Source organism: Electrophorus electricus, chromosome 25 (assembly GCF_041902795.1).
Source record: "Electrophorus electricus isolate QZ-2024a chromosome 25, ASM4190279v1, whole genome shotgun sequence".
NCBI lineage: Eukaryota > Metazoa > Chordata > Actinopteri > Gymnotiformes > Gymnotidae > Electrophorus > Electrophorus electricus.
This window is the reverse complement of record NC_137521.1, coordinates 4,579,618-4,718,579: the sequence shown is the minus strand read 5'-3', so window position 1 is coordinate 4,718,579 and position 138,962 is coordinate 4,579,618. Positions and strand designations below refer to the sequence as shown.

Sequence of the window (138,962 nt, the reverse complement as noted above, 5' to 3'; positions counted from 1 at the left end):
CGAAGACGTTTTCCTCCGCCACAACGATATCCACATCTTCAGCTGGATTTAATCCGTTTGATAAATCAAGCATCATTCTTCCATAAATCCAGCGCTATGAGCGTTGTCCTTACACACGGTGCAGTCATCCTATGTGTGGATATGTACACAGAGCAAGTAGGCGCCCTATATTTTTAAAACACATACGCCCGATACTGTCTTTGATGTAAAACGCAAAAAAAGATTTGGCACTCATGGCAGTGAGTCGCGATTCGTAGTTGGGACGTATATCATGTTTTTCAACATAAAGGAGTCATCACTGAATTGAGAAAGGTCATTTAAAATTAAACGAAATTATAATTTTTCTAAGGTTAGTAGGAAATAGCGAATCCAGTCTGCCATCAGTCAGGCTCTCCCTCGGTTTCTTCCGGAAACGACAAAGCAGGTCTCGGGAAGTTCCGACAGGATCAGTGATGCTGCGCTCTTCAGGATAACAGTGAGGTGCACTGTCGTATATAAAAGCTATCATGAAACGCAAACTTACAGGGTTATAGGGTTAAGAAATTGTGCGATCATATCCTATATGCTGATAGATAGATAGATAGATAGATAGATAGATAGATAGATAGATAGATAGATAGATAGATAGATAGATAGATAGATAGATAGATAGATAGATAGATAGATAGATAGATAGATAGATAGATCCTTGTATTACGAATGGAGAGTAGCACAATACATAATTTGTGCATTAACATGGGTAGTCAGTGAAAAGCTAAAGATACTCCCCTGTATGGAAATATGTACTCTACAATACCTGATGCAGGAGCATATGTATATACTTGTACTCTGTTTTGAAAATTCTCAAGTCTGCTCACAGAAGTTTTATTGGAGATTGCTTCTCTACTCACACATACGAGGTGAATTTGAAAGTTTAGTGGTCATGTCTTACTGTAATAAAAAATCTGAATTTATTTTATGAAGTTAAAAAAATAAAAACTGTTTTGTCAAGAGTTAACATATTTTATAAAACACAGAGGGACCTGTGTTTAAAAGAAACTTCATGTGCAGGAGAGATTGCAAGATGGTCGGCATTCAAAGGTCTGTCTGGTCCTGATTACTTACAGTATCACCTGAGAAATCCACACAGAATTTCTCTAGCCTGCTTTGTCAGATGCATGTCCTTTGACTCAGTACACATTTGACTGAAATGAGGAACGTGGGAAACCAGCTCACCCAGTGTGCTCTTGGTGCAGGAGCATTTAGTCTGTCTGTGAGTTGCTGGTAAAAAGGTGTTTTGTCTCTGCATGACACAATGCTCCGCCGTGTGCCCTTATGCCTGCCTGAGCAGCTGCTTGAACCGCTGGAAGCCCAGTGAACAGATGGCCTCACCTGACAAAATGGAAAAGTGCCCAGGACACATAGACAGCCACTGGAAAGGATTAAAATGAGAATGTGCGAGCCCATCTGTGAAAGAGAGGTAAATGTGACATTGGATTTGAGGTCCAGGTTTGAATGCCACTACTCTACTCCTTTTTTTCTGTTCATGTTCTAAGATGAACACGGGACACATTTAATAAACCAAACTCAGGCTAGTATGTGACTTGACTTAATTCACTTCACCAATCACATGTCATTTTATAATCTAATTCTGAGTAATATAATATGCTTTTTAAACCTTGGTCAGTATATGAACATGAGTAAAAGTGCATGGCAACTGTAGTAATGTATTAATTATTTGTGTGTGTGTGTGTGTGTTTCTTTCTGTGGGTTTGTCATTACTTAGGTGTTACAAAAAACTGCTTTCTCCATACCTACTATGAAATGGAAGACGTGTCACTTTAAACTCCCTGACTGAGTCTGTGTCATTGGTCTAAAAACACTAGCGCCTCATAGTGGGCAAATGTTCATTCTTTTGCTGTATAAAGGAGAAGATTGCACACAGGTGACATGAGGTTCTAGAATCTAGATTTCTCCTTTAACACAGGCACTTCCTAGTGCTGTGTCACAATGTACACTTATTGTCATACTGCAATTTCAGAGTGCTTGAAGGACTTAATTACTGTCGAGAGACCACAATTTCTTACTCATTTGTAGACTGATTCATTTTTAAGGCTGAAACTAAAGAGCCATACATCATATTATGCATGTCAGCTTTTGCTGAGCTCCAGCTCCAAAAATAAGGCCACATTCATGCTCTTGATGGTCTGAACACTATGTGATTCATCACAGTAAAAAGTAAATTCTGCTCCTATGAAACTGTTTACCTTAGCACATTTGTCAGGGCATGAACACATGCACATGTTTTTCACAGAAATCAGAATGCAACAGTCAATGTACAAGGCATATGCGGTGTTAGCAGTTCACATTTGCCAACCACAAAAATAAGTGATCTGAACAAAACAGGCTGTCAGCATGAAGTCTCGTCATCATTTACCTCAGGAGGACAGTCCCACAGATCAATTTTCTTTAAGTTTTTTGTTGCCTTCCTCTTAAATTCTACATGTGATTTAGTTTTTTAAAAAAAGAATGTGATGGGTATAATGGCAAAGGCATTTTAGAGAAATAGCAGAGCCTTCATTAATGACATTGATGACCACGCTAGTGCAGACGATGACAGCTGTGGTGCTTTTGATTACAACTGTTAAATGTGTAAGGTACATCAAAATTCCATAAACAAAGTAAAGTGAAACATAATTTTAAAAAAATTGCAATTTTGAACTAAGCCCTGATTCACACACTCACGCACATGTGAAAATGTCTGCTGTTCCAGTTTTGTCCCTGTAGCCAGTCAGGGTCAAATTGTGGGCCACCTAGTTTCAGTAACAACGGCACCACAGAAAAGGCTCAAATCAGCTGAATCTCATATATATGGCACACCTACAAAGAGAATTACTGAGTCATAGAATATTACACAAATTATGGATGAATCACTATATTCAGAAGTATTTTCATATAGTAGCTGTGGATATGTGTAAAAATAGACCAGATATAGAGAGAGATAGAAAGAACTACAGATAACAATGTGTTTATTATAGGCATTATTACAATTTTTCACAATGTTCCTGTCATTTCTTAAAAACACTTTAGTCTGGGAGTTGAAATAAAAGCAAATAAGGTCATGAAATTAAATACAAGTGATAACATTAAATGGCAGCAAATGATGACAAAATTGATTGAATAACCTTAAAAACATCTAAGCTGTGTCTAAAACTGTATCCTATTCACTATATAAAGTGCAACTTTGGGGTTCTGCCATCTTGTAGTCTTGTCACATAGTGCAGGATATCCAGTGCACTATAAGAATTCCACCGCACAGCAACAAGTAGTGTATAAACAAAGTACCCCAGCAAGCAAGGAATATTCATAATTCACCATGTTGTTTGGTTTGAATATTCACATCCAGTTTCTCTCAGGAAACTGAGGAATGATGGTGATGTCTTCATAAATTTCACAGGTCTTTTACAAATGTCAGTAGCAAGGAAAACAAGAAATGCCTTCAGTTCTTCAAAGTTCTTTCTGCAAACACAGAGTTTGAATTTGTAGTTTATAGTGAATTTGTAGGTTCACGACAAGTATTTTTATGTTTAAAATCTTTTTTTACAAGCTAGCTAGCTAATTAGCTACCAAGCCATTTGATAATCTCAGGGACTGATGAAGATGTGGTAACCATGTGAACTCAGAAGGAGCATCTTTTTTTTTGGGGGGGGGGGGGGGAGGCATGTGAATCAACAAGGATGATTACTTTTGTGAAACTGTATGGCAACCCCTTATGCATAGTGTAATGGTTCACCACCTTCTCAAATTCTGTTCCGTTTAATAGTCCTCTATGTAGGGATCCAAATTGTAAGGGATAGGGAATAGGGCACATCTCATTTGTGTTTTTTACCTAGAATTTTTGAATTTAACAAAACATTTTGTAACAATGGCCGTGAATATTTTGTCAGTGTCATAAGAAAACCTCATAACTTCAAAAGTAGAAGTGAAAACAATATTCCAATGTATTTATTATGTTTTTTAAATACAAAGCCATTTTAGACTATTGGATAGTAGACGATTTATTGAAATACATAAATTGTTCCCAACAGCTGATAACTGTGTAAAATAAATTAAAAGGAATTAGGATTTTTTATTCATTTCATTATGATTTTTTAGGGCAATGATTTGTAAATCACATTTGCAACATTTGCTAAAGTTATGAGAATTTTGTGGAAGTGTAGAAATGTTCTGATAATTTTGTGAATTCAAAGAAACATAAATGCACATATGTTTTTTTAGAATCTAACAAAAAAGTCATACATTAAAGACACATTAATAATCTATTCATTATCAGCAAGGGGTGGCAGATCGTTCTTATCCATCATAATTCCACTTTTTTATCTCAGTATTGATGTATCAATTTTGAGCAGATTTTTTGCTTTTGTTATATATTTATATTTGTGTTTTGTGCTATATCTTCTGCATTCAGATTATAATTCTTATCATCATTATTACATCATGTTTTGTGACCCAACCAGAAAGTTTCAGTGTACTGTTTCTTGCTAATTTCCTTTTTGACATCTAGCATTTTCCATATATAAATAAGGCCAGACATTGATTCCATGCTGCATGATTTTCTAAGAGTGAGGAGTCAACTTCAGGTGAGTCTTACAATGAATAAGCTATATTTTAACACTGCATTCATATATATATATATATATATATATATATATATATATATATATATAATTGAATGTATATTTGTCATAATATCAAAGATTTAAAGGCTTAAATTAGTTTCTCAGGCAAATTAAAATAGTGAAATAGTGACAATTGCACAGTTGTGTTCATATGTATACATTTGTTCCCCAAGCAAAAACTTCCAAGTTCATCCAAGATCCAAGTAGCTGCTTCATCGTTGAGGGAATGCCAACAGTGTGCAAAACTGACACAGCACAGGATAGCTACTATCATGCATCTAAACATTTGATTTGTTTAATTTTTTTCTTTGGTTACTGCATAATTTCATTTGTCATGCCATAGTTTTGATATCTTCACAATTACTCAAAAGAGTAGAAAACAGAAAAAATTAAGAGTAGGTGTGTTTAAAACTACTTTAGACTATATACCTTTGCACTTATTATGGCGTCAAATTCAATGTAAGCAATCTGTGTCAGAATGTTTGTAAATACTTTTGCCATTGCAGAAAAAATGTGTCAAGAGTTGCTGTGACTTTTCAAGTCAGAATGTTTAATGTAGCATGCCTGAGTCTTTCCTCACCACGCAAAGTGCTCTCATAACTTCAGTTCACTTAGGAGTGCCACAGGTATACAAGAGATGGAATACTAGGGTCTTTTCAAATGATGTATTTATTTATTTTTCAAAGTCATCATAAGAGATAAAGTGCCACTTTCTTATGCAAGCCACTGATCATAGCCTTCAAAAAGGATATTTACTAAGTTGGATGGCAAAAAGTCAGTTTGTATCTATTTTTTCTTCATTCTTGTCAACCTGAACAGCACAGGAAGAGAACAGGAGGTACACAAAGTCCAAAGCGAAGGTCGTCTTTTCCTGAGCAGGTAATTGCTTTCCTATTCAGTTATTACTGAATGGCATCCTAAAGTACAATAAATGTACTGAATATAATGTACATAAAACATTGTTTTGACTTGTTGATTATGTGCATTTGTGTGCGTGTGTGTGTGTGTGTGTGTGTATGCATGTGTGTGTGTGTATGCGTGTGTTTGTGTATGCATGTGCGCTCTGTTTTTTTAATCTTTATTTGGCTTTTATGGGGGGGGGCGTACTTATTTCATATCTAAATATGAACAAGAAGTCAAAACTATTTTTGTGCACTTTGATATATGGTCTTTTTGCATTTTCATGATCTAGTTTGATGTTTGGTGCACAGAAGTTTTATTTGTTGTATTTATTAACAAATTGCCAATGAAATAATTGAGCTTCAATTTAAATTGTTAAAATTTCAGATACCAGATTCACCTTTGCATAGTTAATGTTTTTATCAGATGAAAATAACCAAAATGCATGTGTAGGTGGAATGTCTGAATGGTGTGTATAGTCATAACTTTTGGGTGTTGTATCAAACTTACGTTTCACATTGCATATGCCTTAGTGTGCATTCTCTTGAAAATGAAAAACACCTAAAAATAGTTATTTTCAGAACAATTTTCTCATTTCTACAAACAATATGTGATAGACTGAGTATTTGGTAGAAACTGATTCCAGAATGGACTTTTACCAGTTTCAAACCCCACACATGTGAAGGCCTTTGTGAGAGAGTTGTGCATAATAACGAAACGTTCCATGGTGTGAAGAAAAAAGAGACAATCATTGACCCTGGCCGATGACTAATTTTCCATCACTAAAGATGATTTCCAAAACAGCAATTTGTTTATATACAAGCCATACTTATTTATCACTACTTATTTATTTACTTGTTTATTTCTTTTTGTCCACATAGCAACATCTCTTGCCTGATCTAATCCTGTACATTGTAGATTAAAAAAAAGCAGATAAAAAGTGTATAAATAACCTAGTGATAATGTTACTGAACATTTTCCACAACAGATTGTTGATATGATTACAGTCCTTTGCAATTAAATGTAATTGTCTTATACTTTTTTCTTTTAATTTAATTATTTTACAGTATCTTTGACATTTTTTAAACAATAGACATGATCAGCGAGAATATGCAACATTTAACCATTTATTTTTAATCTTGCAATGTTCTGTGCTCCACTATAATATCAATAACCACAAAGATTGCAAACTTTCTCTTTCTGTTTACCCATAATCCCATTTCCCCTTCCTGGGTGGCTTTTCTTGTGCATGTTTTTGCAAAATGCAAAATGAGTGTATATGCATTTGTATGAGTGTGTGTGTGTGTGTATGAGAGAGAGAGAGATAGAGAGAGAGAGAGAGAGAGAGAGAGAGAGATAGAGAGAGTATACGTGCGGTGTGTATGTGTGGTTTCCTGAGAGGTGGGAGAAGATGTACTTCAGAAATTGAAGCGCATGTGCTTCTTCACCAAATTAAACCATGTGGGAGCATGCGTGCGAAGGGCCTCTAAATCCCTGCCGGCATGCTGTCCTATGGCCTTCTCTATATCCCTGTAGTATCAGGTTTGCAGTGTGCTGTGGGAGTGCCTCTACTACTATGGCAGATTCACTGTGTTTTGCATCTTACCATCTGCATCACCCATCCTGTTTCATCGGTCCTCATGATGTTAGTGAAGGGCAGGGAGAAACCCTGATGATTGCTGTGGTTGTCTTGAGAGAAAACCATTTACATTTTTGCCCCAATTGCCTTCTTTTGAGGATATTTGAGTATGCTGCTGCAGTGAAGTAGTTAACATAAGAAACAGAAGTCTTTTCTCTGAAGTACAAAGTCAAAACAACAGTTGCAAGAGTTTCTCTAAAGCCTACACTGATGAATATCACAGCAGCAGTTTAGTGGCTGACTTCACTTTCTAATTTCTATTTAAATATAGGACAGAAACAATGAGCAGTCTTTTGCAATGCTTCCGTGGGCTGCTTGTTTTTATTTTAGAGTTCCGAGCATGCCACAGTCCAAGAGTGAGCGTGATGGGGCGAAGCGTACAGGTGATGGAGAGGAATCTCCAGCTCTGAAAGAAGAGCCCGATGAACACCCATCGTCTCAGGTGATCGGTAAATTCAAGTTTACACCACAGAATGGTTCTCCTCTAAAACATTTGAAAGACTACACTTTGAAATTAATTTTTGTTGTTTCATAAACACTTTTATTTTGTTCACACCAATGTGTTATTATTTTTCTATGAAAAATGCCTTTGTGTTTCCCTGCCAGAAGCAGCTTTAAGGGAGTGTCATGCAAATGTGAAATGCTTTGTGTGACTATGTTTGCATGTGTGTGTGTGTGTGTGTGTGTGTGTGTGTGTGTGTGTGTGTGTGTGTGTGTGTGTGTGCATGTCTGTGTGCAGAATGCTGTTAAGGCAGCACCTATGCACTTTCTCCAGCTACCACTTCACAGTGTTCAGCTAAGGCAAAACAGACCATCTGTGCTCTGCTCGACCTCTCTGCTACCTCTGGGTTTGTACCGTGTCAAGAAAGCATTCAATATTGCACATTTTATCTGAGCTAGTATATGTCTGCTCGCAAGATAATCAACCTATTGACCATGTTCAGCAGAATACAGTTCCTTATTACTGAGGGATAAATATGGATTTTACAAAAATATGTGTTCTTGTACATCAAAATCATTTAGGTTTCAGATTTATGATAGTGTTTGCCTATCAGACAAAAATTTGTGAAAGTCATAAGTCATAAGTCTTACGTCTCCTGGTGTTATACTCTCCCTAGGACATGCCAGTGTCTCTCAGCCTTCACCAGATGAACGTGAACCAGTGGCCTTGCTCAAGACAAAGGACACAGGCTCGAGTCGAACTCTGTTACACACCAGTCAACACAAGACCCCCTGCGCTCAGCCAATCAGGTGACATCCTACACTGCCCATCTGGGCAAATGGAATTTCAGATGCCTTCGAAATAACTAAGCCATGTATAGGATAACTTCCTTTCTACTTCCACCAGTACATCCAGCAGATCTCTCATGAAAGATCTGGAGAAAATATTTTTTGGAATTTGATTTGGAATTTATAATGTACATTTCTCCTTCACAGCCTTGTCCAGTCAGAGGTGATAAGATCACTATTCATCAATGGACGATGTCGCTGGCCAAGCTGTGATGAAGCCTTTGATGAGTATGCTGTTTTTCTGGAGTGAGTGTTCAGTTTTTTAAGCATTTTAATCAAATATGCCAAATGTTTGGCTGTCCTTTGAAACAGCTTCTGATGGATTTATTTCTTTTTGAGGATTTATTTTTTCTGTCCAGGCACTTGAACCATGGGCACAGCTGTGGAGAAATAACTATTGCACAGTGTAAGGTGCAGCAAGAAAGGGTGCAGCATATGGAGCATCAGGTATGATGAGACGGAGCATTCATATGGGAATAAATAGCAGTATTATGTATAAACAGGATAGAAAAGTAAAAGATTTGCTTGTCATATTCACAAATAGTCATCACTTAGGTCATCTCTTATACTGATCTTTCCCCCCCCCCCCCCTTTTTTTTTTGGCTATTTGACCCTTGTTTTCAACCCTGTGATCATGAAATGGGCTCAATGGGCTTAAGCTCATTAAGGAGAGACAGAAACTTCAAGCCATGCGGCTCCACTTAAGAGTGTCTGAACACACCCCCGCACAGCTAGTAAGAGGGCACACCATTTTCACCCCTGATCACCATCTCTTTCTCACTCTTATTCACGCTGTGGAAACCCCATGCAAAGCTGTACCTACTTCCACTATCCAGAATACAACAAAGACTGAAAGTCCATCTTGTCCATGTTTATTGTTTTTCTTAACCATTCCAACAGTTGCTGTTTTTGCTCCTGTATGAAGTGTTTGTGTGTGAAGTGTGAAGTGTGTCATGTGGTTCTGTGTCAGAGAGCAGGCCTGGGCTGGCCCAGTATGCTGGCATTGAGCGTGCCAACGTTCGAGGAGCCAGATGGAGGGCCAGGATGGGCCAGCGAGGTAGCAGGGCGCCAGGAATACTGGCCCCCACCTGCCCCACACCTACCGTCAGGTAACACCTACTCACCCACTGGCTTTCCCCGGCCTGTCAGGGTGGATAGCACACACACATACACATGCATATGCATACATGCATACATATGTATGCAAAGGCAAACACATGCGTATACACGTATACACATGCATCCACATGAATACACAGGCATACACATGTATACACACGCATGCTCACAGGTTAACGCGAGCCATGGGTCTACACTAAAACTCTCTTGTGTCCTTCATACATAGACAAATCTAAAAAAAAAAAAAAAGGGAAGAAATTGATCTTAATTTCATTTCCAAGATGACTCTAATATCTCTAATCATATGTTATGCCAAAAATAACTTCTTCCTCTTCATGGTAGATTTTGTAAGCAGTATGGAGTGTTACAAATATGTCAATATCAGACCACCATACACATATGCCTTTCTTATCAGATGGGTAAGTATACGGTTTCTGCAAATGATACATGCCTTGAATCATTAATATCTTATTACATTCTTAATTTTTCAATCTGTATGCACATATGTTGTAAATAACACATGTAAATGGACATTTAATAGGCAATCTTACTGTTATTTTTATATTTTTATATTTCTGTTTTCCCCATTAGTCAATATTAGAGGCACCAGATAAGCAAAGGGCACTGAATGAGATCTACAACTGGTTTATTCAAATGTTCTTTTACTTCCGTCACAACACTCCGACTTGGAAGGTATTATGCCATACCTGAGTGTACTTCACTGAAGCCTGAATCACAGAACATCTTTAAATATGTTCATCATTTTAAAAATGCTATATATAAATGTAGAGTGGTATTGAATGGAGGACTACATTTTTGAGCATCTGTTGAACTGCCTGAATTTCTGTTTCATGGTTTACACACTGAAGTCTTGAATTGGGGTTGAATGTACAGTGCATCCGGAAAGTATTCACAGTGCTTCACTTTTTCCACATTTTGTTATGTTACAGCCTTATTCCAAAATGGATTAAATTCATTTTCCCTCAAAATTCTACACACAATACCCCATAATGACAAAGTGAAAAACGTTTGTTTGTAATTTTTGCAAATTTATTAAAAGTAAAAAAAAAAAAAAAAAATCACATGTACATAAGTAATCACAGCCTTTGCCATGACACTCAAAATGGAGCTCAGGTGCATCCTGTTTCCACTGATCAACATTCAATTGTTTCCACAACTTGATTGGAGTCCACCTGTGGTAAATCGAGTTGATTGGATATGATTTGGAAAGGCACACACCTGTCTATATAAGGTCTCATAGTTGACAGTACATGTCAGAGCACAAACCAAGCCACGAGGTCCAAGGAATTGTCTGTAGACCTCTGAGACAGGATTATATCGTGGCGCAGATCGGGGGACAGGTACAGAAAAATTTCTGCAGCATTGAAGGTCCCAGTGAGCACAGTGGCCTCCATCATCCGTAAATGAAAGAAGATTGGAACCACCAGGACTCTTCCTAGAGCTGGCGGCCCGGCCAATCTGAGTGATCGGGGTAGAAGGGCCTTAGTCAGGGAGGTGACCGAGAACCCAAGGGTCACTCTGACAGAGCTTCAGCGTTGCTCTAAGGAGAGAGGAGAACCTTCAAGAAGGACAGCAATTTCTGTAGCACTCCACCAATAAGGCCTGTAGGATAGAGTGGCCAGATGGAAGCCACTTCTCAGTAAAAGGCACAAGACAGCCCACTTGGAGTTTGCCAAAAGGCACCTAAAGGACTCTCAGATCATAAGAAACAAAATTCTTTGCTCTGATAGAACAAAGATTGAACTCTTTGGCCTGAATGCCAAGCATCATGTCTGAAGGAAACCAGGCACCGCTCATCACCTAATACCATCTAATCCAGTGAAGCATGGTGGTGGTAGCATCATGCTGTGGGGTTGTTTTTTGGCAGCAGGAACTGGGAGACTTGTCAGGGTTAAGGGAAAGATGAAAGCCGCAATGTACAGAGATATCCTTGAAGAAAACCAGGTCCAGAGTGCTCTGGACCTCAGACTGGGGCAAAGTTTCATCTTCCAACAGGACAACGACCCTAAGCACACAGCTAAGATAACAAAGGAGTGGCTTCGGGACAACTCTGTGAATGTTCTTGAGTGTCCCAACCAGAGCCAAGACTTGAACCCAATTGAACATCTCTGGAGAGATCTGAAAATGGCTGTGCCCTGACGCTCCCCATCCAACTTGATGGCGCTTGAGAGGTTCTGCAAAGAAAAATGGGAGAAACATAACAAAATGTGGAAAAAGTGATGCGCTATGAATACTTTCCAGATGCACTGTAAATCCGAGTGGACTGAACCAGAGCTGAACCAGAATTTTGAATCTGTACATTTATGTCCACTAGATGGCAGTGACGATACGGTGAAATCACATCTCAATATTTACACAGCTCTTTTTGGAAAAAGAAAAATGGATTTGTTTGCTTCAAAACTTTACTAATTCACAACAAATGAGAGTTCATGCTGCGTTGAAACAATAAATGTTTTTGTGAGCAGAATGCAGTGCGTCACAACCTCAGCCTCCATAAGTGCTTTGTGCGGGTAGATGGTCGGAAAGGTGCTGTGTGGACTGTGGATGAAAGGGAATTTCAAAAGAGAAAGGGTCAAAAGTTTAACAGGTGACACTTCATTTCTCTAATCTATTCCAAATCAGTCATTTTACAATCAAAATCTGTTACTTAATATGTTAATATGTTAAAGAATATGCTGGAGAAAGAAAATCACTGGTTAATTTGAAATTCATTTGAAATTTGATTTTCTTTGCAAAGTCAGGTGATTTTCTTTCCTGAGCTAGCATGGCTGTGACCGAACTGACTATTAGTTATTCTTAATCTATAAACTCGGGTACTGCAATTTGATGAGGTCAAACTAAATATTGCCCTTGTTCTTTTAGGGACAGTACATTGAAATGGCTGGCTTCTTTTTCCAACCCCTCCCAAGTGCCCTAAGGCGGCCGGATGTCCAACACTGAGAAACCGTTGTGTACCATGTTAATGAAAGACAGCAGAGTCATCTGCTTATACTTTCTCATGTGACTTGCTTTGCTGGAAAATGCTGATCAACCGAAACTAAATGGCCCAAACACTTCAGAATGGTAAAGCTCATCAAAATAGACTTGCACACATATCGTTCATGCAGATTATGTAAAATACTGTTACAGATGAAGTAATTGTTTTACAGTATTTGTTTTATGTTTTTCTTTATTTGTTATATCATGAGTAAATGTTCTTTACTTTTTTAAACTATATTTTATACTAAATATTTCCTTTTGATTCTTAACAATACTCTTTGTGGATGAATAGTCATTCTGTTGATTCCATACATATGTATTATGTCTTTTATATTTCCATTGTACTACCTAGATTCAGCAATATTTATACCTCATCTTCCTAATAAGATTAAAACACTGGCATAAAAAGAAAAAAAAGTGAAAAATTGCCTGCTATTCAACAGAAATTTCAAGGCCACACCTTGTTTATGTTATAACAGTGTTTGGCCAGAAGAGGGAGACTCTGTGATATAAGGACTCATGGATTTGGGTGTGGTAACTGCTTTTCTCTTAGACTGCATGGCGAAATACATCAGAAATGAGTCAGACGAAAACATCATTTATGCTGCAGATTTAAGATTCAATTTGGTAAAGTGATAATGGAAAAACAAACAAAACTGTGTGTGTGTGTGTGTGTGTGTGTGCACACTCACTTCTGTATGATAGCTGTAACTGGTATATAACCCTTCAGACCTGAGCCATGGGGCAGGCTTTGCTGTCAGGAGGGGCGGGCACACTGAGCTGATCAAAGAAACAGCTCGGACTCAAACGGATGAAACAGAGTGCCAGTCTTGTCTATTGATTCTGACAGTGAATGTACATTGGTTTTCCTTCATTCCTCAAAACATCATTAGCTAGTTAGTAGCATGCAACAGGTTACGATAAAGGGGAAAAGAAGAAATATAAAAATAAAACAATTTGCAAATTCTTTAAAAAAATTAGAGAATTACTGGTGAATTTGGACTTTGAAAAAACTGGATGAGCGCAAATGAAAAGCAGGACTGTCATGGGAGACTCACAGATGACTGGCAAGTGCACGTGCGCACGCACACCATAATGTCATAGTGGAGAGGTGGGGTGCAAAAAAATAAACGGAGGCTTTGCCACTGCGGGTCTCTGTTCTGTCTTCCAGCAGAGATGAAATGATCAGGTCCCTTGCGACTTCCCTGCACAAGCCTCTGTGTTCTCCCCAGCTTCCTCTGTCCCTTTTGTTCACCTAGCGATCTCTTACCATCACTGCTGTGCACCTGTCTGCACAATGGCAAGGTTTACCGTAAGGTCATGATGTGAATCCCAGACCCAAAGGATAGAGTCCAGTATTTAACACCTGCTTTAAAATATAGTGCTATTGATTCAACTCAGGTTCAGATACTCTCAACAGGATTTTTTTTTTGCCATTAAACTCAATCAAGGTCAAGAATACATACCAAATTTTATAGCTCGAACATTTTACCCCCAACATTTTGCTGAAGCTGTAAATGCTGTTTGCCCAGTTCTGGCGATGTATCTTTCAAATTCACGAGGGGGTCCTTTTTTTCTGATCTTCTTTTTTTTTTTTTTTCTAATGGCCTTGAGTTCTACAGATGTTCCATTTCATTAAAGAGAGCAGACAGCTGCCTTGGGCACTGAATTTTTCTGGACCTCAGTTATCCTCTGGGTATCTCCTTTGGAGAAATCAGCCCATTATATGGGCTTCTGGACAGCCTCACAAATTCCAACAGCCACCACTCACCTTGTCAGGTGCTTATTACCTGCTCTTCCTGTAGCCTTGACACTGACTTCCAAACAGGTGTCTCAACCCCCAAATCTCATATGTTATATGGCTGCGGCATTTTCATTATCCCAGCCTAAGATGGAAAAGGCAATGGAATCAGATGGTGCTGCTGTGTCCTACTGGGATTCCCTGTTGTACATTTGGAGAAAGCAATTTTACCCTTTTTTCGGTTTGTTTTTAACAGTGATGACGGTTAAACCTAATTAAATTGATTCAGTGTATGGATATGTATATGTAGAAAGTGGCAGAAAATTGGTATGCTTAGTGCATGGGTCCACTTTAAAACTATATAAATCCATGATGTGCTGCAGCTTCTATTTGAAAAGGAGATGATATATATGAATATGATATGACTTATATCACAATTAGCAGATGGTAAGCATCAAAGCTTTTGATGAGGTTTTTGATGAATTGATTTTCACAAAGTTGCCTTTTAAGTTCATTTTCATTCCCTCTTTGAAGAGAAAGATAAATGAGAATGAACCAAGCCTCCAGATTGCATTTCAGGCTGGGAAAATGGCGTCTCATCTCAGTCCACTGTCGCTGACACCCGAGAGCTCTCTGCCATAGCCGAGGGCCTGGTATTTCTGACAGGTCGAGACAAAGATAAAGAGTATCTGAAAAGGCAACCCTGAATGACATCACAGAGAAGTGTTAAATTGTCCCTAGGCAGGACAGGGTATATATTATACACCAGCTAGAAGACCTCATGTGACCAGGCCATAAATAATACCTGAGAACTAATCTCTTATTGTGCCATTTACGTGCGCTGTAAGGAGGATGTGCCCCATCTCCGCGGTGTGCGCTGTGAAACCCACAACTGCTCATACTCTCAAGGTGTTTTCCACAGTGAAATTATGCCGCCGAAATTTACATGTCTTTGATAGCCTTGATGCCGTTTGATCAAGTCAAACAGACCTTTCGTTTTTCTGTGAGGTGCATTTTCATCTTAGATGATGGGTATTTCGGTATGTGCTTCTGAAATCACACTCCTTGAAAATCACACTTTTGTCAGCAAGATTGTTTAACTTTGCTGAGATTGTATTCACATGTATCCTCTCATGGGGTAGTAACACACGTGATACATGTCTGCAACACTGCAGTCATGTTCCTTTGTCTCTGTGGATGACCCTAAAAGCTTTCATGGTGCTCTCCAGGCGTCCATGTTTTCCTGTCTCAGCAGGAACTGGGCCCACACTGTTTGACTTCTGATAGAGTGCATATCCCCTGTCCTCTCTCTGCATTTTCAGTGGGATTATGGAGGCTAAGGGCTGATCTTAACTCACAGCCTGTCGGACTAAACCAACAGAAGCCACATGTACTTCATAAGCACGTGCCCAGACAAGATCACCCACCAGAGAACATCACTCACCTGGGAGATTACAAGCTTCTGCTGCCACTACGCATTAAGACAAAAACATTTTACAGACTGCATGAATTAGTCTGGTACCATGGCAATGAATTACAATGGGTGTGAGCCAAACTCACCAAAGTTCAAGATTAATTCTACTGTCTTGATAAGATTTTACTGCTGTGGTGAATAAAAAGCATTATGAATGAATGTTTCATTTTAAATGTGTTACTAGTGTTACTATGAACACTTTCACATGAAAAATAAAAAGCTGTTCCAAGAAAATAAAGAAAGAATGACAAGAAAGACAAGAGGATTGGATGTAGTGTCCCATACAGTTTTTTTCTGTGATTTACATAATGTTGGATTTATTTTCATGTTTATTTAATTCTTCATTATCATGTAATACTCACGTCAACAGCCAAATATACATCAAGAAAACAGTTAATATTTTACACTTTCAAAATTCCCATTTTTTTAGTGCTTCTCTACTTTCCCTGTAGCAGTATTATATCTTGATCAGAATCTTTTAGATACTGCTGTGCATTTAATTGTACGAGAATCTCTGGAACTCTTACACAGTGAGTATCATGTAGCTCTCTTAGGAAAGGCCAAGTGCTCTTGCTGTCTCCAAATAGATGTGAATGATTGTTTATACAATGTTAGCTCAGCTTAGGGCTGCTGCGAAGACTAGAATTTTGCACCCTACTCCTTAAGAGACTTAAGAACATGAGCCCCTTTCCTTTGTTGACCTTGTGGGGATGACAGTACCAAAAAGGGAGACAAATTTCTCCAAGCTCCATCGAACCTCATTAAACTCTCTGTGGAAATGGCCTCGCTTGTGCACATGTCTGTGAAGGAGAGCTCCGCTCCCAGAATTCAGCCATTGGTATACAGAATCAGAAAAAGGAATTTCAGCATAACCCACCGCCCCGCTTGTTCACGTCCTCCATACTTCCGCAGACATATCCGGCTCTAAAACCGTAGGCTGGACGGTGGCGCATCCCGGTTGCAAAGCTGCACCCTACTCAACTGCCACTCTGTTCTTCTCGCCACCTTGATACTGTCAGTCAAGCGGGCTTTGAGAGAATGAAAGTGCGTCTTCCAAGGAGAGCAGATAAAAGGGCTCCTGTTTCCATTTCTGCACAGGGAGCCTCGTGCCATGAGACTCGACAGCTCTCCGCTGCCTTCTGACAGCCCAGGACTTTCTGCAGCTTTCATGTCATGAAGACAGAGTCAAACAGCTTTAGGGGAGAGACGGGTGATAATAGGAAAGAAGGAGAGAGCTTCTAGTCTCGTTTCTAATGAGTGTTTGAATTTAATTACCACAGGCTGGGGCATCGACATCTTGCAAGGAGACGTCTAGATGCTGAAGTGTAACTGGGCGATCAAATGTATTCATTACATTATGAAACATGCTCATGTCCTTGATATTTATCTTTTTGTTGCCAGACTGCCCAGCTGCATCATAAACAGAATCCCAGCTAGTTAATTTAATGCATGTGCATGCACACACAAACACACACACACGCACGCATGCATGCACACACGCGCACGCACACACACACACACACACACACACACACACACACACACACACACACACACACACACACACACACACACAAACACACACACACACATACACACACAGGGGGGTTCTAAGAATGGATTTGTAAGTGCATGGCTAGTGGATTGACATTACCATTACAGGCACAGACATGTAGTGCTTAATTCTGGTCCAGAGGTTTCCAATGGGCTTAAATGTGGCGGAATGTTGTTCCTGTTTATGGGAGTTTAAATTAGACAGCCATGCAAAGCAGAGATCATGATACTGGCAGCTCCCCAGTAAAGAATCTTACATGCATGAAAACACACATTCATGCACAAGCACGCACAGCATAATCCCCCCCCACACACACACACATACACACACACACACACACACACACGGTGGATGCGCACACAACAAAACATATATGCACACACATTGAGATAGTGGGATGGGATGGAGAGATTAGGATAAAGAGGGAGAAGATGAATGGCTGGATAATTAGCCTCATCTCCCAGGACCTGACAGAAATATGCAGCCTAGATGGATGAGGCCCATATAAAAGAACCGCCTCGTCCAACCCCCTCCACTTCTCACATTCACCCATCCCCCATCCTTTCGCCATCCCACGATTCAACCAGGAGGAGGAGCTATATGGAAAGAGAGAGACAGAGAGAGAGAGATAGGGAGGGAGTATTCCCATTGGGTTTATTATCAAAACCCATTTTCTCACCTCGAAATACCCCCATTCCCTAAAAAGTCCCTATGACAATTATAGAATAAGAGGATGTTCAGAAAGATGAAATACTGAATGCTGAGGGTAATGAAAAAAAAACAAAAAACAGGAAATTGCAAAGTGAGCATAAAAATCTTACAAATAATGGTAAATTTTCAAAAGTGCTATTTAGGTATGCAGTATGTGCCTTTCTTCCCAGATTCTGCCTCTCTCTGTCTCTGTCTCCCATGTGTTCTTTGATCTTCAAATGATTATGCCCTACTTGTGGAAAAAAAAAAGCAGTTTTCAACAATTCTTTTTAACCAATGCTTTTCATGAATTTTTGAGCAGCTCCAGGCAGAGGTGATACAGTTTAATTTATTATATAATGGAAACTAAGGCCTTTCTCAAAATGTAATAGACTATATCTCTTCCACACTTTCACTGTAATTTCATCATTATAGGTTATCAGTCCTCTTGAGAGGCTGACAGCTCGTTACAGACCAAACACCAGTATGGGGGAAATGCACATCTACAGTCATGCATCTGAAGACAAAAAAAAAATTCTTGAAGGTGAATCCAAACTGTACACTGGCCCACTGCTGTGAAAGTTTATACAATCAGGTTTTGATTTATCAGGAAATTCTCTAAGAGCTTGTTTGAATATCAACCACTGCAACATGATCTAACTGTATTAAGTTGAACAACAATCTCACGGCTGTTAAAGCCTCCCTCTAACAGGCCCTTGCCGGGAGCCTCCTTCTGGGAAACAGGAACCGTTACAGGTGGGTCTCACTAACCATGTGTCATCGCCTTTTCCTGTTTCTCATCTGATATGGGAAATTAGATTTTTCCGTCCAAGGAAACTGGCCCTCCAGCAGTCATGAGCTGGGGCTTAGACACTCAATACAGCCATGCAAATGTCTAAGCATCAAACATTACAAACTTGAGTTATTGCTGTTGTTCCCATAGTCATAATCCTGGAAGGACTGTATCCAGTATCAACATACCATACCATGGCAAAAGCACAAAGTTTTGGATACTTTGTAATAAAGACATATTGTGTGTGTTTCATTTGTTCCATTTTTTTAGAAGTTAATGTAGCTAAGAGGAATCCTAAACTAAAATTGACAGTTTGTACAACAGGGATGTGTGCAACAGGGATGTATGCAATTCATTCTGCCTTGGTCAGTATGCAAAAGAATCTGACAACTTGACTAAAAACGAATGTATTCAGAAGGATTCTGGTGGTTCTGCCAAACCACTCCTAGATGGTCTTGTGCTTTTGTGTGTTCTTTGCCAAAGTAAAGTAATGATGCAATGAAAAAATAGCAGGAAGACCTCTCCAGACCTTTGACATGCCTCTGTGTACACTTGAAATAAAAATAAAAAACAGAAAAAAAAAATATATCAATCATTTTAAATGTCATTTAAACATAGATTCAGTGCACTACCACAACACTAAAAGTAAAACAAACAAAACACACTGATAAAAACATTAACACAAATCAGCAACTTGAAAGTGGCATATGTATGCTAAATCATGTCCTCTTGTAGGAAGCGGGTTTGTGTCGCATGTTCCGTATCCATCCTTGTGTGTGCATGTGTGCCCTTGCGTCATATCACAATGTGCGTGATGAGGATATCCGATAGTGGCTGTGCCCAGCAGTGAGTCACTGGACTACATCCCTGCTGACATACACCAGTCTTCCTGCCTTTTTTTTCATTAAGTCGCAAAAGAAAACTAGAGCTGTGGACACTGGGGTAGAACTGCATTCAAACTGCTGCTGTGAGACCATGAGTGTCAGTAACAGTTCATAGCGTGTTCACTAACGGAATAAAAACGGCTGTCTAAATGTTTTTGACTGGTGGGTGGGAAAAGAAGTGGAACAGTAGAAACTGAATTTGGAGTTCGAGGAGACAAAATGCGCATCAGCATTATACGCAAAATTGGTTTATTACTGTGGATGGGATGGTGGTGGTAAGTGAATTACAAGGTGCTACACTGTACTCAGTGGTATAAACAACAAAAAATTATTTTGCAATGTCTATTAAATGAGCCATAGTGCATGAACAAACTACTGGTGAACTATTAATAAATGAACTGTTGATGATAAAGTAAAGGGGACAAATCCAGGGATACATTAACACATACCCAAGCATTTAAAAATATTGAGAAAAAAAAGGTCTGGATCTTTTTAACAAGTGTAAATGTGCATAACACACAACAACTGTCTACCTAACCATCCGGCTTGTCACAACAAATGATCTCCCTTGTTATACAATATAGCTATGTCACTGTGGTGGTCTACGGCACCACAGAACCTATCCTCCTTGCAGAGAGATCTGAAAACAACGGAGTGGTGTCATGTCTGGACTCTCCATAGACCACTGCAAATCCATTGCCATTGTGTGCACCCACTCACACAAACCACAGCCTCCTTCAGCCACAAACCATGTTCTCCTTTGAGGGTAAACTAGGCCAACTTAATGACAATCACAGTGGGTGGATGACTCCCTCTGTGCGTTTGTCACTAAACCGTTGCGGTATTTGGGGCTGGCTGAATAGGCTGCCTGAAATGAACAGGCCTGTGATTGATTGACTGAAGGGTGAAGAGTGTGAGGATGAGGCTGGGACACCAGGCGACCTTCGCACAAAGGCCCAAGCAGAGCCGCGAGGTTTTTTTTGGGCACAGACGGCCCACCATTACCATCCCCCTACTTCATGTTATGGGGGAATGTGAACGTGCCCTGATATGAATGCTACCCTTAATCCCTCCCCTGCTCACGCTGTCCGCTTGACCTGGGCCACAGGGGGCCGAACTCCTGGAAATCCCATGAATCCTTGAGGCGCTTTTTCTCACGTTCTTTCACGGAACTGCAAAGCACAAAAGGAGCTTTTTCACGCCTGCAGGTGGGTTGAGGGACGCCTTGGTCTTCGCCACTCTCACTCATACATTCGAGGGGCTTGCCAAAAGCTGCTCTTCCTGCACTCTGAAAAAGACATGACTGAAAGATGCTTTTAGCAAAGGGCTGCTAAAACAGTGCTTGAGCATGTCTGAGAGGTACAACAGAATCATTATGCCCTCTGTTGTACAATGACAGTATGTACAATATCACAGCATGCCTGAATTTATCAATTAATCATCATGACTCTTCATCTAATATTCCCCCAGGGAAGGAATTATATAGAGGCCAAATCTGTCACTAATCAGACCAAAATAGCCTTGACTTGCTCTATGATGATTTATATGGCCTATAAAAGCCAAATACACAAGAAACTACTATAATATAAACAAGGTGATGGCATTCTATTAAATATAATCGGGTTTATTGTAGACTGTAAGATGGTGCTTGTTGATGTTGATGTTTATTGGAGACTGTAAGATGGTGTTTGTTAATGTTGATGCTTGGTGCTTGCTAAGAAAATCTTGCACCTCCAAATGGGCAGGTTTTCCCATTTGGCTAATTTATTATAAACATTCATGATATTCACAGCTGAAATAGTGCTGAAACTCCCAGAGCTATATAATACCCTGAAGAAATTAATGGGTGTGACGGCTTTCAAAAAACAAAAACAAAAAAAAAGTAACAAACATGGAGGCTTTCTTGACACTCTCAACATTCATGACACAAAGATAAACACTCATTTTCTTGAGAAATTTTGAGCTTCAGGGTGTGACTGTCAGGATGGGTATTTTTATTTATCCCTTGATATTATTGGTGCTTCCATTTTAATATCAGTGCCAACAAAGCAACATGCTGAAAAATCTAAATAATCATTGACAGATACGAGGAAAACAGCAAGTGTATTGAATTCAATGGTTTGAAGCTGTTATGAACCAACAATATAATAAATCAAACAAAACCAAAACATTTTTGTTCACAAAAAAGTGAACAATAGTAAATTATCAGGCAGACCATGAAGACTGCAACATATTAAAGAATGCTTTCCATCAGGAAGAAATATTGTTAAACAGACCACTAGGCAAAAAATGTGTCACAGTCTGCTATAAAGCAAAGGATACATCAGCATGATCTCACATGGTTTCGTCTTAATATGCTAGTCAATTGTAACAGAAAGACTAGGTTAAAGTTTTAAGAGTACTTTCAAAAGACTACAGTTCTGGGACAAAGCTTTGTGGACAGATTTGATGAAGATTTACCTGTATTGCAATGATGTAATGGAAAATTCTGGAAGGAAAAGACAAGCTCAGGATCCAAAGCACACCACCTCCTGCCATTGTGAAAGATCTCGCTGGTCTTTATCGATGATGTCACTGCCAACAGTAGCAGAATGAAATCTGCTCTGTCGTAACTACTCAGATTCAACCAAATGCCTCAAGACTCAATGGGTCACCTCGCAACTGGACAAAAACATGCTGAAACAATATGTTACATGGGCCCAATAATGCAATAGTCTGGAAGGACCATGTCAATCCCCTGATCAGTACATCAATGAGCACTGTTACTGATTGCATGGTATATAGATTTAAATTAAGGATATTACTTTGTTACTGTTAGTGTATTCAGACAGCTCACTCATTTTGATGACCTAACTCTTATGTTAAAAAGTATGAAATAAAAATATTAACTTCATCTTGAAAATGTAATAATTGTTAGAAATTGAGCAACCTGACCATTGGTGAAGTTAATATTAAAATCTGGATTACATTTTGAGTGGGTTAAATTCAGTTATTTTACCGTAAACATTCATTGATAGCCCAAGTCTATTTACTGGAGCCAATTCATGACTTCATTCAGGCACTTTTTGCCTTCAGTCGTCTTTCTCTCTCCTTACGCTGGCGCAGACGTGGTTAACTCCTACACGGTTGGTTGATTTTAACAGGGAGGCAGCAGGAATCACAGCGGTGCCTGTCCGAAGAGTGCCGTACAACGACGCAACAGACACCTGCAAGGATTTCACTGGATTCACACAGAGACGAGCGACTTTCTTGTCACACTGCTTTTGAAAAATGGAAATGTAATAGTTTTTGATAACTACGTCATTCGCAAGGCAGTAGTTTGATGAAAATTACTTTTACTGTGACGTCTGGAAACTTTGGTAACTCACCGTAAGCTCAAAAAACCTCTGAAAGGCAGCATCAAATGGACATAAATACATCCTCTTTAGTGGTTTGTAAATGTTTTGTTTGGGACGGAGAAAATCTTTGTAATTTACGGATAGCCTTGTACAGCGCCACGGAATGTGACATCTAATCTGTCCATCTACACCGGAGTTACCTGTAATAGGCTAGAGGTGAGTTTTTTTCTATTTACTTGACAAGTTCAGAATCAGTAATGATTCGAAATGACATGATTGTATGCGCTTCAGAAATCTTCTTTTTAGAATGAGCTGTACTGTAAAATGTTGATTATAAACGTGGTGACTGCGTACGCTATCATTCGGGGTGCCAGGTGATTGCATTTTAAGCCTATTGTGAGGAGTGAACTAACGTTCGTACTCTGTGCTATAGATGTAAACTTATTTACAGTCCCTGTCTTATTCAAAACCCCTGGTTTAAAGTATTGTCAGTGCGTAAAATACGCAGCGAGAGCTCCTCCGATGCGAGCGTTTATAGAGATGTCTTAAAGCTTTTGTTGTACCCTTTGCACGCACACGAAACCCACTTAGGAATTCTCCGTTTTCAACACTTATAACTCATAGCTGAATTTTAACTGCTGAGATTTGGAAAGGCAAATAGGCTGCTGAGTTCAAATCATTTACAATTTTAATCATTTAGTAACTACAGTGGATAAAGCGGTTATGTATAGTGCAAAGTTAAAAGCATAAAGTGGAACGCGTTCCCTTTTTTCGCTTATTTGCATATGCTCATACGGCCTTGGACGTTATAATGATTCCAAATATTTAAACTTTTATTAGGATAAATAATGTGTAGGTCATATTAATACATTTTGCATTCAGTATGAGTTTGTTATTCACTTGAACTTGTAGTTAGAATGACCCTACATCCTCAAGCAGAGTTCAGAACGTCCAAGACACCTTAAAAGAGAACATTTAGTACAGTTAGTACATTGAGTACATTTTCCCCACACACCTGCGCTCGGTAATTAAGCTGCTTATTTATATATACACAATATGTTATGTACAATGCAACACAAGTACTAATATAGTATTATCTATCTATCTATCTATCTATCTATCTATCTATCTATCTATCTATCTATCTATCTATCTATCTATCTATCTATCTATCTATCTATCTATCTATCTATCTCTCTTTGTGTGTGTGTGTATATATATATATATATATATATATATATATATATATAGAGAGAGAGAGAGAGAGAGAGAGAGAGAGAGAGAGAGAGGTAGTAAAAATTGTAGAGAAGTTCTCAAGGTGTGCTGCAAAGTACTTTACACCACCTCAAATTTCTGTCTTGAATTCCGTGTCCTTTGTGCCAAATCTACATACAGATGTCTGTCACTGAAAACCTTAGTTGCTGAAAATGATCATTCAAACATTTGGCTGTGAATCATTGTTATATCAGAGATGCTGCTTCCCAAAATAATTTCTAAAGTGTGATCCAGGTTCTGCTTGTGCTGACTCTGTTCTGTGCAATGCTGTTGTGAACCCAGGTCTTGACTGATATTAGATAAGCAATTCTTTTTTTAATGTTCTTTTTATGTATGCATAGTTAACAAAACAACAAAATAAAACAAAAATATCAAAGGCAAAATGCAGGTTTTCTAAAAAAACAACAACAACAACAAAAAAAAAAACTCTATTCCAGTTATCTGTTAAACATTTCTAATGCACCCTTTTTAGCTGCACATGGAGAGGAAACCAATGTAGTCCAGTGATGATGTCATCTAACCCAAGGTAAGCTGGAAAGAAGGGTATATTGTTCAATTGTTGTATGGTTCAAAGATGATATTCACTCAGCAGAGCTAAACAGTCAATGTGGATGTCTTTTTTTTTTTTTTACTTTTTTTTTACTGTTACAGGCTAACAGGTTCTTAGGTGTTTTGGTCCATGACAGTTGCTGAAAAGTGAATTATATGTTTGCATCAGTACAGAATTTGCACTACAATATTGACATTAATCATAAACCTAGCCTTCAAGAATAGAAATTCAGTGTAATCCAGATAGTGAAGAGCAGTGCTGCCTCATCAATTATTGATACTGCTAAAGTCTAGCTTGAAGAATAAAGTGGGGTAAAAAATCAATATGGAGGCATTTTGCCCTAAGGGCATTTCTCTGTCTGGTTAAGCTTACAAGTCCATGTCAGAGTATCACTGACAAGCTTTGTGAAATATTCATCTTGTCAGTCAAGGGCAGCCTAAGATGGACACTGTATGTCAAGATTTTTGTGTGACAGATTTCTCTTTTTCTGTTGCTATTCTGCAGTAAATATGGACAGTTCCTTCATGCCAGCTTTTCTTTTTGAACAATTAATCTCAAATAGTATTTTAAATATTTAAATCATATCTAATTTTGTCAACATGAGCTTCAGAACAAGCATTTTAGCATGTTTTGACTGACCTTAAATTCATAGCAGTACACTAATTGTTGATGCCAATTAGAAACATGCACCAGCCATTATATTAGAAACACCTATCTGTACCCCCTTTTTATTATTTATTTCTGTCTTATATTTTCATTATGTACAGTTACAGATTGTAGCCAATTTGTTGGCATACACAGTTCAATCTCCCTCTAGCCCATTCATTGCTGGTCACTTTCTGACCACAGGACCACGGCTGACCAGAAATTATTTGGTGGCAGACCAGTATCAACACAACAGTGACACAGACATTGTGGCGGCATGGTTGGGGGTGTTGAGCTGGTTCAAGTTTATCAGACACAGCAGTGTTGCTGAGGTTTTTACACGTCTCAGCGTCACTGTTGGGTTCAGAGTGGTCTCGCATACCAAGACTATTGAGCCAACACTGTTTCTAACTATTAATGATTGGCTAGAGGATAGCTAGTACAAATTGTGCATGGGTAAATATGCACTATAGGATCTAACTGTACACATTTAAGGGACCTCTGATAAAGTGGTTGGCAACTGTACATTAATCCAGAGTGTATACTCTGGCTTTGGTCAAAGTTTACATAAGTTATTTTTTATACAAAAGTCATTTTTTATGCAAGCAAAAATACATGAATTGTAGGTTATTATGAATTGCTTATGACAGTTAAAATAAATCACTTTTATAATCAGCAGCTTTAGAAGGTTCACAAACATTCATCAGGTTTTTTATATGTAGCATTTTTACAGACAAGGAATATTTATAGCTATGAAAACATGTTCACAAACTGTTCCAAGTTCAACTCAGAGCCTTTTTCATCATTCTCTGATAGGTCTACTCTCAGTCTTTCTGATGTCAACAGTGCAGGCTTTCATTATCCAAAACACCTCCTCCTCCTCATACATTATAGGCTAATTATATGAAACCTTTGCTTTCTAAACTTTATTTGACATTTGCCATCATCCTTTATCACAATTGTGGCATGTTTACTATTTTAGCTCTCTGCTGGAAATTAAAATTTCAAACGAATGTACCATCAATAGATAATTTAAGCCTTTCGTTTCGGTCAGGACCTTTAATGCTTCCTCTTTAATGCTTCCACTTTCTGCCTCCTCCAAATTCATGGTGAGCTGGAGTTGGATGGATTTCCTTGCTCTGATACTCATTTAGATACTTGCCTGGGTTTTATTCATCATCACTTCACCAGCACCCCTGGCATCCTGTTTGTCATCAATGGCTCCGCTTTCAGGCAGTTGCCAGGCCTGCTTTGGCGTTCACTCTCTCTCTCTCTCTCTCTCTCTCTCTCTCTCTCTCTCTCTCTCTCTCTCTCTCTCTCTCTCTCACACACACACACACACACACACACACACACACACACACACACGCCATCATACATTCAAGCTTACTCATACGTAAACGCGTTGCTCCACACAAATCCAACAAGCCTCCCGAGACGGTTGTCATGACAGCTTCTACTGCATTGGTGGGGGTCAGCTGGGGGCCAGACTGGACTCCAAGGGTCAAGAGGAGGGGGAAGTGGGGGCACAAGTGATAATTCAGTGATGCCGTCATGGAGATGGCAGGGTGCCACTTTTCTAATAAGTCTTGTCTCCCTGCAATTTCTCATCTCATCTGTCACCTTCAAGGGAGTGAGCTCTGCTCCAGCCATGTTTTCGCTCCCAATTTGAATCAGGCTGATTCTTCATGGCCACTGATTTTTCTTTGTCTTTGGATTTTACTCTCTGCCTGTTTCTTTTCATGCAGCATGTTTCATGTTAACCATTAATATCATACAGATGTTTCAATATTTAACCCTAGTGTAATTTTGTGGCCACCAATCTTTGAAGTGGTGGATTAAATAGTACCTTTGAAGTAGCCATTAAGAAAAGTAGGACCATATAAGGCTAGAAAGGCAATGGTAGGTTCCTCTCAGGAGTTTTTCAAGGGAAGGACAAAGTTCTCCTTGTGTTGATGGGGTAGTTCCTTCACTATTAATCTCAATTACGTCAGTGAAATCCATTACCATAGCTGGTTACATACACTGCTATATAAATAACAAAGTCTTTCTAAATACTCAAATGACAAGGCTTTGCTATGTTTGCCTGAATCTCCGAAACCACAAAAACAGAATCATCTGACAGGACACTAGAATGTTAACCTCAGTCACCCTTACACACCCCTCCTAATTCTGGTGCCACTTTTACAGGGAAAGGCACAATACAGGGACATCAATGACAGTGAGTAAGGGTGGCTAATCCCTGCAGCTGTCAGCCCAGGGGGTTTAAGCCTCCATTCAGAAGATTCTTGGGCCTGTGCCAAGCGAAGACCTACTGTAGTCTGTTTCAATGCCCATGGAAACCAGCAAGTCCACTCTTTTTACTGCAGTGTGTTTAGAATGGCGAGGAAAAATTAAGACATCACACCAGGAAGTCAAACGAAAGCGAATATTAAAGGCACCCAAAGACTTGTGCAGCAACCAGTCAGAGCTTGCCGCAGGGTTGGACTAGTTAGTGCCAATCTTCGGATTGTTTGCAGAGAAAGTTGATCAGCTCCATTAACCTTCCATTCACACACATCTGAGATTTGTAAGTTATGTACCCAGGAATGTCAACTTTTAATAGTTTACGTGAAGGCAGAACAGATATGACTGACACTGTCCTGCTCAGTGTTGTTGTCCATTGGCTGCAAGAAACAATCTCCTGTTCATCCTGGCTCCATCTATAATTCGCTGCACTAAATCCTGGAAAATCCCAATGCAAAACATGACATAAAAACTGTGCTGCGTCATAAAGTGCACCGATGTTGGAAAACAGCTGCAAGCTATGAATAGGTTAACCTGTTGTCAGGGGGTGGGTAATTGCAGAGGAATCCAGTGTTTATTGTGTAAATGAAAAGAGCAAGGCCCATCAAAACAGGTGTTGGAATGTGATGTAAGGCATGTGAGCAACTCTCCCGCCCCTGTGTAAAGTCCTCCCAATGCTCTTCAGCTCAGTTTGGAGCATTACAACACAAGAGTGCCACTTTGACGGATCGGGCTCTTCTGAAGGGGGTGGAGGGGGGATTATAATCAGAGACAGGCAGAGTTGGGGGGTGTGTGTGTGTGTCATATGAGGGGAAGTGTGGGATGGAGTACATTGGTGCCACATGATGCAAGAGCTCCAGTTTTGTCATGCTGAGAGGTGTGGCCTGTTCTTATCCTCTTGAAAGCCAAGGGACCTATATTATCTGGTGGCTACTGACATACTACCTTTCTTCAATTAGTGTATGATCAAGTCTTTTACAGCTGACAGACACAGGCTGGTATGATGGGACTGGGAAAAAGTTAAAACTCTCTTCTGGGAAAAGAAATATGGTCTCTGCAAAAACTGACCCAGTGACAGAGAGTAGTAGTACTTTGTATCACAAGAAACTTTGTATTTTATAGCATTTGTTTTTGCAAATGTAGTCGTTCAGAATGCTGTGCCACTTTAATGCTGCACCCCAGGCTCTTGTGCAGACGCCAGCTGCAGTCTTGGAGAAGGGCCATGATTTCTTCATCAGTTACACACACTTAACTGTCTGACAGAAGGGAGTACACATATAATATCATAGTGACATCCCAAACATGGACTTATTTTGGATGAACTGTTGAGAAAGATGAGACTAATAAAAGCAATCTTTTTTCAAGCTGTTATGAAAAAGGATGGGTCTCCATTAGAGGCACTTATTTTTAGCACACTTCCAAGTGGAGTGCCATCGCAAAACATGACAGTCATTAATGGATGTGTAAATAACTATATGTATGTGATTTAACAGGCTTAAACCCGCTATTAAAAAGGATCATATCCGCACATCCAAAACAAAAAAAGAAAGTGAAGTTTGAAAGAGCCTTTAGGTCTTTTTGACTTTACACTGACAGATGTGCCTGTCATTCAGTTGAGCCACACTTCTTAACATCAGCCATGCGCATTTTAGTCAGTTATATTTGTATACAAATGGTTGGGATGTACTGTGACAATTGAAAGGATCTACAACATATGAAATATGACAAGTGTCATTATTCCTGTTTTGAAAAGGCGATTTTTCACAGTTTTAAACAGTCACCCTGTTGAAATACGTTTAATCCTAGTAAGAAGATAAAGAGGAGCATTACATTTCTCATTTCCAGAGCAGTCAGGTTCAACAAGGTTATAATCTTCATGACTATATATGATGTGAAGGAAAAATTTGTATCAGGTATGGGATGGAAATTAGCAAGCTTGTCTTTTAAGAGAGGTCTCATGTTCTGGTCAGCTTCCTGGGGGCTGTTTTTCAAATCAGGAGCAACATATGATCCAGGAGTACTCTGAGGTAATGAGTTAGACATTACTTAACCTAACCTTGACATATGGTCAGGTGAACTGCTTCCACTATTTTCTCTACCAGAAGGTGAAAATGGCAGCGTTCAGGCTGGTGGCCCTTCTCTGTGACCCTTTCTTGCCTCCGCTGCACTGAAAAGCAGTAGAAGTCCATGCACTCTTATCATTCTTTTCCACAACTACAAATTTGTGGTTCAGATCTGTTCCAGTGGAAAAGTGGAAGAGCCGTAAAGAAGGTGGGAGTACCTTGTGCTCTCTCTCTCTCTCTATCCCTCTATCTCTCTCTCATACTCTCTCTCTCCCTCTCTCACTTTCCCTCTCTCTCCCCTGACCATGGAAAATTTAGAAAGCTGGATTTAGGAGGGATATTTAAAGTTACAGATTCTAATCAAGAGCTGTCAGTGCTGGAAACGATGAACTGCCACCATTTAGTGTGTTTTGTATGATGTACGCAAGTAGATGAAGTATTTTTTAAGGCGTTCTGAACCCCCTCACCTCCCCTAAGGCCAAAGCTGTCGATTGTAATGTCAGAATAGAAAATGGTATGCCAATAACCTCCCGTACACCTTAGATTTCCCCTCATGGACTGTTCCTTGCAGGTCCCCAGAGAGCAGGTGGCCTAGAAATACAGCACCTACTGCCCAGTTACAAGCCACCAGGAGGGAGCTAACAGCCTCAGGACCTGTTCATTATACTCTTTCACCAAGCCTGCAGTTAAATGAAAAGTCTTACACTCTAAGGTTTTTTTTTATGGCAAGGGGTTAGAAAGAAAGGCAACTTTGAACAGTGACACATAGAAATGTAACCATGTACAGAATAAATAGTCACATTCAGGCGAGGGTGCATAAATAGATTTTTGGTTAAGAATTGTCAGTAGATTTTATGGTCTCTGGAATGCTTGTTAGGATGAGTGATTTTTGATGTCCCTTTGCCTTTGTGAAGAATATGTGGGTTAAAAAGATGCTATATCAGCTTCAAAGAAAATTCCAATGTGTGCATATTTTTTCTGTGCATTTAATAGGGTTTATGTTTTGTTGGTTGGTTGGTTTTTCCACTTCTAAGATACTGTGCAAAAATTAGATCCTAAAAGCTTGCAAAGAACTGCACTGAGTTTCGTATTTGGTGTTGTATATTCACAAACATAAGTTCAGTGCATCCATGCCCATTTGGAACTTAAGACACTGAATGAGTATTTTAAACTATTTTACAGCTTTACATATAGTCATTATTTACATTTAGCTTCAGATACCTGTTTCTTCATCTGAAAGGTAGGAGGCATGATTGAGGGGTCCACAAAATGGACTAGACTTGAAGGCATATCTATAAACTATTTGCGTGATAAATATTGACTGTAAATATGTCAATTGTAAGCTGGAACTGTACATTGTGTACATACATATCTACATATCCATATATACATTGTACATTGTGTATATAAACATATTATACATATATTGTACATACATTGTTAATATATTTTGTATATATATAGATATATATTTCCCTATACACCCCTGCTTTTTTTTCCTCAGTTTGGACAGAGCACTCTCAAACCATTTCACTGCGAGTTATACTGTATATGACTATGTATGTGACAAATAAACCAAACTTGAACTTGAACTTGAACTTGATGCACTTCCAGGAAATAACGTTTAAAAAATCTGTGAGTTTGCACAACACACCGTTTAGTATAAAAATGCATCAGTACCCAGAGCATTAAAATGAGCACAGAAGAAGAACAGTCAGTCGGGTTCTAAGATGACATGTGTTCTGTTCATTATCAGGTCTTACCATGGTGTGGAAATAGTAACACGGCTGTGGTGAAAATCTGCGGGTTGCGCTAATGGTATATTAGAGTTTAAGAAAGCAATTTTGCTGTCTCATACTGCACGATATTCATGTCCCGTTGATGAATTAATGAGCCTGGATTTACATTTGATTTAAATGTTCTGAATGTCTCTAACATGCCGCAGCACTGTCCTGGAAACACTGCGTGTTAACTTGATGATTATAGCATTGTTTGGCCTGAGCCCATAGTATGAAGGTAGGCATTATCAGTAGGCATTATCAGCTTTAAACTTTCTACTTTTAGGTTTTGGGGCAAAGGCTTAAACTTTCTTTCTAACTATGGTTATCTCAGAGGATTTTCATTTAGCACCTAGTGAGACATTTGAGCTAATGAGTGGAGTTCTTTTAGCCGCTGCTTTAAGGTTTACTCACCGTTTGCATTTCTGAGAGGGGCTTCTCACCTTAGTGACCAGTTCTTGTGATGAAATTAAATGAGTTTTCTTTTTTAAAAATGAGAGCAGTCTGGCAGTCTGTCATTACTAGCTCTGTTCTTGAGGTTACACTTGGGAGAACCTTTAAAGCCATCTTTTGTCTGTGGCCTATTGAAGAGATCCCTGCATTCCTTATCGCAATGCTGGTTTGCATTAAAGGACGCACCCCCAACTCCCCCAGACCCACAAAACCCATCCAGGTTTTTGGTGGCAAACAAGACTTCATTCCGAACTGACCCTGAAATACAGCCATCACCTCCGCAAACACCCTCGTGTTTGCTTGCCATGGATGGGTGACTTGCGCATCCCTTTTTCAATTTCCGGCGCCAGGCCGAGGCCTGGGAGGGAAAATACAGGCCCCAGGTCAGCAGGAAGGCTCTGTCACTGCTCCAGTGCAGTCCTGCCAACACATATGTTTTATATATATAAACTATTGGCCAAACCTTAGCTTATTCTCTACTTTCCATTTCATTTTGATGAAGAAGTGATGTTTGAAAGGATGCATTTATGTTTTTGGCAAATTAATAGAGGTGTTCATTTTCAGTCTTCTAACTTTATTTTTTTCTCTCTCTCTCTCCATCCCTCTCTCTTTCTCTCTTACCCTCCCTGTCTCTGTCTTTCTCTCTTTCTGTCAACAGAAGTTCTGTACAGCTTCTGTTATTTTTAATACTTTGAATTAGGTTTGAGTTAGGTTTGAGTCAGGTTTGAGTTTTATTGTGTGTTCTGTTCTGTTCTAGATCAAATGGTCACAGCAAAGGACCACCACTCCCCTTTTCGTAGAAGTCTGTCTGCTGTATGTACTGTATACCTCATAATTTTCTCTGTATTTGCAGGTGTGGCTTCATCACACACACACATACACACACATGCATGCACACACACACACACACACACACATTGGCATGCACTCACACACACACACACACACACACACACACACACACACACACACACACACACACACACACACACACACACACACAAGATAATGACACACTCACATATAATAAGTGAGCAGACATGTGCAGACTTTTAAAGATAGGTATTCAGTAACACAGCCCATACCTGCCATTTCCAGTACATGCTGCTAAAAATGGAGAAGTGATTTAAGTTTAGCCCAGTTTTTATATTCAGTAGTAACCATAGTCACAGAAGCCATATGGTATAAAAATGGGTGCAGTACCTATGAAGGTACTGCACAACTACTAGTGGATGAAGTCCATACTTATTACTGAATTTGGAATTCACTGACTGCTGTTCACTGCATCTCATATTAGTCACTATTGAGCCTTCCTATGGTAATATAGTAGTAGGGTGTTTGGCGTAGACACAGAAAAAAATATATAGAAGCCAAACTGTGTGAATGTTACTCTCCTTCCAGTTAGGAAAGATTAGAAGCATTATCACTGTGAGAGAAAGCTGATGACTTCTTATTTGTGCCAGATCCTAATCCTCAAAGCCTCCCTGAAACCAGCCGTCGCCTCCGGTACCTTTCAGATGCAACAGACAGTGAAGAATGCAGTTTCACAACTGTGTTATCTCACACTGTTCCTGCACTGAGAGCTTCTTCATCTCAGCCTTACAAATAAATAATGAGGCTGTTTAGAACATTTCTATTATAGTTGCTTCCTAGCACATGTTTGCAATCTTTTTGATATTGTCCCTCACTGACCATGCTGATCTCCATCCATGGCTAGCAAGGTTATGCACCATATTGTTTGTGCTCTTGCTTGCAAAACGGCCATGGACATCACAGCTCCAGAGACCATGTCAAGGATAGCTGGTTGCTGCGTGTTTGTGGCCTGCTGGTGGCCGGGCACTGCATGTGTAAGATTTAAAATGAGAGAGTGTGACAGGGATTTGCCTCAGCCGCCAAGTTCTGTATTTGAGAAACTCTTGCTCTCTGAGTGCATACTTCGCTAATCTCCTTTGGTAGAGTGTCACACTGTGAAAGGTCAGCTGCCCTCTTCCACTAAATCAAGCTTTAGGTTGGTAGTTGCGCTATGAATGAGGGCCGAAAAGCTGGGTTTGCTGAAGATTTAAAAGAGAAAAAATAAATAAATGAAGGGAAGAAGAAGGAAGAGTGAACGAAACATAAAATAAACATGGCAGGAGAGTTTGGTGGTTGTTTTCAAAGTTTCTTTAGAGCTAAGCCTGTCTTCGCCCACAGAGGTCTCTCACAGCCTTTGCACTGAATGAGATAAATGTTGTTTTGTTTTGAGGAAAAACTCACTAGCCCTCTGTAACATCTTGCAAGGACTTCAGCATTTCAGCTGACAAAGAGCAAACAAGCTACTTTTAAGGCATTGCATCCTTTTTGTTTTATGTTCACGGCCTCTTTCCAATAGCAGGAGGAAGAGTCCCACTTCAGAGGATCACTGACCCATGTTTGGCCTCTACTTCGATTCAGTGCCTTTCAGAGGGTGTGTACGCCTCTCTCTAAGGACTGGAAGCATTTACAAAACTGCTGTTTTATGGTACCTGTTGATTTGTGGAAGCTCATTCAAGCTAATTCTAAAACATTACTGAACTGTTGCTTACTGCCCTTCTCTTGAACTTTTAGGATCTCATTTTAACTCCTGAACTTCTCTTGCAGGTCTCAGAAGGTTAACCGTGCTGTCATTGCCATGGAGACGACCCAAGCCCTCCTCCCTGTCCTCCTCCTTTTCCTGAGTTTGTGTGTCTGCAGTTGTCATGGCAACCTCCGCCCGACCCCCAGAGTGTATCTATCTTACAAAGGTGAGCTGGTTTATATTTAACATTCTATAAAAATGGAAAAGATTTTGCTTCTGTTTTCTCTGTTATTACACTGTGTTCATTTTAAATGCATAATTTGAAAAATAATTTTCTCTTTGCTAAAAGCAACAAAATATATAGACTTGGCCTTGTAATCTGATGAAGTTATCTCTTCAGAAGCTCATAGAGTCAATGTTACAGCAGTTACATGAAAATCACAAGAAGGGCAACAGTCAGATTTCCTGGGTTGAACAACTTAAAACTTAAAAATACAGTAAAGCTGAAGCTTTCAGATGTTTGCCTTGTTTTTTGTGAAATGTACAGCAGTCATAAAGGTGCATAAGAACATTCTTCTCCCATGTCCTCATCTGCAGTATGGTAGCTTCGCCCTGTCTGTATTCTCTACACAGTGCCATCTCCTTTCCCTCTATCCGTATTGCACCGTCTTTCTCTCTCTGCCAGAGTGCGGCACCAGCACGGCTCATCACCCAATTAATGCTCTAGAGAAGGCACTACCCATCATCCCCCTGCACACTGACATGTCACTGTTGGCCACAAAGAGAGTCATGCAGAGAGAGAGGTGTTTGATGTTACAAACTCAAATCTCTCACAATGGCATTAGTATTTACTGCCACAGTGCATGTTTATACACAGAGGTATAAAATAATGGTGCATTTTTGTCTCTGAAAAGAATTGATTTATTCAGTGAAATGACATGTGATGTTGCTAAATGCAGACGCATCTTTAAAAACTGCTTCTAGCCATAAGCATGTGACACAGGCTTGGCAGCCAGCAGGTCAAATTCTGACATAAATATGCTCTTGGTTCTTAGAAACACACACACATATGCACACATGTGAATGCACACACACACACACACACACAAACATGCATACAAAAATACCCAGCTCAGTGGGTGTTTCTGCACTGCAGTGCTTCTTTTTTTTTTTGTCTTTGTGACAAAGACCCACAAACCTGCCCAGACACACATGCATGCACATAATTACACACACACACACACACACACACACACACACACACACACCCACACACACCCACACCCACACACACACACACATACATACACACTTCTTGTCCCTGCAGGGGATCTGAGTACAGGACCTGCTGGCAGGGTGCCTGGGCCGACACGGCATTCTGCTCCCAGGATGCTCCCAGCATAACCCCAGCACAGGGGAGAGCAGACCAGCGGCGGGGAGATTGGGAGGGGGATATAGAAGGAGAAGTTAATGAGAGGCAGTGTGAACTTAGACACACGCAATTCTGAAAAATTGAACAGAGCTGAAGGAGAGAGAGACTTGTGGAATAAATTTTACATGTAGAGAAAGGGCCACAGGTTTGGGCCAATGGAGAGAGGGAGAGAGAGAGAGAGAGAGAGAGAGAGAGAGAGAGAGAGAGAGAGAGAGAGAGAGAGAGAGAGAGAACTAGCCAGACAGGGAGGGACAGAGAAGAGAAAAAGAAGATTAATATGGAAGAGAGAGTAGTGGCAGGGAGCTGAAACACAGGACTGATGAGAAGCCCAAAGGCAAGAGAGATAAAAGAGGTGGAGAGAAGGACAAGGAAGGAGTGTGTGTGTGTGTGTGTGTGTGTGTGTGTGTGTGTGTGTGTGTGTGTGTGTGTGTGTGTGTGTGTGTGTGTGTGTAGAGGGGGGCTGTGCAATAAAGAGAGCGAGAGAAGGAGCGTGTGGGAGTGTGTGTGTGTGTGTGTGTGTGTGTGTGTGTGTGTGTGTGTGCATGCGCACACACATGCTGTAGCTGCGCATGGCCGAGTGGAGTTATTGTGTGCGTAGGTGACAGTGGAATAGATCCCTGTTCGGGGAAAATGGATAAGGCTGTGCTTCTGCCAGGGTATTATTAGCCTGCATGGTTGCCGTGTTTACCCCAGACACAGCACGGGGAAGCCCCCCAAGCACGCAGGGGCCCGGCGCCAGCAACCTGCTCCAATATGCCAGCTAGCCACAAGGCCTGCACAGGGCTTCAGTTGGTGTCCAGTTGGCTTCAGCCTGGGCCCTCCTGAGCTCCGCCGCCAAGCTACGGCGAGAAGCAACCCTGCTCAGAGGGCACTGGCAGCCTCTGTCATCTCTAAATAAGTCCTGTGCCCCAACACGTGTGCCCCAGGCCTCAGCCTTAATGTTATACCTTCCTAAATCTCCCAGTCCTAAACACCTCTGCACTTGTAGCAGGTGTGCATGTGCATGTGTGTGTCTACGTATGCACTAGTGACTCCAGGCACAGATATTCGTTGTGACCATTTGTGCAAAAAAAAAACTTTGATTATAACTGCAACAGTTTGTGTTCTTTGTTTCTAAAAATGAGTGCTCTTGGTTCTTCAGTCAAAAGAAGACATATGCTTGTGTTCACTTCAGACTGAATCCACAGCCTTCAGTTTACCTGTATGGTGACAGAGTGTGATACAGCTGGCCTGTTGCCACTTCCCAATCCTGGCTCTTTTCCCAGACTGCCCAACGCTTACATACTGAAAGTGACGGCCCACTGGATATGTGGGAAACTTCTTTGGAAACAATAAAGACATAAATATACGCAATAACTGGGAAAACAGGCAGGATTTATAGCTAGGACTTCAGAAATAGCCTTATGGGAAGTCATGTTTCCGCTGATGAATGTTCTGGTGTCAGAAACCCAGAGGCTTCAAGTGACTCTGCTCTAGAAGTATGGATGGAAAGGTGGAGATTGTGATGAAGCAAAGTGATGTTCTTACATCTTAGAGTGCAATATTCAGCTGGTTTAAACAGACACTGAAGTTACTGCAACTCCAGAGCTCTTGTATGGAAAAAAGAAAACGTTGACAAGACACAACAATAAAACCATACCAAGTCCTATTTGTTTTACATCTGACCCTAAATGTCTCAGCAATTTCAAGTATTTATCATGCTTAATGAAATGTGCTTGCAGTGAGGTGATGAAGAGATTTACATCTTGCCTGGTGCTGAAGTATTTACTCTAGATATTGTTACTAGTTATTAGCATTGACAGGTTGTTTCCATAATTGGGATCTTTAATGTGTGGAGCAGGAGAGATGGCACCAGTAGTGGAAGGTCAGTATAAATGGCCTGTTTCACATTCCTTCCCAAGAGAAACTTGGGATAATTCCACAGTTCATCGTGGTCTCTGTGTGAAACAGTCTCTGAGGAGTTGCCTTTTTAAATTGACCGAAGATCAATAATCATGGTACCAAGTCTTAATCTTAGTCATTCAAACCCAAATGGCAAATCTGGTCTCTAGTCAGGAAAAGTGTTACAGAAAATGCATCATGCAAGGAATTCCATGGTATCTGAGGCCCCAGGTAAGTGGGTTCTGGTCTCTAGCCAACTCTGGCCAAGAGCCACTAATTCAACCCAAAGTGCTTATGTTTGAAAATATGACTGCTTAGTGTCAGAAGGCTAACAGCACTCCACAAAGTCCTGCTCCGTTCTTATTGGTGCAAGTCACTTCTGAGCAATGTGGAGTCATAGTCATCTGCCACTTTTGAAGAATGTGCTTGAATCATCTTTCTCTGCCTAGGCACTACCATAACATGAGAAACTACAACACTGATGTGAGATCAAGGGGATTGCTTTAATGGCTCTTTCCTCACCAACCCCTGAGGTTGTCAGGTACTGGCCTAGGAAAGAAAAGAACTGTTAGGTTGGACTGGCAGCTAGAGTTTAGACTAGCCTCAAAGGAAACACAGACATGGAAGGTTTTCTGCACTCTTTAAACAGTCTGAATCTGCCTTCTGACCTTCTTGAATTGCTGACAAACCAGCAACTGTGTTTTGCCCTTCCAGGTAGTCTGAACGGACCTGCACTTGCAGTGTAGGATTTGTTTATTAAAAAAGTGTAAGGACTTTAAAGCCCACGTGTAAGATAAGTAAGTGTAGGATATGACAATATTGATCTTCAAGAAACTTTCTCTTCACAATATATAACTGCTTGGTGATAGACCTGCTTTTCATTAGGAGCAAAACACAAAAACAACTTTCAATATGCACCACAGCAAATAAATCCAAGACTCCACAAAGAACAGACTGAAATATTTAGCCTCCTCTACCTTCCTGTTCCATTTTGTAGTCTAAAGGCTTTTAATTAAGGGAAATGTACCCATATCTTGCATTATTAAATCTAAAATTGTTCTGGCCAAAGGGTCTTGCAGTGGATATACCACTAAACTATATGATCTGGGCTCAAGTGCCCTCTCAAACTGGAATTCTGGGGGCTTATTGAGCTATTAAACTCGGCAAACACTCATAAACTAAGGGCAGAGATGTTTGGAAAGAGTGTAGGCAGTGCTTTTCTTTCCTATTGTTGCACAGCCAGAGATTATATGTCATCTTTGCATGGGCATGTGGATTATTTTGGTGGGCAACATCAAAAATGTTGCTTTTCTTAAATAGGGTATGTAAACAAGGACATAGTTTAATGGGTGGTGCGGGGACAATAGGAATATAATCGCAGCATTTGTTTTTTGTTTAGGGGGTTTGGAGCAATTACCCTGTGAAAAAGGGAAAAAAAATTATTAGATTAGAATTTTATTATAAGCATTTGTATGATGAACTATAGAAGAAAATGAACAAATTTTAATTTGGCTCTTCAGAGTGCACAGGGTCAGGCAGCAGTATGATGAACCAGGATAGTTCTGCTACGATAGAAAGATGTGTAGCCCAATGTGATTAGCAGGTGCAATGAAACTTTTTTTTAAATGATTTCAATATTCAGTTATTTAAATATTTCATTGTAATATATAAATTTTCTTGTATGTGTGTATGTGTATGCAAAGGAATGTAGATGTTACGTAAATAATGATGTTAAGTAAATTATCACAACATATAGCATATTAGAACAATGTGGGTAAGTAAACAGTAAAAATATAAATCAATGCATTATTTTCTATAGGAAGCTAGGATCCCAGTTTCCAGGGTATAGAAATTAATTACAGGACCAGTCTGCAGTTAGCAGATATTTTTGAAATAAATAATTTTTAAAAAATCATCTACAGTTAGCCTGGAGCAGACTAGCTAGCCAGCTAATCACTAAACAAATGGCTGCCATGTGAGCAAGAAATTTAAATGCAAACTCAACTGTGAAACTGTACAAGACTACTAATATAGCTTATAATAAGCAGACAAAAGAGTGAACAAGAATCAAAAGGTATTAACAGTTTTAATTGGATTGCTGAGAGCAGGAAGCTACAAACAAGTTCTGTAGTTCACGTTGCCACATCTGCATGGCATGTGCGTAGGAGCGAAGTGACTCATAGTTGGGTGATGATCAGAGCCATGGCTCTGGTTATAATGTAAAGGAAGAATGCTGACTAAGTACACCCACACCTTCAAAATGCACAATAGTAAATCATTTTTGGTGACCAATCACAAAATTACAGAAAACTATGAATGCTCAAAAAAAGCTATTTTGTCAGTTTTCAATGGACAGGCAGTGATTTTGTCAGTTTTCAATGGACGGGCAGATGATTTTTCTGGGTGGGTAATGCCACCTGTAGACACGTACATATTTACAGCCCTATTTGTTGCTCAGGTTCAGCAGCTGTTGATTGTGATTGATGACTCTTCATCATGTGGTAGATATTGTCAGAATGAAAAGATTTGCACTATAAAGCAACAAGACAAACCATTAATGTCAATAAATTATGGATTAAGTCCATATTGTGAAATTCCAAATGTGCTATATCTAATGTTTTCCAGAGAAACTTCACTTTTTAAAACAAATTATAAGAAAACCAATAGCTGTGTGAAAGGAATCTTGGCCTGTCTACTTTACCTTGGAGCATATGGAACATTCCCTCCACCTGGTTTCAGAAATGACTCACCTCCAGCTGGTTATTTCAGTTCAAGGTCATGGACACTTCCTATGTGCAGAACTCAAATAGAATGTAGCACTCAAATAGAATGGAAAATATACACTCCAAAGTGACAGGTAGTCAGCTTTATTATTTTGGTCTTAGCCCTAATTACTACTCCACATGTACTTTTTTAGCTTGAGCTGTGCCTCTCCTTGTGCTGAAGTGTGAGTTGGTTTCTTCAGCTTTGTGAGGTCAGCCTGAACTCCGACCAGTCTGGGAGGCTGCGAGTGGAAAATGTGACCACTTTTGTTCTCCACAAATGAATCCTATTACACCCGTGTTTTGGCTGTGGCACAGACGCTGGCACAATCTGGTGACTCATAGTTACCAAAGGCAAGGTCAGATGGCAGATATTTCCTAAATCCAGTCTAAAAATGGAGCTCCCTGCTCTACTTCTCCTCAATAAATGTTTACTGCTAGATTTGCAATACATAATAAATGCCAAAGCTTTTCTTTGCCATATTTTTGTGTCCAATCCAGATTATTTCAGAGCAGTTCTGGATTTCATCAGGCTCCTTTTGCATTCACTACCAGGCTTTCTCTTTCAGTCTACTTTCTTTCTTTGCACAAGTCCAGTTTCCCTATGACTGTCAACTGGACGGAAAGTTCCTTGATAGCTGACAAACTATCAACTGTCACGTCAGCAGAAAAAGGGTGCTCCTTCTCTGTCATCTCTTCCCGTGTGGTCACATGAGTCTTGACCTCAGATGTGCACACCCACATGCCCATAAGTGCTGCTAATGACCAAACCAGACTCCACTGGACTGAACTTAAATTCAGCTTTCTGAGAACTGGCTTACTGCATGTCATTAACTGCGTGTTAATGTGATGACATTCTGCGTGTTAATGTGATGACATTCTGAGGTGTTGTGTCAAGGTCACTGGGTCATGTGCAATGACTTCTAATAGGTGGGGTCACAGGCGGTGGACTTGCAGGCAATCTTACTACTTTTCCAGATCATCAAAATGCACAGCAGTAGCTTTGTTGTCAGAGGACAGATTATAGGAATCAGATATCAGTCATGTTGTGTTACTGAATGTATAGTAAATATGTAGCTAACTTAAGATGGATGGGCATATATGAAGACTGTATAATAGAAATGATTGCTATGTCTGTAGAATTACCTGTTCAACTAGCATAAAATGCCTTGTTTGTCAGCCTACATCCATGTCTTTGAAGTCACAAAGCCATTAGCAGTGTGGCACAAACATGAGTCTCCCAGAAGAGAATGTGTCCCACCTATGTCCCACTCAATATGCTGCTCCAGGCAGGGTGTGTATGGATCCAGATCGAGGCAGTTTGGCTGCCCTTTGCAAGCAGTCTGGCGTGTCCTCCTGCAAAGGTCTGACCTCGTGCCCCTCCCTGGCCTAAAGGTAGTGGATTTTGTGGTTAAAGCCGGTTGGACATGGATGAGAGAAGAGCTGAGAATAGCTCTGTGGCCCCAGAACACGGTGAGCGGCCTGGAATCCCAGGCTGACTCGGTGAGATTCTGAACATGGCTGGAGGATCACCCATACAGCTGCCAGGGGGCCATAGGGAGACGCATACAGACACACACACACGAAACACAATTCACCTAGTTAGGGCACCAAGAAGAACACCAAACATACACTATATCAGCATGCATTTCCCCCCATAATTGAATACGCACTGATGAGAGGTTTTAATAGCTCTTACACTGTCTACTTCAATTTCTTTTAGGCCTGTTATTAGTTAATTAATAGCCTGCTATTTAACAAAGTGTAATTTTATAAGGGCTGTCTTTATTGTAAAATTTAAAAAAAGAATATAACATACCCTTTTGTAATCCCCTACACAATATAATTTAAATTAGGTAATAATTATTGGGTACTTCTAATTAGACTAATTATGGTATTATAAGCATGAACCTGAAACCTAGTTCAAGAACAGAGGCAGCTTATTTGAATATGACCTTCTTCTCATTGCTATTGCTGTTATTTCTATTTACTCAAATTATGGCCCCAAATTGAGGTTGGTTAGCAGTCATCTGGGATGGAATCGTAGAGGTATGAGGATAACAGTGAGTAATTTATAGGTATGGTCTTTGTTATCCATACCCTGACCCTCCCTGACATATGCTAAACCATTTGTTCTTTCAGAGGGCAAAGATATCAGCACGTCCTCATAACCTCAGATTTATATCTAAAGTCTTTTTACTCACCCCCAAAACACACACACACACACATGCACGCATGCATGCACACACACGCACACACACAGACACACACACACACACGCACGCACACACGCACGCACACGCACACACACAGACACACACACGCGCACACACACACACACACACACACACACACACACACACACACACACACACACACACTCTTTCTCTCTCTTTCCCTGCCTCCAGTTCTCTCTACCTCTCTTGATCACTCTCTGGTCACATGATACCTGTGACATGCGGTGTCCTCCTGTCTTTTGTAATGTCAAGCTATGCAGTGAACGTTTTCTGTAAAGCACCTCGCTGTGATTGACAGCATTGCTGAGACATACACACCCGTGCTAAAGCCCTTGTGGGGGTGGGGGTGGGCGGGTGTGTCAGCAAGGGGCGTTCTGCACGCGGCCATCCGGCGTGCGCAGACAGCTGAACCCATCTTTCATCTCTCCACCTGCTCCAATCCCTGCACCCTCTCTGTGGGAGACAGAGAGACACAGTGAGAGATGCACAGACACACCCACATAATGGCACAGAGATTACTGCCACCTGCTGTATGACGGAGTGAGAAATGCGCAAGGCCTGTGTGCATAAGATTAGGGCCTTTAATCTCAGACTAAGAACGCAGGATGAGGAACAGATTCTGCCGTTCTGTTGTTGATTCTCCCCCAGTCACAAACACAGCCTCTAGATTGTCATTCTTGCCCTGATCTGCTATATGGATCTATGAAACTATATGAATCTGACGTGTTTTACTCCTTGTGTGCTTTACTACTGTCTTATGGTTTCTCAATGGACATCAACATCAGCCAAACTTGGTAATATAATTACAACATTACAATATACTGCAGTAGAATGGATGGTAGCAATATAATGGCAACACATAAAGTTCCACATTTAAAGTTTCCCCACTGCCCTGATGTTCAGAGGTTATCTGGTTTGAATCCCAGCCGAGGCTGACGTCTCCTCTTCCACCTGCTCTCCCTGCAGAGCTGCTGGAAACGAGGACCAGCCGGCCTTTCAGCTTCTCATTCAACACGAGCGACTACCGCATCCTCCACATGGACCAGGACCAGGGCCGGCTCTACCTGGGTAGCCGCGAGTACCTGGTCTCCCTGGACATGCAAAACATCAACAAGGAGCCACTGATTGTAAGGCATATGAGAGATTTTCTGCAAATTCTTGGTCCTCATCATGCATGCGATAACTGCTCAGTGGTTTAAAGACAGGAGGGCAAGCACTTAGTGACTCAGTGTTTGATCGCAGATCCACTGGCCTGCCACTGCCCAGAGGAAAGGAGAGTGTAAGATGGCAGGTAAAGGAGGACAGGTGAGTTTTAGTCTTGACCCCTGTTGCATACAAAATGCTTAGCTGTTCATGTGAGTGAATGAGTAATGAAATCTCCATGTCTGTTGTTGTGGTTTGGATGATTTTTCCATGTGTGTCTGAAGGATGCAGGGAGTCCTTACTTGTCTTCTCTCTCCCCATACAGGGAGAGTGCGCCAACTTTGTGCGTCTGATTGAGCCGTGGAACAGGACTCATCTGTACACGTGCGGCACTGGAGCCTACAAACCCATCTGTACGTTCATCAACAGAGGCTGGAGGGCTGAGGTAGACACCTACACACACACACACACAAACACACACACACACACACACACACACAGAGGCAAACATGCAAGATCACACATGTGATGAAATGTACAGTCATATTCAATGCCTGTGTTTGCGTGTGTGTGTGTGTGTGTGTGTGTGTGTGTGTGCAGGAATATGTCTTCCGCCTGGTCCCTGGCTATGTGGACTCAGGAAAGGGAAAGTGTCCGTATGACCCACGGCAGGAAAACGCCGCAGCTCTTATCAGTGCGTGCTCACCCCTCCCTCGTTTCTGCTCTCTGGAGCTCAGTGCTCCTACATCTGAATCATGCTCTAAGATCCCTGAATCATCTGTCTCCACACCCTCTTTCTCCTCACCCAGGTAGCAACCTGTATGCTGGGGTGCACGTAGACTTCATGGGCACAGACCCTGCGATCTTCAGGACCTTGGGAGACAGGCCTGCTGTTAGGACAGAGCAGTATGACTCCCGATGGCTGAACGGTATGACTTAAGCCCAAACATGGTTGGATATACAGCACACTGTGAAATGTTGGCATTAAACCAGAGTGGATGGTTTGGGGAGCAATGCTAACAAAGCTGAACTCTAACTCTGTTTTCTGTCACTCTCACTTTCTATTTGTCTCTATTAGAACCTGTGTTTGTGAAAATCCAGAAAATTCCAGACAGCGCAGAAAAAAATGACGACAAGCTGTATTTCTTCTTCCGGGAAAAGAGTTTGGACGCGGCAGGGGGCAGTACCCCGAGTGTGTTGGCCAGAGTTGGCAGAGTGTGTCTGGTGAGCACGCTAGCTCCACAGAAAAGACTGCTGCGACACCTCTTTTTGAATCTAATATATATCCTTCATTGCCTGCCCTTTTTAGTCTTGGGGTAGGGTTAAGAGTTTACAAACAAGGTTAAGAGTTTATTTAAGGTTTCCTTATTAAGGATTAAATGAGTACCCAAAATCCCATATCAACATGTTTGAATATTTATAGAAACAGCAACAGTTGCATTGCCTGTTTTTGTCTATATAGTCTTTATTATACATCCATATAGGATTTATAAATAAGTTATGTATGTTTTATGTATGTCATATTATGATGTTTAATAGCTTATAAAAAGTTCACAGAGTGCTGCTCCAGTAGATCTATCCGAACACATGTATATTTTAGATATTTGTGTTATTTGAGCATTCTAAAGCATTAAATTAGTAAAGCTTTTTTTTAAATTGTAAAGTGAACTTGGGTATGTGACAGGTGCTATCATATTATTATTATTATAGTTTTTGTTGTTATCTTCTCTTTCTTTCATGTGTCTCTTCTTTCTTAGAATGATGATGGGGGCCAAAGGTCACTGGTAAATAAATGGACAACTTTCCTCAAGGCTCGTCTTGTCTGCTCTGTGATCGGTGCAGAAGGGGTTGAGACATATTTTGATGAACTAAGTGAGACACTGTCTTTTTCCTTCATTCCTTCACCATGTGCTGTCCCTCTGCTGATTGCACTTCACTGGACTACTTCAGTGACAGATTAATGTGTTTATATTTAGGGGATGTATTTATCCAACGGACTCACGATGAACGCAACCCCACTGTGTATGCTGTGTTCTCCACTGCTGGGTATGGTCCCTTGGGTTCACTAACTGCCCCTCAGCCTCATGCTGTTGAATGAGTAACTCGTTTTAAGTCATCTTGAGTTGAGTTTCACTGCATGGTGATTTATTTCACAGTGCCTCAGGAGACTGTGATCCCTCTGAGAATGTGAGAATGTCCATGTGTGTCTCTCTCACACTCTCTTCATCTAGCTCTGTGTTCAAGGCTTCAGCAGTGTGTGTTTACTCCATGGCTGACATCAGAAATGTCTTCAATGGTCCTTTCTCTCACAAACATGGGCACAACTACCAGTGGACTCCTTACACTGGCAAAATCCCGTATCCTCGCCCTGGGACGGTGAGTACTACTGGTGTGATCTGATTTCCCCCATGAGACACAGTGCCAAGAAATGGAATGAGCTGAATGTAAATGGATTAATGCTCATTATTTTTATCACATTGCATTGTACTGTATTGTATTACATTACAAGTATTGATTGTTGTGCTTTGGGGGATTTATGGCATGGCTTCACTCCGTTTTGTCCCTGGATACAATCAGTGCCCTGGAGGAACATTTACGCCAAGACTCCACACCACCAAAGCCTTCTCTGACGAAGCTGTCAACTTTGTGCGTGCGCACCCTCTCATGTACCATCCGATATATCCGACCCACAAGCGCCCCCTGGTGGTCCGAACAGGCGTGGACTACCGCTTCACCACTATCGCTGTGGACATGGTGGATGCTGTAGACGGGAGATATGAGGTGCTCTTCCTGGGGACAGGTAATATGTTCCAGCCTTTTGAATTTAGAAATCACTCTGCTTGTTTTGCTTGTTTACTTACATATTTACTTAAGTGTGGGATTTTAAAAGTATAAAGAAATGCCAGTGGATAATTAAAGGATATATAATCATTACATTAATTACTCATATGAATTAAATAAATAATTAAAGGATTAAAGTCTGGATGTAGGGCTGCAGTACTCTGTTATATGTGAAAGTTCATGGTTCAGAGTGATGGGTGGGACCTGCTCTTTGTTAGACCGAGGAACAGTCCAAAAGGTGATTGTCCTGCCAAAAGACATGAGCACCACAGAAGAGCTCATTCTCGAAGAGGTGGAGGTTTTCAGGGTAATCCTGCCATCTACTGTGTCCCACGTTATACAAATAAAACAGTGACAATATTGTGATGTTGCATGTAACATCAGGAGGGTTGGGCCCTGCAGTTGACTGTTTATCATTGATGTTTTTTAGATGCCAGCACCAGTTAAAAGTCTGAAAATTTCCTCTAAAAGGGTAAGATATTTTTTCAGTCAATACTCAAATCTGTCAACATATACACTAGCTAAAACACATGGTAAATAAATATATAGATGCCAATAAACATCATTACATAGCACCTTTATTGAACAGTACGGTAATTTCTATCTGACATGACTGTGGCTTTCTTCTCCACTCTGGGTTTACAGCAACAGCTGTATGTGTCCTCAGAGCGGGGCCTTACCCAGGTATCTTTGCACCGGTGCGCTGTGTACGGCAAAGCCTGCTCAGACTGCTGCCTGGCCCGAGACCCCTACTGTGCCTGGGATGGAGAGAGCTGCTCTGCTTTCACTCCTGCAACCAAGAGGTATGCACCGCTGCAGGCCTGCATATGCTGTTAGCAATGGCCACGATAGAAGTTTATTACGAAAGAATATCTCGACATTATTTTCCTTTTTTCCCCCTTGAATAATTTAGTGGAATAATTGAATTATTTTTTTATTTTTTTTTTGGGATGAAAATGTATGTTGATAACTTTTCAGGAGAAGCAGAAGACAAGATATCAAACATGGCGACCCACTGCGCCAGTGCCGGGGTTTCAATTCTAAAGGTATGTGTGTGTGCATATGAATGGTCTGGGATGTGTGTGAAAAAGGTTCTATGAAGATATCATGTTTAAAAACTGCGTAAGCCTTAGAGAAATGTGTCAAAAAAAATCCTAGCACCGTGTAGCTTCTGTAAGTTCTGTTTTTTACAAGAATGGACTTTAAGCATTATATGGTTATATGTGGAAAAACTGGGTTTTAAAGTTTTGATGATACTACAAGATACTACAACAAGATATTCCAAGATATTCCAAGATCCATGACAAGGAGAAATTTCCTATGGGTTGGTCTGCTCGCGAAAATACATGTGAGAAGTGACACAATGAATGACACTTGGAAATGCAGGGGGTTCTTTTTTCTTCCACAAATGGGTGTCAGTAGGAGGTGAACAGTCCAAGATGTTAGTGCGCTGATTTGGAGGAAAAGAAACAAATATGTTGATGTGGTAGAACTCAGGTTTCCTCTCAACCCTTGTCTTGCGGTCCCATTGGCAGTAGCTTGGCGTCCCACTAACTGCCTGTCATAACCTGGTACCAGCAGTTTTCACACTACAGGATTTGGAGTCGCCGACAGGTCCAGATATTTAGCCTACTTTATATTTTTTGGGCATTTGTAAGACATCAGCAAGCCTTTTGGATAGCACCTTTGAACAAATTCACATACAGAGGCAAGTTTCAAGTCTGGAGTGAATGCCAATTTGGGGTCTTTCTCAGTGAAAAAAAACTGTCCAAAAACTGTTGGTTAGTGAAAAATCAGGGCTAAAATTGTGTTGTATGAACTTGGCATTAGGTGACTTGGTAACAGGTGACAAGTGACAGCATCTTTTCTTGTCTTTCTCCCTCAGTAGAGAAGCGGCTGAGAGAGACAGTGCAGTTCGGGGTGGAGGGCAGTAGTACGTTTCTGGAGTGCCAGCCAAGGTCTCCCCAGGCAACTGTTAAATGGCTCTATCAAAAGGACGGCAAGCGCAAAGCAGTAAGACGCCCACCGTCAAATTCTGTTTATCATCACTTCTGGCTACCATTAGCAGTATAGGCTTATTTCTTTTGGTTTGTTCCTACAGTAGGAGACATAAGGTACTGTGTGTATAATCCTAATCACTTTGCAGCTCAGTCGGGAAAAAGACATCCTGAAGACGGGACATGGCATCCTGCTGAAGTTTCTCACCCAGTCGGATGCTGGTGTCTACCACTGCTTGGCCACAGAGAACAACTTCAAGCACACTGTGGCGCGGGTCGTGCTGCGCATTCTGGACCGTGAGATCGTGGAGGCGTTGACGGCGCCGGACGACCCCTCCGATTCAGCGAATCATCAACAGCATGCCCACAAGCACCACCACGTTCCTTCGCCACCCCCGCCCCAGACTCCGCCCCCAGCCGTCCAGCTCTCCCCTCAGCCGGAGGTGCGCCTGATTAACCAGTACTGCCAGTCCTACTGGCAGCAGCAGCAGCAGAGCCCCGCACAGCCGCTTAAACCCAAGCGCACCAACCGCAGGCACACGGAGCCCCAGGAAACTTGGGAACACCAGGAAGCCCAGAAGACACAGTTGCAGTGACCACATCCTATAAAACCCTTGTGTTCTGTACACTGCTTGACCAGGACAGGTAATGTCACTGAAGACTGTTTCTGAAGCAAAATCAAGTGTTCATACCCAGTGTCCATTCGTAATGCCAAAACTGACAGATTGAGTCTCAAGACTGAATTTTGATTTTCACACGCATGTTGAGGAAAGGCAATGAGGACACGGTTTTAACAGTGTGCTATCTTCAGTTCAGTGGTATTTTGGCTTCTACCAAACTGTAATACCCAGTGTCCCAAGTTTCCAGATTCACAAGCGTTCATTTTTTAAATGTTCATTCAAACCATAGAAGACTAGTTCATACTGTTTGTACAAATCCATTTTTAAATGCTTTTTGCACTTTAGCTAAACGATCGCCACAGTCACACTTCAGATAAATGATTGCCACACTGCCACTACTATTGCAGTATTTCACAAACATTATACTCTTAAAACCTGACATTGCTGGTATTGAAAGCTTGTTTTGTTGGGTCAGCTGTTTTTCCTGCCTGCAGAACGCAGTGGTGGAAAAAATGCTGTGGAATATTTTTTTACATGATTCCACTCTGATCCGTGGCAATCTGTCATCTGCTCCTTCTTCAGAAAGAAGCCTTTTCCCCTTTAAGGTTATAATTATGACATGATACATTCTGACATGATTCTGACCAACCTTTTATGGTATCAAGACCAAGGGTGATTTATAATCAGGATAACTGTAAAGGCTTCTAGTATTTGTGGTTTTTTAAATGTTTTAAAAATATGGTTGCTTTTTTTTTGTTTGTATTAATATTTGAGAGGATTCTTGAGCTAGTCTGCATCAGACAGCAGCAAATATTTAAAGTCTGGAACACAAGTGTTATAACAGGGTTTAGTCAATTCATAGTACACATTGTAATTCCCAGTGTTCACAAAATCTTTTGCAGCACCTAGAACAATATCACCAAGTTATTTTTAAGTTGGTACTAAATAGCTAAAGCCAATTTTCCTTGAGGAAGTTGAACAAAACTACTGGAATTGGAGGTGGTTGTAGGCTTGTTCAGATGGTGTTTTTTCCTTTTCTGAGCAAAAGGATATGTTTATGGACCAAAATTTGTCACTCTCCTGCCATAGTACCAAGGATTTGCAGGAAAAAGGAAAATGTAAATATTGTATCGCAGGCTGAGATGAGTGCTCTCTTTCTGTATATTAATAAAGACTGAAGAGAGATTATTGGCTTCTCTGTAAAACACTGAGAACAAGTTAAGAAGACATTGGGTGCCCATGCATACAGGATTTAATTATGCTAGTAGAAGGCAACAACCTGCTTGTGTGGGTTCTGTAAAATGGGAAAAGTATTGTCATCATCAAGAACAATCATCACTGAGGGCAGATGCTGAATCTTTTAGTGCAGTTTCCTTTCTGTTCTTGCCTCTTGGAGAGCTCAGATTGCAAGAAACACCCAGATAGCACATTGTAACACAAAAGTAGTTCTGTCACTTTTTGCATATCAGCAGTAGATATTTTCTATGGTTAACTGTGTTGTGTTTTGCTTGTGTAAAAAGACTGTGTTGTGTTTGACTCTATCAGATGTACATATAAATAGTTGGTGTTTAAGTGGTCTTGTCTGTCCTTGGTCAGGGTTCAGTTCTAACCTAACATTCTATTTCTCTCTCTCCCTTATTACCTGTCTCTCTCTATGTATCTCTGTCTCTCTGTCTATCTCTCTCTATGTATCTCTGTCTATCTCTGTCTGTCTCTTGTCTTGTCCTCCCTTTCTCTTTACCACATCATATTTATTTTACAAATGTATATATTCATGTGAGTTGTGAGTTGTGCTCCTTTTTGGGGGGAGGGGAACTGAGAATGTCAGTTATTATTGTATGTATTCACTAACAGGACCAGACTATACAGACACATAGAATATGGAGAGATGCTTTTAGAAAAAGATGCAGTTTTCTGGGAATTTCTAAGCATAACTAATGTTATGGCATAACAAGCATGTTTATTCTTGGCAATAAGATGTGGTGAGTAAGGAGTGAATGCAGATAAAAAAGCAACATCCAGAAGTGACAATTGACTTAAAGCTTTGAAATGACAGTTGAAATAATATCTATTTTATTTAAAAGTCTATAGACATTTGCAAAATTTAAGCAATGGGAAGACAGAAGACTGTACCTACATATAGGCTAAATTACTGAAGAGCACAATTCGGAGAATGTCCAGCCCAATAATTATAAATTCTTAGTGTCAAGAGAATATTTAAATTTTGGGCATAAAATGCACATCCTTGGATGTAAGGTTATGTCCGAAGAGGCAGGGAAGCACAGAAACATTGTCAGGACACAAAAGGTAGCCACCAGTAATGAAAGTCCAAACCCTGATATTTTTCAGTGCTTTGAAATGTTCATGTGAAAGGCAGGGGCCTAACACTTATGCTAAATAAAAATGTGTTCATCTGTATCTGCTCTAAGTGTTTCTCGATAAACTAAACAGAAATATGGTTGCATCTTACAATATTTCATCTATGTATTCACAGTGTTTGTGTTAGCATAAATTAATGTGGTTGTTTGTAATAAATATAATTTTATGATGATATTGTGAGGTTGGGGAGTCTCATAGATGTTTTGTAATCATAACAATAAACTGCTGTATTTGTTCTTATTTAACTTATTGTCATCGACCTTTAAAGCATTTATACGACTCTTATAAAATCTTAGAAACTGAATGGCTCAAGATTGCTTTTTATTTCATTTTTCCCCTTCAAGGGAATATAGCCATGTGTATATTATCTATATTTTTGTGTTAAACCTTTGCAATACCTTCTCAACCCTGCAGAGGGAGAGCTGTCTCCTTTGTCCAGTCAAACGTTTCGGTTCTATTTCCAGATATGGTTAAAGTTGGGGTTGGTGTCATTACTGTGTGTTTGCCAAGATCAGATTAAGGAACATAGGAATATAGGAGGTTGGACTTTCCGAAAGGAAATGTTCAGCTTGTACTTATGCAAAGCTAAACTTCATCTTTTGCCCATAGATGTTTGGCATAGCTCTCTCACACCTTACACTCTCAGTGGGTAGGCTAATGTACAGTGATGGACAAAGATTTTTTTTTTTTAATTGACATAATACATTCTCAAAGATTGCACAGTGTTAGTTTTATTCAGTTTAGACAAATATGCATAAAAGTACGTATTTCCATAAAAATTCTTTACAACCCATTCCATTCAAGCCTTGTAAAATAGTAATATGTTTATGTAATATGTTTTTCTAAATTTGAACCTACACTAAATACTTTAACATTCCTACCTTACCATACACAGTGCCTAAACAGAAGAGCCTATGTTTGTGGGCGTGTGTGTGTGTGAGTGCTGAATGTGAATATTGAATGTGAATATTGCAATTAATCGTCCCACTCATCATCATCGTCATCTTCACCCCCATCATCTTCTTCGTCTTCTAAGGAGACAGTAATTTACACCAAATACTGGGTCATGAGCTTGTTCTTATGGAGAAAACCATCATCCATGCCTTTCTCTGAGAGTGACCTCTGTGCTACATATTTTCAGATAGAATCAGAGCACCAAAGGCCATACAGCAGTGTCTTCTTTTTAAAGGCTTACCTGAGGAATGAATGACTTTGCTTCTTTTTTGCATCACCATTATCAGAGCTCCAACGATGCCCTCTCCGCTTTGGTCCTGTGGCGCAGGTTGGGGGTCGGTACTTTCTGTGACCTGAGTATATTCAACACACCAGACAAAGCATTCATACTTGGCAAAGCATGAACTCAATAAAAGATGGTATATTTTTACATCAGTATGGATAGAGGTGGGAAAATGCTAAATGATTTATTGTTTAAAGAATTGGTGACAGTGTCCTTATTAGCTTCAGTGATATCAGGGCACATTTTTGGTTATGGTAAACACTTGGTCATCAAATTTAATTATTTGTTTAAGAATTATATTGTAGAAGCATATTCATGCGTGGCTGAGAGAGAGTGTTCAAGTTTGCCAATAGCACTTTCTCTTACAGTCTTTAGCTTGGTTCCCAGTCGGATCTGGTCCAGTAAAGCTCCTCTTCCTGATGGTCCTGATGATGTGGATGGAGAAGAACTAACAGGACTACCACTGCTGTAGCAGGTAGTTTGGGAAGGTGGAGGAGGAGGAGGAGGAGGAGGAGGAGGGGGTGGGGCTGCTCCTCCACCACCTATTAAGGCACACTGTGAGGGTGGTGGGTTAGAAGAGTAAAAACAAGATGCTGGTTGAGGGGGCAGGGGGGCCCTTGTGCTAGGGGGAGGTGGAGGGAGTGGGCCACGATGTGGAGGCCTCTGGTTACGGGAAGGCGCAGCCCGTGGGGGTTGGTCAGGGACAGGCGGGATGCCCCGATCCCCACGAGAAGGAGGAGGAGGAGCAGGGACACCTGGAACTGAAGGGAGACTCCATGAGGAACAACTAATGGCATCTGCATGGACAGCAGAAGCAACAATATCATCAATGACACGGTCAGAAGTCTATTAGTTATAAGCTGTTAGACTGTTGGTTAGTTAAGGTCAAAACCCACAAAGTTATCTGTCACAGTACGGCCCCTCCCCCCGAACGTCTCCTCGTGTGTGTTCGTCAATGTGGCCACGCCCTCCCGGTGTCTCGCACCTGCTCCTCATTGTGTCGTTATCATATGTATAAAAGTCTGTCGTTTACGTGTTGGTGTTGTCGGTGTTTGACTCCATTTGTGTGCGTGTTTAACTGTGAATGTTACATGTAATTTAAACATAGTCTTATGTTCCACGCAACTCGTCCCTGCATCCTCCTTAAAACTTCCAACGTTACATTATCAGTATCAAGTAATGATGAGTTCATCTGGTTGCAAAAAGGTGTAATAGGAACATCAGCATTTGACATGGGCAAAACTGTAATAGATTTAAAAGATTATAAGCCTAAAAGTTTTACGATGATTTGTATAGACCCTCACCCTGTTCCTTCATCTCCTACAGTATAGACACTCACCCTGTTCCCTTATCTTCTCCTTAACAACATCCAGGCCCCCTGACCGCTCTATGAAGTCATAGATAATTTTGGAAGTCTCTTTGTCTGTTAGCTGGTCATCACTGATACCAGCACTTGAAAACAGCTTCTTCAGATCCGGGTCAAGATTGCTGGTCTACAATTTAAGAGAATACCATGTGTATGTTACATACATAACATTGTATATGTGTGTTCACGTGCATGTGTATCAGTGTCAGTCACATTCTGTTCCCTTGTTGAATTTGACAAAAGTGCCATTTCTTACATCAAAGCCACTGTTAGGATCCCACCCGACATGTGTGACATGCCTGAAGGTAAAAGAAATGCCCAAGTGAGATCATCACAGAAAACAAGCATGACCATCACTTTCCCTGCTGTGAAGAGAGCTCCCTACCCATACTTACTTAAACCCGCTGGGAGCCCCTATGTCTGCCTTGGTGATCCGCGGGCCCTTCTTCTTGCCCTTCTTGTCTTTCTTCCCCTTGCCCATAGAGGCGGGGGCCGGCAGGGGGACTACCGGAGGGCGGTAGCGTGAAGGCAGTATGTCTGGGTTCTGGATATCCACAGTGACCATGTTGCTAGGCTGCATCACTGGGCCTGGGCCTGGATGAGACAAATACGACATGCGATCAACCAGTGTCACCAAAGCCATTAAAACATACTTGGAAAATAAAGTCCAGGGTAAATCCAGGGTGAATGCAAAAGCACAAGATGCAATAACAAGGCCTGGACCACATATAAACACTACACTATCCAGGTGATGTAAGCAGTAGGAGATTCATAAGAAACATGCATCAGTACTCAGCCAAGGAAGAGTATTTACAATGGGAAGGGTCTATGACACTTGCAGTATACATTATACTGCTCCAAAGGAGATATTTACTCCCACCAGATTGCTTTAAATCACATGCATGTATTTCTAATCTATGTGAAACATATATACTCACCATTTGATGGTGGTGGTGGTGCCGGTAGCGCTCGTTTGTCTGACAGTAGAAAAAACATTTAGTTCATTCTGTACATGAAATAAACCAACCAGGATAACGTAGCATGAATGTGAAGGTGCAGTAGTGCCCTAGCACACATCGATATTCAATGGGTGCATGCTGCCTTTTTTCTAATTGAACAAAAACACAGATGGATGCTGGTGAGGAGGCTGGATAATGAAAATGCAATATGCAGAAGAGTGCTTGCATGTGAAGTGTGATGGTGTTAAAGCATCACCATTTCGATTGACTCGCTGGCTGATCTTTTCCTCAACCATGTTTCTAAAAGACTCAGATTCCTTCTCACTGGCAAAATTCAGACCCACTTGGCAATCCTGAAACATACAGATGTTTTTTAGTTAATTGACAGCAGTACACTATATATGTGAGCAGTGGTTCAAGATGCTTTACTATCAATCTCTGCATTTTTTGTCATTCATTTACAATATTCATCTATTGAGCTATTTGCCTGTTATAAGAAACAGTGCAATTTTATGAACATGACAGTCACAGATATATTTTTGCTTGTGGTGGTATTATCACACCAGGAATCAGCAGGTCTACTGAATGTTTGATGGCATCATAAATTTAAGCCATTGTTCTTTAATAAGCTGTGAGCTATAACCACTATAATAATTAGCTTTAACCATTTGTATCAGTACGTAGCTGCCAGCTGACCCTCGGCCTCATGATGTAGTGATATAAGAAATGTGTACTTACATCAGCAGAGAAGGTGTGGAAATACTGCCTTGGGCTGGAGTAAATCATCTTATTATACAACTCCTGTTCCCATATCATTTTTCCCTCCTAAAATGCATACATTTAAATCCACACACATACATACAATCACATGCATGTCCTAATAGGAATAATAATATTTAGAGCAAAATAAACAACTTGATCTGCAAAGATTTATACAGTGTATAGTGCCTGCATAGGTGGAGGTGATATGGAGGAAATCATAGAATAATATTTGTAGAAGAGACCTTGATATCAAAAAGTCGAATGAAGTATGAACGGCGAGGGTTGTCCTTGACAAAACACACCACTCCTGTATGCTGAAGACTCCAATGCGCTGGACTGTGGGGGAGCGCCATAAAGAGCTGCACAACAGAGGTAGCCAGAGTCTGTGCTCTCACACACACACACACACACACACACACACACACACACACACACACACACACACACACACACACACACACACACACGACCACATATATAAAGATATATATATATATAAAGATTTTGGCAAACACTTAATCTTTCATTTTAAAGTCCTGAAGAAAAATAATGCATGTAAACATCCTCTCTTCACAACAGGAAGTTGCCTTTAACATACTTCCTGTATCTCTTATGATATGTCTTTTATACCTTTTATCACACTCCACAAGTCATGGGACAATTACTGAGAATTACCTTTTCAAAAGCATTTAACAGAGCATGTAATGATTTGCGCAACTAATGTCCATGTTTTTCACGTTTTTTCAGTATCTAACAAATTAAAAGCGTTAAAAATCACGTAGATATGTGAAAATGGTGGGATTATGCTCTCATATACAATTTACCATTCTTCCTATCAAATGTGGAAGACCTTTGAATCAAGTAAACAATGAAGTTACAACCTCAGTTTGCATCTGACACCTCCCTCCCTGACTTTTGATTTATTTGACAGTAAGATGGCCACGCTTACCACGCATCTCCGGCCCAGCAGGTCCTCCACACGTTCATTCTCCTGGATGCTGAGGAGGCAGCTGGGCACGTTTTCCTGCCCCTTCGACTTTCCCTTGCTCATCTCGCCCCACTGGAGACGATTTGCAAAGCCTTGGACTGAGTGTCCAGGGGCCCCAACTTTACACTTTGGTCAACTGCTTTTCAATCTGTTACAGATGAGAGGATGAGGGAACTGGGACTTCCGTGTTCTCTGGTATGATGTCAGCGTGTTAGTGAGCCTAAAAGAACAGGAAGAGCAACCACAGAGAATGTTTGTTCAGCGAGGCCCCAAGACAGGCCCTGCTCTCGCATAAACAAGGAAGTAGTAACTTTGGTTTAAGTTTGTTTGCTTAGTAGAGAGTTTGCATGGGTTTCATGTAAATGTCCTATGGCATGTTTCATAAACACCACAATGTCATAATTCACATGCAGAGCTTTTCAAAATATTTGCATATGTAGCCAAAGCAAATTTGATGTAAAGCTGATATAACATTTTAGCTACACTGACATAATCTCCTCATGACTTTACCTTGTCTTTATTGCAAGCAAAATTGCTTTGCAAGGTTTCATTTCCAGTCTCCTTTTGTCTATTGCACATGGTGAGAAAACCTTTGCATTTTGTGCTATTGCCTTGCTGGATTGTACAACACGACCAAATGGATGTGGAAACATTTTCGGTCAAAAAAATATATTTTGATGGTTTCTTAAAGTAATTGCCAACAATGATGCCAACTGCAGAGGCTGCCTTGTATGCCTAAGATATGATACTGCTACCATTAACTACACATGAGTTTTGAAGTGACTGGTGGTTTTTTTTCTCCAAATCTTTCTATAGGAAGGGTGGATGCCATCTCATTAATCGATTAATCTCTTGTAAGTTAGGGTAGGATATTTCATTAGCTAATACAACTATGATTTCCTGATAAACAGGAAATAGCACATACAGCTGGGCCCAGAAATCAAAATGACACTTTATCTGTGTTTACTCTGTTGCTTCTGAAAATGTTCCTTCAGTGGAAATACTATCACTTCATTTGATACCACCCTTACAGGAACATGTCATGTGTTTGAGTGCAAAACAAACTAGTTCAAACTAATATTGCAGTTGACCCCGGCCACTCTGCCACTACCTCTGCCACTTCCACAACTCTAGAAATCAACACAACAAACTGCAATACCACTGAATCTTGGAAATCCCTGGGGACTACCAGGTCATACATTCTCAGCTGTGAGATAAACATTGACTCTATCACAAAGGCAGTACAAAAAACATGTGCAGTACCTTCTCTGCCTAGGAAACCCTGTACGCCATAGATCTCTTCTACAGTGCCATTATTGAACGTTTTGTAATCATGTGGTTTAGCCCAGCAAATGCAACATTCTCTTGGTATTCTGAGGAAGACAAAAGAAGCCATATCACTCATTAATACTTATTCATTTCTTTATTGAGAATGGCAAGCACCAAATCAGGAGCCAGTTCAGTAAGCCAAAACAAAGCTGAAGTAGCTTCATCAAATATCTTTGGTGTCACTGGATGTCACAAAGTTGTGTCTCTTCATGAAACATTGGCACTTTTTTAAACAACCGACTCAAAATGGGTAGAGCTGAGGGAAAAAAGTATACAAACATTACTACACATTAATACTTAATATTTAAGGATAGCGGGATTGCTGGGGAAAAGCAAATAATTCTGTAATGGTTTCCATTTGGGGGTTAGAAGAAGGCAAAAAGAAGGCAAAGTTAGAGTGCATAAATTTGAAAACTTGTTTTATAAGTTAAAGAGAAACACTGAGGCAAGGTGTCTGAGCTGAGTATAATCCACGAGGCATTTTGGTGCACGAATGCAGCTCTGTTAAGAAACAAAACCAGAACAAAACAGCAGAACTGGCATAGCCTGCATGTTTAAGATAAACTCCACCAATCATCAAATGCTGAGGTACTGACATACACAGATAACAGTTCATGACCGCACCAAAGATGCCCCTGCACGTCATCCATGTTGTTATACAAAGAATAAATACCCTCAGCTTGGAACGGCTCGTAGAAATAACTTCAACTGCGCATCAGTGGAGCTGATTACATGAGCACTAATGCTGTGTGCATAGTTTACAGTTTATTACAGAGAGAGTAAGGAGATGTGAGCATGGTAAGAGTGCTTAGGGGGATATTTGGTGTATAGTAGGTTAGTAAATAATTCTGAGTTATTTTACAGCTTTTAAGAAGAGCAGTCAGGCCATGTTTGTGCTTGTACCATCTTGCTAATGTACGCTGCTTTTTGTAAGTGGGGATTTTTATTAAACAAGCATTCAGATTTGTCTTTGATGATTCGTCATGATAATTGCAAAGATTAGTTATTAGAGTGCTCCTGCTCCTGAAATTTTATTTTACAAAGAGCGTTTTGTTTCACAGTTTTCTATTGACCACGAGGAAAAGCAATTTATGACATAATAGCCTTCCCTTTTGTTTTTAAAACTTGGACTGCCTTATATGCTCATATAAACAAGCTAAAAAAGGATTTTTTTTCTATTTCTTTCTTATTGTTTTCATAAAACAATTTTTAAAATTTGGACATTGATTCAGGTTTTATCTGTGGCTCAGAAATATCAACATGAATACACTGTGAATTACTGAGCTTTAGTCATTCACTGTAAACCAATTACAACTTAATCCACTGTCTTGGTGATATTGATAGTGGCAGCCTTCTGGAAAGCAAGGTTATAAATAAACACCTTAAAACACAACAGATGAACTTCTTCTGAGACAGTCCTCAACAAATTCACTTGAAGTATCAGTTAAACACTGAATTCCATTACTACAACAAGTTGTACTTTCTCGTACCTCTGACTTGTTATGCAAATGAAATGTAATTTTAAATACACAAACAAACAAAACAAAGTTGTGCAGAAATGTCTAAAACTAATTGTTCAATTTAGAATTTGTTCAGTCAGTTTAAAACCTCAAATCACGGGTTTCAGAGCAATGACCCTGTAGTTTCAGTAATGAGGCTTTGGGAGTATTTTGCAATCTGAAAAGAAATCTGCAAAATTTATAGCCAGAGCTCAGAATGCAGGAATACATTTTAAGGCACAAGATTGTTCAATGTTGTTTGTTTTACTTGGCACTTTGAATGTTATAAAATGGGTTATCCTCAGGTGTTAGCAGCTTTATGCAATAGCCTATATTTCACACAAACAGAGATAATTATAAATCTGATTGTAGCTTTAAAATTGATCATATTTTTTGTCACAATTGCCTTTTTTTCTTGCACAATTTGGGTACTCAAATCTTGCATTTTGTGACTTACTCCAAATGCTTAGTTCAGGTCCTCAGCCATTACCAAACAGATTTTTAGACCATGTGTCATAAAAATGTGTCCTCATTACATTGTAGTGTACTAGATCAGACTGAAACAAAAGAAATTATGATACATTTCCATGTCACAGTATCTTTAAGACAAGACTGGGCAAGATCAACAAAAGTTGTATAATTTTTGTAATACAGGAGAACACAGAACATAAAATAAACCTATCCAGTTGCTTTTACCGAATCTCCCTTTTCTTACAGCTGTTCGACCTTTGGAATTTTGTACAATCTGTAATAATTTTCCAACAGAAATGTAACTGCCTTTTCTCTCCAGGGATTGTCAAAGCAAGTGACTGCATGCAGGATCTTCATCTGAAATAGCTGCCACAGAGGGATGTGACATCACCATATTCACCAAGATCCTCCACCACGGAACGTTTCGGTTTAATTTTAAATATGGTGGGAAGCAGGTTCTACCCTCTCTCATTAGGGTAAGACACCAGAGATAAGATGGGTCCAGCCTAGCAGGGTTGTGTTTTTCTTTTGCCGTTATCTCGGATTCCCACCCAGGTTTGGCAGGAGAGGACAGCTGGATGGGGTTCTGCTGAGCAGGCATGTTGGACCCTGGTGTGTTTGTGGCTGGGAATCAATGTCCCCCTCCACTACGGTTTTCTCCATTGATCCAGTCCAGGGCTATAAAGGTTAAGCTCATGGACATGAAGATGAAGCCCAGAGCTGTGAAACAGGCAGCCTGGAAAGGGATCAAGATGGAATATGAACACTTCTCTGAGGCTTGTCACTGAGTTCCATTCAGACAAATGAATTCATTCTGGAGATGCATTATACAAGCAGAGGTTCAGTACCAACCTGGATCTTTGGTCTAGAAAAGGTTGGTTCTTGATCTTTTGGAACAATGCGTATATAGAATAAGCCTGGGAGAATGAAGATCAGGCTTGGTGCCGAGGTTGCCCCTAAAGATAGAGATCACAAGATTGATCTCTCCTCCAAGAAACATTCCCCATTCACCTAAGTATATAACTGAAGACTATTTCACACAAGCATTTTGTTGGGCTTATAAAAGTTTATTTTCTCCATTTATTGTGTTGACCTTTACTTAAGGTCTCGTCTATGGGACTTACCAATGATACCAAAGATGTCTCGGATGTTGGGCACAAAGATCACAAGCAGGTTGACGAAGAAGAGGAGGCACACGGCGATGAAGATGTGCCGAGCCCAGTGGAAAGGTTTCTCAGGGAACAGCAACTGCAGCAAAGCTCGACGAATCTGAATGAAAGGAACAATAGTCGTATTCACAACGTTTATCATGTTCTAGGAGTCATTAATTCATCATATTATGACTCAATGAATGAATGAAACCAGTTTTTCTAATTTGGATGACACTGTATATGACAGTAAATACTAGATTTGGACTAATAATGTGGACAAGTCGCAACATTTTTAGCAACCTAGAGAGAGTTTAGCAGTAAACTGCTTGATGACCCAGGGCAGTTTCATGTAGGTCAACACATGTGGGTCATGTGCCTACAGACTTGTTAAGCTCTATAAATATCAAAAACAAACAAAACATATTCCACCTATGACCAAAGCAAGTCCAGCATAGATGGCACTGTTACCGGGAAGAGAACGACAGGCACAGTCAATGTGACAGCAACCAGTACAGCCAGTCGCACACACAGGATCAGAGTGTCCAGCGGGTCCACCTTACTGTAGGTGTGCAGCAGCTCTGCCTCTGTGTTTGCTATTTGCATCAGAAAGAGAGAAGAGTCTCAGTTTTAATGTGCTTAAGTGAACTGAAAACAAGAAGTAGGCAAAGGGACTGTTTCGAGGCCTATTAAGAGTTTGTTGACTAAAGTGAGGTTTAAGCCAAAAACAAATAAATGTAGTAACACTTATGGAAATTTACAGATGATATTAGCGCATGTATCAGATAGCTCTGGCTTACCAAAGAAGGTGAGGTATCCAAAGATGGCTGTGAGCAGGTACATTACAAACATGCCCAGGATGGACACGTTGGCAATGGCCTGCATGCGTCTCTTAGTCGGGCTGTTAAGAGACCAAGTACAGTTATGAATGAAGTCTCTATTGCCATATATACCAGACTACCAAAATTAGTCTACGCAACAGATAAGCTTAATTTCTCAAAGCACCACATAATAATACGCAGTGCAATTTTCTTTCCCCTAGAATTACTGGACATACACCTTGACAAACTACATATAATACGTAGTCCACACTACATGAGCTACTACGCGAACAGTAATATCATGAACAGTAATATCATGATAAAGCAACTTTTATCCAATTTACTTGCTTAAATGGCATGTATGTTTCCTATATGGAATGTAATTGTAATTACTATATGGCGTGAAATTGTAATTGCATTCTGGAACATACTTGTGGAGCTCAGTGTAGATAGGCAGCACCTCAGGGTGACACACAAATGCAAACGCCAGGATGGGCACTGTGTATGCCGTCTGCAAGCCAGTTCAAACACAACTAAAATTAGGCTGAATCATCCGAGGTGTCATTCATCCCAAAGCATGGTGTGCATAGAGGCATCCCTGGACAGCTTCCACATTGCCACTATATAATCAGGCCAAACACTTGCTCGGTAACACGATGCCCTGAGACTTATCTAAGATAGATATTTTCTATAAATACTGCAAGTAGCCTTCAACCATACTCAGATGAGTTATAGTTATGTAGAGGAAATTTTTGTTTTGCTGACCTGCTGGTTGATAGTGAAGTATTTGGCCTCACACTCTACGTCTATAGAGATATTGACTGCTGTGTAATTGCTGAACCCCTGCAGAGGGCAGGGAATGTTGAACTTCTTGTAGATGACCTAGAGAAAAGAAAGGGTGAGGGGGTGAGTGAGCAGGTTTCACAAGCCATAAAGACTTAATCTACTTGATACTTGATCTGAACACTTGATCTTTCTAATCCAAAATTCCCAATGACTGTTTTTCCTTAACTAATCTTCATAACTGTGCCATTACTACAAATACAATTACATTATTGCAGGAACATCCATGGCAGAATAGAGATTAATTTCAGTTCTGGAACATGCAATGTTCTCTTATCTTCCAGCAGACCATTTTATTTCTTTAGCCAATAAATAATCTTATGGTTCTGCTTTATTTATGCAGCTCAAAAGAGAATGTCTATATTCTAAATCCCTTCTCTTTTTCTTTCTTCTTTTAAAATGCATTAGTCATTGCAAATTAGTCATTACAAACCTCAGAATCTGTGCAAAACAACAATACAATTAATGATCTCCATGATTTGCTGAGGGAATCTTCGCATGTCCATTTACTCACCGAGATGAGGAAGAAAACCATGCATGTCAGAGAAAAACCACTGGTGTATCCCAGATATCCTACAAGTACAAGTCATAATATGAATATTAACTGTAGTCCAATATCAAACATTTGATTAACAAGAAAGAATATGTATAAATATGCTTTCAGCTGAAAGACCTATAGGGTGATATTTTGCCTTGATTAAGTGGTTCTTGTGTAATTCAATATCAATGCCATCCTTTAAATCATATCAGATCTTCCCTGAACAAAAGGTATCTCAAGAATCTATAAGGAGTGACCAGTTATAATAATAAGCATTTTTCTTGCTACTTTACTGGAATTCACTCCACCCAGCATAACAACAGTAGCACACTATCACATAACAATTAAGAAATATGATTCTAATTTGTGATTGCTTTTCCTCATTTTAATGTGGCAGAAAGTGATCTTAAAACAAAATGAATTCCTGCTGGAGGACCCAGTTTCCCACTTGCATCTCCACTGCTTCACCTTTCTTTCCTCCAGTTCAGACATGGATCTCACAACTTCAAAACAAGGCTGCAGCAGTGCTGCTCATTTGTCTATTCTGACACTTGCACTTTTACAGATCTTGCTAAAATGTGTTTATCCTGATATGTACAAGGGCAAACTAACACCTAAGATGCACTTGTATTAAGAAATTTAATAGAGTCTGCACCACTAAGTCATACACAAGAAATAGTTCTTAATAAGTATTAAGAAAACAATACTTATAAACTTATTACACAAAGGAGCATTTACAGTCCCTGAGAACAAATGCACACCTAAGGTTTACTACACAAAACCATAACACCTTTAAAGCATGAAGTTGTAAAAATGTCTTTCAGTTTGGTGCAGACTATATGTTAGTATAAAAAGCAACATTACATGGAACAGGAAACAATATGATAAAAAGGTAAACTTATGTGTGGATAGACCGACTTACCAAGCTGCCTCATTAGGGCCAGTGGAAGAATAATACAGATGGACACAATGATGATCAGATAGTTGCCATTAAGAAACCACTCCCTAAACACAGACAAATAGAAAATTATGCCCTACTCCATGCAGTAAAGGGTTATGTACTGTTATGTAACAGTCGTGTTCCATACATTTGCTTAATTTTTGAGCCGTTTAAATGATGGTTATTCTGAGAGCATGAGGAACATTTCCTCTATTTCCTCACTTACCCAGTGCTGTGCTGAAGGCCCAGAAAGGCCTGAATGACCAAAGGTAACTCGTATTTTACAATGAAGAGGTAGCTGGACATTGCTGCGATAGATAGATAGATAGATAGATAGATAGATAGATAGATAGATAGATAGATAGATAGATAGATAGATAGATAGATAGATAGATAGATAGATAGATAGATAGATAGATAGATAGATAGATAGATAGATATTTTCTCTTTACAGCAAGAAAATACACTCATTTGATCTCATAATTTATACATTTAATACAAATACATAAGTAAATCTCTATGCTGTTATGTCACTCTATCTAGTATGTAAGTCTTGTAACTGTATAAACTACACAATAGACAGTTGTCAGTGGTGTTTTAATGTTTAGGAGATGAATATTACAGAAAATTGCCATTTGTCTCCCAGGAAAATAAAACAGTGGTTCCATGGACTGGAAAGGATATTATACATGAAGACTACATTAACAATTCTTGTGAGACCCAGAGAATGCCCATATCAGTTTAGCAGATGTGCCCAGATTCAGTTCTGCTGTCTGAAAATTAGCCTGAATGGAAGTGATAAAAGCTAAACTAACAAAAGATTGGTCTGACATAGTAGCTCCAACACAACAACATTTTCAAAGTTTATATAGATGTCATCTGGAAAAAAAAAAATATCCCCATGTTTATTATTTGTGCTGTGATAATTTATAGAGCTGAGCTGTCTTTCTGTCTGTGTGGAGCATCTCATTTATGATGAGATAAGCATGGTCTAATTTGGGGTTTCTGATAGCAGTGCAGAAAGCCATGCGTTTAGCCTATAATCGACATGGAATATTTTAGTCAGCCATTTGCAATAATATCCAATCTGGCACTGTAACTCACCTCCGATGTTGTGCATTGTTATGACAACAGCAGCCAGTATTTTTCCGGTGTGTCCAAGTGCCCGCTTACCGAGCTGCTCGTAAGCACGGATACCTGCCCACACAGAGAAACGATCAGCAACTGCAAGGGTGAGGCCTCTTCTGAGGGCAGGTCTATATGATCACAGCAAAGTCTTGCCTTACCAACAACCCCTGCACTCCTCAGCAGGAGATGGATGGAGTAAGATGAAAGAACAGCGATGCAGGTCAACAAGATACTGTAAAACAAACCCCACAAATTAAAAACAAAAACTTATTGGTGTGGAGGGAAAGATAACATCTGTCATATTAGCTCTGATGAGACAGTTTAGTGGATTTGATGTATCTGGAAACAACTTAAGACAGCTTGTATCACAACATAAATACTATATGCTTTCTAGGAACTAAATACTATGAGTAAACCAAAATGTTCTATTATCTTCTTTCATAGCAGGGTGACAGAATAAGTGTATATTTGTCTGTATGTGTCTGTATGTGTGTGTGTGTGTGAGGGGAGAGAGAGAGAGAGAGAGAGAGAGAGAGAGAGAGAGAGAGAGAGAGAGAGAGAGATAGATAGATAGATAGATAGATAGATAGATAGAGAGAGAGAGAGAGAGATTTAGGAACATTGTATTTATTCATTTTCACTGTTCATGTGATCCTTATGCACACCTTGCCCGAAGTGAAAGACTATCCATTGTAACTGCTGTGAGTAATTCTGTGTACTGTAATCTTCATTGTGGATTAAGAGTAAACTGCACACTATAAGATCTGACTGAAAACATACACAGAAGCCACTGTGGGCCTAAAATGAAACTTTCTTGAATTAACATCTTACATTTTACAGCACATGCCACCACATAGCAATGGGTCAGAGAGTATAGTTTGAAAATAAATCATACAGTATATATGACTGCTGCTCCCAATAACTGCTTTACGAACCTGTATAGCTGAAGTGCACACATCACAACCTGTGATGTGTGTATCATCACAGCCTGTGATGTGTGTATGCTGAGCACTTCGACCAGCCCTCTGAAATTCATCCTTCCATCATCAAATTATCAGACATTATACTGTAGTATTTTGTGATCTTGTGTTAAACAAGAATGAACTGAAGATTCAGTGTGAAATACTCACGGGAAAAGAATGATGCCAGTATTGGACAAGGCATAGGACAGACCAAGGATTCCACTGCCCATGATAGCATTGCTAAGGTTAAACACAGACATTCCAAATGAGGTCTTCCCTTCAAACTACAAAAGATGCAAAAACAGACTCAGTAATATGGCAGCAACATGACGCATACATCATTAAATAAATATATATTAGGGATCAAAAATTTGCTACCACTACTACAGTTTTGCACTTACATCTGTAAACTGAGAAATTTTTTTCCCATTGCTTTTATGTGGTAAAAATTCCTCTTGTTCTGGTGACGATCTGCATATTTGCAAAAATAAAGGATAAGGTAAACCATTAGCATCAACTGGTCATGAAGTCTTTTGATTAGGACACATTGTTCATGAGGAACATCAATCTGCACTACCCACAAACCTATTCTGCAGCTTCTGAAATCACTATGGACTACAAAGAGTCTTAAGAGTAATTCTCCTGTGCCTGTCATCTGGGTTTTCTTTTTAAATAATTGTTATTCTCTGTGAAATCTTCTCATTTTGGATCTGTCTTCTTAATCTTCCTGAATTGGTGCCTCACTTAGTTACTATGAACTATGTTTTTTGTAATTAAAACGTGCCCTTTCATCCATTTCCTGAGTCAGCGCATTACAGATTAGGAACTCATAGAGTCCACTGTTTTCTTGGGACTCTGAGTATATATTTCTTCGCCTCATCCTTTCTCCCATTTTTAGAATTATTTTAATTCTGTTTCTTTTGTTGCTGAAGATGGTTATGGTTGTGGTCCTTTGGATACACAGAAAATGTATGTAAATCTACTTGAAAAGTTTAGTTTAATGTAGTTGAAGATTCCTAATCCACATAGCCAAGACAGATATTTGTTCATCTGATTTTATATATTTAAATTACATCTAAAAAAAATATCTGCAAGGAATGCAGTAATATGTCCATAAATCCAAAGCTAACAGATCACTGTGTATATTCTTTGTACTTATGTAAACTAGGACTGTGTTCTGATGAAACCAATGGGGGGGGGGGGGGGTATTGCCCAATTATTAAAAAAAAGTTATTGTAGTTCCATTGCAAAATAGATTTATTTTACTGTATTTATTAATTGACTTTTATCTTCTGCTGTTTAACTCTTTCAGAAACAAATATTATGACAGACACAGAAATAATGACACTTTATTAATACAACATTGGCACTATTGAACAGTTAGTGAGATGTGCTAATGTGAAAAGACTCAGGTAGGTTTAATTTAAGTATGATCTACACATTCCGAGATGCCTTGATCTGTATGTGAAAAAAACCCCACTATCCTGATTGCAATGGCTATTGATGGTTACATATCCAAGTTAAACACAAAGAGGACTCATACCCATCTTCCATACGCTGAAAATCAAGGTGGTGTCCATTTGATAGTTTCTGAAGTTCCATCCTTTGTCCTTCTTTGGTTCTTTCTTTTGATCTTTTATCAAATGAAAAAAGTTCTGCCGGCTATGGTTTCAAAAGGCTCTCTGAAAGAGAAAACACAGCACAAAATAGCTCATGGCTTATTTTTTATAATGCATTTTTAAAATGGCAGCTTGACAGTGCCCTTTAAAAAGATGCTATGTGTCATGAATTGAGCTTTCCAGGAATTTGTTAAGCAAAAGGTGTGCAGGTCTCGACACCAACTGATGATATTTAGTGTTCTTTTCGCTTCATAGGAATTTCAGGGTAAAACAACAAAGAAATGTGTGCGGTGGAGACAGTTGAGTGGAAAATGTGATCTGAGGTCCATGCCTTTATTCTCACTCTCCAAAATGACAGACATAATGTAATTCCATTCTGAATACAATAAGCTCCAGCAGAATCTGATAACACACCACAGGCTAAAGAAATAAAGTTGTGGGACTTTAGAGCTCCTTTACAATGACACTTCAGCTTGTTTTTATATACTTTGCCTCATACTATATAAAATGTAAAAATCTAATAAAATGTAATATAGAATATTTTTTTCCCAAGACAGACTTTTACAAAAGAAGTGTGACAGCAATTCTTTATGTATTAACACACCTTTGGAAGAGTAAGTTGGTAAATGACAGGATGAGATTCGTTTTCATATAAGGCTTTGGTAATATACTTGTTAGTGTAGTTGCTATGACTCTTACCCCTGAGGAAAGCACATTAACCTCAATCTAAGGGAGCTGCTATATGTCAAAGCACTGTGGGTAGCAGCTATCATTCATCTTACTATGAGAAATTAGTGCAAAAATATAATTTTAACAAGTGTTGATTTACACTTTTGCAAAAGGACATGGAATTTTACACTGGTCACACTGGTATTATCATGTTATACATTAACTCGATAAACTCAAAACTAATGCAGACAGCTGTGTCAGAGGAACCAAACAAAAACGGTTTCATTGTGTGTATGTGAATTATTTTGTAGGTTCTCAAAAGTCTGAAAAACTGTCAACAAGATTCCCTCACCCTCTCTAAAGTTATTTTCTGACCAAAAATATAAACAAACATCAAACCATGTGGTGGTAAGATGCTGAGAAAAGCTGTGGGAAAACTCAACACAGAACATCGCTGTTTGATATGAAATTCATACTCAGGCAGTCCAGCATTTTTCCGGGTACTTGAGTTGGATACGTGGCTCACAAGCCCAGAGAGCCTGGAGCACAGCCAGTGCTGCCTGCCAGCTGTGACTCCCACACCACTTTCTCATCTAAGCCTTGTAGAATGACGTCCAGTACATTTGATAAATTTGCTTTAGCAGCATACTGTCAACACATGGCCCTTCACATGTACGTCTTTCCGTACACACAAATGAATGTGAATGCGTGTGCTCCACGTATTACCAAACAAGCATTGTTGGAACTGCAACCAGAACTGCAAAATGTGAAACTCCTTGGCTTTTTATTAAGACAAAAAGGTTTCTAATATTATTCGGCAACAAGAGGGTTACAAATAATGGACATTCCACATGGGTTATTAATCTAGTAGGATAGGTTTAATGAATCTAAATATATCACAGGACGACACTTCACATAAGGAAGGTATCAGTTTCAGCTATTTAAAAAACAAACAAAAAATTATTTGTGACTTACACTTAATAAAATGTGTGCTGTAGTATCAGTAAGCACATCTGAAAAGTAATACAGCAATGCAATGCAGCTGTTCTAAGAACTATGAACTTCGGATTTCATTCCAGCTGACTTACTGAGACAGAGTTGGCTTTAGCACATAATTGGAACGGTTGGTTGATGTTAAAAAGCACAGAGCATGTACGATTACATTCTTATTTATAATGCCATAAATTATGCTTATGTTTACAAGAATAGTATCCCTTTAAGACACAATTCATATTGATTAGAGGTGTATTTCTTGTTCACTGACAAACATTACTCCCAGGTATGATAAACATTTCATTAAAATGGGCCTGAAATTTATATAAAAATAAATTGCTCAGTTCAAAGAAATTATGTGCTGTGTTGTTACTTTTGCCATATACAGTTCTCTGCACTAATCTGAATAATCTACAGAAACCTGAACAGACCAATAACGATTTCATTCCTAGAATTCAAAATAAATAAATAATTAGAAAAAAACATTTTTCAACAGACACTAGAAACCATTCTTGGTGGCACTCTGCCAGGCCCGTAATCATCTTGTGTTCCTGGTTGCTTTGGGGGGCTTTGGTGTCAGCCTAGTCTTCGGTAACTGAAACTCACACTCATTCTACTGTTTTTGGTCCTCAGAAACTCTAGAGTTGCTGTAGTAGTATGATTCAGGTCCTGCTGTATGGTGAAGTGCAATCCACTGAGTTTTGAGGCATTTGTTAAGCAGTTTAGATACTTCTGTACACTTAAGATTTCATGATGGCACATCATTAATAAAGACAAGTGAGAAATATACTGAGAGGCATACAGCCTCTTGCTACCATATTCCAAGCATGTGGTCCTTCATGTCCCACACAGTTTATCTTTTTTCCCTTTATACAAAGAGATTCAGCAATGAACTACAGATTCAAGCATCACCTTTTGATTCAATTCCAGACACTTTGTTAGCTCTGTTTCAGGAACTAATGATACAACATGACCAAGAAACAATTCAGAAGTCAGTTGGCCAATTGCTAACCTCAAAAGTGACTGTGTAAAAACTGATTTCTACGTTGTACACATTGTGTACATTTTACTGTATACTTTAATGCTACAGTAAAATGGCAGAATAAAATTCAATGTGCTGGAGTTCAGAGCCAAAACACCCAAAATTGAGTTACTGTCCATCATTATTTATTTATTTATTTTGTTTATTTTTCCTGAGCATATATGGAATAAATAACTTTTGTCAATGTATTTACATCTGGAAAACACAAGGTTATTAAAACATTCTCATGTATGTACCAGAAACCACTCCAACTGAAGAAACAGCTGTCATAAATCTCTGCTTATGGCAGCCACAAAATGTTGCTCTTCCATTCACCAATAATTTATTCCAAGAGGTGTGAAGTGAAAGGAAATGTTTATGATGCAACACCATTCTTGTTCTCTCACCCCACCTCCCAGTGAAAACTGACTGAAGTGTAAAAAGAAACCAGTCCAGACCTGCAATACCCTAGAATATATTACTAGAGGTATATTCACAGCATGGATGATTATTCACAAGTGAATTGGAAATTAACAGTGACAACTGGCTGTCCAAACAGTTGGATACTCTGTGCGCTATTTGCTTAACCTTCTTAGCACCCAGTTGAAACATTTAGTGAGATAGAAGGAGCAGTGGGAGGTTTGAACAGAGAGAGGGCGGGGCAGTAATATCCTTTCTCTGTCCTTGCTTCTGCTGATCATTTTTAGCTTTATAATTTAGCAAGGATAATTGTATGCTCTAAATTGTTCTCTCAACATTAGTCTGTACAGGCTCTTCTACTAACTGCTGTACTTACTGCACAGAACCCAAATGCAAAAAAAACCAGAAAGCTTATGTTCAGCTTGACAGATAAGCAGACATTATAGTACTCGTCACACAAAGTTTTCAGGGGAGGAGCTGGTTTCACACACCGTGCTGCTATCATTCAACGCACTCCACACCAACTTGCTGCTCAAGCTGAACAACTATGTGAGCTCTCCACCCATTTCGCCAACAGTCCCCATGATTACACTAGCTCACTAAAGCTCTGCCTCTCTTCGTTTTGGACACACACACACACACACACACACACACACACACACACACACACACACACACACACACACACACACACACACACACACACAAAAGCAAGATGAACTAAAAATGGTTAAAAGGCCCAAAATAGAGGCATTTTAGCCTATGAAATGCCTCTATGGAAGAGGCAAAAGTGTACTAGGCATGCCCATGCTTGAATTTCTCCAGTGCAGTGCAGTTTCTCCCTTTTCTGAAATGCCGGGCCCCAGACCTGACCATAAGCACATGCCTCAGCTAACCGAGAAATATACCCTCTACAGTTTTAACTTGAACATGTTACCATAAAACCAAAATGAAGAACTATCTGTGCATCGATTTTTAAAAATTTTAAATGCCTTTTAGTTGTGAGCGTATTCACATGCATGATCATGTGGTTGGTGCTAGCATTTGAGACATTTTTGCACACTACACAATACCTCATCTGTTAGCACCTCATATTCATTGTGCAGCCGCTGAGCTTCCATGGTCATAACAGAGGAGGTTCAATATGACCGGGACATCCGCAGTGACTAGCATAGGAAGCAAATCAATTGTGTAGGCAACAATTTCAATGTGGCCATTCCACTCTAAGCTCAAGGAAAAACAAACTAATTGCATTCCATTGGGTTTTCACTTGATAGTAATTTCCTCTGATAAGTGAATACCACATATTGTATGATAAGAAATGCGGTGTTGTAAGTCAATTTCTTTAAACCACAATGCCTAAAATCTTGTGGCATGTAATCATGACACTTCCAATTAAAAACCAGGCTAGAGACTGGTAAAGATTATGCAATTAACAGTCATTACTTCATGCAAGTACCAGTCAATACTTCCACCTATGTATGATTTACTACAGCAACATAAGGCTCCCACCCACATGAGCCCTACAGAAATTAGCGTTACCAGCATGTGACAGTACCGTGCAACTTCTTGTGGAAAAATTTACACTCTAAACTACTAATTAAGATAATGGTCCCATAGATTCACCATTTTTCTCACTGTTTCTGCAACTGAAGCCTTACGGCATTCTCTTTTCTACAGTAATGTGAGGTGACTTTATTGTGTATAAATGGGTGTCAATAAGCCAAGGAGGTTACCAAGTTCATCCATTTACTCTTACGATGAATGGGGAAGGAAATACTGCTCAAAGTATTGGATTAGTTTTAAGATGTGCATACAGGAATAAATGCACATTATGTAACTCATTTTGAGACTTTTTCTTTTTTCTTTTGGAAACACAAGACATTGGTTTTACTTGGCATGGTCCTAATTTAGTTTGAGCAGGCAGTCTGCACAAACTGTGAAAATGCATAGCCAGGCTACTTTCCATCTTTTTGTTGGACTAAAACTATGTTGGTGCAACCAACATGGCTTCCATTAAAATACTGAATATATGTAACAACTTCAGGACAGGAAGCATTACTTTTGTCAGACATTTTTGAGCATTTAGACTACAAGTAAGCACCAGAGAATGTCTGAAGGTCCAGAGAGGGAGGCAGAAAAGAAAAGAAGAAAAAAATGTACTTTACTTTGTGGAAGCACCCTTTAGCTTTCTTTTCACTTGCAAAAAGGCCACTGTTAGTCAAGCCAACGTAAACAAATGCAGATCAGAATCTAGGTTGCCACGCATAAATTCTTTAAAAAAAACAACAACAACAACAGAAAGGTAGTGGAAGATAGATATATATATATATATATATATATATATATATATATATATATATATATATATATATATATATATATATATATATTCACCAATTTATAGTGCTGTGTAAATATAAACTTTCCGAAAATGTAGTCCACCCCACCCCCAAGAAACATTTTCTTTCTGTAATTTTCATTCTTTTAAAATGCTACTTACTCAGCTAACAAAAAGAACCCGAAGCCGTAGATCTCTGGAACAAATAGCTACAATTTAAATTCCCTCAATATACAAACTTAATTACACAGATTACAGTGTAAAGATAGTTTGGTGATAAAAAATTATCATCTAAAATATATAGGTCAACGATAAGATTTCAAGTAAGCAAACTCCTGTCAAGAACAGTAGTTGGTTTTATGGCCCATGTGCCCTAGCAAAATATAGAGCTCTAAAAACAAAGAAGCCTCTCACCTTTTAAAGCTGCAATTGAGGCTTTCTCAGAGGCAGAAGAGATGAAGCATTCTCTGAGAAGTTTTCTTGCTTGAGACGTTGCTTTGTTGGGGTTTTTTTTAGGTTTTTTTTTTTCTTGGTTGTTGTTGCTTTTTCCCCAACTGAGAAAAGACCTAAAGTGGAGCCAAGGAAGAGAGGACACTGTGGACCCAGTGAAGGGAGCGAGAGAGCAAGAAGGCAAGCACATGTGTTCAGGAAAAAGGCTGAAAGGGAGGGCTGTTCACAACTGCTGTCTCAAGTTTCCTGTGACATCACACATACTAGTGAAGTCACTGCCAGACCAAGTTAAAAGAGGACAGAGTGTCTTTTTGTTATAGCCAAATATATAAATAAATATTTTTGTTATAGTGAACTGATTACGGTTATGGTTATGTTCAGTCTTTTTATTTAATGGTAAACACAGTACATTTTAAAAGAGGGTTTGTGATTTATTATTGCAAGTTAACGTATAAGCACATGTGAATATGTTGTCATATAAAGATTCAACTGTTTTCATTGATTTGATTGTGTGTTGGAGGAAGCATAACTTAAAAGTAAGGCAGTCTTTTATATTGCTGGTCTTTGAGGGAATCTTCCTGATAATCTCCAGCTTTTCCAGATCAACATTGTTACCTTTGAGTGATTCTTTTACTTCCGAAAAATTAGGCCAATCATGCAGTAAAACAAAAAAACAAAAAAAACAGACACAAACAAACAAACAATGTTTTGCATTAAAATAATCATCTGATATTCCCTTAGGTTTGAAAACAATGTGTCAGAGTAATGATCATGTGAAGATGGAATCTCAGTTGCTTTTCTGTGCTGGATTTCCTTTTGCTCCCATTAAGTATTAAGTAAATTATACTGTGACATAGAGGGAATCTTTGACTTTTCAGAATCAGAACACCATAAAGTCAACTTTTAACAATACCCATGTACGATGTACCACTTTTATACAGGGGGTGACATACATGAACCTTTTATTTAGAATAAAATGTAACATATAATTTGATGTAATTTGGTCCATTTTTGACCTTTTATTCAACTTTTAATTGAAAAAATGTTAATTACTAATTTTCTGGACAATTATAAATATAAATTATACTCCAGGTTATCACACCTATTTATTTATACTTTGGTTACATTTTGCAACAATTTCAAGTTTAACAAATTGTCTTTCATGCTAGATTTTGCATAAATAATCATGCAACAGTTTATTTTTTAAGTCTAACCTTTAAAGCACACTAAACATGTAAAATGTACACTTTTCAGGAAAGCCTGGAAAAACAAAATATGTTCATATTAGAAAGGTATGTGCAACAGTTTTATTTAATTATGATGCAAAATTGTTTCTTTCACAGCATCACAAATATTCATACGTACTGTTTTCCTGAAAGTAAACCTGATTAGTCTTATAGTCTAATATATTAGGCTATTGCAATCTATCAGTTAAAATATGGTACTTTTTAATAACCAGGAGTCCCCAACTTTTAACAGACAGTCATATGACTTTATGACTGTAGACCTTGATTGGTTTGTCTACAAAACACAGATCAGATAATCTCATTACCACAGAAAACCTAAGATAACAGCTGGCCAGTAAAATATAATTTACCACATAAAACTTTTGCCTTATATTGTTTTTTTTCCAACAGCTTTTAGCTTCCTATGAAGAAAACTTAAAGTTATCTTAAAAGAGTGTTTATCACAAACACAAGGCTTTACATGCTTATTTAAAGTAATATAACATTAGCACTAGTGATAACTTATTTTCATATATCTAAAAATATATTTAATACATCTTAAATCATGAAGAAATGTAAGATAAATTTAAGATAACTGGACTAATCAGATAACTGGACTATGTCCACTAAAATGGACATATCTGTCATTTGTTTTATGACTAGTGAGATCATTTTGGATATCTTAATTTTATATCTTGAATTAGTATTATGTCGTAAATTAATCAGATAGCTTTAATGCAAATCTGTTCAGATCAATAAATGTTAAAACTGCTTGCCATAAAAAAATAGGTGACAGATGTAGTGACAGACTGGCAAAGGTGTAACTAGCAAAGACAAAGCCCAATATTACACAAAACGTTTTGCACTAATAGTAAAATTAAACGTTTTTATATCAAATGTGTTCATGTTACCTTTATTTTAGTTTATTTATATTCTAATCTGATCACTTACTTGTCCTTTTAAAAATGTTAAATGTTTGTGTTCTTCATTACTTCTGTAGTTAAACGTTTGAAGAACAAAATCGACTGTTAAAATCAGTGCGCACGTGTTAAACGTCATTCTTAATCATGCGACTTGAGTAGAAAGTGCTTGTGGGAAACACTGTTTTGTTGGCGGAGGTTTAAATAACGACTATAGCTATTGAGGTATTAGAAAACTACACATCCCATCGTTCACTGCGGCGGGCACTCCTAGCGTATGACTTCCTTTACACTTTTACTAGATTCTTTAGACTTGACGCAAAAGGCTTGTATTCTTACCATGTCATATGTTTTAACAGTGTTGTAAAGACTCTTATGTATCGCTGGGAGCAATATTTCGAAATCCAAATGGGAATTCGGTGATCGTATCTGTAGTTCTCTATCGCTAGTTGTTTACCTTTACGTCTTAGTTAGCAACCCCACAGTACCTTAGAATATAGGCAATGCTAATGCCTGATCAGCTATAGCTGTTTGCAAGGAGCCATATGATATTCATTTGGTTGCCCGTGGTGGGGGTTCTTGAAACGTTAGAAGGATTTGTCTTTAAAGATCTCTTTCAGAAATGGAAGAAGTTGATAGGATTTTAATCCATTCTCTAAGGCAAACTGGCACGTAAGTTGCAAAGGGTTTAAATGAGCTAAAAATGAGTAATCAGCAGGCTGCATGCCTGTTTGTGTCATATGACTCATTTGTTTAGGTTTTATTTTTCTTTATATTTGTATAAGAAATGATATAAATGTATTTTTCTGAAGAAATTTGGGAATTGCATACATTACACACTGAAGTAAACCAAGTAACTTTCAGCCTTGTGTGTGTGTGTGTGTGTGTGTGTGTGTGTGTGTGTATTTTTTTTAGCATCTACCTACCACCTGTCTATGTCCCTCTAAATTCAGGTGTTTTGTTGTAAAGCGGCATATTATATCCCCTTTTGCCCACAGAGACATAGATGACGATGTGCAAAGTATCAAGCAATTCTCCAGTGAGCTGATAGTAGAGGCAGTTGTGCGATGCCTGCGTGTGATTGACCCAACCTTGGGCAATGGCCTGTCCCCCTCACTGCCCCCTGGCATGTCAGCCCGCTTCAGGGTGGGAATGAGCCTGGCCCAAGCCTGCCAGGTGAGAGATGGGGAAACTTGGCTTCATTGTGTGCTGCTTGAATTCTGGGCCATGTAGGTTGCAGTTGCATTGCTTTAAAATAGCATGTCCTGGCTCAAAGACTGCACAGAAATCTCTAGCTTTAAGTTATGCAAGGTGTATGCAAAATGTCCAGGGCTGAATTCCTTTGAATCTAGCCTGTGCTGTGTTTAACGCCCTAGTCCACTGATGGAAAAGAAGGAAAGTGGAACCATTCCTTCTTGGTCTAATGAATATGAAAAAGCAAGCAAAAAAGAAGTAAAAAGTAAAAATGTAGAAGCAATACATTTCTCAAATGCATCTAGAATTTCAAAGTTAGTATGTGGTTTAAAACCACTTGGGGTTCTTGTATGTACATATGGTATTTACTGCTGAAGCTTTCAGACTTTTCTCTGTCTAAATACACTCTTTCTTTAAATATCGTGGGTAGACCAGAATTTGCTGTTCTAAAGTATTTTGTTAATCTTTTAAATAAGGACTCTGCATTATGCAAATGTGAAATAACTTCCTGTCTTTTGGAAATTTAGTTTCCTGCTTTATGTCATCATCCTTCCATAATTTCAAGCCTCGTTAAAGAATTGCACTGGTGACTTCTTGTGTAGGACTTGGGCTATAAAGGAGAGAGTGGCTACCAGACGTTCCTGTATAGTAATGAACCTGAGATCCGCTCACTGCTCATGTTCCTCGTGGAAAAACTGCCTAGAGAAAGTGCGGAGGCCTTGGACCAGCCAGCAGGTATTCCACGCTAAGGTTATCCAAAATTAGGGTTATGTTTGTTATATAAAATGGGTTTTTGGATATTCCTTTGAATATGAGCCCTTGGAGGATTTCCCATTCAGTTCTAGTTTAGGCAGAATAGTGATGATGGTATGTGGCTTTTACATAAATAGACTTTTTGATACGTTTTTTCTATATGAAATGTATTGTTTATATTTTTGGGAAATGGCCAAAACCAACTCCATTCATGACTGTAATAACATTCTTGTGTGACTTTGGTTTTGATGTTTTGTTTTTTTGTTTTCCACTCCATTGTCTTTGAGTCAGACAACATTGTTTTGAGTCACACCAAAAGGAGAGATTTCATTTTTAGCCAACCTGGTTTATTTGTGTTCCCACCAAGTTCAAACTGTACAAAACATTTTTTTTTTCAAAGCTATAGCTACATAGCTATAAAAGTCACCGTGAGCTACCTGATGTTTCCTGATTACAGAATAATTTCATACATGTTACATCTTGATATTAGGAAGTCTGGCATGCCTGGAATGACAAAAAAGAAACTTCCAGGTTTACAGTCAGCATTGTGCTTTCTCATGGCCATTGCTTCCTGACTCATTTCTCCCCTCCCAGGGAAGTCTGCTCTCCTTCAGAAAGCCATCGCAGCCCAGATTAAAACCCAGCTGGCCTTACCCTGGCTGCCCCCGTCCTGCAGGCTGTCCCTCCATTGTAAGACACAGGTACAACACTGACATGTACTCATGGGGGAGGGCTGCACTGACAGATTTTTAAAAGTGTAATGCAGTTAAGTAAGCTTAAGATAAAGCATTGCCTTCATGCATGTTTCATGGGAAACTCAACGTAATATATTAAAGAAATTTAGAAGTATGTTTTATTTGTGTATATGGATAGTTTACAAAAATTAAAGAAATCAATTATCACATCTCTTCTTAATCAAAATTGGTTTTTAGCCATGCTGATGTGGATACTCATCCAGTTATACTTAGTAATAATGTAAATTTGTCTCCAGAGTTCAGGTCCATGTCATAGTTTCCATGCCATGCAGCTGAGTCTGCCATACTCTCTGAAGGCACCCACCAAGAAACAGGCTAAAGGTAGGTGTAACTTTGTGGCACGCTTGCTGTTACTTTCCTGCATTAGAGCTACAAAGAAAAAGGCAGTACAGTAATACCATTATAAATTTCTCTCAGAGGTGAAGGAGTATTGGAGGGAGTATTTGCTGCCTGTAACATCCCAGCCTTCCCACCATGCCTCGGTGCCTGCCTCTCTGCTAGAAAATCATGCGTCTGAACTCAGCGCAGCTCAGGAGTGGGAGAGCGAGTGGAACAGCCAAGGCCTTCTGTCCAGACTCACTCCTGAGGTTGGCTCCATCTCTAACTCACCCCACCAACACAGGAGTTATTCATTCTCGTGATGGGACCTACAAGACAGTCATCACAAATTAGTTTAGCCACATGTTTCTCATCATGTACATTTTAGAAATATGTATCAGTAGGCAAAGTATGTACATGAGCTGAGATTACAAATCTTTGTAGGAAGGCTCTTAGCTTTACCCCGTTCTTCCTTCCTAGTTACAGTTCGCTTTAAAGACAGAGACATACGTGTTAAGTGAGATACCCAGTCATGTCCTTCACGCTAATGTGACATTCAGCATGTAGGCGTGCCTTGGCTGGCCTGCTGCCTCTCTGTGCTGACATTTCACACCTCACCTCAGTATTCACTGCATTTTAAGTCTACACATTGGCCAGTTGACTGAACTCTAGAAGCTATTCCTGTGCCCCTAAAGTCAACAAGTACTAGCTGACATTTTTGTCTTTAGTGTGAATGCCAACAGTGTGTGGGGGATTTATTGAAGAGTGTAAGATTAGAAAACCATCTTCCCTTGCTGCTGTGAATCCATCTATAGTGACAGAAAACACTCGAAGTGCAGAGTTGTAGGAAATATTGTTCATTTAAAATGGAATAGTTCTGAAGGACTGAGAACAGTGAAACATGTATCTAAACTGAGCTCACCACTTTCACTGCAACAGGAGTACTGCTCAAGAAAAAGGGCGCGGCTACAAAAGCGAATCGAGGAGCAGCTGAGGGCTGCTACCCAGCCCCGGCCTGACACACACAGCACCACTCGCTCAACCTCTGACCTCACTGACTTGCTGAACTCCTTCGGTGGGACCACCACAGGGGTAGACATCCTGGCCAAAGGCACTCGTTTCACCCACTCTGAGAAGTTCACCTTCACGCAGGTATTCACCAACATGGAGCATGTTGGTTTGCTAAAAGATTTACGGCTGTTCCTTGGAGTTGGCTTTCTGTCTTCCTCTAAGGTTACAGCAGTAAAAATTGACTTGAAGTTTAGAAGTGTCCCTGTGGCTTGGAGACAGAGCTTAAAGTCATTGGCTTTTTCTGAGTGGTACATCAACACACCTGAAATGTCTTTATTTACCAGGAGCCTGAGAAAGCTGCCCAACAGATGGCAGCAGCAGCAAGTATACTTCCCAGCTCGCACCAATCAGAGGAGGACCTGAAAGCCAAGCAGGAGGTGGAGATCTCCGCCCTCCAGGAGCAGCTGCAGCAGCTTTCGGTACAAATGGAAGAGGTGGGCGGAGACATCAGGCAGCTCACAGTGTCCATTCATCAGGTAATGACTGCTCTGTAAAAAACAGTGACATGGTGCTTAAATGCTGTTCTAGAATACTTTTATTCCTCAGCTAATATATGTGGTCTTTCAATGTTGTGAGGCTTTGTTTTCGTAACCTTACATGTGTATTCTGGCTTAAAATGTGGTCTTAAATGTACATCCTGGAAAAATGTCTATTTTTAATAAATGACAATCAAATTAGCACCTTGAAAATGGAATGTAGTTTTGGGGAGGTCAGTGGAACAGATTGTCACTGACCCTAGCCTATTGGGTCAGAGGAAGATGAAACTCAGGAGCAGCACTTAAGCCAAGTCAGGTTTGTTGTCATTTTCATTCAGACGGCAGAGCATTTTGAACAAACAATGAAATTCTTACGCCACAGCAGTGTGCTGTTTCTGAAGCAAAGTGCATGTGAAAGCAAGTAAAACGAGACAAACAAGGGGGCTACTGCACTTAACAGAATACTGCAATAGACAATAAAAGTGGTAGGCAGGGTTAAATAGCTGAAAGTGCACACTATTTGCTATATGGATGTATGGAATCATTAAGTCGGAGAGGACTTGGTAATGTAAACAGGGAGAACTATTGTATACTATACAGTCATTATCACTGAGATGATGAGTAAGTGAGGGAAAAGATGAAAGGAATCATTCAGTGTGTACTGAGTCCTAAAGACCTGTAGGAAGGTGTTTTGATGTTTCAGATGTTTGCCAGTGGGTAGAGATGAGAACTGGGCTTAGGATGTGGATGAGAGGCATCCATGATGATAGTCTCTGCCCTCACCCAACATTGAGTCTCATAAATATGGTGGAATTGAGAGAGGTCAATACCATAGAGTTGTGAGGCAGTCCTGAAAAGGCTTTTTGTAGGAGTTTGAGATCATGGGATTGCCTAACCATACCATGATAACTGCAGATGAAACACTGAAGCTGTTTTATCTCCTTATGAGAACAGTTGTGGTTGTGCCTCTTTGAGAGTTCTGCTGAAATTTAGGGACCAAGAGATTGAGTCTAACTGCACACCCAAAAATCTGGAGCTGCTGACATTTTAGAAACAAAAGACATTGATTTTGATGGCTATTGTTTCTGGAAGTGCACCATAAGCTCCTTGGTTTTGGTATCATTAATGGCAAGAATGTTGCTGGCTTGTTTTTCAACAGTGAACCTTCATCTCAATTTCTAAAAAGTGTGCCTGTTTTGAACTAGTAATCTCAGATGGAGCCTCACTGCCTGAAAGAGGAAGCAAGCAACTTTAATTTCCTGTGGGGTAGCTGTATTTATCCTGTTTCTTCCTCACTGACTTAGATCATCAGACCCAGATGAGTCTTGTGTACAAGAGTGCACTCTTCCATACAGAGGTCTTGACTGATTTTTCAGTACGTCATGGACTGAAAACGTTTTAGACCAATATGGGGTTATATAATGTGTACATTTTGTGTGTGTATGCATGTGGCCTGCTAGGTGTCCGATGAGCTAAAACGGAGAGAGTTGAGCAATTCTGAGAAGGAGGACACAGTCAGAGTGAAGAAACAGACCATCAACCTTCTACCAGATGCTGAGAACAACCTGGTCAAATTACAGGTATGGGAGCCATGCTCACAGTTCACAGACTCAAACACACTAGTCTATGTGCTTTGCTGCATTCTCAGTCTGTTTCAGAGCCTGGTGGAGGCCAGCGCTAAGCGAGTCGTTTATTTGGCCTCACAATGGGAGAAACACAGGGCACCACTTATTGACGAACACCGCCGTCTCAAAGAGCTGTGCAGTAACCGAGAGGTACAGCCACTTTCTTCTTTGCTGTTTTGTAAAGATGTTGATAGATGTGATTTATAGTGATACTAAAATTTGTTATTGCTTAAAACATGTATTTGCTTTAGATATGTACACAAATTGGTTTGCGTGTGGATGTATGAGTATGAAAGAAAAAGCCATTTCTGAAATATTTCACTAGATGGAGTCCTCCAGGAAGTTATGTGAAATCAAGGATCTCCATGATAAAATCCGGCAATCTGCTGAGGAGGCCAAAAAAAAAGAGAGCCTGTATAAGCAACTGGTAGGGAAGAGAAGGCTCTGTTTACATTTTTCATTATTTTCATTCATTAAAGGGAAACAGCACATCTTTTGTGGGCACACTTCTGGGGGACTTGTATGCCATGAGCATTTGTGTAGAATGTATTTAAACCTTCTTCACCCTGTTCTCTTGGTGCAGATAGCAGAGTACGATACTTTGCCTAAAGATGTGTCCCGTTCAGCCTACACAATGAGGATCCTTGAGATCATCAGCAACATTAAGAAACAGAAAGAGGAAATTACAAAGGTGTTTAGAATGAATCCCCTAACCACCTACTGCTGAGGCCACACGCACTAGTGTGATTTGATCAAGCTAATGTCTCAATGTGGTGCATCATCACAGTTGAATGGTTTAACTACACAAACTTTGCTTGTTCCTGGCAGATCTTGTCAGATACTAAGGAGCTGCAGAAGGAGATCAATGGACTTACAGGAAAGCTTGATAGGACATTTGCTGTAACGGATGAACTGGTTTTTAAGGTAAGTTCCCAGTCAAAATGAGTGTAGCTGAATCCATTCAAGTGGAGAAATTAAACCAGAAATGTTCATTTTGAATGAATGTTTTTGTTTTTGCTCACTTTTTTCTGCCACACAGGACGCTAAGAAAGATGAGTCGGTTCGTAAATCTTATAAGTACCTGGCTGCCTTACATGAGGTAAGAGTAGTCTGCCCTATGATCTGTTCACAAGCAGAACATGTCAGTAAATCACCAACTACAAAAGTATTTCCTTACATAATATAGAGGATTTTGGTATTTGACGTCATCCTGTCAATATGATATTGTGGTGGAGTTTCACAGAGGCTGTGGTTTTACAAAACCAAGCTGTTGTCCAGTAATTACATGTGTACACAGAAAGATCTTAAGAGTTGGTTCCTATGGCTTCCTCACAGTTTGATCCATCTTTTCTCCTCTCAGAACTGCACCCAGCTTATTCAGACCATTGAGGATACTGGCACCATAATGAGGGAGATCAGAGATTTAGAGGAACAGGTGTGAACTTCACTTGTATATCAGAGTGTGTTTGTTTCATGTTGGTCATGTTCAGTTCATTGTAAATTGGGATAGTTATAAGATGCCATTAACTCTGATTCTGACCAAAATGTGTGGAACTGATTAGAGAAAATGTGTTTTCTCTTTTATTGCTAGAAATGAGTGATGAATACAGAGTAGTGCACCTACAATATATTTTCAATAGCATTAATATCAATATATAAAGGACAATTTTTTTTGTATTCACCAGACTTGTTTCTCTCTTTTCTGTAGATTGAGACCGAGCATGGTAAAAAGACGGTTAGTAACCTGGAGAAAATTCTGGAAGACTATAAGGCTATTCGACAGGAAAACTCTGCACTAGCTGCCAAGATCAGAGAAGGCCAAGTCTAACATGGTGGTGTTTGCTTGTACTTCAGATACTGATTGGCTGTTGTGGTATAGCTAGTGGCATTCCATCTCCAAGGTTATAAGCCTTACATCATCTCTTTAATAATGTCTTGATCCACATATCTACAACACTGCTTGTTTGCTGGAGATGTGGACACAGCATTCTTTTGCATCAAAATGACACAAATTTAGTATGTCGTGAAAATGTTAACTGATACTAACCCTAGCCATCTGAATGAGATGCTTGTTTTTTTTTCATTCTGCCATGACTGCAGTGGTTCAAGGAGAACTAGTAGTTACACTTTTCCTTGTACAAACAGCAAGTTTTGCATAATACACAGTGAACGTTTGTGTAGATAAAAGTGTCTATTAACTGTGACAGCTAATTTTGTACCAGTCACATCTGTTCACAAGAACTTTGGAAAACGGTCAGTTTGAAATTGAGAATTTGTCAGATTTTTAATGAAAACACTGTAGTGTCTTGCACATGATTTTGGATGGTGAAGTTGCAAGTAATGACCCCAAACCGGTTTCTGTAATGTAAACAGAAATTTACATTTTAAAACGATTCATTGGTGAACAATTTATCATGTCTTCAGCTGTCAAACTGAAAATGACTGTTTAACCAGGCAACTCCAGTAACATCCCAGAGGAGGTGAAATGTAAAGTGGATCATTACTGGTCCAACAGAGTATTTTCCAAAAGCACGATTTGAGATGAAGCCAATACCAATGCAGTTAACTTGTCCAGACATTTTGTTCCTATTTGATGTGCACTGTCTGTAGTAGAATTAATTGATTTGAAACTATTGGAGAACTTTTGGCCAATGTAAGGAAACTGAGGTAATGGACATTTTCTACAGTATGGGTTAGACACATCACTATTTCTTTTTATACTATGATCCAATGATTGTCTCTCATTTGATTAAAGAGAACGCAGTTGGGAGTGTAAAAGTGTTGATTAAACGTATTTCCACTTTTGTGTGCTTTTACATACTGATATATACAATAATGCAATTTAGGTGTACGGTATTCGTACTATTTTAAAGGAATAGTTTCCCCACTTAATTATAGAGCAGAGGTAAAGAACTCTTACGATATAGTTTGTCATTGTAAGTTCTCGTGTAGTATTGAGTTTATGTTTACCCGCGGGAGGGAGAGGACATTCATCATTGCGATGTCCTATCTCCATATCAGGAGGTGGTTTACGCATTCTACAAACCAGTTCGACTGATCTGTATAGATAACGCATATCAGGAATTATCACAAAACGCAGGAAACGAAAAGTTCAGTTTGCACAAGTTTTATCAACTTAAGATACCCAAACTTTATTTTACCTCCTTACTGAGCAAGTCAGCATTTTTATATGTGCGCTTTTAGAATCACACTCTTCGATTATTTAAAACAAATTCTCAAAAGGGAGGTTCCCCTTGCTACGGTCGAAATAGGAACAACTAATCGTCATTGCCCAAGGACAAAACGTTACAGCACGCAGGCACAGATGTAGTTTAGTCACGTAGTACATGCAGGCGTCGCCGCTTGCCATCCATGCAGATGGTTGGCCAATAGGCTCACAAAAAAATATGACGCTAGGCAACGGATTGGCTGAACTGGCATATCTAGACTATTTCCTCCCAGAAACAAACATCTTACTCATCAAAAACACTTTCTGTGCCTTATTGGTTTATTCAAATGGCAATCAATGTTACACGGGAATATGATTGGCTTGTAAAATATTAGCCCCACCTTTATCTTTTCTGGTGAAGTTTGCTGCACGAGTGTTCCTAGTGTTCGTGGGGGAAGGGACTGGGAGCTTCATAAACAAGTAGGCAGTAGCTGAGTCTAGCATAACAGAAATGTCCCGTAGAAGATTAGGCAACTTAGGCCGTGCTCTGTGGCAGAAAAGCTGCAACACGTCGCTCTGTGCAGGATTAAAGATTCCTGCTTTTGCCTGTGGCAGCTTCGCATCAGCTCAAAACGACCCGAAATGCTGCAAAGAAAGACACAATAACATATCTCCAACAAACGTGGCAGCTAACTCCCATTCGGTTCCACCCGCAGCAACATCGCATAGACACCACGTCGGAGGAAAGCTGCGAGGGGAAGAATCTCTCGCAAAGTCTGGGAGGGCATTTTCTTCAACTGCCCCTCAAATCGACCACAAAACTTACTTGTGGGGAAGATACACCGAAATGAAACGACTCGTGCACGGTGAGCCGAATGTCTTTTATACACGACGTTTAATCGGCTCCGATTGTTGGTAAGATTTGTCCAGTCATGATATGATTATTTTTTGACGATGGGTGCTGGCACTATTCACTTAGTTCTCTGATTTGTTTTAAACGTGGGCAATCGTAATCGAAGCTGCCTTGTAAAGCGGATCCTAATAATCTATTTAAATGTTTGATGCTAATAATGTACATCCCCCTCAGATTTGATTCCCCCCGGAGTATGCAATCTGCTCAACCCCTCCACCATCTACGCCAACAATGAGGTGAACTTGGAAGAGGTGGACATCTACGGCTTTGATTATGATTACACTCTTGCCCTTTACTCCGACTCTTTGAATGAAATGATCTACAACAAAGCACGACAGTTCCTGATAGAACACTACAAGGTCTGTTCATCTTTATGAACATTGTGTGAAAATATTAATATCTCTTCCCTTTTAAATCATTGAATAAGTGAAGGAGTCTGAATTTTTCACTATGTCAAGTATTACAGTGCCAAAATGCAATTTTGCTTGCTAAGACTGCTGTGTATTTGAATAAATTTAGGATACTGTATTAAATGTTTCTTTACTGATAACATCTTGATCTAGTCATATGATGATTCTGATATGTTTCATGTTTGATAATCATGATGGCTGGGTTCTTGCTTGATTCTTTTGTAGTATCCTCAGGGTATCAAAAAGTACAACTACATCCCTAACTTTGCAGCTCGGGGTCTTCATTATGATATACAGAAGGTATATCCTGAGTACACTGTGAATGACAATTTTGAAATAATGACATTATCCATGTTTTAGAAATTATTTTTAAGAGGGGGTGGCTGTGTTCCACTGAGTGATGAGTTGTCTGTGTAATTTAGGGTCTTCTGATGAAAATAGATGCCTTCCATTACATTCAGATGGGTACAGTGTATAGGTAAGTTGTCCTATATTTCAGCAAACATTGGTCTTATGCGCATTATGAAATTAGGGCTGTAACACCTTTTATTAATTGTATTAATGTATAGATTGGATTCCCTGCCATTTCAATTGCCTCTGCCCTCTGATAACAATTCCACATCAAACTGCTCAAGTGCTTATTCTCAAAGGACTCAAAATGACCCAGATTATGCTTTTTAAATAACACTGCATTATTCTGGGCCTGAACATTTTGTTGTCATTTTTGTTTATGTCAGTGACAATCTGTTCCACTGACCTCCCCAAAACTACATTCCATTTTCAAGGTGCTAATGCACACGATATATTCTGCATGCCTACTATTTGATAAAACAAATCACATCTAAAGAGAAATGTGAGCAAACGTTCAGCTGTATATGAAGGCAAAAAAATACAATGTTGCACATTTTGACTTCCAGAACTTTAACTTTAATTGGACTGATACAAATAAACCTAAATCTGTTTGACTCAAAACAACAGTTTAATCCTAATTGGGTTAAGATGATGCTTCAGACCTCTAATTTGAGATGTTTTCTACAAAAGGGGTCTGAAGCCTGTTCCGGATGAGGAAGTCATGCGCTTGTATGGAGGTTCCAACCACGTCCCTCTCCACCAAGTCAGCGGCTTCTATGGCAAGGTTATTGTTCCTTCTTGTTTATTTGCGTTAAAAAGGCTGCTGCTCTAGGAGTAATAGAGTGTTTCCTTTTGATCTTTACATACATAATGTGCTTTCCTTCATTGCTGAAATGTCTCTAGAAAACAAAGTATGACCGCCCTCAGTGCAGTTTCCGTCTTCGTGCTTGGTCTGTTCACATGAAAATGTTGTCAAAGATTTAATATACTTCTCTCTGTCATATTGGTTTACTTACTACACTAAAACTGTTTTTGTTTTGGGTCTGATTTCTATAAGTTCTGTAAACAATGTGTTACTCTACAACGTCTTAGTAGACCAAATAAATGCACTTAACATGGAAAAAAGTGTGCGTTATGCATTGTCTTTACTTACGGAGTTTGTTGTGTGTGTTCTCTCTCACTCCAATTGGATCCCACAGGATTAGCAATATTCGCCCCATTTTTCTAAATGACCAGATAAATGTGTGTACCATTGTGGAACTTTTTTGTTTTTTGTTTGATCTCCAGGGGCCCAAAATGAAGCAGTTCATGGATATTTTCTCCATCCCAGAGATGACACTTTTGGCTGCCGCTAATGACTACTTCATTTCCAGTGATATCGAATATGACCCTGTGCACCTCTACAAAGATGTGTCTGTAAGTGTGCTTTCAGTACTGTACCTTTACCATTCAGCAAATAAATATAAACATAATGCATTTTGAATGTAGAAATACAATTCTGGGCACAGAATGTTTCGTGTGATACATAAGTCAGTAATTGTTATACCAGTCTCTGGTACTCTAGTTGTCTAAAGTCAGCAGAGGAGTTTCTTAAAACTTGTAGTTGTACTGTCAGGGAAAACCAAACCTCATACATTCTCCACTGAATTGTGGTTGTGAGCAATTTGTTTTTATTCAGGTAAGTATCTTGGAACTGAACAGGGGGCTAGAGTAGTGGTTTGTTTTATTAAGCTGTGCTGCACAGTGGGGTGGAGTGGGACGAAGTATTCTGCTGTTCTGGTGTTTTTTCCCTGCCTTATCCTGCTTCGAAATGGACCCACTTATGTGTACAGAGAGAGTAGGGGGAAAAGTCTAGTTGACTGTCCCCACAGTGGGACACTGTGAATACGTAGCTGCTGCCAACCTCAATCTTCCACCCCACTGAACAGCCTGACAGACAAAGGTCTGCATTTAGTGGCCACACAGGATTAAATTGGGTTTGTTATGATTTCTCGCATAGAAGACTCTGAAAGTCCTTTTTTTGAAGACTTCACTATAATATTTGCGTGATAACAGAGTGTACCATCTATACCTAAATGCCTATGAAAAGGAGGGGGGGAAAAAACCCTGGCGTTCCATCAGAAGTAAAGCTCAGTCAGGCCTTTTTTTGGAGGGGCTAAATTTCTGTACAGAGGGCATAGTTATTGATTTGCATTTTTCCAGTTTTATATGCAGTAGTCTGTTCTAGGTGTTAAAGTGAAGCAATAAGTGAAATAAAAAGGCAGTGGTAGCTCAGTGGTTAAGGAACTCTACTTGTAATGGGAAGGTTGCCATTTCAAGCCCCACCACCAAGTTGCCACTGTTGGGCCCCTGAGTAAGGCCCTTATCTCTCAATTGCTTGAGTGTCCCAAATGTAAATGGTGCTGTTTCTCAGATGTCTTGTCTTAATCACACCATGCTAATGCTCTAAAGATTCACTGACTGTGTCTCCATAGGATGCTATTGGAATGGTGCACATCAAGGGCTACATGTACAAGTGGATAATGCAAGACCTAGGTAGGAATCTGGTATTTCATTTGCCAATAATATTACCAGGTTCACAGACCTGACAACTGTTTTGGAGACTTGAATTTTGTAAGCGCAAAGTAACTATATGTATGGTCGGTTTAACACCAGATGTCAGCAATTTGATTCAAGTTTGGGTAACTGTTTTGCAGTCTGTGCTGAAATCAGTGACTCTGTGCAGGGTTCACGTTACGCAACTCATTCTCACATAAGAGCTTTGTTTTGAAGCATGTTCCTTGGTTAGCCACACACGACATGGTCCCCCACTTTCATTTTAACATTTACAAATTTAAACACTGTCCACAGACAGGCTGAACAAAAAAAAATGTTTTGCAATCACATCCCCCTAAAGGTTGCTTAATTTCATGTATATACCCTGAGTATAACTAAAGTGTGGGATAATGTTCTTAAACTGACAGTTCCCCTCCTTTTCTCTCTCCAGAGAAGTATATCCTCAGAGGAGATGAGACTTATGCGGTGTTGCATCGGCTGGCCAGCAATGGGAAGAAACTCTTCCTTATTACCAACAGCCCCTTCAGCTTTGTGTGAGTTTCTATGAATCAGGCTCTGACTCTCACTTTTCTGAAAGCTTTGAGTGTGACAAGTGCAGACTGCACATGTGCAGGCGAGTTGGAGCTTCTTTAAGCAGTAGCCAAGGGCAAGGGTGTGCCATTTCCGGTGTATGAACACAGTGTTTTGTTTTTCCTGATCCTCTGCAGAGACAAAGGCATGAAGTACATGGTAGGAAAAGACTGGAGGGACTTCTTTGATGTCGTTATTGTTCAAGCCGACAAACCACATTTTTTTAACGACTGTATGAAGTACGTCCCTCAACCTTCCCCTTTTCCAAATATAATTTTCAGAAAACAGGGTTACCATATGTTCTGGAGTGAGAGAGCTGATAAAGTCTGTCTGTCAGTGAAGAGGCATTGTTCACATTTTTTTTTTTTTTTTGTGTGTGTGTGTGTGTGGTTTTTTTGTTTGTTGTTTTTTTCTTGTAACATCCTAATTGCTTTGTTCTCCACATTTCTAAGGCCTTTTAGACGTTTGGACAGTAATGGTGACCTCCAGTGGGACAAGATAATGAATTTGGACAAAGGGCAGATTTACAAACAGGTAATTGCTCTGTGGAAGTGTTTTGTTGCTACATGTTTGAGGTTCTTTTTGTGATCAGTAAATAACTGCTACCAACTTAAGATATTGGTCATCAAATATGGAACAGTACCAACTTTGTGGCTATCCTCACCATGTTCAGCCGATTTATAGTATAGCCATGTTTGCACAAACATTCCTGCATCATTTAGCTTAGTCATCTATAACTGTAGTCAAAATCTGGAATAGTTTATCTTCAGTCTCTGAGCAACGAGTACTGAAGCCATTTACTTGTGGGTGAATCATCTGGGAAACAGTATTTGGAGAACATATTAGAGACTCTTTGCTTGTGAAACCTATTTAACGGGAAATAAAGATTCTGTGCTGTAGTTTTCCCAGCACTGATCCTGTGTGAACTGCAGATTGATTAATGTCCCTGACTTGAGTTTTTCATTGTTGAGAAGGGTCAGACACTCAGTTTAACACACTTCAGCAGAGTCCATTGAGCACACACTGACTAAAGTCAATGGGCTTGGCGGGGGGGGGGGGTGACATCACAACATTACCTCTTGATTCCTTTGTGGGGTGGTGGTGGTGGTGGTTGTTGTTGTTTTTGTTGTCTTTGCTCCCCTTGGAGACGTCTGGCTTTGTTGCTGTGAAATGCCATGTCCTGGTAGTAATATTGGATAAAGTAACTCAGCTAAGGGACTGAATATTCTTGAACCTCCAATGGTTCTAACCCTTATTTATCAAAGGCATGTTAGGTGGCTTTTGTGAACTACTGCCTCATTTGTCACCTTTCCTTTAAACTCCTTGTAGAGCATTCTGAATTCCTTTGTGAGTGAGGGCTACCAAGCACACCAGAAAATAGCCCACAGTACTCTCTGAACAGCAAGCTTTTATGAGGTCGATTGGTCATGGCCATTGAACCTTTTATTGCTATGCCCTCAGAAGGGAGGTCTGGTAGGCTAGTTATCACCACAACTCCAAGCCTTAATACACTGCAGCTATGATAAAAAAAAAAAAAATTATTTTTTTGGTCAGACATTCTGCACAATTCTCGTCATTAGCAGTCCAGAGTGAACTTACAGTTTTTTTGTGTGTTTCTTATTTCAGGGAAATCTGGTTGATTTTCTGAAGCTAACAGGTTGGCGGGGCTCCAAGGTGTTCTATTTTGGGGACCATTTGTACAGTGACTTGGCAGTGAGTCCTCTTAATATTTGCTCTGTTTATTTCACTATGTCAGCAAGTATGCAGACTCCTTAATATTGAGTGACAGTTTTATTCTGCATCTAAATATTTTGTGGTGGGTTTTTTTTGGGGGAGGGGGTCGGCAGCATTGATTTTGTGTGACATCTCGTCATAGATGCATCAATGATTTAACATCATTAATATCCTTCACAGACGAACATTACACCATTACATTACATACATCAGTAATGGTGATTTTAATTAAAATGCATAGGACCTGATGCTGCGCCATGGGTGGAGGACAGGTGCGATCGTCCCTGAGCTGGAGGTGGAAACAAAGGTGGTGAATACAGAACAGTATGCGCGGAGTCTCACCTGGCTCCAGGCTCTCACTGGTCTTCTTGAGCGCATGCAGGTACATGTTGCATCTAACTCAAAATGCCTTTCCAGTGACTCTGCCCACTTCTATTCAGTTCCTGACATCACAGAAACGATCATAACGCAAAGCGCAGACTAACACAAAACAAGACTGGTCATGTCCATTATATATAAGTTTAGGGGTTTGATCAAATGGTTCAGTCTAGTGTTAACGCGGAAATTTTACCCTGAAGCAGGAAAACGGCAGTGTGTTGCTTTTTTGTTTGTGGAGTTTTGTCAACATTATTTGTTGCATGGAAACTTGAAATAAGTTGAAGGCTTTGTGCTTTTACAGAGCAAGGACATGCATTCCTGCCTGAGCTCTGTATTGATCTTGGTCAGCAGCTCTGTGTGTTCTTGCAGCTGTTTTAAAGTCACATGTTTCTGATTACCATGGCAATGTTGGGCTGGTTCTCACAGAAACATAAGTATGAGAGTTCTTTGAAACTTCGTGAATAATGTCAGCATTTTTGCCTCAGATGTACCGAGATCCCGAGTCCAAAAAAGTGCTCCAGGACTGGCTGAAAGAGAGAGAAGAGCTCCGGTGAGTGGCTTAAAATATGTGCAATGGATCAGAAATATGCACTATCAAAGTTAATAAAGAAGGGGTGTTGCAGGTTTAGGCTCACAAGGAATAGGAGTAACTTTTTCATAGCAACAGACCTTTTGGGAATGCTGTTATGCATGTATCGGACCATTTCTTGAACATTCCAGAAAGGCAGACTCCCGATCATGCTGAGTGTTTGGGAGTGGCCAGATACATGTCTCAAAAGGAGAATCTCGTCTAATGTGGAACAAAAGACTGTTCCGTTCCTTTAGGGTCTATTTTTGCATTAATTACACTAGTCTATTTTGTCTTGTTTTTTACAGGTCATTCTAGAATTTTTGCTCACTGTCCTGTTCTTTACAAATATGAGTCTAACTAGCCACATTGGCTAGCAAACAGGAAGGAACATTTGCTTACACCCATCCATATGTTTATTTGCAAGTATCCTACATCCATGAGGATGATGGTGAGGCACTTGTGTTGGTCATTCTTGTACATGGATCTTGCATTGCAATTTTCATGACTATTGTGGAGTTTACTTGCATGAGAGAATGTTTGCAATTCATGCATCAGTCTAGCTAATGTTAACCAGCTTTCTTGGTCATCTTGTTAAAACATCTGGGTTTAAGGTTTTTAATACAGATGAGAAAAGAACAAGCTAAGACCACAAATAAACAGTTTTTGTTTGATTTGGTTATAAACACACTCAAACCTGTTGAGTTCTTAAATACTCACTTCTAGGTTCTTTTTTTTGCATCCCTTGATCAGCAGTACTCTTCTGCACTATAATTTCACATACTACGACAAGAAAAACTTTAAAAAATACATCATGTTTGTTGTTCAAAATATGTTTTCATGCTCTAAGTAAGTCTTGTCCTTTTATTAAGCAGTGTCGCATGAAACATAGTAGATGCCACGTTTTATGCCATGGCACCTTTTTGGGAATTACCCAAGAGTCTAATTTATATCTCAAGGATTTCTAGTGTGAAGGATAGCTATAGAATGGACTGCCTTCCAGTTGTTAATGCTGTTGACATACGTGACAAATGCAATGTAGCCCATGGAAGGCTGGCAAATCTAGACTTGTACAGTAGTGTTTGCACACTGGTTATTTGATAGCAAATGTTTTACAAAACACTTCTGAAAGACGTTTGGCCAAACCTGTAGTTTGAGTATTTATTTCCTCTCAATTACCATAGAATTTATTTTTAAATAAAACCTTTTAAACAAAATGCATTTTTCATTTCACAATACATATCGATATGTATACATATTTAAGTTTTTTCCCTGTTGATTTTTAGTTCATTTTGACTTTCCTCTGTCTTAAAGTAAACTTAATATAGGCAAACGACTTTGTATGAATAACTAGCTATTGGTGACCACCTTCATTTTTTTCCCTTTGCACAGGGCTATCACCAAGAACCTGTTTAACCCCCAGTTTGGCAGCATCTTTCGTACGTGCCACAATCCCACATATTTCTCCCGCCGCCTTTGCCGCTTTTCCGATCTCTACATGGCCTCCATCAGTTGTCTGCTGAACTACGACCTGTCCTACACCTTCTACCCACGGCGCACGCCCCTACAACACGAGGCTCCGCTGTGGATGGACCAGCTGTGCACAGGCTGCATGAAAACGCCATTCCTGGAAGATATGGCCCACATACGCTAAAAAAAAAAAAAAAAAACTGCCGCCATAAACTATCTACAAACGCTGTCGAATACCGCACACGTTAAACGCTGTCGAATACTGCACAAAAAAGAAATTACAGACAAGGAAAGGGTCCTGGACGTGTAGTAAGAATCAGGGTCACATCACTTCTGCGAGTAGGAAAATAAAAGGGCAGTTATTCCTGCCGTCAGCCCCTGGTGGAATGGTATTGTAGTCTTGCATTTCGAGTCAGGGTGTTGGCCGTGACTGCACCATCTGCTGGAGTTTCTGTTACTTAGCATTTGCAGTGTTTACGAGACTTTTACAGACGGTAAAGCTTGTGTGAAGAAGGCTGCATTTTGCTTGCAAGGACGTGGCGTTGTGCTTTAGCTAGCTAGCTAACACAGAGTGCTCGAGTCTGGATTGTTTAGATACCCGTTTTACCATTTTTTTGTCAGGTACCTCTAATATTTTTTTATAAGAGCATGAGTTACAAATGGGTTTAGTTAGGAGACATGGACTTTTTTTTTTAATAAAACGCAAGTTGGGAGTGGATGAGGCACCATATACTACTCCATTAATGAACGTGAACAAGCTTAATGAAAAAGTTTGAAAGCCAAGCATATTGAATGTGATGTTTGCTTTTTTTTTATAATCCTTGCAGAACCACTCAATTGGTTCGTTAGTTACATTTAAAAAAACAAATAAAATATACAATATCTTTTAATTTGCGCCCAGTTTTGTTGAAAAAAATCCTAGCTACGAAGTTAGCTAGCATAGCGATTTACCTTATTTTGCATTTTCTATATAATACAGTATTTCAAAAACATGAAAAGGTAAACTGACACACTGAACTAGTGGTAAACTTGTCAGGAGTGTGAGAGGCTGTCCAATAGCTCGCCGTGATCGTATAGTGGTTAGTACTCTGCGTTGTGGCCGCAGCAACCCCGGTTCGAATCCGGGTCACGGCAAAGCAACAGGATAATTCAATCTTTTGCATTTGTTATATTTCGTTTTTGTTTTTAGTGGCATGACCTTATCTATGTCAGAAATTGTCCAGAAATAAGCGGCAATTATATTGCGCCAAAATTCTGTGCTCCGACTCTTAGATTACTGTTTATAGAGCAACTAGTTTAGTTTCAAAAACATAATGCAATTATGAGTAATTGATCTCATCTCTCTTTTTCTTTTTCAATGGAACGAAAATAACTGCTTGTAAATACCATATATTATAGTCTAATCATTTTATGACTTCGAGATCAAATGATGTAATGTACATTATGTCATATCCTGTTACACAAGGCGATGCACTGCTAGCATCTCGGCAATGAAGCTTCTCTGACTCCTGCTTGTCAGAGAAAAGCTGTCACGGGCAGAGCAAATGTCAAGAAAAGCAATATCAACTCGGTATTTTCAATAAAGGTCTACACGTGAAATCCTGTAACACTTTCGGTTTGTATATTTTCCGTTTCTAGTTTTCATGTCTTTCTTTTTTTTTTTTTTTTCCCGAATAGTTAGCAATAAATTTAAAGATTTTCGAGCACTTGTTTTGTTGCACCATCTTTTATTTTGAAGCCTGCCAACGGGAAACTGGTTGTTTTGCCTCGCTCTTACAGGATTTTCACCGAATGTGTCAAGCTTTGCTAGACAGGGGAAAAAAATGGGTACTGTCACTAAGGTTGTTTAGCAACATTTTCAGCCTAACTCGTTGATGAAGGCGGATAATTCTTGAACAAGAATTTCAAAGTGGACTACCCACCATGTCGACCGAGGAGGAGCGGGGGGTGGTTCGTGTCAAAGTCAAGGTGAGAAATTGTAAAGAACCAGTGAAAGCTAAGTAGCCTGAGATCCTCAAGCGGACACAGCTAACTAGTTAACCTAGCGCACCCTAGCAGATACTGGACAATAACATAACGTTTGCTGAGTAGCCAGCAAGCTGTCCGTGGAAGTTTGTCCAAAAGACAATTTATGAAATGCTGCCACCCTAGAATTTACTAGCTATCAGATCCGAGAAATCTATCTATCTATCTATCTATCTATCTATCTATCTATCTATCTATCTATCTATCTATCTATCTATCTATCTATCTAAATGTAATTTTACATGTAGTTAGGTAGCTATCAACGTCTGTGGTTCCCTAGCTAACATGGTTACCTGTTTCCTTATAGCGGTTAACTGTCAGTGTTATGATGGATATTGGCTTGATCGCAGCTATTTGTTATTCAGTCTTGTCAGTGTGACATTATTTTTAAATCTTCCACAGTTAAGGTAATTTTATTCGACGTTGGTGAACACCTGCCTATGTAGCCTGGATTAGGCTGTGATTACTTTGGCAAAAATTTGGTGTAGCGGCACAGACGAGCTAATAAACTGATTTCTGAAGACGCACTTATAAGGGAACTCTTATTAATGAAAAAATTAATTACTCGAGTGCTGAGATTGAAAATAAGACACTGGAACATACGAATATCAGCATATTGTGTTCAACTTTGAACTTTGTTCTTTTCTAACTGTGCTAGAGTTATAATTCCCATAACATATATCTGCTTATTTGCAACCAGAATGAGGTAGAGGTGAATTCATTTCAGAGTCTCTGCCAAAGCTGGAACAATATGTTGTGTCTGACATAAAGAAGTGATCATCTTTTAAATACATTATTTACAGTGCCTAACGTTTTTATGGCACTGATGATTATTCAGTAGTTGGTTGCTTACTGTTGATATTTGCATTTTTGCTACATTGAGTTGGTCTAGGCCTTGTGGTACTATACATGCAAAATGTGTGGATATTGGATTCAGTCTCAGTCCTTGTTTTGTCTTTATTCACATAGAAGTGTGAGGGAATACTGCCTGTGGAGTTCCGCTCATTTGCAGTTGACCCACAGATAACATCCCTAGAAGTGTTGCAGCATATCCTAATCCGAGCTTTTGAGCTCAATGGGTGAGTGTGTACATAAATGTGGAAGTATTGACTACTGATTCAACTATTCAATATGTTCACATCACTGTAATCTCTTCAGTAACTTGGTGATAATTAACAGCAATGTTAAGAAAGAACAATGTTAATGGGTTAAGCTAATCCTTTGCTTTGCATAAGTTTGGTGAGCTCAACCAGTGTGTACACTTTGGGACAGATTTATGCTAACAAGTTGAGAGAAATAATTGAGAATCAAATTTAGAATGTGTATATTTGTCACAAATGTGTATCTGTTTTAAGCATATGGAATGTCTTAATTTAAAATGTTAATTAATTAGTTCATTAAAGTGCTTCATTATTGCTGATGGTAACTTTGACATTTAATGTGCTTATACAAATATGTCAAAATTATAAATATATTTCTGTTTCTCAGACGGCGCAATTTTGGCATTAGTTACCTGTCCCGTGACCGTGCGGGTGTGGAGGTCTACCTCTCCCTCCTGTCAGACTGGGATTTAGATGCAGCATTTGTCAGTGCAGCTAAGCCCTATCTTCAGCTCAAGATGGATATCAAACCTTCGGAAGACAGTGAGTCAATTCCTCATTGCCCCACATGGGTCATCAAAATTGTATCAGAACCCAGACTTGGTCTTTTGTTGACAATGGTATTCTGAAACACTGAAAATTGATCAACTTTTGAAGAAACGGAAAACCTGCAGATAAAAAAAGATAAATATTATTGGATATTTCCCTTTCAGAGGGAGTCTCTAAAGTGAGGATATTTGGATATAGGATTACTTCAGAGTTTATCTTAACTAGTCTGATTTGAAGTTTGAAGCTTATTATAAGTGCTTTTAAACTTTTTCTGTTTATGTCTCCAAACACACATCTGCAAAGATCTCTATTGAATATAAGGGTCATTTGGTTTCAGCAGTTAATGCTGTGTGTTGACCTTTCCATCAGGTCCAGTGCTTGAGGACTGGGACATAATCAGTCCGAAAGATGTGATTGGTTCTGATCAACTGCAAGGGGAGAAGAGGTCACTGGCGTCCACTGCTCTTCCCTTCACCCAGTCACTGCTGTCCCAGGTTACTGATGACGTTCTTCACCCTGTCAGCCAGCTGTTTTACCAGCCAGTCTCTGCTGCATTCAGTCAGGTTCCTCATCTCCTAATGCCATCATACTGTAACTGAAGGCAGTTTCCCGACATGTTGTGAAGATTTAAATTGCCAGGCACAGTGTATGATATGAGAGGATTGTTAAACTTGTTTTGGGAAACAGCATGTTGCCTCCTTTAATTTCAGTGAACTGCAGCATTACATAAATAAAGCAGTTGTAAGTAGTTCTGTCTCTTTCTCGATCTCTATCCCTTTCTCTTTCTCGCATTTTCAGATGGGTAGGACTTTATCTAGGGTTCAGCAGGCTTTGAGTTGGTCCTATGGCGAGGAGGTTAAGCCATTTAAGCCCCCTTTGAGTGATGCAGAGTTCCACAGCTACCTGAATAGCCAGGGTCAGCTGACACGCCCAGAGGAGCTACGACTACGTATTTATCACGGTGGGGTTGAGCCCTCCCTGCGCAAGGTGAGTTAGAGATTGAATGACTTTGTATATCAGAAACATTAGCCGCTAATGTCCTAATGAGGTAATGTCTGAAGAAATCTAAAAACTGTAAGAGCATCTGGTTGTGTTTAGGTTTTTTTGTTTTTTTGTTTTTTTTTTCCCCAATCAACCATAGAAGCTTGACAGAAATGGATTCTTTAAAACCCATAATGTATCAAATAAAAATAATTGTAATAAATGGGAAACAGAATTAGTACTACTTCTTAGTGTTTGTCAGTGTACCTTTTACTAATAATAATAACAACAATAATAAGTTTATATAGCATCTTTTACAAACTCAAGGTTGCTTTACAGTGACAAAGATTGAGAGAAAAAAATAATCGCCTTTTTTCCATTAGGTAGTGTGGCGGTACCTTTTAAACGTGTACCCAGATGGTCTGACAGGGCAGGAGAGGATGGACTACATGAAGAGAAAGACGAGAGAATATGACCAGCTGAAGCGTGAGTGGACAGCCCGGGTCAGCCCAGAAGATCTAGAATTTATTAGAGGCAACGTGCTGAAGGACGTACTCCGAACAGACCGAGCCCATCCTTATTACGCTGGCTCTGAAGACAGCCCCCACCTAACTGCTCTAACTGACCTTCTAACCACCTTTGCTATCACACATCCACAGGTGTGCTTTCTTTACTTATGTTTTTAAAGGGTCAATGCAAGTTATTCACTCGAAGATTGTAAATATATAATGCATAAATTGGGGTGGAAAATGAAACATGCCCATAACAGGAGAGAAGATGAGGAAAACTGAAATTCTTGTTATTTTTATACTATTCTGACACCATTTTTGACTATATAATAATGTGCAAAACTCTTAGGCACGTAAGCAAGTCTAAGGTAATTATTTGAGAACTAAATGATTTATGTGCATGCAAAACATATAACACACAAATAAAGACTACTACAACAGAACATTAAAGCAGATAATTAATTCAGTAAATAGAAATTACAGGCAGATGTTACATCCTGAAAGGCATTTCTGACTGCCGGCAGTGAAAATAACTTTAAATAGACCAAAATAAAATTTAGACCTGCTTTTGTCCACTTACAGCATAGGCAGCACAAAGTCCCATCCCAAGCTTAATTGAAACTATGACAGGTCACTTGGACAGGAGGGAAAAACACAAAAAGTCAAAAGAAGAAGCAGCTTAGAAGAAATGACCATGGTGCATCATTTTTTGGTTAAGCAATTAAATCCTTACTACCCTGACAAACAATTATAAACACAAATTTCTTGGGAGACCTTTGCACAGCACTATAAAAAAGGTAAATCACTTATTTAATGTTCCTTAGGAGTAAAGTTGTGAAATGGAAATAATTTTTAAATGTTTTAAGTGTTTTCAATTATTTCCATACCTTTATCCTCTTGGTGAAACTGGTTGTCATACAGTTATTACTTTATTATTACTCCTATGCAGTAATGTGGAGATTATTAATTTTCCATTTAAATCAAACATAGTCAATCAGCTGGACATGTTTGGAAACATTTCATTTATGAGTTTTGGACACACAGCTATAAAGTTAATCTAGGTAACAAGTATTAGATACTTTTGGATGCTATTCCACAATTTCACATACTTGTCTCATACCGCTTTCAGTAGTTATGTAATATCTCAAGGACTTGATGATGTGTTTTAGAACACCGTATAATTTACTGTCATTTAAGTAATCAATATTACACTCTAGTGTCCATCCTTCATGGATAACTAGAGTTGCTTTTTTCCTTTGAATGTGAAATTGTACCATAAAGCTTTAACCTATAAAGATGATGATGTAGTTCACCTTGGGGCTTATATTTTTATTCATTCAATGCCATTTTACAGAATAGTTTCATTTAAATTTATATTCTATACCTATGTTGTTTAAAGCAAGTAAATGTAGTTTTGAGCATGTGTTTCTCAAAGGTTTTAGGTGAAATAAGCTTCCAGTACTTTAATTCACCATTACCTCATAGTTCTGGTGCAAAAGAAAAACAGGAAATATTTGACACCAAACATGTGTTGGCAGTTTTAATACATTTGGTGTAAGTGGAAAATTGTGGAAAATTGATTGATTGATTGATTTTATTTATTTATTTTAACCAGACCTTTTAACAATTCTGTAATTAAACAAATCATCTAATCTTTTCATGAGGTTTATAACTGATTGACAGTTTTCAGCATTGTTGTCTAAAAAGATATTTTTCTTTCATAGGTGTCTTATTGTCAAGGCATGAGTGATATTGCCTCTCCAATCCTTGCTGTCATGGACAATGAAGCACATGCTTTCATCTGCTTCTGTGGCATCATGAAGCGCCTTGAAGGCAACTTTCGCCCTGACGGGCAGCTCATGTCCGTCAAGTTTCAGCACCTCAAGTTGCTCTTGCAATACTCAGACCCCGAGTTTTATGCCTACCTGGTATCCAAAGGCGCAGATGATCTCTTCTTTTGCTACCGCTGGCTGCTACTGGAGCTGAAGAGGGAGTTCGCCTTCGACGATGCCCTGAGGATGCTGGAGGTGACCTGGAGCTCTCTGCCTCCAGACCCGCCCGAGACAGAAGTCGAGCTTCTTGGTCCGCCGCTCGAAGCAGAGCAGCCCCTGAGCCTCGATCGTGGCTGTCAAATCTTGGCGAACAATGAGCTAGACAAAGCGCAGACGGAGAACCAGCGGCGACGGCACATGCTGAGACCGTCTCGAGAGGAGGCAGACGGTGGACGTGACCTCAGCTTGGATGTGGAAAGGAAAGAAGACAAGGGTTATAGTAGGGAAAGTGAAGGGGAGTATGGTGTGGATTCTGTTGTGAAGAGTGATGCCCCTGTGCCTACACCTCCTTTTGAGAAGCAATCCAGTTTTGGAGAGTTTAAGTACTACAGTGCTCGAAACAAGGACAGTTTTGAGATTAATGAAAATGATCCCCCTGATCTCTTATTATCTGTAGTGGAGTTTCAGTCCACACATTCAGTGTTACCTCTCACAGTCCGCCAATCCACAGAAGACAGTGAGGATGATCCTGGAGAGAGACAGCCATTGATAAGCAGTAATGACAATATTTCATCTCCTGAGATTGAAGAGAGAAGCTGCCCAAATGGACAGACAGCCTCCCCTCTCCCTCCAACTTGTGTGTCAAGTTGGAAAAATGGATCCCCTCAGTCTTCAGTGACATCTCCTTCAATGTCCAGTTGGAGAACAGCGTCCCCTGAGGTTCCAGCATCGAAATCCGCCTCTTCCTCTTCATTTATGGGGGGAAGCACTGTCTCCCCCGATAAGGCATTAGCTAGATTGGCCTCCTCGACCTCTGTGTCAAATGGAAGTGGAGCACACTCTCCATCAACACCCACAGGGAAGCCTGCAGTTTCCTCCCCATCACTCAGCTACAGTCGCTCCTTGCTCTCTTCCCCTGTTTTATCCTTTGGCAAATCCCCTTCTCTGCCTAAACCTTTCTCTAGCAACCTTCCATCACCATGCAAACCTCCAGGTACTGGTATGAACTCTCCAAACACATCCAAACCAGAGGGTGGGAGCATTAAACCCTGCTCCCTTCCTCCTCCTCAAGAGTTTGGAAAGGGAAATCCCTTCATGTTGTTCCTGTGCCTCTCCATCCTGCTGGAGCATCGTGACCATATCATTAAAAACAGCTTGGACTACAATGAGTTGGCCATGCATTTTGACCGCCTGGTCCGCCGGCACAACCTTAGTCGTATCCTACAGCGCGCCAAGGCTCTTTTCGCAGACTACCTGCAGAGTGAGGTGTGGGACTCAGAAGAGGGTGACGAAGTCAGCTTGGACTCCCCAACCATGGCTATAGGTTCACCACACACTCCCCGCAGGCCTGCCTTTTCCAACATGCAGCCTACTATGGCCACCTCCCCAAACTCTACCTATAACCTGGCCTCCACAATTCCGTCCCCTGTGACCCCACCCACCCTTTCTCCCTCATCCTCATGATTCATTTCAACAGCACCTCCAGCAGCCATCTCTACCATGTAAGCAGACAAAGGTGAAAACGAAGGAAAGTTATCAACTACTTTTATGTTCTTCATGTTTTACCAGTTCTGTTTGTGGCAAACCAAAGCCGAGCAAGCGCTTTCCCTTTTGCTTTAAGGTTTTCTGCATCGTATGTTTTTCTGTGTCTGTCAGTGTTGAGGGTTGTTTTTGGTTTTGGTTTTGGGTTTTTTTTGTGCTACACATGTCACTCACTGTACTGTATGGAATTCTGTTTATCTTGCACTTTATATTTTGTCCGTTTAGAGGGCATGACCAGTTTACGTCTTAATGAGTTATGTAAATAAAGACTTATTAAAGAAGGCCACAGGAACTTGACCAGCTGGAGGAACTTTCAACAGCAACAATAGTGCTCGACTGACAAAAAAGAGCTGCTATCTGGTCAGTCTGAATCTCTGGAGACTATTTTCCTGATCCACTTTTGCCTCCTTTAGTGTTTATTCAAGACCACAATCAGTGTGTTTAACTCTGAATTACAAGTAAATTAACCTTCATCACTCAAAGTGTGAGTGTATCTACACCATGCATTCAGTTTGGGTATCTATCCATGTATTTACTGTTTACAAGAGTGCAAATAATGTCTCTCTTGACATGAGAGCATTATTTGTATCTCCCATTTTTATTTTACATTTTCAGTGAGCAGTAATCTTTCTTATAACTGGAGTTTGTAAATGATCATTTTTAAATTATTGCACACACTGAAGATACTGAATCATTGAAAGATTTTTCAGCTAAACACCTGACCACATCTGAACCATTTGTCTGCGGTTGCACATCTATTCAATAAAAACATTGGCAAATGTCCCCATTGAAAAGAACACCATCACTGTAGTCACTTAGAACTTCTGCCCTGAATGTACAAATAAGTAGTAGTATTATTTGAAAATGGTTGTTGAACCAATTTTGCCCTCTAGTTTTGTGAAGAAGTGTCTCTTTTTTTTTAGATTGTATTATTTTTTACCTTAAAATAATCTCTTCTACCAAAGTATTTTTCCCATTTCCAGCATGTTTCAACACATTGGGGCCATCTCCATAACATGATGGTTTCTGATTAATTGTAATTTTAAAATGATGTAGCTTAATTGCATTCAACACATTTCATTGGCAGAAAATGTTCACTTCCTAGTGCATTTCTCGTACTGAACCTTTTCACGTTGTAACAGCAAGTATTCTTTCCTTTCTTTTTCCCATTGAAGTGCTAAAATCCTTTATAAGTCCTGCACATGGACCAAAGGAATTTTCCTTAAAAATGCAACCATTTTTGGCCTTGTGCTTCTGTATGTTCTTTAAAACAATGTATGATTGTTGTTTTTTTGTTATCTTTGTTCCTGTACATAGAATTCTTCAGAACATTAAATTATTCCCATTAAGAGATTTGCTGGAGTGAATGCTAGCAATACCCATATTTATACAATAAGTTCATTTCAGACTTTTATTACACTGTTCCAAATATGTTATCTAATTTAAGATTGAACAATAAAGAATTAAGCAAGCAAATGGAAAATTACAATACAAAATAAACTTTTCTGTAATGAATGGATGTATTAGTGATTCCTACAGTGACAATCACATTGCACCTCATAATTTCATGACAACCTAAAGCAAAACTTGGTGTGCATATTTTATTCAGTTCCTTTCTGTCTGATTTATACATTGTTTTTAACAACAGACACTGGACAACCATACTCAAAGGCAAAGCAAATCCTTGGGGTGATGCTGGGTAGCAGTGTTCATACAAACAAGAGTGCTGATAAGTTGAAATAGACATGTAAAGTAGCTACATAATTAAATCTATTACATTATGGTAGTACATTTAGCATGTACTTTATATAAGCTAGTGTTATTCATATGGATTTTTTATGCTAATATTCAATCAATGTTGTTCACAGCATTAATTAAGTGTCAGGTTAAGCAGATCCATGTAGTCGAGGTGGAGACACTTCTGCAGTGCTGACATGACATTATTATGTAGAAATATCTAATCAGGCAGCATTTTTAATGTATTTATTGATAGAGAAACAATGCATTTGCGCCTGTAGTTAATTTTGTTTTTTATTTCTCAATGAATAATCCACAATAAAACCTCTGCCAAATATTTGTTAGTCAATTCTTATGGCTTATAAGTTACTCTTATTACATATTATAGCAAGTTAAAGTTAAAAGCAAAAACAGCTTTATTCATTATGTTATTAGTTTGTATCTGGTGTTGACCTTCTCTGGTCAACACCAGAGCCTTGGTTCTTCTCAAGGTTTCTTTCTCTTGCTCTCAGGAGTTTTTCTTTACCACTGTTGCCTTGGGTTGTTAGCCTGGACCCAGATCATCTGTATACAATATTTCTATAAAGTTGCTTTTTGCAAACACATGCTATAAAAAAGCCCTATAAAAATACATTTTAATTTGAATAAATAGGCTGTATTTACAATGGATATGAAACATTAAACACATTATATAAGCAAACAAGAGGAAATACTATGTTCTCTTAGAATTTAGCTCATTTCCAGATAGACATGGGGTCTATGTAGGAAAGTATATAAAATAAATTATATGATATACAGAATTCAGTGAGCTAAATGTAATTTGTTTGTTGCATTGCTGTGACCTGGTTTAAAACTAATCAAATAATATAAACATTCTAGTGTACATCCCAGTGTTAAAGCAGTAATGAATTACTGACCATGCCAGCAGAGCCAGTGCCCAGGGGCCTATCACTCCCAGGGCTCTGGGGGGGATCTGACCACATGGCCTAAGGCAACTCAGTGATTGTGGAAGCAGCAGTTTGATTCTTAGTAACAGTTAGATACTTAGATTATGTACAGATCAGATTCACCTTTTGCGAATGTAAAATCAACAGCAAGCCTTCTCTACAATATACACACACTTATACCCCCTAATGCACACAAAAAAGTATTTTAAAAATGCATATATGCAGGAAACTTTAGACTTTGTATTGGTATTTTTCAAATGAACAAGTCGATGGACAAAACAAGTATGTATCTACAATAGAGTAATATTTCATTAGCCGTATTGCACGAAAATTGTTTCCGCCCGGTTTCGAACCGGGGACCTTTCGCGTGTGAGGCGAACGTGATAACCACTACACTACGGAAACTTGCTAGTTGTGCTTGCTGGCTTTACTTGAATTGTGCTTTACTTGAATGTTGTCGTGATTCTACAGTGCCATTTAAATGGATTTTGTAAAAATGATTTTAGGAAACGCGAACCTTTTAAATAAGCTAGCTGTCTAAGATTCTAGTTTTGTACTTTTCCGAACCTAGCTAACGTTACTAGCTAGCCTAAATGATCCTCTCTCCAACTACCCTCCCCTGCCTGCTATCCTTACCTACTCTACGGTGTTCTGGGAGTGCACAACACTTGAAGATATCAGAAAACGCAACAGAGCAGCATGTCACAGTTTACATGTTTTTATACCTGAACACTGGAATAGCAATACAGCGTTTAACATAATTTCACAGAACTTCAGTCTGTTCGACTTGGTATAAAAATATTCATATAATGGCAGTATAAATGTTGCAGCAAAGAAGGTTCATAACCTCATGGTAAAATCTATTAGCTAGGTAGTTATAGCAGACATAGTAAGGTTATATATAGATAGGTTATTTCTTCTGTTTTTTTTATGTTCGTTTAATCCATAGACAAACATTGAAATGGCTATTCCATAGAAAAAAACACTGAATTGATCGACTCTGGGCAAAGCCGTATGACAAATGCTATAAATATACATTTATATGACCAAATGTAATTGTACACAAAATTGTAATGATAAAGAGCTAAAATGCCGAAACCCGGGATCGAACCAGGGACCTTTAGATCTTCAGTCTAACGCTCTCCCAACTGAGCTATTTCGGCCGAGAGAAGATATGTGCTGAGTATCTAGACTGACCAACAGATGAAGACATGTTTCTGATATTCTTTTAATCTGTCGGCTCGGACTACAAATTTTCCTTGCAAATTACACATCTAGTCATTTATTTATCAGTTGTATTCTGTCAGTTCTATAAGTTCCGCTAACGGTAATATATCTCCCAATATTTTTCTTTACGACGAACGATTTTGATGCAAGCCATGAGCTGATACTTAAAAGGGGTGTGACGATGGGGTGTTTGATAGCGATTGACTATATAGGCCCTGATGGCAATTGTTATTTGTCCTGTAAGTAAGTCTACTCATTTTGTATAGCCCCCCAACACACATACTATGGTCCTGCCCTAAGATTTAACAATTCTAAAGAGGGGTGCACAATTGTATCTCAAAAATGATTGATGCACAGTTTGATCTTTGGCCTAATTTCTGTGTCTTGGGAGAATCACTAGAAACACATTAATAAGACTGTCTCCTCTTGAATTCAGACAGGGTTTATGCTGGACAAACAAATTATAACGAAAGGATGAAAGTCCCTGGGAGGTCCATATATTCAGGACTGGTTAAACCAATGTGACAACTTATAAGAAAATCTCCTTCAGGCTGCTGGAGAGCTTGGACCAGCATTATGATAAATGTGGAAATTTCTTGAATTGTGTATTGTAAAATAATTAGTGGTGTGTCATATATGTGTGAGGGACAACATTTGGGTTGTTTAAACTACTAACTCATTTCATTGTAATGGGACTGAGTTGTGCTTTTATTTAAGTGTCCTCTTTTTTCACCTCGTCTCCCTCAATCTTCTCCTGTTTTCTTTCCCCCATTCCCATTCCTTCCTTTTTTGTTCCTTTAATCCCTCCTAATATGAGGTGCATGTCGAGCATTGTTACTTGTTCTGTGAAAAAAACCTAATAAAGTGTTAATCATAAAAAGAATAATTAGTCCTCCATCAGTAGGCTCATAGTCTCTGTTTATGTATTGGACATTGGAGAGACATTTGAAAAATTAATTTGAGATGTTTATGGCATGCTACATAACAAAATTAATTTGGGGTTATAGTTGTGCACTCTGGATGGATAGCCAATTCAAGCGGAGCTTTTACTGCATTTATTGGCAGTGGACACATTATGAATGAAGCTTTAAATCTATGGTAGTCATTTGATGATATAAAATTGCACTAGCACTTAGGAACATTAAAACACGATCTAGTCTGTTCTGTGTCTTCTGGTTGTGGGCAGTTGATATTTGGTGTCCCTGAGAAAAACTCAATATTCTTATTACTGTGGGAGAGAAAGGGAAAGAAAGCATACGTGTAAGACAAAGAGTCATCATGACTCTACTTTCAGTATATAACACTGAATTTCTCAAGTTCCTGTTGCTGATTTGTATGTCATTGTATGTCATGTAACAGGGTTAGAAGAAAGATGGCTAAACAGTTTAACTGAATATATATATATACTCAAGCTTTCTAAACACAGGCCATGTCTACTGATTGTCTACCAAAAACTTGCATTGGTGTGAGAAAATATATATTTTTTAAATTTAAAAAAATCCTGAATAATCCTGTAAATTAAAAAAAAACATAGTTGAAAAGTCTGTTTGCCCTACCTGTACTTTGAGAGGTCCGGTATACACTTCTTCTGTCTTGTCTGTGTGGAATTTTCTCCACAGTTAGGTTTACAGTAACTCCATTTACTCCATTCTGACCAAAAGGCTCCCACTATCTGTTCAGAAGGACCCGCTATTCCATTTGGGATAGAAAGGGTTGCAAAATGTTTGAAATAGTATGAAAGGCTGTACATACATTAGTCGATACAATAAAAAAGCAAGAAAGCAAGCAACCAGTCAAGCAAATCGAAGTCTATGGGTAGAAACAATATACCACCTAGTCTTAGGCTTCCCTAATGAGTATATTTCGAGTCTATGTTTTTTCTTCAATACTGTTAATACAAGGAAATTCAACTAATTTATTGCCCATGGTAATATACTAGACACTACAAATGCAGTAGATAGAGATTAGGTCAAATATTCTTGGAATGTTCCTTTAATTTGTACAGACATACTTACTAGTTTAGGTAAACATTTCTTATCTTTCTGCACTTTAGTCAGCAAAGGTAACCTCATCTAGCTGTGTGTGTAATTTAGTCAAATTATTATCAATATAATATATGATTGCTGGAAAATCAGTTTACAAGCTGATCAAGAGTGTTTATATCATTTGGCACAACAGATATGTATAATTGTGTATTGTTTTCAAAGCTAAGGATCATGCCTGTGTCTTAACCAATAAGGACCTAGTGCCTAGAAACATGGTACTGTGACATGTTCTCAACATAGACTTTAAATAGTTACAGATATCATCATTCAGCTAATTAACTTTGTCAGTTCTCCTACTTTTACTTTACAACAGTTAATTGAAAATGGATCTGAAGGAATGGAAAGGCTTATAATAGTTGTACCTTAAGAAAGGGTTTTGAAAAAATCTGTAGTCAGTGGATTAATACTGTAAAAGTGTCAACTGTTTTGAATGTGGTTTAAGCAAACTTTTATACATGCACCATTTAAGCTGCATCTAGTAAATGTGCTACATGTAGCAAGGTACTCACATTTACAATTCATAATGTTATAGCAGGTGCCAAACTCCACAGGTTCTCCAAGACAGAAATTTCCTTCATATTCCCTGCCTAAACAGTCTCGCTCTCTCTTTCGTCTTCCCATTCTATTCCTGCAAACAATTTCTCTTTGGTTGACTGACTTACAGAGTGTCCATTCACTCCATTCACTCCAGTGACCATCCGCTGAAAGAAGGAGAATCAGTACTACTTTATATTTTCCATTTTTCTTGTTGAAAGATACTATTGTTTGTTGGCACACTATTATATTCTACTTAAAAAAACACACAGTATGTTGTAGTTAGTTTATACAGTAAGTTGCTAGTTCATTAGGACTTCCAGCCAATGACTCATCATCATATACGTAAATATATAAGTACATATATAACATTGTACAGATCCATGATCTCTGGATCAACTGACTTCAGAGTTCAGTGCATTTCCAGGAGTGATTACAGCTTACATTCAACTGTAATATGTGGCAGCCTATTAGGTACAAGTACAGAGTCAAGCCTGTTTAAGGGATCACTCAGTATAGTTAATACCTATTAGTTATAGTTAGAAAGACAATCATTATAATCTTTTACATCATATTCAACATTAAATGCTAGGTTTTGTAGAGATTTGTACACTAATAAAAAACAAAAGCCCTGACCGTTTGTTACCTGGACAGTGTACAGGGATAGTGCAGAGATGAATTCTTGTGTCAGCTCCTTGGCAGGGTCGGCCACTATGTTTGGGTTGTGGATTATCACATTTTCGTTGCTGCCTCTGTCGTCCTACTCCACATGTCACAGAGCAGTCTGAAGCCATTGACCAAGCACCCCAGTTTCCATCCACTAAGGAAAATTTGTTACTTGGTTTAAAAAATAAAGAAAATTTTGAACTCTAAACTCAAAACAAACTTTTTATGTCATGAAACTAGTTGTGTGGAATATTGTTCAAACAGATTTACCTGGACAAAAAGGTATTCCCTTGCAGTGCTTACTGTCGAACCTAGCACCTGAGCAGTCATTTCCACGTGGCACAGTGGATGGTGGAGGGTTTGTACAAGTCCTTTGGCGTTGCTGTTCAGGGGCCAGGAAACCCTCTGGATGACAAGTCCCTGCACAGGGACCCCACTTCCCCCATGGGGACCATCCTCCATGAGCTAGGATGAGGCACATAATTGCAAAGAGTATGTAAATTATAGATCCTGTTCACAGTGCTCTTAATGTGTTGATACATTGAAATTAAAGTATAGGTCTTTGCTTTGACTAGAGTCTTAGTGTTACTTTTGTAGCTGTCAGTGGTGTTTCATATCTAAATGTTACCTATTTTAATTTTTTATATACATTTTGCTTTTTTCTATTTTATTTTTCTGATGTGAACATTTTGAGGTACTTAATGTGCATGGAAGGTGCTATACAAATTAATAAGTACATAAGACACTTAATAGGTACAATTTAATAGTAAAGTAGTGGTGTATAGTAAATGTTAGGCAATTGTCCCTAAGAAAACAGTTCTGTACTTGGACAAACAATTGCTATGTTGCAGTCTTCAGTTTCTTCACTGTTGCCAAGGCAGAAGCCACCACATTTGGGAGGGGGTTCAGTACAAGTCCTTGTCCTTTTTTTTACTCCATTTTCACATGTAACTGAGCATGGTGACCATGCACCCCACTCTGACCAGCCCCCATTTTCTAAAAGAAAAACAAACAAACAAACAAACAAATAAATAAATAAATAAAGAGCACAACACAAACTACCATGCATACCCCTGATTATAAGGCCAGACTACAGTCCTGTATAGTATCTACTGTATAATTATGCTCTGTTCTTTACCTTGACAGCAGCCCTCTGTACAAGGTTCAGTCTGTAGATCCCCTATTTTGTAAGGGTCTTGGCACTTCCCAATCCCATAACAGCCACGGTGTCTCTGCCTCACTCCTTCTGAACAGGTCACTGAGCAGGCACCCCATTGGGACCACTCAGTCCATTCAGCATATCTGGAGACAAATTATAGATTCATTCCACATATGTCACACTGGCTCCCAGCAGTATCCCTGGCATCTCTCAAATACTAGTACTGTGTTTCTGCCTAATTATCCTTAATATATTTCACTAGTGTCTTTTTAGTTTACCCACGCTTACATATATTTAAATATGTTCTGCGATGTCTTGCCAATCTGTGAGTTTGTGCTTTTCCAAACATTTCCACTGTATTTTAACTTTAGAAGTTGTAAAGTCTGTGATTTCAGAGATGGTTGTCTTTTCAAATTGCTTTTGTTGTGACATACTGCAGGAAATCAGTGCTTGAATATACATGGAATAAACTGAAGAAGACCTATTTGAAGGAGAATCTTCTGTTCTTGTCACTGATTTTAAACTGATTGTTAGACATTGTTTGAATATGTATCACTTTTTAATTTTTTTGTATGAATGATTAGGAATCCATTTTTTTGCTTTAATAGTAGCTTTTTTTTATTAACACATAAAAGGAAGCAACAGAAATATGTCCAGTATTGAGCAGCCCTCTTCCGAGTTATTTCCTGAGTCCAAATTATGTAGCTGTCAGAATCAATCTCTAGATGTCGTACCATTCAATCATATAAGTATATTAGTCATTTTAGTATTTATGATTGAAATTATTATACGAAAAGTAACTTAAAACAATATTAAAAATAATATTTTCTAAAATATCTTTGTGATGTCTGTAATTTTTTAAAAGGTTTTTTCACATTTATAGACATTGAAATTCTTATTGCTGTTCAAAGATTTATAGAAATGTTTGTCAGCCATTTAGTCAATCATGGATAAAGAACACAACATTTTATACATTAAACTAAAACTTACCTACAGGACTTGCAAACTTTGCCATTTTCCTGATAGCTATATTTGGGATTCATGCAACAATCATCAAGTGGCACCTGACCCAGAATATCAACGCAGGTTCCATCTTTTAGAGAAAAACTAGAATAGCACTGCACCATCTGGGGAACTGAAAAAAAATGCTTTGTTAATCACTATTTGTTTGAGTAAGCGACTGTAAGACATGGCATATATAAACTAAGTAATACCAACCTGTTGGCTGAATATGTAACAGAAGGAGTGCTATCATAAACAACATTGTTGTCTTCTTTGTTGGTTGACTATGCAGAAATAGTTTCCTGATATTCCAGAGCCTGGAGTATATAGTTACAGACAAAACACTCATCAAGAAGACAAATTTCAAAATGCTTCTAAATACACTTGGAGAAAGTTATCAAATAAACCAGTGATTTGTTAGGCTATTGGATTGTGCCATTAAATAAAGTAATCTGCTATTTCATTACTACTACTACTACTAATAAATTTAAATAACATCTTTCACAGGCTCAACGTCACTTTACAATGACAAAGATAGAGAGAAAAAGACATTAATTACCTTATTACCTTTACCTTCTTTGTTAATTGTTCTTGCTGATTTAAGAGTCTAATAATATTTTTCCTGTGCATTGTCTTTTAAAGGTTGTAAAGACCAATCAAAATTTCCAGAACAGTGACCAAAATAGTAACAGTAACAAAAACATTGCTTAATCGGACTTATTTTTTGTAAAGTCATCAAAGTTGTCAAATGTGTAACAGTTGCCGCTAGAACAGTCTAACAAATGTTTCACTTCCCTTTTTGTTTGACTGCTGCATTTAATTTTAATAGCAGACTGGAGTAGTACTAACTTAAAGCGAGGACATAATATATTTATTTGTGATTAATGCTTTTGCGCTTGTTCAAGGCATCTAATCGTATTACATCCTGCAGATTCTTTGACTTTAGAAGATATAAGGAATCAACTTACCAGTTCCTCATTTTACCTTAGATGGTTTTTCATCACTCTTCCCGTAACTGAGATATTGCACACCCCAGTAAGGCCAGTGAACTCTTATTGCAAGTCTCACGCCAGTACATTGCATACTTACCACAGCTCAACTAACTCTTGAACATTTTAGAGCCCTTTTATCCTAAATGGCCTCAAGGGAATATCCATCCATAATTATATGTCACTCTATGGATTATAACTGTCACTGTTAGGTTTGTAAGAGGTGAAACATCTGTCTAAAATAAGGAGTTAGTTGTTTAATACAGTATATTGATTGGTTAGTTTTGTGTCAGTTTCAAAGGTTAACAGATGTTTGTTTTAGCTCAGCTTCAGATTTTAACTTATTTGCAAAGTTGAATGGAAAAGCAAAATCTAATGGGAAGGTGAAGTGAATGAAGGCTGTAATATTTGACTTGAGTGGCACTGTTATAATGTTCTTCAGTGACATTTCATTATCATCACATGGGTATCATCCAAAATGCCCAGACCTTAAAACACACAAGCTCAGCTCACTGAAAAACTTTTTTTTTATCACTGCAACTCTTACATCTTTCCAAACTGCTTATGTGACATTATAAATAATATTATATAAAGGAAACTAAAAATCCATCTACAAAAGATTAAATTTACTATAGTGAAGCCATTTTTCATGTTGATCTGCATAAACATGAAGATACGAGCACCAGGTAGAATGACTGTTTCTGAAAATGATCTTAATTTTCTTAATTTAAAACAACACTCCCCAATATGACTTCATAAACAAAGATTACAAAATTCAGTATTGCTTACATATGCAGCCCTGTAGAGATCTTGACAAATATTTAGCTGTTTGTTCACTTCCAGCTGGCACCCCAACTTAGCGCCAGAGAAAAGGAAGACAATCAACAGCCATTTATTTATTCTAGGGTTCTAGGAAAAGAATATCTATAAAATACCCTTGTAGGAGCACCTGTTGCTCTTCACCATTTTCACTTCTGTTGCCATGCATGAGACTAAGAAATGGTGCCATAGGACTCTGGGAATCACAACTTTATTTCAAAGGATTCTGGTCATCCCCATGAGAGGTCTCCCTGCTAGGTCCTTTGTTTATACCAAAGTAAATGACCCCATCATTCAGACAAAATTAATTCAGACAAGACTCAACACATTTAGCTGAGAATCAATTAACTCACTGATTAATAGGAGCTATTTAGACAACATTGGTATAGTTTTGTTAATAAAGAAAAATAAAAACTTACTCAGGAATGGTATAATAAGAAAGAATATTGTCTTCAGATAGCACTGGCTGTTCAGAAAAAATAAAAATAAAGAAACAAAAAACTACCTGAATGACAGCAGGCACTCAGAAAATGCATTGCACATGTGCCCCACCAAGCTCATCATTTTCTTATATACACAGAATCTTTAGGGAGGAGTATTAACTCCCTCTGCTACACACCCCATTTTCATTTTCACAAGACCTTTTAAGGTAAAGCTTGTGTTTTGTTCTATGAAGGAAGCTGATGTGTTTTTTAATATATTTGGGTCACAATCTTTGAAACAAGGACACAGAGTATCATTGATGCAAAGCATACATGAGACACCACCACCTTATAGAAAATTTCTGCTTGCTAACCATGAGTGAATGAGTTACAGTCCAGTTCCTTGAGGGGCTTTGCATCTAAAAATATCAAGCTTGCCAGGCTGGTCCATGTATGTTTTCATCATTGGATTTTTATTTCGAAATATGAAAATGAGATCACTTTTCACTTCTAAATATGAAATCGGAAAAACTCACTCTGCATACCTTTTGGTTATTCAATTTTCATTTCACAGAAGTGAAAATTAAAAAATAAAAAATTTGTTGTGTGTATGGGGCCGTTATCATCATGGGATATGGCTACATAGTAATCCAACAGCGTGCACACAGTCATGTAAAATGGCTCTGAGCAAACAACTAACCTAACAAGGTGGTTGCCCATACCATGAATCAACTATTATGTTTAACAGTTATTCAAATACATTGGACTTTTTTAATTGTTCAAAGATTAAGAGGATTATCATGTGTTGTTTAATAAAATTATTGAATTCTCATGATCTAACGCATGTAAATAGTGCGTAAATAATTTTGGTCAAAATAATGTAGGCCACCCTTTAGATGTGTCACATCAAGGGTTTGCAAGAATGTTTTAACATATTGCAATATACTGCATATCACAACTACAAAATTTAACTATATTATTAGAATATAATGTTGTTTTATACTGTGCAGCTCTAACTCTAAATGCCTGTTTGCTGAAGTTGCTGGAAATACAATTACCTCAGTCTGGAAAGAGTTTAGCTAGGTAAATGCTGACTCTGTTTTGTTTTGTTTTTGTTTGTTTGTTATTAGGAATTTTTCCCTTTTATTTTATCAACTTTTTGAAAGACAATGTTTCCTGGGTTATGGCACCATCTGCTGAAATCTGCCGTTATTTGTTCTCAGTTTTTGTTTATCTGGACAAATAAAGCAATATTTCGCTCTTTCGAAAATGAACACCAATTAAATAACACAATAAAGTACATCCTCTTAATGGTAGTGATTCGAACACCATAAGCAGGAGTTAAATTTAAAATAAATATCAGAAGCGTTTCTTGATCTTTTGTTATTTATAATTTGTAAAGCAAAAATCCGTTGTCTCTACTCTCGTCCGATTTATCTTAATTATACGTAGGCTACCTAAACACACTTTGCTTTTCACAAACATACGAGATTCTCATAAAAAATACTGAAATATAAGATAATTAATTTAACATTGTACTTTAGGTACTTGTGTTGGACACGCCCACTAAGTGTGCGTATCACCCAAGCTGAGGCGTAATATGGTTTTGCTGTCAATCCTGAGAGCAATCAGAGCAAGTGGAGGGTTTTCCAGTAAGAAGTCATCAAAAGTTTGTTTCCGCACTCTTTCGAGGTCTTGGTTAACTACCGCTAACAAATTATGTAAATGTGAGCATTACATGGAATAGAAAAAATGACTTAATATCTAAATTGTAATAAAGGTTTACCTCTGAAAAGACGCATTAGCTTAGTTGGCTAGCTAGTTGGCTACAATGTAGCTACGTTAGTAAGAGAAATAGCATATGCTACAGTGAACTAAATCACTGGTTGTTAATGGGAGTAGCTAGCCTAGTTACCCAGATAGCTGTTCTCTGACCATGCGATCGTTACATATAGCAGGCCACTATTTGGAAATAGTTGGTATTTATTCAAGAGGACGAAAGCTGGTGCTCGCTCATCTTTCGTCCTGGGAACATTAAAACCAGCCAGTAAACAGAAGAACAGGTACGTACGACTGCTGATGAAAAGTTAGCTAGCTAGGTTAACGCTAGCTAACTAATTACCAACGCGTTTGTATGCCAATAACTAGCTATATAAATGTGCATATTACTATCGCTAACGAGCTGTCAACTTGTGAACAGCTATTTTAGGTTACTAGCTATTTAACTAGCAACTAAGAAACAACACTGGCTGTCTAGATATACAACTAGCTAACAAATAGGGTTAATGTTGTTAATGTAGTACATCTGTATGGGCTTGTTCATGTATTGCTTGGTTGTGTTGGGGTTCTTGCGAGATATGCCAGAGCTTGCTAGGTTAGCTAAGATACCTAGCTAGGTAACTTTGGCTATGTTAGTGAACTGTATTTTGCAGCCAGAAAAAACAAGACTTAGTTTAATAGAGCCAACATTCGCTAGGTAAAATTAGCTGGATATGCGGCTGGATATGCGGCTGGCTAGCTAAGCGAATCCCGTGCGTCTAAATCAATAGTTAGATGGCCATCTAGCTAAATATTTAGCTAGCGCGGTCAGTTAGCGGTGAATGTTTGTCCTTGCTGGACATAAATCACATTATCTTTTTATCGCTTTTAATGCTTGAAATTAAATGCTAATTGATTGTAAATTTTACTAGATAGTAGATAGCATGTTCGGACAAGTTTAAATCCTGTCTTGATGGTGATTTATTATTTATTTACATTTTTGTAACGTTATTTTCTGTAGCAAACCCTCTATCTTAGGTTAGTTAGACCGCTTAACGTGAGTTAAATAGAGGAGGACGGACTTGGTGGAGCAGTGTTGCGCTCAGGCCCAAGATCACTTAAATCTCGTAAGAACTCAGTTTAACTTTAAAAGTTTGAACCTTTAAAAGCTTAAAATTTGATCTAAACTGTTTTAGCAAGTATCCAAAGTTATTTGGAATATAACAATGTAGTTAATCTGATGTAAAGAAAAGTATAGAAATTATTGTGTGGCTTTAAATCAGTGCTGATCTCCTGATTTAATGACTTAAATGAGCTGTCAAGTTCAAGGTAAAATAGCCTTTACATGTTTCAAGGTGGATTGGCCATGCTGGCCTTGTGAAGTTTGAATTCAATACTTGCTTTCAAAGTTTTGTGAACTTTTTTAACTGAACACAAGCAAATCTGAGTTGCTCTTTATCAGGCTCTAAAGCTCATCTCTTCTTGGCCTCAATATTGATGGGATTCTGATAATAACATCTTCCCACATCCGTAATCTGAGTTTGTCACCCCATGCTATCCTTTTGACATTCATGTCAATTCTGTAGTTAAGAGCACTTTTCCATCTTAATAATATCGCTCCTCTCCAGTCGTCCCTTGGTCTAGCAGACATAGAAGCACTTGTTTAAGCGTTAGAGATCTATATAGATTACTATGTTGTTGTTTTTTTTGTTTGTTTAGTTTTTGGGGGTTTTTTTTAATCCAGCCTTCCTGTCATTCTCCTCAATAGGTTATGGTGTGTACAAAATGTAGCTGCTTAGATCCTCATCCACTCTATGAAAGCTGACAATCTCACCCCTATCCTTCAGTGTCTACATTGGTTACCTATTACATTCTGTGTTCAGTACAAGGTTCTTCTTATTACATATAAATCTTTGCACAGCCTCATTACCTGATTTAGCTTTTTCATCCATGTGTCCCACCCTGTACATTAAAATCACCAAATTGTAGCTTTCTAATATTTAATTTGACCTTAATGGGTGAATGATAATTTAGTGTAATTGCTGCCAAATTAAGGAATCCCAAATCTATTCAGGATGCCTCCTCGCTTCCCTCATTTAAACCTCTGTTAAAGACTTACTTGATTTTGCTGTTAGTAATGCTCCTCATGTATTTGAATGTTATACTTGTAATGTCTTTTTGTTACTTAATTGTGTACTTCATTTATATAGACTATGTTTTGATTGTAAAGTGTCCTTCAGCATGGGAAAGGCACTGTATAAATAAAAGTGATCATGATTTGATGATGGGTAATTCCTTTTGTCATGAGCTGGGCAGGGCAAACATAAATAGCAATCTAGAGAAATCATCAATCAGTTTAGTTTAGCCATAGCAAGCCATTTTATTGGATTGTTTTTGGATTGGATGAAACCTACTTTAAGATAAAAAAATATATACATGTGCTGGAAGAAAGAGTGAGGGTATCTTTTGTGTGTTCTTGCATATCTGTATAACAGCAGTCAGAAGGTAGGTTAATGCTATGAATTCTGCAACATGGGTTGTTGCACTGTGGAACAGAGTGTATACAATAGCAGATGGTCTCTAGAATGTCTTGAGTAATGGCTTGACTAATGGCTTGACTAGTAACATATCACCTAGGCTAAAATGACCTAGGCAGTAAGCCAGTATTCATGTTTTGTGATAGGCTGAAGACTATTCTTGCAGTAAGCCTGTTTTGTCATATGCTGTAAGCTATCTTGGTTACTCCACCTCTCATGTCAACTTAAAACATTTTCTTTACATTAGCTTGCAGAAACACAAGTCATATTTGCTGCTGATCCTTGAAGTTTTATTCTGTTTAAATGGTTGATTTTGATCCAAAGCAATACTTTCTTAGCCAGATAACAGTGATCATTGTGCTATCTCAATTTTGCAAAACAAAACCCGTCCACAGTGTGGCCTGTTTTGTTCACAATTGTAAAAATCAGGTAGTGGCCTGGGAGTGAGATCAAAGTGAAGTTAATCAGAGTCTGAAAAAGAAAATATTTTACTCCGGACTGTCAGTGCTAGGAAGAATGTAAAGACCTTTGGTTAAGACAGGCTGGTAAAGTAGTTGTCTAGGTTGTGTATTGGACAGAAATGGAGTAAAATTAATTCTGCAGTTTGAGGAATGCAGCGCTGACACTGTAGTCACCAAGTGCCAAATGTGTTTACAGGATTAATGATTCATATTGGTACAAATTTGCAGAGATCTGCTTGAGATCTGCATTATTTAAATATATTTTAGCACTTTTGTTAAATCTAATTTATTAAGGTGTAAACCTTTTTTAAAAAAAAAAAGAATTTATGATGATGATTTATATTATACCAAAGGTGCTAAGGTTTTGATCTACTATTCATATGCTGTCTGGATGACTCTACTGGCACTCCACTAGTTCAGAAATAAGGTTTACAAATTATTACATTTAGAAGTTCCTATTTAAACTTCTTATTAATTCTAGATTCAGAACTAGACTAGATGCTCTATGAGTAAGGCTCATACTCTGTGATTAGTAGATTGTTCAGTTAAGTCTGCCAGTTTTAATGTAGCTAGTCACGGCTTGCACCTTTCCTGGGGTTCAAATCTACACTTTGCCTTTGCTACAAGATAATATATCATCTGGAATGCTGAGGAATTTGCCATTAAACTATTTTGTGTTAAACAAAAAGGTTTGTTTTATTTATCTCTACATAGATTTGAAGTAGATTGATTCTTAACTCAACTGATTGTGTGTTGATGACTGTTGCAGTGAAGTCTGATAAAGACTGTAAAATGGTGTTGAAAGAGATTTTTTTTTTTTGCCTTTAATCTTAGTTTTTAGTAGTCATACTGACAGATCATGAGAAACATTTTAGATTTTAAGGCCTCCTTGTCTTTTTTTTTTAATCTTCCCTACACTCACTGGTTCAGCCAACATGCTGAATTGGTTAATGCAAAAATATATTAAAATTTACATACTAACATCTGGAAGTTACTATTTAAAACACTCATTAATTCTAGATTCATAACTAAGATAGATATTCTGTGAGTAAGGCTGCTCCTCTGTGGTTAATAGATTGATCAGTTAAGCCTGCTGGTCTGAATGTAGCCAATTTCCCAAAGTTTCTTTTTCATAATACAAACTCATATTAAGCAAACTGAATAAGAGAATGTCATTGGCTTACCAAAGCCTTTTAGTAAAGGGCCTTAGGGAGTTTAAAGACTAAAACTAATATTTGCTTTTCTGAATAGCTGTTGCTTTGCTTCTTAAAATAAACCTTAATCCCAAACAGGGCTGCAGTAATAGTTAACTAATCTGACCGACATTTTTCTTATGCATGTAATCTTCTGGCTTGAAGAAAACAATAGGTTTTTTCAGTCATGTAAGTTATTTTGCTCACAGGTAAAAATGGAATGTAAACTGTGAGTGCCAATCTCATAACACAAAAAGCAGCCATATCTTATTGAGACAAGTCACACAGAATAGGTTGTGGTGGTCATGTTTGTAGTGTAGTGTCCTCTTTTTATTGGTCATAATAATACAATTGTATTCACTGAACACATAACGGTCCAGAAAATTTTGGATGGAATTTATTAGATTATGATGATAGATTACTATCTTCCAGTTGATACTGTTTCTTTTCTTGTGTTGACTGTCAGCAGGGTGGCCACAATAGCTATAGGATGGAAGGTGAGGACCTTTAGCAGGCTGCCTGACAAAGAGCCATGGAGGGGGATGAGCAAGCTACTTCTCCAGTGAAAGGTGAAGGCTTGGTGGAGCTAACCATGGTGGAGGGGGCCATGGCACTGGCGGAGTTTATGGAAGGCCAGACGTCTCCCCAGGCTGATATCAGCCTTCCTCGCGTCACTGTGGACACAGCCTGGCTGACTGTTCAGGAGGGAGAGTCCACCTCGTCTGACTGTGGAGGTACCACAGACCTTCAGGAGCTGGGCTCTGCCTCAGCGGATGAGGGAGAGAGGGAGGGCAGCGAGATCTTGGACACCACAGGAACAGGGGTATCGCCCCTCAGCAAGGAATCATGGAATGGGGACAGAGTGAAAAAGGATAAACAGCAGAAGAACAGTAGTACACATGTAAAAGCTAGCTCATTCCCAGGTAAAAATGCTTACTGAATGAATGAGTCCAATTGTTGAAACTCTCAAACACAAGGGGTCTCGGTTCACCTGTGCAGTAGCTAGCTAGGTCAGTTAGTGGTAGACCAAATGTGGATTGCAGTAAAGACCAAAATAAACATTTTGGGGACAATAAACATCTTGGTGCACAATAAACATCTTTGTTCTCCCATTAATCATGTCAGTTAAGTAGTTCCAAGAGTGGATTACATCCAGGAATAATTCTTTATATTAACATTAGTTAGTGGCTGTATCAGAGTTAAATGCTTACTTGCTGGCTTGTAACATAAGATGTTCATAATTACAGTTGTGATTTTTGTGATGATGTTAATGATTAGGGTGAGTGTAATTATTAATCTAGCATGCTCTGCTTGGCTCAGATTTTGTATTGTTGACACTTAACTGAAACTGAGCAATTGATGGTAGGCTGGTTAAACCAGACATGCCTAGTTGTCACATTTCTCAAACATCTAAAATGAGTATTAAAGGGGATACAATATGTTAACATAAATTTTTTCAGTGATTGTGCACATACATTTGAGTATCTGGAGTTTGTACCAACCTAAAGGATACAGAGGGATCAGTACTGTGTCATTTCCAAAACTACAGATTAGAGAAAAGTATCTGTCTAGCTAAGTATTTAAAAAATAATTATGCTGTGCGTTTCTTTGGCCATTTAGCACTAGCTAATGGTAATGGATGAAGTAATAGATGTAATTTTCTAGAAAGTCATTGGTGTTGCATGCTGCAGGATCTTCAATAACGTTAGCGACATTAGCATATTGTGCTATGTGAAAATGTACTTAATGTCTGTAAAGTAGATCTGTAACCTGGCACACAGGCACACTTTGTAGTGTGTAGGTATGTATGTTAGGGTGTGTGTAGCTGTTAGAATGAGCAGAGCTGACCTCAGAGCAAACTCAGGGTCTGACTCTGGATCAGACAAATATGGTTGCTCTGCTATGTTTTCTCTTGCAGCCATGGTTCACACTCAGAAATTATGCATGTAGATGGGGGTGTGGTGAGTGCTGGTTCATTATCATTTTTAAGGAACAGTGCTGTTTTGACACGGTGAGAAAGTTGGATCTTTGTGGTATTTTGAGATGTCAGACATTTCATTAACATCCCAGGGAACTATGCTAATAGGTCATTTCTACACATATGATTGAGACACTGCCATATCAGTAGGATTGTTCAGCAAATGCATAATTTTATTTTATTTTTCCTCCTCTGACTCAGATCCACTGCAAACGTCTGCACTCTCACTATCTGATCACTTGAGGCTCGGCCGGGATGACGCTGATGGCGTGGGACTGAGTGTGGAGTGCAGGATATGTGGGGACAAAGCTTCAGGGTTCCACTATGGTGTGCATGCCTGTGAGGGTTGCAAGGTACCAGCCTTAGCTCCCTGCTACTTAGTTCACAGCAGTACCAAAGCCGTCAGGTGCCATTTACCACAAAAACCCTTTCTGTGCTTTGTGCAATGCTTTGAGTCCATTCATTCTTAATCCATTATTTATATTAAATAATCATGTAAACCAAGCCAGAATTTACTAAACTGCCTTCTCCAACCTGACACCACCAGTATTCTGGTGACTCTATAAGACCAAGCTTATATAATCTACATGGTGCCCAGTAAAAATAATGCAGAATATTAAACAATTTAGACTTACTCTAAGATCTCTAAACATTGTTTGTAATAATTCTGAACAATGTCTATTCAGCTGCAAGGATGTTTAACAAAGGTTTGTTAAACTTAATTTTAACATCCTGAACCATGGTGGGTTAATGTTGTTGTTTTTTTTTTCTTTAAACATACTGTACCCATGCTTTTGTAACCATTAATAGACTGTTTATAGTCTATTTATTATAATTGTAGACTGTTAAATACAAAAAGCAAGTGTTGGAACGTTTATAGTGATGTACATGAAGTGCTTGACATTTAAGTATATTAATGAATATAGCATAAATGTTCACTGTTAATGGACACTGATCACCTATGAAATAGGTGTACAATAATATTTATAAACATCACACTTCAATTTAGGTGTCTTCGCTGCGATATAAACATATCGCATATATTCCAATACTTAAAAACATTCTACAACTCCAATCCATGTGTATTACTATATTGTATTTTGGTTTATTCTTTACTTAGCTTGTTGATTGTTGTTACTGATATTTGTATCTGATTTTATGCATATATAGAGGCAAGTGCAGATGTGCACTTTATGAAATGTTAGTTTATTTTTTGTCCTTTTTATTGTCTCCTCAAAACAATGGTAACATTTTAAAGAGCTTCTTTGTTTTGGCATGGGATGGTTTGAAATGGATAAAAACATTTTGTTTTTCTTTTCCTTTTTTCTTTATTCATTATAACTATTATATTTTTTTCCAAAATGATGTTACAAAAATTATCTAAAGTTGCATTAGGTGTTAATGGTTGTATATGGTTTTCTCATTCACAGGGATTTTTTAGACGCACCATTCGTATGAAGCTAGAGTATGACCGCTGTGAGCGCACCTGCAAAATCCAAAAGAAGAGTCGCAATAAGTGCCAATACTGCCGCTTCCAGAAGTGCCTGGCTCTTGGCATGTCCCATGATGGTGAGGATTATTCAGTCACATTGGGCTGATCAAATTAACATGTGAAAAACCATAAATGTGAGTTTAGCTCTTATGAAAAGTGGAGCTCCATGCTGTGGTTTACATTTTGTGGATGCACAAGTTCATTCACAAGAGGGGGCTACATTTATCTTCAATTTACAATAATCCTTTACGTAATAGACTTACTTTTTTATACATTTTGGAATATGGTTAATAGCATGTCAATGTATGAAGTCACTTTGTAGTGTTGCTAAGAATCGGTTCAAAACTGACCCTTTAAGTATTATTCCTTGTGTTATTTACTGCTCCTCTACCCGATACCACATTTTCATGGTTGGGAGCAAACCTTAAAGCAAAATGACCACCTAAACCTTGTTTAACACCACAGCTATTCGGTATGGCCGTATGCCAGAGGCAGAGAAGAAGAAACTGGTGGCCGGGCTACTGGCAGGAGAAAAGAATCTTCTGAGCCCTGGACGCTCTGATCTCAAAACTTTGGCCAAGCATGTAAATACAGCCTACCTAAAGAACCTCAACATGACCAAGAAAAAAGCACGCAGCATCCTCACTGGCAAGACCAGCTCCACAACGGTATTTCCACCTTTTATCTACATTGTATGTAGGACACTAATCTGAAGCCTCTGATTATTATGTGCACTAAGGACTGAAGCTAACTCCAGCAGATGAGGCATCAGTGTTCTGAAGTTACATTGCCAATGTGATTTTATTTTTAACAACATATGACTTGTGGTTGTTGTTTGTGCAACCACCACCTTTATTACTGAACGGTCATTTATTACATGTATGGAGGCACGCCTTTATATTGTGCTATATGGGGATGAAAAAGTCATTTGTGTAATATTTAAAAAAAATAGATTTATTTTTTAACAGCTGACTTTTTTTTTTGTCTGCAGCCCTTTGTGATTCATGATATGGATTCACTGTGGCAAGCGGAGAATGGTTTGGTCTGGAACCAGCTGAATGGCGCACCCCCAAATAAAGAAATCGGAGTCCATGTTTTTTACCGGTGCCAGTGCACCACAGTGGAAACTGTTCGAGAGCTCACAGAGTTTGCCAAAAACATCCCTGGCTTTGTAGATCTTTTCCTTAATGATCAGGTATAAATGACATGGTAGTCCTCTGTCTTTTCTGTGTTGAGATGGGGGTTATTCCATGTGGTTTTTCACACCAGCTATCACAATTCTAGGTCCCAATTGCATAGTAATATCAGCAAAAATTGATGTCACAGTCATGTTTTGAGCATAGCTTACTGTCTGGCCCTGGTTGATTTCCCTGTCCTTCTCCTCTCTCAGGTGACCTTGTTAAAGTATGGCGTTCATGAGTCCATTTTTGCAATGCTGCCATCCCTAATGAATAAAGATGGACTCCTGGTAGCCAATGGCAAGGGCTTTGTGACGAGAGAGTTTTTACGAAGCCTGCGCAAACCCTTCAGTGAAATTATGGAACCCAAGTTTGAGTTTGCAGTGAAGTTCAACGCCTTGGAGCTGGATGACAGCGATTTGGCTCTGTTTGTGGCGGCCATCATACTGTGTGGAGGTGAGAATTGGAACAAGTGTCAGTGTAGTGATAAGGCTTTAATGTAAGTATTAGAGAGGCAGCAATAGGAGAATTCTGGGCTCATGCTAATAATCGTTATTGGACGGGTTGACAACCTGTGGAGCACATTCCAGGATGGGCACATGGAGCCATTTACAGTGGCATACAGAAGACCAAACTATAGTTCTATGTTTGTATAATTAGACTAGAGCTATAATAATATAATGACAATCCAAGCTTATAGGGCCGATCAAGCTTCCCAAAAGAACCAGGCTTACATTCAGGCTGCAGAAATATAAATGGAATGATTTCTCAAAGCATTTAAAATTTTCTGTTTCCCACTCTGTTGGCTATAGATGTGCACTTTACATCCAATCTACCATGTACACGCACACACACATAAAGCTATACGTGTTTAGCGGTGAAGATCTTTTAATGGTGTTTATTGTTTTAGCTAAGGATAGACATTTCGGGGAACATCTAATAAATTGGTTCATATCGGTTTGTGTTTTCAATATGGGCTATGTTGTGACATATATTTTTAATTATTTTAAAAATATTTATTTATTTAAAGCTCTAGGGGGGTGAGAGTGAGAAAGGGACAGAGAGAGAGAAAGATTTTTATATTAGCAGCAGACATAGCCAAGCGCATAAACTGTCTCCATAAAAATTAAATTGCCGGTCTTAATTTCGACTGCACCAGAAATCCTAGGTTTGTGTATAAGGCTTGCTTGAGTTATCTAATGCCACCAAATTAGCATGATGTAAAAAAAACTTTATTCTGTAGAAAGCTGAACATGATAGACTACAGCTAAAGCAAACTAAACCAACATATATAAGATGCTTAAGTCTGTTTTACAGTCACATATACTAGTAGCCATTTTATTAATTTCCTCTGTACCTACAGGCTCAGTACATTTTTGCTCAATTCTGTTTATGCCAAAGGTCCAAAGATATAACTTGTTCTCTTCACAATTTTAGTGGCCTCTTCCATGAATTACCTGTTTTGTTTTTTTAAAACAATGGCAGGCAATGTCTCTTTTGTGTATATATTTATAACTTCTGATTTATCAGTTTGCTATATTTATAAGTGCTTCTATAAAAAGTTAAACAAGTGCATTTATATTGAAGTCATACAGCTGACACCTGCCCTTTGAGCAAAACCAGGACACTCATGAAAAAGGCAAATTGACGCAGCATACATGCGGTAAGGAAGTTTGTCAGTCAGCTGATATCACTGTGCAGTATTAGTAGCGGGAGTGGTAGATTACAGCCTAAAAATGACCATAAAAATGCATGCCAGCCTAGTAGGTACAGCCACAGAATATGCATACCTATTAAAGTAATGACTCTGTGTGTGTATATTCACATGTTGTTGCCCACCTAACCCATACAGATACACCTCCAGTGACACCTGTGTACATAACTTGTGAAGCTGGCACCCACACCTGTATCATGAAATGCTAAGCAAAGCAGTGTATGCATAAAAGTGCATTACAAATTTTAAAAAATACTATCTGCATGCAGGAAATCTGGCATAACAGTCATCTTTATATTTTTGGCACAGAATGTAGAAAGTTTTGCTGACCCCTGTTATAATATATCTGTTAACGTAATGTTAGCCATTCTCCCAGTCTTCATGATTGGTCAGATTATGACTGCAGGACCACTGTTGACTGGATATTTATCCAGTCAGCAGTGGTCTTGTGGTAGGAAACTTGCCAGTGAGGAACAAGGGGAGGATTGCTGATGGATTGTGCATGCCAGCAGATGGGCTACAGTCTTTAACTATATACATCTGTAAAACACACCCTTAAGCTGTGTGCAAGGTGAGTGTTTGAAATTAAGGACAGTGAGTGTAATGTATTGTCTCACTAGTAATTAGGGTTCTGTTTCTGTGATGGATATACCCATTCTGTGAAACCAAAGAGGATGCTGCTTTTTTTGTCTTTTATACATTGAATTGAGATTTGTGAAAACTGTCATGTGTTTTCAAAATCAGTACCATAAGATATATATTAAAAAAGTGGTACCTTTTCTTATAGAAATGTAAAGCATATGGCTCTGTGCTCCCTGTGTAGACCGTCCAGGACTCATGAACGTGAAGCAGGTAGAGCAGATCCAAGACAGCATCCTCCAGGCTCTAGACCAGCACCTCCAGGTTCACCATCCAGATTCACTTTACCTCTTCCCCAAACTACTGCAGAAGATGGCTGACCTCCGTCAGCTAGTCACAGAGAACGCCCAACTGGTTCAAATGATTAAAAAGACAGAATCTGAGACCTCCCTCCATCCACTTCTACAAGAAATTTACAAGGATATGTATTAAATCTTTTCAGTGAAGACTATTAACCTCTCATTCTGAACCAAGACATGTAAATTATATACAGGTCTTGTGCACATGGTGCTGTAGACACCTTAAGATTTTTATAGACTATTATGGAGTTTCACAAATACTGTGTTGGAAAAAAATTCTTAGGGGTTTTTGTTTCTTTTAATTAATAAATATTGATTTTTGTGACCAGCTGATCACAGTTTCCACCTGGTCAACAGTTCAGCAATATAACTCAGAATATAATGTTGTGTTTTGAGTGTATTATATACACCATTTTCTAATAGTCCTTTTTTTCTGAATTAGACTTGACTAAAAGGATTCAAGTAGTTTTAAATCCAGGCTGCCACACACACCTAAATGCAGACCTTTCCGGACTTTTGGAAGGGTTCTTGTAATCATGGTTTAAGGCATAGACTCGATCCAATGCTATAGTGCAACTTGGCTTGGGACATTGTTTGGAATTAAAGCTTGCTCAAATGATTACTAGTCACATTTTCACCACAGATGAAATGCTTTTAAAAGAAATATTAACGGGCCTGGTACCAGGATGTGTACTTGGCTACATAAGAATATTGCCTTAATTCGACTATTGTCTGTAATTTGTCATGTCCCTGAGGAGTGGCATGCTTTTATTTGCTGATAGCAAAAGGCAATGCTACAGTCAACATTATTTTAAAGTTCAATATACTTTTGGTATGTCAGATAACATTAATAAGATAACCCATTCTTCCAGTGCTATTTATGGCCTTTCATGTTTGTAGGAGTTTGATTTGGTTTGCCTTATTTAACATTTATTTACTTGGGGTCTTAAAGGAATGGTTTGTTTTAAAACAAAATATAGATTCTTCACTGGTAGTAAAGACATATTTTCCTAAAATGTTATTCCAATGTCCTATTGTATGGGCTTTTGTGTATGTGTAAAAGCTTGACACTTATACTGTTCTAAAAGCTACCCAGTATCTATTTCAGACCTCAGCTGTCAAATTGGTGGGTCTCTAATGAACAGCAGCATGTCAGAAATCAGAAAATTGATTTATGGTTTAAAAATGCACTGTATTTTCAGGTTGGAGACTTTTATTCTGGAGCAAATGGTGTGAAGAATACAAATAGTTTTAATTACCAATTATTTTGATATTTTTGATGGCTCAGGTGGCTCAGAATGAAAATCTGTTGAAACAAAAAGTATTTTCATGTTTATTCATTTATTTGGTCACCCCACAAAGATTTATTCTTTTGGTAAAACCCTAACTATGTGATGTTATGTACTTCCTAAATCAGGGCCCTGTAGTTGCATCTAAATTTGTTTTTAGGAGTTTATCCCTACAGATCATATCTGGATGCATTTAACATCCAATTGCATATCTGTAGAATATTTCATCTAATAATGTTTTTTTTTTTAAATTTAAGTTTGTTTTTTTTAACTGTTTCACAGCTTTTGAGATGTTAGGCCTACTTAAAATATATAAATGCGCTATTGCTACAAAGCTGAACGTCACAATATAAATACCTGCATATGTGTGCCCAGACACTAACATATTTCCAAGCAAGGTGCACTACCACTTGCTTTCAAATCCTTCAACACTTGCCAGGAGTAAGTGCAGTTATATAAGACAAACTACACTGCTCAGCTACTAGTTTGATACCACTTGGCATCCATACAGGCGCACGCTCTGGGAGGTGTGGTTTTTAGGCCTTTTACCACAGATACATTACTTGCTTTTTCTCCTGTTCTATGGGTGCATTGAAGTTCTGGGGCCTATGTCATATGCATATAACGAGCATGGTTATGCAATCTCTATGTCCTGGATTTCAGCAGGCAACTGTTCCTTTGCCACTCCTTATTGGGGTGGGACGATCTAACTTGCATGTTGTAGAGCCAATTGGGCCAATCGATTAAAAGTCATTTTAATTGGCAAGTCCTCGTCTAACAATTAAATACAACTGCGTTAAATTGTTTTTGCTTACGTCAGAGCTCAAGGAACAGGCTGCCAAATGGAGAAGAATACGCGCTTTACGGAAGATGTTTGCAGGTAGGAATGTTTTTTTGAAAAATGAATTTTAAATAGAGACATGTATACGAAACAAAAGGAGATACACTATCTTAAAAATTACAAGCCACTCATCTAGTTTTTGAGTGTCATTATCCAGAGCTGATTTTGTACTTAAGAACGGCATTGGTTGGGCTATACTGCGTGACGTTGCTTGCTTGGAGCTTCCCGTCTTCACTACGAATGAGTGCAGACTTGTATCTAGTAACGTGATTATAGCTTTAAATACACCAAAGTTAGTTCGCTACCTGGTTTCTAGTAGCTGGCTTAACGATACACATGAGAATGGATCGATGTAATGTACCGTATAGACATGCAGCCAAACATGGCTTTAATGTAGAAAGACAGCTTTGCAGGTCGATTATTTTTAAAACCCTTTTGTTTATATACATACATACATGCATGCATACACTTTTATTTATTTATTTTGTAGCTCTAGTCACGTAAGTAACGCTATTAGATATGTTAAACTTGTATCGAGTTATGCCCCAAGAACTTCAGTTAGCTGGCTAACTAGTTAATTAGCGAGCTAGCTAACTTGGCTGGCTTGATGGTCGCTAACTGCTATCTACCTAAACAACGACAGCTGACCAAGTTTGAGTGCTCCCTGTTGTTTACTTTTAAACATTTTTAGCACTATTTGCTATTGTTACTGCTTCGGGTTCCGCAAATTTTAATCAAGAAAGATGTTTTGAAGCTCCCCATTTACAAACAGCTGTGTTGGCTAAACAGCTAGATTAACTAGCTAGGTTTTGTTTGGTGATTCGACTACTGTACAAGTGGAATACATTTCAAGTTGGCAAAAAGTTACCATTTGTAACTTAAGCCATTCTTTTTTTTTTATATAACTCAATTTTAACGTCGAGGACCTTATGAAAATGGTTAGTTTGTACTCGATGCATAACATGTCTGAAGAGTTTTGTCGAATGCTTGTCGTTACTATGTTTTGTTTCAGGCAGTTCATAAATGGTTCCTGCAGGTATGGTCAGCGTTGTTCTTATCTGCATGAATGGCCAACGGTGCAGTCAGTCCAAGTATGCAGGTACTTCCAAAAAGGTGGTTGCTGGTTTGGTGATAGTTGCAGGTGAGGGCTGTTTCAATTTTGTGCAGACTCCTTTAACAAATCCTGGAAATGCATTTTGTATGCTGATTCTCCATTTTTAATATCAGGTATCTCCATGTCGCTCCATATGTGGATAATGGAACTTCAGGTGGCAGACGAGGTTCAGCACCTGTAGTCCATGCCTCTGCCTTAGTGGGTCATACTTTGACTGACCGTCGTGGGTCTGAGCCTTCCCTTTTCCCAAGGCAAGGTGCACACAGTTGGAGTCGGAGAAGGTCTGAGCCTCTGGTCACAAATTTGAGGCAACAGAGTTTGCATCTTACTACAAATATTGCTGAGGAGGAAGAAGATGCAGTTGCACCTCAACCACAGGGTAATGTCTTTAGCGTAATGGTTGATATTTAGTATTTCTATAAATTACTGTGAAGCTATTTGTCACTTGAGCTTTATGTGCATTGCAAATTGGCTTTTTGAGTTTTACCTTTTCCTTTATGTAGCTCTTCAGTAGCAGATGATGATTAATGGTTTACCCTCTGCAGATGAGGGATGGCAGCCACAGCAGTGTGAAGACCCTACTCAGTCACACAGCAGCAGTTTTGTGGGGTCCATGTCTAATGCAGCTTCTGCTGAAGTTAAGGGAAAAAATGTATCCAAAACTGGCAATCAGGTGTATGGAACTGTCCTTTTGGCTGCAGGAATTTTAATGACTGGCCCTGTGAGACTGCCCTGCTCACTGACCAGGGTTCTACCATTTTCAGGAAACCAGTAATCAGTATGGGGGTGTGAGTGGTGCTACTGCCTCAGCTGAGCAGGGACAATCGGAAGCCTACAATCAAAGCAAAAATGTGTTGTGTGGCATCTGCATGGACAAAGTTTATGAGAAAGCAACAGCAAGGGAGAGGCGCTTTGGCATCCTGCCCAACTGCAACCATGCCTTCTGCCTTGGTTGCATTATGACATGGCGGAAGACTAAAGACTTCCAGGAAGATGTCATCAAGTAAGCTTCAATTTGCTTTCAAATAGTTAAAATGGTATTTTCTAACTGATGCTACACTCCCATATCACATGGGAAAGCATAAAATGGAATGTCAGCTTGGACTAAAGTGCATTTAAAAAAATGTTTTTCAGGGCCTGTCCACAGTGCAGAGTAAAGTCGTCTTTTTACATTCCCAGCAAGTTTTGGGTCGGTGAGGGTGAGCCAAAGGCAGAACTGATTGCTTCCTTTAAAGCAAAAAGCAGGTTGGATCTCTTGCTGTTTACTATTGTTTCACGTATTCACTAATTTAAATGGGACAATTTTTAAAACAAATGGTTATGTAAATGTAAAATTGCATAATGCAGTATATTTCTCAGGGCCTTTTCAAAATATGTTCAGGTTGCAGGGTACGTTGATGCATGTAAATCACTGACATCTTGCAGTTGAGCATGACTAAAAGGAATGTGGATAGGGTTGTTTTTTTTTGTTTTTTTTTTTCTCCTCCCTCTTTTAAATAAATTGGGGGGTTGGGTTTTCTATGCATGTTAGAGATGCATGGTCCCTGCGTTCAGTTGTCTGAAGGAACTGTTCTGTCTTGCACCCCTCCCTATCAGTAAAATAAAGTGCAATTTCTTCATGCACCATGGATACTGCCCTTTTGCTTCAGAGTGCATCTTCAGCCATGACTTGCCACCTGGGTACAGACCTCACCGCAGACGTTTCAGACCAAAGGTAACCCCTCCCCTTTCAGCAGCCTTTAACCATAACTTGCATTTTTATACATCTTATAATGTACAGTAGCTCTGGTTTAACCCTACTCTAGAAATAAGAATTGATATTGATCTGGTAACACCACCTTTCTTGACCCTACAACAGAATACCACAGGCTTGCTGGGGAGTATTGATGGTGAAGACCAGCGAATTCTGAGCTATTTCATTGCTCTGACACTTTTGGATGATGAGGACTTTGATTTTCTTGATGAATATGAAGTCTCTTGAGTGTTGGATTCTGGGAGCTCATTCTTAAATAACTAGTTAATTGCTTGGTGGTCCATCTCTTACTCATCTCTTGGATGAGCTGGGTGTACATGTCTCCTCTCTCCTGGTACATGCTGGGGGCACTGCATTAAATGCTGCCTGAGATCTACAGGTTGGTTTGCTTTCAGCCTCCATATTTGGCTAACTTTTAGTCATGTTAAATTTATTGCAGTGGTGTTCAGTGGTGGGAGAGACTGCTGTCTTTGTACATGTACTTGCCTTGGGATGAGACCAGGTTTAGATTCCCCCCCCCAGTACCTTTTGGAAAAAAGTGTTCGTGTGGTTTTGTTCACTTATGTACTGTTTGGTAACATTCGCCTCTGTGTATGCCTCCTACTAAGTTGCACTTTTTTTCTTTTTTCTTTTTTGGTATCACAGATTTTGATTTTAGTGCTGTCTTCAGTTAATATTTTATTAATCTAGATTCTGCTACCTTAGCCATGTTTAAATCTAAACTACAGGCCAGTTTATTTTTTATATATAAATAAATATTGGTGACATTATCTAAAACTAGGCTTGGTGCAGCTCTGGACAAACAGCTGTGCAAACTTGTTGGCAGGCTTTTGATGATCTGATGTATATTGCAGTGTTGACAGGTTCAGGCATCACCAAGACTTGGCATTACATTTTTATAACTTTTATTACCTTACATGTTTTGCTGGAAGAAAATTAAAAATAAAATGTTTGGATTGCCTTATTTGCTGTTTTTCAATTCTACAAAATGGAACTCTGAAATTAGCCTTTGCCAATCTACAAGCCATGGGCTACATGCTGGTGTGGAATTTCAAACAGGTTGTTTATAACTCTAATACTTTGTTTAATTTTGCATGAGTGGCTTTTAATTTTCCTGGTGAATTAACCTACACAATTCATTAAAGGCTGTGTTTATGGGTATGGATTAAATGTCCTTTTGTACTAAACTTTCACCCTTAGTGTGGTGAGGGACTAACTTTTTTGATCTGGGGAAACCAGAAGTAAATTGACTAGTTCTTCCCTAGTAAGTGTTGGCCTTTTAATTTTTAATATAATAACTAGCAAAGCCAGAAAGAGAGTGAGCCCACTTTTTTTCATTAAAATAGCGGAGTTAAGAAGTTAAGAGTGGTGTCACTGAACACAAGTGGATTTATTTTTAAATTTGTTTTTGCGCAGTACAGTATTTTATGTTGGAATGACAAACGATAGGTGGCAGTGTAGGGATGCAATTTGCAATTGGCCACAGACGAAAGAGTAGGACCAGAACTTTGCGCATAAAGTCTGATTGTCCTAGCTAGCTGTCTAGCTCTATGGTAAAACGTCTGTGCTGTGAGGGCAGTGCAGTGGATTTAGAGACTTTGGGACGTTTCACAGATGAACTCAATTTGTCCTGGCTGAGAGCTTGTCTCTGCTAGTTAGCTAGTGAAACCATGACCACAATCTTGAACCGTTTTGACGGTCGAGCCCGCTTGCTAGCATATGCGTTACTTAACGGGGGAGTAAGTGATGCCCAGAAAATGTTCACGAAACAGCGAGGCGCCAGTACTCAGTTCTTTTTGCGATCCTTTCTGAACACTTTATGTCGAGATGAGGCGTGCTTGGATAAGCGAGCGAACTCACTCACTACGTAAGTAAGCAATCATTATATTGGTGCTCGTTGACAAATATTGAAAAGTTGCAAGTGTGTTTACAATGTATAAATAATTCTGTATTATAAAAAAAAATCCAACTCCTGTTGCAGGAAGCCACTGGTCAACATGTTTTCTGATGCATTTAAGTGTGATCTACTGTGCTTTCTGCATCTCATCCATCCTGGTGTGCCACGAGACAGTGTTCTTTCCCTGCTTCACTGCCTCACTCAGGAAGTGAATAAAAAGCCATGGATTTGTGCATTAATTACTCAGCTTCACAAAGATATTGGAAGTGAAGACCTTGGAAAAGGTACACTTCTCACCCCGCAATGTATAGTGGACCTGAAAGGGCTGTGTGAGAGATTCAAAGATTCACAAGAAAAAGGAGTGTGGGATCTGTACCTAAATGAACATTGGACCTGCGAATTATCTCCAGATAATCAAACAGATTTGGAACATAAGAAAAGAAAAAGGGAGATTGTATGCATGGATACAGAGAGGAATGAGCTGCATTCCAAAAGGATGAAGTTGGATATGTTTGCCAGTGGGCTCACTGAGAGTGAAAAGTTGACTGTGGAGGAATCTAATGCAAATACTTTGCAGCTTGACAAGCATCTGGAAGGAGATTCTCCCGTGACACATCAACTGCCAGAGGAAGGATCCTTGTGTGTTTTGTCAGACAACATAAAGGTGATGTGGAAATTAACACAAATTGCTAACATTAAAACCCAAATAATCTGCCTTGTGACAAGATACAGATTTATCTACATTTTTGGAATGGTACAACTAACGCGTTGTTTTTGTTAATCTATGACCATGCCCCAGGAGTTTGCCTAAACAGTAATGGTGGGAGCAAATCATGATGAATGTGCTACAAGAAATGCTAATTAACTGATGCACTGTATTTTAGGCAGCAGTTCCTTTGATAAAAGAATTACTGGAGTCTGAAACAGAGGTAAGAAGAGTATTTTGATCCCTACAATTGGTGAGAGAAATTAGCTTGTCTGGTTCTTTAAAAAGGCGTTTGTTTGTTTGTTTGTTTTTTCTATGTCTGCCCTTTACAGTGGGATGAGAGCTATATGCCTTTTCTCAGAGTGCTGAATGAATGTGATTCATATCAGGTTTGTCCGAACTGTCTTATCATTGTAGACCATTTAATTGATAAAACTGCGCAAAAAACTTTTTAAATTATGTTCTGTGTTTGTTTCTCACTGGTTTATTAGCAGTGGTTCCTGTGTTTTAAAATCATTCATGTTTTCTTTATTTGCTGACTTCAGTTGGAGATGTTGTGTGGAATACTACGTTTGGCTGAAACCCCTGAGCCGACCTTACCTCATTTCTGTAGCTTTCTGCTGGCTCTGTCTCCAGATCTTAGCCACAGCACTGCAAGCATCATTATCAAGCACCTCTTGCTTGGTAAGGTGGGTGGTGCACTCTACATCATGCTAGCATTCTGGTATTATTTAAACACTGAAACCCACTGAAACTATTCAGCTATTTATGTGGCAAAAAGTTATTATTTTGTAGATTTGTCATTTCTCTAATGATTTTAAATACCCATGATTTTTGAGGTGATCAGGGGTGATTCTTTTTACTATACTGCACTCACTCTCTTTGTCTTTCTCAGGTTCTTTCCCTCACAGAGCCAGCCTCTCGTTGTCTGGTCACTGCTGTAACCTCACTTTGCAGTCGTTACCCAAGGCCAACCTGCCAAGCTCTTATAGAGCCAGTCATAAAGGCAGGACAAACAGGTGTGGCAAGTATAGTCAAAGTAAACCCCCACTGCTAGATCAAATTAACTGGTTATTGTATATTACTCTGAAATGCTGTTAAAGATTTAGTTTGTAAGTCATTATACTCTTCTTCAGATAACGCCCAGGCTGAACTGTTCTGCCGGCTGGTGAAAGAGTGCCTTGAGTCACATCACAGACTGTTTGTATTCCAGTGAGTCAAATCTTTTTAAAATGTTCACATGTATTGATTTCGTGATCTGCATTTTTACGCAAGCACTTGCCTATATTTTAAAAGATGTTTTAAGCATAAACGGTCTACATGACAACTTGCTGCTTTCCAGGATGACACTTCATGGATCCTGGAATGAGGGTTTGTTGTCAGTCATCCATGCTTTGTTGGATTTAAAGGTATATTTATATCCTGATATTTCCTTTTAAAATCTCCACAAGCTCAAACACAGTTAAGTGTTGAATTATTACATTGTGCCAAAAGAGTTACATGATGTAGTTTTCTCTTCTCTGTGGTACTTCATGTTGTGCGTTAGTGTTTTAATGTGCCTGCATATCTTCTTTATGTTGCTCCTTCCACTTTCTGGAGATTGAACCAAGTGAGGAGCTTTTCTCCCTTTTCACTACCCAACTGAGCAGGCAGTCTCCACAATTCCCCAAGTCCATGAAGTTCGCCAAGATAATGCTGACTGTCCTGACAAAGTTCCAGTCCTATGTAAGCTGAATGAAATGGATTAATTCAGCCAGGCTGATATTAAATCAGCATGTGCCGTGAGGTGTGAAGTCGGTACAACAGTTTTGGGGCCAATGCAATGTTAAGAAATACTCATTTGACCAATTAAGTTAATATTTAAGGAAATTTTATTTTGTATCATAAAATGTTTCTCAGAATTGAAATGAATACTGTGTTTTTCTGACTTTACAGATGAATGCATCGCGCCAACACACATTGTTGTGCTGTATCTCTTTCAATGAGACCTTCCTTAAGAAATCTCTGCAGGCTGCACTAAAACGTATTTCTCAGTAATGTATGTTATTTTGATATAAATACATTTTCTATATCTTCTAACATTGTAAATACTAGTAAATCTTAATTGTAAATATATGAACAAGGACCTGTATCCTATAATGGCACTGATCTGTCCATTGCTTTCACCCCTCTCCACTTTAAAAATAAATATACAGAAAATATCTAGAAAATTCATGATATTCTGATTTAACCTAGCAAATCAATTGAGTTTGGGCATGATTTTCTTAATAATGCAAATGTAAATATTTTTATGAATAACTACACTCCCCACCCAAATAGACAACAATAATAATAGTAATAATGATAACTAAATAGTTGTTACTTTTAAACATATTCTAATTTAGCTTTTCTAAAGTATCTACATATAAACATATTAGTGAAATCCCTCTACACAGTAAGCCAAAAGCCTGCCAAATGTATGTTTTTCATAGATGTAGAGATATTCAAAATTGTAGTGAAACACATTAAGTTTCTAGAGAAACAACATTTTGGACAGATGTGCTTATTATTTGATAGTAATCATGATGGTAAACAGTAAAAATATTAGAACTCTGAAGATGATTTCAGGTAAGTAATGACAGATGTCAATTTTAAATATTGAATCGGTCATTCTAAAGAGCTCACTGGATTTTTAATAGGATGCCACCATTGCATGTTTGTAAAATTTCTTCTGTCCTACATGTTCCACAATAAACTGATATTGAAAAGTGGAAGCATTTAGGAACCACAGCAACTCTGCCACAAAGCAGACCATGTAACATTACAGAGCAGGGTCGCTAAGTGCTGAGGCACATAGTGTTTAAAAGTCGCCAATACTGTGCTGACTCAGTAACTGCAAAGTTCCAAACCTCCTCTGACATTAACATTAACATCAGCACAAAAACTGTATGCTGGGAGTTTCATCACTTGGAT

The 138,962-nt window shown here is 39.0% G+C and overlaps 12 protein-coding genes, 1 long non-coding RNA gene and 3 other non-coding genes across 43 annotated transcripts in view; 10 read left to right on the top strand and 6 right to left on the bottom strand.

The window, feature by feature from the left end:
* The window catches only part of gpr173 (G protein-coupled receptor 173), an 11,710-nt gene extending 11,303 nt beyond the window's left edge, over positions 1-407 (bottom strand). Inside the window, exon 1 of the mRNA XM_027012769.3 lies at positions 1-407. This exon is cut by the window's left edge and continues 678 nt beyond it. The gene's annotated coding sequence lies outside the window, so the exon portion shown is untranslated.
* A 4,857-nt stretch (positions 408-5,264) lies between these two features.
* On the top strand, positions 5,265-16,078 carry foxp3b (forkhead box P3b). 6 transcript variants are annotated; one of them, XM_027012841.3, is made up of 13 exons: positions 5,265-5,537; positions 7,528-7,639; positions 7,937-8,045; positions 8,316-8,448; positions 8,635-8,733; positions 8,847-8,934; positions 9,147-9,221; positions 9,458-9,596; positions 9,949-10,025; positions 10,198-10,299; positions 12,093-12,214; positions 12,490-12,690; positions 15,670-16,078. In XM_027012841.3, exons 2-12 carry the CDS (start codon positions 7,538-7,540, stop codon positions 12,542-12,544), a joined length of 1,101 nt encoding a protein of 366 aa, XP_026868642.2. In that variant the 5' UTR covers positions 5,265-5,537; positions 7,528-7,537; the 3' UTR covers positions 12,545-12,690; positions 15,670-16,078. The 6 variants fall into 6 exon arrangements, with proteins under 6 accessions (XP_026868642.2, XP_081564073.1, XP_081564072.1 ...); XM_081707947.1 differs by having other exon boundaries at positions 5,795-7,639; XM_081707946.1 differs by having other exon boundaries at positions 5,792-7,639.
* Positions 16,079-22,831: 6,753 nt separating this feature from the next.
* Positions 22,832-52,260, top strand: sema3gb (sema domain, immunoglobulin domain (Ig), short basic domain, secreted, (semaphorin) 3Gb). 8 transcript variants are annotated; one of them, XM_081707736.1, is made up of 20 exons: positions 22,832-23,297; positions 24,829-24,882; positions 34,500-34,628; positions 34,748-34,890; positions 43,943-44,103; positions 44,219-44,281; positions 44,445-44,564; positions 44,720-44,813; positions 44,929-45,048; positions 45,198-45,343; positions 45,877-45,991; positions 46,096-46,165; positions 46,351-46,495; positions 46,697-46,919; positions 47,179-47,267; positions 47,391-47,432; positions 47,606-47,763; positions 47,939-48,006; positions 48,849-48,973; positions 49,107-52,260. In XM_081707736.1, the coding sequence occupies exons 3-20, from the start codon at positions 34,537-34,539 to the stop codon at positions 49,551-49,553; spliced, it is 2,421 nt and encodes an 806-aa protein (XP_081563862.1). In that variant the 5' UTR covers positions 22,832-23,297; positions 24,829-24,882; positions 34,500-34,536; the 3' UTR covers positions 49,554-52,260. The 8 variants fall into 8 exon arrangements, with proteins under 8 accessions (XP_081563862.1, XP_035377722.1, XP_081563860.1 ...); XM_035521829.2 differs by having other exon boundaries at positions 22,833-23,297; positions 34,500-34,574; positions 48,846-48,973; XM_081707734.1 differs by having other exon boundaries at positions 22,833-23,297; positions 48,846-48,973.
* Positions 52,261-52,664: 404 nt separating this feature from the next.
* Positions 52,665-58,655, bottom strand: wasb (WASP actin nucleation promoting factor b). 3 transcript variants are annotated; one of them, XM_035521835.2, is made up of 12 exons: positions 58,532-58,655; positions 57,230-57,488; positions 56,523-56,663; positions 56,257-56,343; positions 55,775-55,871; positions 55,498-55,536; positions 54,955-55,153; positions 54,816-54,858; positions 54,533-54,686; positions 53,560-53,948; positions 53,152-53,263; positions 52,665-52,987 (listed from the first exon to the last, which is right to left on the bottom strand). In XM_035521835.2, exons 2-12 carry the CDS (start codon positions 57,329-57,331, stop codon positions 52,932-52,934), a joined length of 1,419 nt encoding a protein of 472 aa, XP_035377728.1. In that variant the 5' UTR covers positions 57,332-57,488; positions 58,532-58,655; the 3' UTR covers positions 52,665-52,931. The 3 variants fall into 3 exon arrangements, with proteins under 3 accessions (XP_035377728.1, XP_035377727.1, XP_081563865.1); XM_035521834.2 differs by lacking the exon at positions 58,532-58,655 and having other exon boundaries at positions 53,560-53,954; XM_081707739.1 differs by lacking the exon at positions 58,532-58,655 and having other exon boundaries at positions 53,560-53,954; positions 54,955-55,147.
* A 21-nt stretch (positions 58,656-58,676) lies between these two features.
* Positions 58,677-74,597, bottom strand: slc38a5b (solute carrier family 38 member 5b). Its single transcript, XM_027033120.3, has 16 exons — positions 74,425-74,597; positions 68,491-68,629; positions 67,349-67,418; positions 67,116-67,231; positions 66,144-66,217; positions 65,962-66,054; positions 65,084-65,165; positions 64,840-64,922; positions 63,894-63,952; positions 63,302-63,418; positions 62,968-63,047; positions 62,516-62,616; positions 62,187-62,311; positions 61,692-61,836; positions 61,420-61,523; positions 58,677-61,303 (listed from the first exon to the last, which is right to left on the bottom strand). Exons 2-16 carry the CDS (start codon positions 68,547-68,549, stop codon positions 61,199-61,201), a joined length of 1,413 nt encoding a protein of 470 aa, XP_026888921.2. The 5' UTR covers positions 68,550-68,629; positions 74,425-74,597; the 3' UTR covers positions 58,677-61,198.
* LOC145653746 (uncharacterized) lies at positions 61,446-62,312 on the top strand. Its single transcript, XR_014119932.1, has 2 exons — positions 61,446-61,582; positions 61,672-62,312. It is a non-coding gene; the product is annotated as an uncharacterized LOC145653746 (long non-coding RNA).
* Positions 74,598-76,857: 2,260 nt separating the features above from the next.
* On the top strand, positions 76,858-85,602 carry ccdc22 (CCC complex scaffolding subunit CCDC22). Of its 3 annotated transcripts, XM_027033125.3 has the most exons (16): positions 76,858-77,278; positions 77,605-77,782; positions 78,403-78,535; positions 79,148-79,254; positions 79,545-79,629; positions 79,726-79,895; positions 80,566-80,778; positions 80,982-81,173; positions 82,634-82,753; positions 82,832-82,948; positions 83,124-83,225; positions 83,382-83,489; positions 83,627-83,722; positions 83,838-83,897; positions 84,159-84,233; positions 84,507-85,602. In XM_027033125.3, the coding sequence occupies exons 1-16, from the start codon at positions 77,229-77,231 to the stop codon at positions 84,624-84,626; spliced, it is 1,926 nt and encodes a 641-aa protein (XP_026888926.2). In that variant the 5' UTR covers positions 76,858-77,228; the 3' UTR covers positions 84,627-85,602. The 3 variants fall into 3 exon arrangements, with proteins under 3 accessions (XP_026888926.2, XP_081563441.1, XP_081563442.1); XM_081707315.1 differs by having other exon boundaries at positions 82,634-82,948; XM_081707316.1 differs by lacking the exon at positions 76,858-77,278 and having other exon boundaries at positions 77,643-77,782; positions 79,148-79,243; positions 82,634-82,948.
* Positions 85,603-86,397: 795 nt separating this feature from the next.
* On the top strand, positions 86,398-95,807 carry nt5dc2 (5'-nucleotidase domain containing 2). Of its 2 annotated transcripts, XM_027033124.3 has the most exons (14): positions 86,399-86,833; positions 87,055-87,239; positions 87,516-87,590; positions 87,713-87,768; positions 88,332-88,425; positions 88,929-89,057; positions 90,116-90,176; positions 90,628-90,730; positions 90,905-91,006; positions 91,220-91,301; positions 92,394-92,480; positions 92,743-92,883; positions 93,365-93,429; positions 94,840-95,807. In XM_027033124.3, the coding sequence occupies exons 1-14, from the start codon at positions 86,479-86,481 to the stop codon at positions 95,099-95,101; spliced, it is 1,797 nt and encodes a 598-aa protein (XP_026888925.2). In that variant the 5' UTR covers positions 86,399-86,478; the 3' UTR covers positions 95,102-95,807. The 2 variants fall into 2 exon arrangements, with proteins under 2 accessions (XP_081563443.1, XP_026888925.2); XM_081707317.1 differs by lacking the exon at positions 93,365-93,429 and having other exon boundaries at positions 86,398-86,833; positions 94,840-95,003.
* Positions 95,808-95,946: 139 nt separating this feature from the next.
* On the top strand, positions 95,947-106,512 carry tbc1d25 (TBC1 domain family, member 25). 3 transcript variants are annotated; one of them, XM_035521902.2, is made up of 8 exons: positions 95,947-96,532; positions 96,697-96,885; positions 97,912-98,021; positions 98,431-98,585; positions 98,961-99,154; positions 99,390-99,578; positions 99,956-100,231; positions 101,806-106,512. In XM_035521902.2, exons 2-8 carry the CDS (start codon positions 96,841-96,843, stop codon positions 103,534-103,536), a joined length of 2,700 nt encoding a protein of 899 aa, XP_035377795.2. In that variant the 5' UTR covers positions 95,947-96,532; positions 96,697-96,840; the 3' UTR covers positions 103,537-106,512. The 3 variants fall into 3 exon arrangements, with proteins under 3 accessions (XP_035377795.2, XP_035377797.2, XP_035377794.2); XM_035521904.2 differs by having other exon boundaries at positions 95,947-96,885; positions 98,961-99,085; XM_035521901.2 differs by having other exon boundaries at positions 95,947-96,885.
* trnah-gug (transfer RNA histidin (anticodon GUG)) lies at positions 95,980-96,051 on the top strand. The gene has a single exon. It is a non-coding gene; the product is annotated as a tRNA-His (tRNA).
* Positions 106,513-106,630: 118 nt separating the features above from the next.
* On the bottom strand, positions 106,631-106,703 carry trnav-cac (transfer RNA valine (anticodon CAC)). Its single transcript has one exon. It is a non-coding gene; the product is annotated as a tRNA-Val (tRNA).
* A 685-nt stretch (positions 106,704-107,388) lies between these two features.
* On the bottom strand, positions 107,389-107,461 carry trnaf-gaa (transfer RNA phenylalanine (anticodon GAA)). The gene has a single exon. It is a non-coding gene; the product is annotated as a tRNA-Phe (tRNA).
* Positions 107,462-108,422: 961 nt separating this feature from the next.
* si:ch73-237c6.1 (TSP_1 and TSP1 domain-containing protein) lies at positions 108,423-115,279 on the bottom strand. 4 transcript variants are annotated; one of them, XM_027033112.3, is made up of 10 exons: positions 115,159-115,279; positions 113,148-113,248; positions 112,920-113,064; positions 111,909-112,072; positions 111,596-111,766; positions 111,041-111,235; positions 110,751-110,924; positions 110,080-110,271; positions 109,082-109,214; positions 108,423-108,753 (listed from the first exon to the last, which is right to left on the bottom strand). In XM_027033112.3, exons 2-10 carry the CDS (start codon positions 113,191-113,193, stop codon positions 108,651-108,653), a joined length of 1,323 nt encoding a protein of 440 aa, XP_026888913.2. In that variant the 5' UTR covers positions 113,194-113,248; positions 115,159-115,279; the 3' UTR covers positions 108,423-108,650. The 4 variants fall into 4 exon arrangements, with proteins under 4 accessions (XP_026888913.2, XP_081563445.1, XP_081563444.1 ...); XM_081707319.1 differs by lacking the exon at positions 115,159-115,279 and adding an exon at positions 114,710-114,728; XM_081707318.1 differs by lacking the exon at positions 115,159-115,279 and adding an exon at positions 113,900-114,649.
* Positions 115,280-116,766: 1,487 nt separating this feature from the next.
* ppardb (peroxisome proliferator-activated receptor delta b) lies at positions 116,767-129,731 on the top strand. Of its 3 annotated transcripts, none has more exons than XM_027033114.3 (8): positions 116,767-117,224; positions 121,577-122,033; positions 123,290-123,441; positions 124,519-124,657; positions 125,046-125,248; positions 125,572-125,775; positions 125,971-126,214; positions 128,296-129,731. In XM_027033114.3, the coding sequence occupies exons 2-8, from the start codon at positions 121,643-121,645 to the stop codon at positions 128,541-128,543; spliced, it is 1,581 nt and encodes a 526-aa protein (XP_026888915.1). In that variant the 5' UTR covers positions 116,767-117,224; positions 121,577-121,642; the 3' UTR covers positions 128,544-129,731. The 3 variants fall into 3 exon arrangements, with proteins under 3 accessions (XP_026888915.1, XP_026888914.1, XP_081564121.1); XM_027033113.3 differs by having other exon boundaries at positions 121,580-122,033; positions 128,296-128,743; XM_081707995.1 differs by lacking the exons at positions 116,767-117,224; positions 121,577-122,033 and having other exon boundaries at positions 123,356-123,494; positions 128,296-128,743.
* A 142-nt stretch (positions 129,732-129,873) lies between these two features.
* On the top strand, positions 129,874-134,371 carry mkrn4 (makorin, ring finger protein, 4). Of its 4 annotated transcripts, none has more exons than XM_035521808.2 (8): positions 129,874-130,579; positions 131,553-131,681; positions 131,768-132,033; positions 132,200-132,327; positions 132,419-132,657; positions 132,789-132,899; positions 133,251-133,368; positions 133,513-134,371. In XM_035521808.2, the coding sequence occupies exons 1-8, from the start codon at positions 130,542-130,544 to the stop codon at positions 133,633-133,635; spliced, it is 1,152 nt and encodes a 383-aa protein (XP_035377701.1). In that variant the 5' UTR covers positions 129,874-130,541; the 3' UTR covers positions 133,636-134,371. The 4 variants fall into 4 exon arrangements, with proteins under 4 accessions (XP_035377701.1, XP_026885889.2, XP_026888918.2 ...); XM_027033117.3 differs by lacking the exon at positions 129,874-130,579 and adding an exon at positions 130,752-130,953; XM_027030088.3 differs by lacking the exon at positions 129,874-130,579 and having other exon boundaries at positions 130,751-131,681; positions 133,304-133,368.
* A 509-nt stretch (positions 134,372-134,880) lies between these two features.
* fance (FA complementation group E) lies at positions 134,881-138,211 on the top strand. Its single transcript, XM_027030083.3, has 10 exons — positions 134,881-135,274; positions 135,389-135,968; positions 136,189-136,233; positions 136,343-136,399; positions 136,556-136,699; positions 136,906-137,029; positions 137,147-137,222; positions 137,353-137,419; positions 137,610-137,735; positions 137,946-138,211. Exons 1-10 carry the CDS (start codon positions 135,078-135,080, stop codon positions 138,045-138,047), a joined length of 1,518 nt encoding a protein of 505 aa, XP_026885884.3. The 5' UTR covers positions 134,881-135,077; the 3' UTR covers positions 138,048-138,211.
* The last annotated feature ends 751 nt before the right edge of the window (positions 138,212-138,962 follow it).

What these genes read in the sequence shown, in the direction of transcription:
- foxp3b (XM_081707947.1), top strand. Translation starts at nt 7,496, where the DNA reads ATGCTTCCGTGGGCTGCTTGTTTTTATTTTAGAGTTCCGAGCATGCCA. An exon ending in ATGAACACCCATCGTCTCAG is followed by an intron (nt 7,640 to 7,936) that starts GTGATCGGTAAA and finishes GTCTGTGTGCAG; the next exon opens with AATGCTGTTAAGGCAGCACC. An exon ending in TGCAGCATATGGAGCATCAG is followed by an intron (nt 8,935 to 9,146) that starts GTATGATGAGAC and finishes AATGGGCTTAAG; the next exon opens with CTCATTAAGGAGAGACAGAA.
- mkrn4 (XM_027030087.3), top strand. Translation starts at nt 131,470, where the DNA reads ATGAAAATGGTTAGTTTGTACTCGATGCATAACATGTCTGAAGAGTTT. An exon ending in TGGTTTGGTGATAGTTGCAG is followed by an intron (nt 131,682 to 131,767) that starts GTGAGGGCTGTT and finishes TTTTAATATCAG; the next exon opens with GTATCTCCATGTCGCTCCAT. An exon ending in TCCTTTAAAGCAAAAAGCAG is followed by an intron (nt 132,900 to 133,250) that starts GTTGGATCTCTT and finishes CCTCCCTATCAG; the next exon opens with TAAAATAAAGTGCAATTTCT.
- tbc1d25 (XM_035521902.2), top strand. Translation starts at nt 96,841, where the DNA reads ATGTCGACCGAGGAGGAGCGGGGGGTGGTTCGTGTCAAAGTCAAG. An exon ending in CGAGCTTTTGAGCTCAATGG is followed by an intron (nt 98,022 to 98,430) that starts GTGAGTGTGTAC and finishes TCTGTTTCTCAG; the next exon opens with ACGGCGCAATTTTGGCATTA. An exon ending in TTGAGCCCTCCCTGCGCAAG is followed by an intron (nt 99,579 to 99,955) that starts GTGAGTTAGAGA and finishes TTTTTCCATTAG; the next exon opens with GTAGTGTGGCGGTACCTTTT.
- fance (XM_027030083.3), top strand. Translation starts at nt 135,078, where the DNA reads ATGACCACAATCTTGAACCGTTTTGACGGTCGAGCCCGCTTGCTAGCA. An exon ending in TACTGGAGTCTGAAACAGAG is followed by an intron (nt 136,234 to 136,342) that starts GTAAGAAGAGTA and finishes TGCCCTTTACAG; the next exon opens with TGGGATGAGAGCTATATGCC. An exon ending in ATGCTTTGTTGGATTTAAAG is followed by an intron (nt 137,420 to 137,609) that starts GTATATTTATAT and finishes CACTTTCTGGAG; the next exon opens with ATTGAACCAAGTGAGGAGCT.
- slc38a5b (XM_027033120.3), bottom strand. Translation starts at nt 68,549, where the DNA reads ATGGAACTTCAGAAACTATCAAATGGACACCACCTTGATTTTCAGCGT. An exon ending in TTTCAGCGTATGGAAGATGG is followed by an intron (nt 67,419 to 68,490) that starts GTATGAGTCCTC and finishes GCAAATATGCAG; the next exon opens with ATCGTCACCAGAACAAGAGG. An exon ending in AACAATGCACAACATCGGAG is followed by an intron (nt 65,166 to 65,961) that starts GTGAGTTACAGT and finishes TATCTATCGCAG; the next exon opens with CAATGTCCAGCTACCTCTTC.
- si:ch73-237c6.1 (XM_027033111.3), bottom strand. Translation starts at nt 113,561, where the DNA reads ATGCACAGGAAAAATATTATTAGACTCTTAAATCAGCAAGAACAATTA. An exon ending in AAAGTTTGCAAGTCCTGTAG is followed by an intron (nt 112,073 to 112,919) that starts GTAAGTTTTAGT and finishes ATTTGTCTCCAG; the next exon opens with ATATGCTGAATGGACTGAGT. An exon ending in TATCCCTGTACACTGTCCAG is followed by an intron (nt 110,272 to 110,750) that starts GTAACAAACGGT and finishes TCCTTCTTTCAG; the next exon opens with CGGATGGTCACTGGAGTGAA.
- ccdc22 (XM_081707315.1), top strand. Translation starts at nt 77,229, where the DNA reads ATGGAAGAAGTTGATAGGATTTTAATCCATTCTCTAAGGCAAACTGGC. An exon ending in GCCTGGCCCAAGCCTGCCAG is followed by an intron (nt 77,783 to 78,402) that starts GTGAGAGATGGG and finishes CTTCTTGTGTAG; the next exon opens with GACTTGGGCTATAAAGGAGA. An exon ending in AGCTGTGCAGTAACCGAGAG is followed by an intron (nt 82,949 to 83,123) that starts GTACAGCCACTT and finishes ATATTTCACTAG; the next exon opens with ATGGAGTCCTCCAGGAAGTT.
- sema3gb (XM_081707735.1), top strand. Translation starts at nt 34,537, where the DNA reads ATGTTTGGCCTCTACTTCGATTCAGTGCCTTTCAGAGGGTGTGTACGC. An exon ending in AAACGCCGCAGCTCTTATCA is followed by an intron (nt 44,814 to 44,928) that starts GTGCGTGCTCAC and finishes CTCCTCACCCAG; the next exon opens with GTAGCAACCTGTATGCTGGG. An exon ending in TGAAAATTTCCTCTAAAAGG is followed by an intron (nt 47,433 to 47,605) that starts GTAAGATATTTT and finishes CTGGGTTTACAG; the next exon opens with CAACAGCTGTATGTGTCCTC.
- wasb (XM_035521834.2), bottom strand. Translation starts at nt 57,331, where the DNA reads ATGAGCAAGGGAAAGTCGAAGGGGCAGGAAAACGTGCCCAGCTGCCTC. An exon ending in GGAGAAGATAAGGGAACAGG is followed by an intron (nt 53,955 to 54,532) that starts GTGAGTGTCTAT and finishes GTCTCCCTTCAG; the next exon opens with TTCCAGGTGTCCCTGCTCCT. An exon ending in TGGGAACCAAGCTAAAGACT is followed by an intron (nt 53,264 to 53,559) that starts GTAAGAGAAAGT and finishes GAATATACTCAG; the next exon opens with GTCACAGAAAGTACCGACCC.
- nt5dc2 (XM_027033124.3), top strand. Translation starts at nt 86,479, where the DNA reads ATGTCCCGTAGAAGATTAGGCAACTTAGGCCGTGCTCTGTGGCAGAAA. An exon ending in AATGAAACGACTCGTGCACG is followed by an intron (nt 86,834 to 87,054) that starts GTGAGCCGAATG and finishes CATCCCCCTCAG; the next exon opens with ATTTGATTCCCCCCGGAGTA. An exon ending in ATTTGTACAGTGACTTGGCA is followed by an intron (nt 92,481 to 92,742) that starts GTGAGTCCTCTT and finishes TAAAATGCATAG; the next exon opens with GACCTGATGCTGCGCCATGG.
- ppardb (XM_027033114.3), top strand. Translation starts at nt 121,643, where the DNA reads ATGGAGGGGGATGAGCAAGCTACTTCTCCAGTGAAAGGTGAAGGCTTG. An exon ending in AAAAGCTAGCTCATTCCCAG is followed by an intron (nt 122,034 to 123,289) that starts GTAAAAATGCTT and finishes CCTCTGACTCAG; the next exon opens with ATCCACTGCAAACGTCTGCA. An exon ending in ATGCCTGTGAGGGTTGCAAG is followed by an intron (nt 123,442 to 124,518) that starts GTACCAGCCTTA and finishes TCTCATTCACAG; the next exon opens with GGATTTTTTAGACGCACCAT.